Below are 108828 nucleotides of genomic sequence, written 5' to 3'. Positions count from 1 at the left end.
TGCTTGGTGGAGAGAACAGTATGTGCCAAGTTAATAGACAAGAATAACATTTAGGGAAAGGTGGGTAGTCTTGTGCTGGTGGAGCAGAAAGAAATAGAGGTTTGAGCCAGATTTGAAGAGTCTTACATGTTATGACAAGGAGTTTGGATATATTCTAGTTAACAACTGTTGCTAATGACAGTTTTCTAAACTTAGGAATCACAAGCTTTATTTTTTGTAAAAGAGATCATTCTCCACAACACAGATAAGGTACTCCATCCCCTTTATTTTTGTACTTTATGCATTACTCAAGGCAGTTAGGGAGCAAGTAGACCTTACCTAATTATGGTTCTATCTTCTTTGTTTTATGAACCATTCATTTGAGAATGAAAAGATAGATGTAGTTAACCTCCACTGGCTGAATGAAGAGGAGGAAAGTTGAGATGAATAAGCATCTTCCCAGAGCATGATTCCATGGTGTATCAGTCATCTTTGCCACAGCAGTCAACAACGTCAATGCTGGTGGCTGATGCAAAACAGCATTATTTCTTGCTGTGATTATCTACCACTTTTTAGTCTCCACTGGGTTCTCTTTGGCTTCTTGATGACTTTTAGAACTCTGTTGGATGCTTTTCTGAGCTCTGTTGGGTTCTGCTGGGTTTGATTTAGCTTCATATATCTTTTGGTAGCTACTTTTGGGAATATACCATTGTCAAAACAGAAAGCCAGAGCAAGAGGCAGCATACAAATCATTCTGTGGCATTTTAAAGCTTTTTCTAGTCAATGTGTTGACAAAAACTCTTTCCTTGATCAAGCTCCAGTCAGGATCCCCCGAGCCCTTTAACGACTTGGCCTCAATCTTATTTTATAAAAATATCAGCTTCTCAGCACAAATGATTTTGTACCACCACCCCCGAAACCTGAACAAACACAAGTATAATTTCTAATAGCTAAGTTCTCACCTTAGGATGACCTCAGCTCCTTCTAAAATACCTGCCTGAGAAAACTCAGTCTTGCCAGGGAAAATTTACAGTTTGTTTCTGCCCAACCCTGGTGATAAGCAACTGGATCTCCTCTTAGAGCAGTTTCTTGAGAAAGCTTGCAATTATAAATCCTTCCTCTGCCTTTTGAGATATAAGTCTTCCACCAACCAGAATCATCTCCTCAAGGATCTGAGAGCTGTCTCTGTCTAATGCAAACATTTAGGGAGATAACTCTAGCTCCCAGTCTCTGCTCCCTCCTGTCATAAAGGTACAGAAATTTGTTTCTTCTCTAATTAAGCACCAATGAACAAACCCACAGGTCTAGTTGCATTAACTAACTCTCCTTCCCACATTTTGTAAGTTTCCACATGCCTGACTGTTCCCACGTTCTCCCATTAAAATGCACAGCCATCTCTGTACAAAGTGAAGTTGAGTTCAGTTCACACTGGACCCTTTTCCCTATTGCAAGAGTTCATTACTGAATAGTCTTATCTTCCCCACTTTAACTAGTATCTAGCTTTGTTCTCTTCAACAGTGGCAAATGACATATTTGCTTATATGCCAAAAACACATCAAATGATCAAGCCCAAAGTCAATGAAGGTCAGGAAGCATGACGATACTAGAGAACAAGCAAATAGATAAACAGATGATAACAATATAGCTTTTTTTTTAAATAAAAATGAGTACTAGATATTCCAGAAAGTGATTTCCCTATCAGACTTTCATAAAAGAAATGCTAAAAACAGTATTTTTGTATATTTTTGACAAAGTATTTTGTCAAAATATATTTTTGACAAAGCAAATATAAATAGGAAAAGTTACAGCAATGTTGCTCTCTGAATTGGCAAACACAAAATTTCCTCAAGGGAACTAAAGCCATAAATTTAAAAAGTGTACAAACTTTAATATCAGGAATATGTTATTCATCTTTATTCTTAACTGATGAGTAATGTTCCAATGTTCTAGAAATGGAAGTCAATTAGTTGTACTGCCTTGTTATTATTAAAAATGTGTATTTGATAGTGAAAAATAGGAAAAGTCATAAAAATTATGGACAAATCAGAAGTCTGGAAAGGATCTAAGATCCCTGCTTCCTGTAAATCTTGTTAAAATCTTTCCACCAGACATTGTTTTCAGTTTACTTAACAAAATCAAGAAACACTGTGTGATTGCCACTTGATGTGCCTTGCCATATCTTTTACAGTCATTGGGGGTTGGGCATGCTAGGAAAGATAACACCAATTATTTAAAACAGTAGCATATTGAGTGAGATTGTTCAGCCTTTTAAATTTCAGTCTCACTATGTTCCAGCGGACGGTACAAAATGTCCTATTTGGATGACATTCACAGCCCAGTGTCCATAAACAGCCTCAGAAAATTAAATTCCAGGCTAGTGTGCGTGTGTCCTGAAGTTCTGTGATATTTGACTTGAAGGGAAAATAACTGCAATGTAGTGACAAATCCGAAGTGACAGAAGTAATACATCTTTTTTAAAGATATTTATTTGAGAGAGACAGAGAGAGAGAGAGAGAATGCATGTGAGTGAGAGTAGAGGTCAGAGGGAGGAAAGAGAATCTCAAGCAGGCTCTATGCCCAGTGCGGAGCCCAACGCAGGGCTCAATCCCATGACTTGAGGTACTCTGTATCTTAACTTCAAATTCAATATCCTTAACATCTTCATCAGTTAGGGAGAGGAAAAGGGTAATAGACTACAATAGTAAGTGGATAATTATATTGATGATGAGTAGTTAATGGTAAAACATTCTAAATTTCTTTGTCCAATGCATTAAGTAATTGTCTATTAGGTGAAAAGTTTACTTGCATTTCATGGGTGGAGAAATGGAAAAGAAAAGAAAAAAATTAGCAATAAAGTATGGTCCTTGCCCTTCATGAGTTTGTTGGGTAGTGCAATGTTCTAGGAATTGATATTAAACATTTGTGTATTTGTTGTCGATCGTGACATAGCCTGTGTTCATAACAATATCACACTGAGTAGAAAATAGGGAGAGGAAGAAGAGGGTCCCTGCCTTTAGAATTATTAAAACAAATTGGATGTGAGTGAATAATGCCAAAATAGCATTTAAAGGAAAGCAAATTTATTTTAAAATAAATGGTACCTGTAAATTAGGAAAGATTGTTTTATGTAAGTATGACTAAAATTTACTTGGCTATGGCAAATTGTGTAGAAGCCAAATAATCTAAAAAATTAGGTTAGATTTAAAATAAAACTAATGACAAAAATAACAATAGTAACAACTGTAAAAACTATGCATTCCCTAATATAAAAAAAAATTATCCTCCCTGAATATTTGCTCAGGTGCCAGTTACTGTACGAGGCCATTTATATACATTGCTCTTCTAATTCTTTTTTTTTAGCAAGTGATGACTAATAACAAATGCTTCTTTCAAAAGTTACCCATTTAAAAAAAATTCCAGTATAGTTAATACAATATTATTAGTTTCAGTTGTACAAAATAGTGATTCGACAATTCTATATATGACTCAGTGCTCATTATATGTGTTCTTAATCCCTTTTACACATTTCACCCATCCCCCACCTCCCTCCCCTCTGGTAACCATCAGGTTGTTCTCTATAGTTAAGAGTCTATTTCTTGGTTTTCCTCTCTTCCCTCCTACCTTTGTTTGTCTGTTTTGTTTCTTAAATTCCATATGTGAGTGAAATCCTCTAGTATTTGTCTTTCTCTGGCTGACTTATTTCACTTGTCATTACCCTCTAGATCCATCTATGTTGTGGCAAATGGCAAGATCTCATAGATTCTTATGGCTGAGTAATATTCATTATCTATCTATCTATCTATCATCTATCTCTCTCTCTATCATCTCCTTTATCCATTCATCTTTCTTTTTTTTAAAAAAAAGATTTTATTTATTTATTCATGAGAGACACATACAGAGAGAGAGGCAGAGACACAGGAAGAGGGAGAAGCAGGCTCCATGCAGGGAGTCTGATGTGGGACTGGGTCCCAGGACTCCAGGATCATGCCCTGGGCCGAAGACAGGCGCTAAACTGCTGAGCCACCCAGGGATCCCTATCCATTCATCTTTCAATGAACACTTTGGTTGCATTCATAATCTGGCCATTGTTTTTGGTAGAGACTTTAAGGTTTTCTATATATATAGTGTCGTGTCATCTGAAAATACTGAAAGTTTTACTTCTTCCTTACCGATTTGGATTCCTTTATTTATTTTTTATTGTTGTTGCCTGATTGCTGTGGCTAGGACTTCCAGTACTAGTGTGAAGAAAAGCAGTGAAAGTGGACATCCTTGTCTTGTCTCTGATTTTAGGGGAAAAGCTCCCACCTTTTCACCATTGAGTATAATGTTAGCTGTGGATTTTTCACATATGGCCTTTATTATGTTGAGCTATTCCCTCTAAACTCACTTTTTTGAGGGCTTTTTATCATGAGTGGGTGCTGTACCTTGTCGAATGCTTTTTCTGTATCTATTGAAATGATCATATAGTTTCTATCCTTTCTTTTGTAGGTATGATGTATCACATTGATTGATTTGTGAATATTGAACCACACTTGCATCTCAAAAATAAGTTCCACTTGATTGTGGTAAATTATTTTTAAAAATATATTGTTGGAATCAGTTTGCTAATAATTTGTTGGGGATTCTTGCATCCACACTCATTAAAGATATTGGCCTATAGTTCTCTCTCTCTCTCTTTCTCACTTTCTCTATCTTTTTGAAGTGTCTTTACATGGTTTTGGTATCAAGATAATGCTGGCCTCATAGAATGAGTTTGGAAGCTTTTTGTTTCCCTTCCATTTTTTTTTTTTTTGAAATAGTTTGAGAAGAATAGATATTAACTCTTCTTTAATTGTTTGGTAGAATTCACCTGTGAAGCTGTCGGGTCTTGGACTTTTGTTAGGAGTTTATTGATTATTGATTCAATTTTATAATGGTAATCAGTCTGTTCAACTTTCTATTTCTTCCTGGTTCAGTTTTGGGAGGTTATATGTTTCTAGGAATTTATTAATTTCTTCTAGGTTGTCCAATTTGTTGACATATATATATATTTTTAATATTCTCTTAATCCGTTGTATTTATACAGTGTTGGTTGTTATTTCTCCTCTTTTATTTCTAATTTTGTGTCCTTTCTTTCCACCTGCCCTCTGCCTTTGTTGAGTCTAGCTAAAGTTTTGTCAATTTTTAGATTTTTTCAAAGTTCTAGCTCCTGGTTTCATTGATCTGTTCTATTGTTCTTTACTTTCAATTTCATTTATTTTTCCTCTAATTTTTATTATTTCCTTCTTTCTATTGGTTTGGGATTTTGTTTGTTCTTCCCTTTCTGGTTCCTTTAGGTGTAAGGTTAGGTTATTTATTTGAGATTTTTCTTGCTTCTTGAAGTAGGCCTGTATTGCTATACATTTCCCTTTTAGAACAGCTTTTGCTGCATTCCATGGATTTCAAACCATTCTGTTTTCATTTTCATTACCTCCATGTACTTTTTAAAAATTTCTTCTTTGATTTCTCAGTTGACTCATTCATTGTTTAGTAGCATGTTATTTAATCTCTATGTATTTGTGTTCTTTCCAGATTTTTTCTTGTGGTTGATTCATACTCATAGCATTGTGGTCAGAAAAGATGCATGGTATGACTTCAGTCTTTTTGAATTTTTCTAAGACTTGTTTTGTGGCCTAATATGTGATCTTTTCAAGTGCAAGTTCCATATGCACTTGAAAAGAATGTGTATTTTGCTGTTTTAGGATGGAATGTTCTGAATATATCTACTAGATCCATCTGGTCCAAAGTGTTACTCAGAGGCATTGTTTCCTTGCTGATTTTCTGTTTGGATGATCTATCCATTGATTTAAGTGGAGTGGTAAGGGGATGCCTGGGTGGCTCAGCAGTTGAGCATCTGCTTTTGGCTCAGGGCATGATCCCGGTCACAAGATTGAGTCTCACATTGGGCTCCCTGTGAGGAGCCTACTTCTCCCTCTGTCTGTGTCTCTGCCTCTCTCATGAAAAAATAAATAAAATCTTTTCTTTAAAAAAGTGGAGTGTTAAGATTCCCTACTATTATTGTATTCCTATCAATTATTTCCTTTATGCTTGTTATTAGCTTTATTTATTTTATTTATGTTCGTTATTCGTTTATTTTATTTATGTTTGTTATTATGTATTTGGGTACTCCCATGTTCGGTGCATAATTATTTACAATTGTTATATCTTATTGTTGAGTTGTTCCCATTATAATTATAAAATGTCCTTCTTGTTACAGCTTTTGATTGAAAGTTTATTTTGCCCAATGGAGGTATTGCTACATTGTCTTTCTTTTCACTTCCATTTGCCTGATAGATGCTATTGCATCCTTTCACTTTCAATCTGCTGTGTCCTCAGGTCTGAAATGAGTCTCTTATAGGTAGCATAGAGATGGGTCTTGTTTTTTTTATGCATTCCATCACCCTATACCTTTTGGTTGGAGCATCTAGTCCATTTACACTCAAAGTAATTTTTTGATATAGATAGAGAGATAGATATATAGAGATAGATAGATAGGATAGATAGGTAGATAGATAGATAGATAGATAGATAGATAGATAGATAGATAGACAGGTAGATAGATAGATACTTATTTCCATTTTGTTGCTTGTTTTATGGTTGTTTTTGTAGTTCTGCTCTGTTCCTTTTTTCTCTTGCTCTCTTCTCTCATGACTTGCTGGTTTCTTTAATGATATTCTTGGATTCCTTTTTATTTAGTTTTTACATATCTATTACCAGTTTCTGATTTGTGGTTACCATTAAGTTTATATATAACATCTTTGCATATAGCAATCTATATTAAGTTGGTAGTCACTTAAGTTCGAACTCATTCTTTACTCCTCCCCCTCTCCCCCCACCACATTTCAGCTATATGTTGTCATACTTTACATATTTTTATTTTGTGAATACTTTGATTGATTTTTATAGATACACCTAATTTTACTGCTTTTGTGCTTCATACTTTTCTCACTCCTGTGTATAGTGTTTTCTTTCCATTCAGAAAGTCCCCCCTTTAATATTCCTTGAGGGGCTGGTTTAATGGTGGTGAATTCCTTTAACTTTTGGTTGTCTGGGAAACTTTATCTCTTCTTCTATTCTGAATGATAGCCTTGCTGGATAGATTCTTTGTTGAATTTTTTTTTCTTTTTTTCCTTTCAGCACTTTGAATATATCATGCCACTTTCTTCTCGCTTGCCAAGTTTTTGCTGAAGAATCAGCTGATAGCCTTATAGGGTTTCCCTTGTATGTAACTGTTTTCTTCTTTCTTGCTGCCTTTAAAATTGTCTATTTATCACAACTTACTGCCATTGTAATTACTATATGTCTTGATGTGGACCTCCATGAATTGATTTTGTTGAGGGTTCCCTGTGCTTTCTGGATCTGGATTTCTGTTTTTTTTCTTAGATTTGGGAAGTTTTCAGCTACTATTTCTTCAAATACATTTTCTGCCCCCTTTTTTCTCTCTTCTCCTTCTGGGACCTTTATAATACAAATGTTATTATGCTTGATGGTGTCACTGAGTTCCCTAAGTCTATTTTTATTTCTTTTCATTATTTTTTATCTCCTACTCGACTTGATTGCTTTCTATAACTTTGTCTTCCAAGTTACTGATCCATTCTTCTGCTTTCTCTAGGATACTATTTATTCCATCTAGTGTATTTTTTTTGAAAGATTTTATTTATTTATTCATGAGAGACACAGAGAAAGGCAGAGACATAGGCAGAGAGAGAAGCAGGCTCCCTGCAGGAGCCCCATGCAGGAATTAATCCTGGACCCCAGGATCACACCATGAGTCAAAGGCAGATGCTCAACCACTGAGCAATCCAGGTATCCCTTACACCTTAGCTGGTGTATTTTTAATTACAGTTATTGGTCTCTTCATCTCTGATTGGTTCTTTTTTATGTTTTCTATCTCATTGTTAAGGGTCTCAGTAACATTCTCCACTCTCTTTTCAAGTCCAGTGAGTATTTTCTTAAAGATTTTATTTATTTATTTATTTATTTATTTATTTATTTATTTATTTATTTGACAGAGAGAGAGAGTCAGAGACATAGGCAGAGGGAGAAGCAAGCTCCTCTCAAGGAGCCCAATGCAGGACTCAATCCCTAGACCCGGGCTCACGCCCTAAGCCAAAGGCTGAAACTCAACTGCTGAGCCACTCAAGTACCCTCCAGTGAGTATTTTTATGACCATTACTTTAAATTGTCTATCAGGCATATTACCTATCTCCATTTAATATACCTTACTTGCTCTGATTTTGTCCTAATCTTTCATTTGGGACATGTTCCTCTGTCTCCTCTTTTTGTCTAACTCTCTGTGTCTGTTTCTCTGTGTTAGGAAATTCAGCTATACTCTCTGGTCTTGAAAGTTGTGGCCTTATGAAGAAGATGGCCTGTGGTGCTTTGCAGTGCAATGTCTCCTGTTCATCAGAACCTAGCACTTCGATGGTGTCTCTTATGAGTGTTGTGTGGACCTTACTGTCATGACTAAGCTCTGTTTGCCTTCAATCCAGTTATCCGCAAAGGCTCTCTTTTCCTGCTGTGGGATGAGTTCGGTCTCTGTGTTGTTGGTAGGCCAGACGAGGGCTGCCTTGGGCTTGAGTTGAGTCAGACTAGGCATTTGCCAGGAAGCAGTAGCACAAAACTGCAGGGCAATTTCCCTGTGTTATCTCCTGAGAAGCCTTTGTTGGTGGGTCTAATCAGTCTGTAGTCTAACCAGATGTCTGCCCTTAGCACACAGCTGGGGCTGCAGGGGAGCTGGTGTGTGTGGTTAACTTCCTTTCTCTGTGGGACAAAAGTCACTTTGGAATGGTGCTGGCTCTTGTCCATCTGCTTGCACACTGCCAGATTTGTGGTACAGTTTTAGATAGGCTCTAATCAATGGCATATTGGATGGGGGCAGATCTGCAGGAGAACACAGGAGTGGAAGGCATAGTGCCAACAAGGTCCATGCTGGTCTGCTACAGGAGACCTGCAGCTGCCTGGGGAAATTCCTTCCAAGGCCTACCAGTTTGGAGTGGGTGTGTCCACAGGAAACTTGGAGGTGGATTGCACAGTGTGTTCAAGGTCTATGCTGGTCTACCTCAGGAAGGTGCCTTCAGCTGCTTGGGAAAATTCCATTCAAGGCTGGTCAGATTGTTGGAGAGAGATCTGCAGAAGTGTGAAAGTTTTGCCACTGAGCTGGTTCCTGCAGATGTTCAAGTATCTAAGCAGGGGAAGGGCAGGGGAGGGAAATGACACCTGCCAGCTTTTTCTTCTTGGAGAAGTCTCCCAAAGATCTCTGCCCACCCAGGATGTGCTCTGAGGTTAGTAAATTAATCTCTTTCCTGTATACCCCAGGTGTTTTTCGAACTGCTGCTTTGAAAGTTCCAGTTGCTAAGCTCCTCTGATTGTAAGAACTCATAAATCTAGGCCAAATGTTACAGGGATTAGTCTTCCCTGTATGGGTCCCTCATGCCTGGGTGCCTGATGCCTGAGGTCTGACCCTCCCCCTCCATATCTGTTGTGTTTCTCCCTCCTGTGGACAGTCCAGTGAGTCCATTTAGCTCCTGACTGTGTCTCTACCCTTCCTACCCTCTGTAACATGGCCTCTTCCTCTACATTTGGCTGTGGAGAGTCTGTTTTGCCAGTCTGGGTTCGTTTTCTGATTTATTTACACTCATGTTGATGTTAACTAGTTGCATCTGTGGGACAAAGTCGGTTTAGTATTTTCTACTCTGCCATCTTCACTGGGCATTTCTACCCTTAATTCTTAAAATTGCTTTGTGGATTTAATGATATTATTATTATTACCATTTTACTGGTGGTAAAAACTAAGGCTTGGTATGATCTGGTAACTTTCCCAAATTTATAAGTATTAGATTAGTGGAACCAAATTTTCAGTCTGAACTCCAGAGTTTGTGTTAAATATCTGAATAATTAGCTGGGACACTTTTCACTAGCAAGAAATAAAAGGTCTCTATTTATATGATCATAATATCATAATACTTCACAGACAACCAAATATAATATTATGAGTTTTTATTTTTTTTTATGCAAACAAAACAAAACACAAAAACAAACAAAAACAAATAAAAACTAAATTGGTCCCAGGACAGTAATTCTCTATGATGGTCCATGTTATGTTAGGGAAAATTAATTGAAGGAGATGAGATTTTTCTTTAGGTAATTAATGGAGGTGAAGAAGATGAGTTTCTTTTTAGATAATTAAATAAAAGTGACATGGCTTTTACAAGAAGGTGGAACAAGCTTGTTCTGTGATCTTTCTTGCTAAGAAATTATTATTTACAAATGTCATTTTGCTCCATTGGGATTCTTCCATCTAAGGATGAAGTTTGATTTCTCCCTGATATTGTATGGAGTTTATAGGGCTAAATAATCCTGAATCTAGACATTTGAGAAATAAATGTGAGGTTGTACAAGCTGTGTGTGTGACATTGCTGCCACTCCAAATTCCCTGAGTGTGTATAGTGTTTTGGTGCCAAGTGAGGTGATGCTTCTTTTTATCATCTCCTTCACAGAACTATTGTGTGAAGTCAACTCAGTCAAGGAAAAGTATTGACAAAGTAGATAAAGCTGGTTTATGTAAAGAGATTCTAGATTGAGAGCTCCTGCTTTCTAGTGAGACACTCCTATCCAGGGAATGATTTCACTGTGCTTTGCTGCTAGTGCCCCTTTCATGATGAATCTCCAAAACTAGAGAATGTTCTAGCTTTCACAAAGATTTTCTCAGGATAAACCCAGTTATTGATACAGCTTCCTGGATGTTGTCTTCTATAACCGTAAATAAACTGGCCTTTTCAGGACACAGAGGAGCCTCAACAAACTCATGAAGGTCTCTGGAGGCTCCCTGGGAGCAACTAGTATTATAATTTCAGTAACATTAAGGTTTTAAAATGGTTATATTAAATGATTTTTTAAGTCCCTCTAGCTCTAACATTCTATGAATAAATAGAGTTTGTGGGCAGGCCTGGAAACATGCTCATCACATTTCTCTGGGAAAAAGCATTACAAATCCAAATAGACTCAATTAATGGACTTTTGGAACATAGTTTATTAAAGTTGGGAAGAAACTAAGTGGGAAAGAAACATATAGGTTTTGGAGGAGAACATACTGTGTCCATGTTTGGCAGAGCTCAGAGTCACTTTTTTGCTCCAAATGTTGAAATAAGTACAGGACCCATTTGTTGATCCAAGAGAGCTCTTGAATGCTTTGACTGATTTTAGTGATGAGTTATTTTTTTTCTCTAATTTGATCTCTTAGCTGACTGTATTATTGTTGCAATTATAATATTCACTCACAAGGGCAGTTATAAAAATAATAGAAGCTGGAAAACTGGCTTCATGAGGAAGAACTTAAATATTTTCTCTTATTAAGTATATTATGCTATAAAGGAACTTCAGACTATTCTTGTTGAATTTGAAAGAATGTTTTATAAGTAGATACACAGATTAAACATTTTGTACAAAAAATGAGGACACATAATCAGCTGAACATGAATATTCTTAAAGGACAAAATAGAAAATGATTTTTTACTATCCTTGAAAATCGGAGAACCATATGAGTATGAAATTTATGAGACACCTTTGAATTTATTTTCTAAGCTTGGGAAATGAGAGTGTGAGATCACTGGTCTAAAAGCTAAGAATGAAACCAAATCTGGTTATGAAAAACAAAAGCTTTAAATAATGAACAACTACAGATTCTCCTTTAAAGCTTTTTGGGAATAAACCTCACTCTCTTCTTCCTCCTATTCCTTTTCCAATTTTATAAGTCACCAAGAGGTGAAAAGATGAGGCCAGATCCCAAAAGTGAAGCCAGGTAGTGTGTGCTACAAGTTAGTGATGTTCTGGAACTTGGGGATCATGAATGCTGTTAATAAAGTTTGTGAACTGAGATGGCAAGAGCATGGCACCCAGCATGGCACCCAGCATGGCCAAATCAACCTACCTCAGAGATAGACTATGATACTAGTGATGTGATGAGCTAATGGTAAGAATGAAATAGAGGAACCCAGCCATCATACAATGTATGGTCAATATCCATTAAATTTCCAGCAAATGAAAGATCCTTCATATCAAGGATTCTTAATTGGGATTGTAAGAAGGTAGGTTCATATCCCAGTGGGAGATCGGGGGGTAGATTATTTAGAATCATGAATTATTTGGGGGATCATTTTTACACCATATATGGAACTTCAGAAATTCAAATATACACTTAGAGTTGTGTTTTGATTTTTCTGTCCTCCTCCCTTGCGTGTACATTAAAGCAGTAATAATCCTGTGTGTTGGGATGGGAAAAAGAAATTCTGACAACTAGTGGCTTATTTGGAGAGAGAATGTATTTGCGAATAGTTGCTGGAAACAAACTGGTTGGAAAATTTTCCTTTTCTGGATATAAAATTTTAGTCACTCAGGTATCTTCATAAAATACCTAGTTTCTATACACGTACCCACATCCTAACCCAATCCCAAGTTCTTTCTTTTGCTTGCTCTTTCTTTCTTTCTTTCTTTCTTTCTTTCTTTCTTTCTTTCTTTCTTTCTTTCCTCCCTTCTTTTTTTTTATTGTTGTTGCTTTGAGTATGAAACCAAGGTAACGGTTGAATTCTCCTGGTCCTAGGATCAGTATGACGCTTTATGAGATTTTTATTAATTATCAGAATTTATTCTATCTTGAGGCTGTTTGGATCTGTCCCCTGGTAAAATTTGAAGTCAATGATTTTTTAATAAAATTCCTTCTACAAGACAAAATATTTTCAGTACTAATCATGAAGCTCAGTAAACAATACTAGTGACCAGAAAGATAATGGAAATTTTTGGTTATTGTACTTTGTATATATATTAAATATATTTTATTTTACCAGTAAAAATAGATGAAAAATAAATATATATAACAGCACAGAAAGGGAAAATAATGGTCTAATATTTTTAATAACACAGATTCACTTTTTGAAGTAAGAAAGAAAAACTTATAACCACATTTTGGCCTGTCACAATAATGAATAATATTACAATATCTGCTTTCAATCCCTAATTTCTGGAAAATTGAAATGACTTCATAGATATTATTTTTCTTTGTGTATTCATGTTCATAGATGGTATAGTTAAATTTTCATTGATATTTGCTCATAATTGGTCAAAAAAGCAATTTTTGTTAGGTTTAATTTAAAAATATTTCCTGCACATGCAGCAACAATCATATAAATTTTTAGAGAATTAAGACTTATTAAAACTTTACTTTTCAGAACTATATTAGATTTACAGGAAAATTATTAATATAGCACAAAAAGTTCCCTTATATCCAAACCCAGTTTCCCTATTAACATCTTGCATTAGAATGATACACTTTACAAGTAATGGACTGATATATGCATTATTTTTAACTAAAGCCTGTTCTTTATTCAAATTTCATTAGTTTTTTACCCAATATCCTCTTCCTATTAGGAAAAAAATATGAACATAAGAATGGTGAAGAGATCCAAAAAAATCTCACTTCATAATACCTTCAGGAAATCGCAAAACTATCATGTCTGTTTGCAAAGACCAATTCTAGCCACATTCAAATGATATATTCACAAAAATTATAATTTCATTATATTGCTTGGGAACACTTGAGATCACTTCTGATATTTCTTCAAAAGTATTTCTACTTTTGAACAGTCAGTTTGAAATAAATAATGGTACCTCAGAGATTATCAAATTAAAGAAATAGAAATTGAATTCTTAGTCTTGCGACCACCTCATGACCCCAAGTCTGTGTGTGTTGAGGGCTGCAGGTTTAACCGGGATTTCTCCAAATTAACTCTCATGTAGAACACAATGTTTATTAAAAGAGAAGTATTGGGCATCGCGGGTGGCTCAGCAGTTTAGTGCCACCTTCCTCCCAGGGTGTGATCCTGGAGTCCCAGGATCGAGTCCCCTGTCTGGCTCTCTACATGGAGCCTGTTTCTCCCTCTGCCTGTGTCTCTGCCTGTCTCTCTCTCTCTCTGTGTCTCTCATGAATAAATAAATAAAATCTTAAAAAAAAAAAAGAGAGAGAGAAGTATTGGACAAATGCTAATTTTTTTTTTACAAATGCTAATTTGTAGCTTATCCATGTATTATTAAATTTCAACAGTACTAAGGAGAGTTGTTTAGATTTAGAACTTAGACCAACAACAAAAAATGTTTTTTTTTCAAGGATGAGTATTGTGTCCTTTATGTTGTTTAAAATTGCTCATCAAAGCAGACAAATACTTAGTTGGTTTATTAATGCCTTTAAATCTTCTGCAGAAAATCCCTCATCTCTTTAATGATTGCACCCACCACTCTGCACTTAGCAACTCACTGGGTACATCAGTTCCCACAGCACCGTAGATTCAAATCTCAGCTTCCTTCAACTGTTTTTTATAAGAATCTGTTTAATCTAAGTAAGCATTTTGCAAAATTTTTCCAGCTTTATTGAAGTATAATTGACAAATAAAATTGTGAGATATTTAAAGTATACAATGTGATGGTTTGATATAGGTAAACATTGTGAAAGAGTTCCCCCCCCATGAAGTTTAATAACAAATCCATCATCTTACATATTTATCTTTTTTGAGAACTTTTAAGTTATACTCCATTAGCAGATTTCAATTATAAGGTAACAGTGTTATCAGCTATAGTCTATGTTTTTCATTAGACCTCAGACCTTATTCATCTTATAGCTGTAAGTTTGTATCCTTTTACAAATATCTCCTTATCTCCCCCACCTCCACTCTCTGGCAAATGCTTTTTTCTTCTGTTTCTCTTGACTTGGTTTTTTTTTTTTTTTTCTTCTAGATACCACATATAAGTGATACCATGTTTTCTCTGTTGGCTTATTTCACTTAGCATAATGCCTTTTGGGTTTATCTGCATTGTTGCATATAACAGGATTTCTTCTTTTGAAGGTATTGATGTCCCACTGTCAAGTTTTTTTTTTTTTTTTAAGATTGTATTTATTTATTCATGAGAGACACACACACACACACACACAGAGGCAGAGACACAGGCAGAGGGAGAAGCAGGCTCCATGCAGGGAGCCCAACATGGGATTCGATCCCAGGTCTCCAGGATCTCATCCTGGACTGAAGACGGTGCTAAACCGCTGAGCCACCCAGCTGCCCTGTCAAGTTTTTAAAAATGTGCTTATGAGGAGGCTCACGCAGTTTAGTTTCTTGGTGAATCTCCCCACCCTCACCCATCTTTCTCCTTTCCCTCAGAAGCAACACACAAACCACTCTTGCCCCTGTCACTACATGCACTCTTAGGTGCCTTACCATCTGCCCTTCTCCACCATGGCCAAGATTATCAATGACTTTTTAAAATATCTTCCTCCATCAAAGAAATTCTCATAGGGACTGCCAACAGAATGGTGCTTATCTGTTTCTTTGCATAACTGATTAGGCCATATGTAATTTTTTCCTAAAGAGTGATTAATTTTTTTCCATAGGATTCTAGTTTCTAGAATATTATGTATTTGTAATTGTCATCAGTCGAATTTGTGATTTGTACCTAGAGAAACATCAATACTAAGACATGAAATGGTTTCTCCTTCCTTTTAAGACTGATGTAAATCTAATTCTACATCTTATCTCACGTGCTTGAAAACCAACATACTTAAAACATTGTTATTGGTTAAGCCCCTTTATTCACATCTTAGGAAAAGCAAAGGAAGAGCAGACATTAAAAAAAAAAAAAAAGAGCAGGCATACTTTTAGAAACTCTTTATATATTTATAAGCAAGTATTAATAAATGCTTAGCTGTTTTTTCCTTTTGACCAGATTATATAACTTTTATGTGTCATAGTTCACCTCCTACTTATCATCTTCCAAAACTTTAATCATTCCTTTTACTCTTTCCTAGCCTTTCTGCATTTATCTTTACTTGTATTTATTTGATTATGATTAAATAACAATAATATACACAAATACCTTAATATTTTGGCTGCTTATAATGTTCTATAAACACATCTTGATCCAGATCACATTGAATTAGTGGGTTCTAATCTGATATAAGTACTTTAAGTGTCTTCCATGCTCCCATTTTGGTTATTTCCTTTATATATCCCATTTCCTGCTTTTGCTGGATACAGAGCAGGGTGTTTTCTATTTTTGTTTTTAATTTTATTGTTCCCCAAGGCTTCCTTAACTGTGTTTTCCTTGGGTAGACAACATCTTGCCTATGAATATTTAAGGCATGACTAAAGTATACCCACATGGCACTTGACTTATTAAATGAGGGGTTTTTTTTTTTAATGAAATATTTGGTTAATAGGTAACAAAGACAATTTTTAATATATCACTCCACAGCCTACAATATAGAATTTTCTTAGTGGAATATAATTCCATAAATAATCCTTTTCATATTTGTTATTTAATTTATCACATTGTGGATCTTCAAGGTTAGTGGTAATAGCCAGTGAAATGCAATGCTTAAGGAGGTAAATAATGTTATTTGAATGCATTTGAAAGCTTTCTGCTTCACATAAAATGCTTTATTGTATTCTCCCAACTATCATAATATAATAATTCCAATTTAGAGATGAGGGAGTTAGGGTTTATTGATGATCAAAAGCTTGGTCAAGGTTGTATGAGTAAATGATTGCTCCTTTCACTTTTTCTCAAGTTAACTTTTTCCTGATTTTTGCAGAGCCCATGAATTCAGAGAGAGAGAATGAGGGCTCTTTTCCTTTTTTTTTCCTCCAAAGATTTATTTGTTTATTTTAGAGAGAGAGCATGAGCAGGAAGGGCAGAGGGAAAGGGCGAGAGAATCTCAAACAGACTCACCGCTGAGCAAAGAGCCCAACTCAGGGCTCAATTTCAGGACCCCAAGATCATGAACTGTGCTGAAACAAAGAGTTGGCCACTTAGCCAACTGCACCACCCAGGAGATCTCCATTTCCTTTTTTTTCATGAGACCATTAATCCTATCCTATGAGGATCCATCATGACCTATGAGCTCAGACGCATTCAGAGTGGTATGGCCGTAGACAGCATGTTAGAATAAGCCGTTCTTCTATTTGTCAAGATTTACCTCATTGAGAGACAATTGGGGCTATTATAGTAATAGTTTTTTTGTTTCAGAACAGGTGTCTAGAGAGCAAACAGCTGGCTCTGTTTTTATCTCTTCTAAGCATTTAATGTTGAAAATTTGGCATTCAGTTCTGGGTACTGCACTTAGAGGGACACTGATTCACTTGTCCAGTAGGGGTGGGTGAATGGGTGAATGGTTTTGGAGCATGATCTATGAGGAACATCTGAGATTCTCAGAACAAAATGGGCTGTGGATGTTATCTCTCGATATTTTTAAAGATTTTATTTATTTATCCATGCGAGACACACAGAGAGGCAGAGACATGGACGGAGAAAGAAGCAGGCTCCATGCAGGGATCCTGATGCAGGACTTGATCCCAGGACTCCAGGATCACACTCTGAGCCGAAGGCAGGCACTCAACCGCTGAGCCACCCAGGTGTTCCTGTCTCTCTGATTTTAAATGTATAAAGTATCGTGATATGAAAGGGAAATTAGACAATCCTGAGTACCCTCAAAAAACAGAACTTTTATTAATGAATGGATGTAAATGGAAGGCAAATTAATTTGAGGAAGAAATTTTGAACTGACAGAGTTGGGCAAAAGGGGGGTTTCTCTGAATCATGATGTAGGAAGCTTTTCAGTATTGACAGTATTCACGCAGAATATTTTATACCATGGTCACTGGCCAAGATTGAATTTGTCCCAGTTCAGTGGAATTGAGTTTGAATAGCAAGACTTCTTATATTGTGAGGCAGCATTTGGGGCTCTGAGATGGCTTATTTCCTGTTATAAAGTCTTGTGTTAAGAAATTCATAGTGTCTGTATTCATTTCCTAGGTGTGATATAATGCAGTACCACAAACTAGGTGACATCACACAACAGAAATTCATTATCTCAGAATTCTAGTGGCTAGAAGTTCAAAATCAAGGTGTTGGACCATGCTCCCACTGAAGTGTGTAGGGGAGAGTATTTCCTTACCTCTTTCAGCTTCTGATGGTTCCCATCAACTGCTGGCATTCATTGGCTTGCAGACAATCTTTGTCTCTGTTGTCACATGGCACATTTCTTCGCATAATGACATGTCATATTTAATTAAATCCCACTCTAATGAACTCAACTTGACTATATTTAAAAAGACCCTATTCCTAAATAGGTTTGTATTCACAGGCACCAGTGGTTAGGACTTCAATATATATTTTTGGAAGACACAGTTCAACCTGTAACAGTGACCCAAGGGAGGCTGACAAACTGCACTTTGATACTGGCTCTTTCCCTATCATCCTCATTTATGTAGGCAAGTCCATTTATCTCTTGGACCTTCAGTTTCTGCTTCTGTGAAATGAAAGCAGTCACTTTCTCTGGTCGTCTGAAAGGGTCTGATATGACTATGTAAAGAGTTGGCACATAGACATGTGATCTCAAAAGCTTCATATGTGGGTAACTTTACTGCAACTCCTAGATATGTGTGTCTCCAAACTAACTTGTTTTTTTCTTTTGAGCATGATTAAAGCATGGACTGTTTAATTTCCAACTGGTATGAAAAATCTCATGAACATTTAGCAACAAAAGGCCAAAAGGCAGGATCTGCAAAGAGAACATGAGAAACAGCACAGATTTATTTCATTTTGCAGGAGTCTGAGAAAATGAACTAACTTAGTCAACACAATCTACCCAGTCCACATGAGGAAAAGAAAAACACAAGGAAACTGTTTTAAGAATTTATTCTAAGATTTATGATCTAATTTTTCACTGTGACAGTCACTTTGTTCCCACAACATCCTATTCAAAGACTTTCTGGTGACCTAAATCTGTCATTTTCTCTTAACAGTCCCTTGTTTTCCATCCTGTCCCTGATTTCCAGCCGCTTTCTGTGCTCACTGTTGATTACTGTCAGTGATAATTTGGGGAGGCATGCAACATGTTTCTAAACAAAGGGATGAATGGTCTGGCATTTGAGGAAGGACTAAAAAAAGACCTTTCAGTCTGGAACCATATAAGCTGGGAGGGTGTGTTCTCAAAGGCTTAAAGTAATGGATATAGACTGAGAATGGCAAAAACGATCTTGAAAAAGAAGAACAAAGTTGAAGGACTCATACTTCCTGGCTTTAAAACTTATTACAAAGCTATAGCCATCAGGATGGTATGGCACTAGAATAGACATAGAGCTTAATGGAACAGAATTAGAGTCCAGAAGTAAACTCTTATATCATGGTAAATTTATTTTCAACAAAAGTGCTGAGACAATTCAAAGGGCAAAAGAATAGTCTTTTTAACACATGGTACTCGCGGGAACAATGGAATGTCCACATGCAAAAGAGTGAGATTGGAGCTCTTCCTCACACCATTTACAAAAATGCGCTCAAAATGGATCATTGACCTAAATGTAAGAACTAATCTAGAAAGCTCTTAGAAGAAAACAGGAATAAGCCCTAGCGACCTTCAGGTAGGCAATGGTTTTTTTTGATAACACACCAAAAGCACAAGACCTGAAAGAAAAAATAGATAAGTGGACTTCTTCAAAATAAAACACTTTTGTGCTACAAATGATACCCACAAGAAATGAAGAGACAGACAGCCTATAGAATGGGAGGAGACATTTATAAATCATGTCTGATAAGACACTTGTAGCCAGGCTATATGCAAAAACAAAACAAAACAAAACAAAACAAAACCAAAAAAACAAAAAAACTCTGACAACTCAATAATGTACGGGCATGTAGTCCAATTTAAAAGTAAGCAAATGGGCAGTCCGGTGGCTCAGTGGTTTAGCACCGCCTTCAGCCCAGGGCATGATCCTGGAGACCTGGGATCTAGTCCCACATCAGGCTCCCTGCATGGGGCCTGCTTCTCTCTCTGCCCGTGTCTCTACCTCTCTCTCTCTCTGTCTCTAATAAATAAATAAAATCTTAAAAAAAAAAAAAAAAGGTAAGCAAAGAATTTGAATAGACTCTTATCCCAAAAATATATACCAAATGACCGATAAGTACATGATAAGATGTGTCATTAGTCAGTAGGGAAATGCCAATCAAAGCTATAGTGAGATGCCACATTACACTCACCAGGGGAGCTGTTATAAAAAAGATGAAAGGCGAGCTTAGTGAGAAGGGGAGGTGGCAGAGAGGTCTGAGCCCTGATGATCAAGGATGATTTCACTGGTCGTAAGGATATTACGCTGGAGACAGATGAGTAGAAACAGAGACAGAAGTTCCAGCCAGCCTCCTGAGGCCAACACAAAAACCCAGAGTATGAGTCATCAATCAGACACCCTCCACATGCCCTGTGACAGTCAGGCAGAAACATGAGAGACCCAGCAAGAATTATCTCCTGACAGTGTATTGTGATCTTGCTAAATTCACTTTATTAGCCCTAGTAGTTGGTGGGATGTGGGAACTTTGAAATATACAGACATGTTGCCTGGGGGTAAATATGATTTTCCTTCTTCCTTTCCATATATATATACTTTTCTTTTCTAAGGATGAGCCTAGAGCCTAGAACTTCCAGTATAATGTTGAATAAAAATAGTGAAAGGATATTCTTGTCTAGTTCTCAATCTTAGCAGGATTGGGTTCAGTGTCTCATGCTCAAGGACAATATTACTGTATTTTATACTGTCCTTTACCAGATAGAAGTCTCCTTCTGTTCTTAGTTTGCTGAGAGTTTTATCATGAATGGGGGTTCAATTTTAACAATGTCTTTACCTGTGTCTCTAGAAATGATATAATTTGTCTATTTTAATTATTAATGTAGCAAATTGCATTTGTTTTCACAAAATGTTAAACTACCTGTATATTTCTGCAGTAAACCCCATTTGGTCATGATGCACTATTCTTTATATATTGTTGAATTTGATTTGATATTTTATTATTAGTTTTGCATCCATTTTCATAAAAAATATTGTTCTATAATTTTTTTTTGTCTAATACGTAGTTGGTTTAGGTATCAGTAATTTGGGCCCCATAAATATATTAAGTATTCCTTCCTCAATTTTCTGAAAGTTTATGTCAAATGATTTTTTCTAAAATTTTTAAATATTTGGTAAAATTCACCTGTAGACTGCTCCCTTCCCCAACCCCCGCCAAGGAAAAGAACAGTAAGGAGTGTTGACAAGCAGGTGGAGAAGTTGAAACCCTCCATACATGGCTAGTTGCAGAGCGGAATAGTATAGCCACTTTGAAAAATGGTTTGACAGTTTCTCAAAATAGAATTGCTTTATGACTCAGTCATTCCACTCCTAGGGATGTATCCCAAGAGAATTAAAAACATATGTTCAGACAAAAACTTGTGCATGAACATTCACAACAGCATTAGTCATAGTAACCTCAAGTTGGAAACAACCCAAAAGTCTACAATTGCTGGATAAATAAACAAAATGTGGTATAGCTATATGATTAAAAGTTACTTAAATTGAATGTGGTAGGTGAGAATGATGTAGTGATAACATGCTACAACATGAATGAACCTTCAAAACATTATGATAAGTGAAAAAAGCCAATTATCGGGATGCCTGGGTGGCTCAGCAGTTGGGTGCCTTCCTTTGGCTCAGGTCATGATCCGGTGATCCGGGATCGAGTCCCACATCCTGCTCCCTGCGAGGAGCCTGCTTCTCCCTCTGCCTATGTCTCTGCAGTCTGTGCCTCTCATGAATAAATAAATAGATCTTTAGAAAAAAAAAAAAAGGAGGCACTTACGAAGACCACATACTGTATGATTCAACTTGTATGGAGTGTGCAGAGTGGGCAAATGTATAGAGACAGAAAGTGGATTTGTGTTTGGCTAAAGCTTGTGGGGATAAGGGTTGGTAATGGCTGCTGATGGGTACAGAATTTCCCTTCGGGGTAATGAAAATACCCTAAAATTAGATGATGATCACACAACTCTGTTAATGTACTAAAATCTGTGCCATTGCATACTTTAAATAGGTGAACTGTATAATGTGTGAATTTCATCTCAATGAAGCTTTTGTAATATATACCATGGTAAAATAAATAAATAAATAAGTAGCATATGGTATTTACAGGATAGTCCAGGAAGGAAAATGAAGAAATAATATGCAAACTGAGTTCTGAAAACTGTTTAGGAATTAAGGTGAAGAGTGAAAGGAAGAATCTAATAGGCCGAGGCAACAGTGTAGACAATTCCTACCTTAGGAAAGATTGTACTGAAGAAGGCTCTGGTGACTCAGAACTCTGAGTCCCCACCCTGATATTTCTGCTCTGTGCAGTCTCCTCTCCCTGAGTGTGAGGGAGACCTGTGGCTTACTTTCAGCCAACAGAATATGACAAAGGTGAAGAGATTTCTAGATGCAGTTGAAGTCCCAAATCAGTTAATTTGAGTTAATCAAAGTGAAATTATCCTGAAATGGGCTTGACTTAATTAGATAAAAACTCGTAACAGAGGGCCTGGGGACTCTCTAGGACAGAGATTCTCTCTGTGTTGCTGTCTTTGAGGAAGCAAACCAGCATGTTGCGAGAAAGCCTCTGGAGAGAGCCTTTGTGGCACAGAATTGGAGGTGGCCTCTAGGAATTGAGAATATTTCTCATACCAAAACCAGCAAGAAAATAGGGATCTTACTCTAGATGCAAGGAAATAGATTTTGCCAACAGCACAAATGAGATTGGAAATTGTTTCTTTCCCAGTTGATGCTATAGATAAAAATGTAGCCTGGCTGACCCCTTGACTGTGGCCTGGTGAGACCTGAAGTCAGGGGGCCCATTTAAGGAACGATTATAGTCCTGGCCCACAGGAATTTTGAGACAATATATGTGTGTGGTTGCAAGCCTCTAAATTTGTGGTAACTTTTATGCAGCAAATAAAACAGAGTAGTGTTGCTAGAGCTGTAGGAATGGGGTGATGGGAAGTAGGGGGTATGGGAGTATAGGAGAATGGAACAAAACATGCTAGAGAGGGACATGGTCAGATCAAGGGATCTCTTATTTTACAGGTGAGTGAGAAACTGCAGCTGGCTTCTGAACAGGTGATATGATATGATTCAAGGAAAAATGTAAAAAGATCTCTCTGGCAGTTTTCTAGAGAGTGGATTGGAGATGGGCAAGATAGAAGTCATGCATGGTTAGAATACTCATAATTCCAATGAGGGATTTTATTAGGTGATAACTTCTAAGGTAGGACAATGAGCTGAGAAGGAGGAAAGCTTTGTGTGAACTGACTGAGTACAGGATAAGGTGGATATTCAAAGCTGGGACTATTTGGGATTCATTTCACTGAAGACGACTGTTTTTTTTTTTGTTTTTTGTTTTTTTTTTTTTTTAGATTTTATTTATTTGAGACACACAGAGAGAGACAGAGACATAGGCAGAGGGAGAAGCAGGCTCCCTGCGGGAAGCCTGATGAAGGAATCAATCCCAGGATCCCAGGATCACAACCTGAGCTGAAGGCCAATGCTCAACCACTGAGACTCCCAGGTGTCCAACTATGCTTTCTATTATTAAGAATTGTGGGTCTGTATTTTTCAGTTGGATGTCTCTTTCCAAAGGCATCCAGGACCTCTTAAAGGGAATCTTCCCTGGCACCATCCCAGGCCCCATCCTCCCCGGTGTCACTCTATCCACCACCTTTCTCTCTTGAAATGGCTCCTTTTCTTATACCTTGTCCACAATGTGGCTTTTCTGCCTCTTTCTCCATGAACCTTCTTCATTATGTCCCTCCCTGGCTCCTCTTAGTCTTTCTACCACTAGCTGTGGACAAGTGTCAACATTTTCCAATCCACTATTGTAGAATTTTGAGGCATCTTTAACTTTTCCCATCCCCTATTTTTGATATCAAGGTTTCCTGATGCTACTTCCATATTTTGCAGTCACATTTTGGAAAGGAATGAGAAATCATAATTCTAGTTAAACAATCTTTGTTTTACAGATAAGGACTCTGAGCCTAGTGAGGCAAATCAAGCTTTTCCATTTTTTTTAATCTCCATGGGTAATCATTTCAAGCTAATCTATTACCTCTTATTTGGATTGTTGTCATAGATTCCCATACTGTATGCCAATCTTCCTGAAATTCTTCTTTAGCTATTTGTTAATTAATCTATTAAGATGTTATTAACTCATTTAATAAATACTTCTTGAATATTCCTATTGTTCTACCCATGTTCTAAGCTCTGGAATAAACATGACAGAGGTGGAGTACCCATGCTGCATTGTTTATTTATCAACTTCTTATGCAGGAGACAAATGACCAAGAAATAAAAACAACAAAAAAAGTATGTGTCCTTGGGTAAGAAAGAGATGTTAGGCAATGCTATGAAGACCACCAAAGCAGAGTACAAAAGTATAGAATGACAGAATCCCTGTTTGAGGAATATGCTGAACTGTGCAAGAATGAAATGAGGGACCCAGCTACACAAAGATCTGGAGGAAGAGCATGGCAGTAATGATGCACTAAGCAGCAAGTACAAAGGCCCTGTGGCAGGTAAGTCTTGATGTATTTGACAAAGAGCAAGAAAGTCATTATGGCTGGAGTAGAGCAAACCAGGTGATGGTTGATAGGAGATAAGGACAGAGAAGGTACAAAATGGCCAGGTCAGTAGAGGCAGCCCAACCTCAACCTGTCAAACATGTTTCCTCATCTTCCAGTGAATACAATTTGTCTCCTTGAATGGGTAACCAAGGATCCCCACTCGTTATTTTATTTGAACTTGTCCAGCTTTTTCTTCCATAGCTCTCTTATGTGAATTCTTTGCATCAGTCCAACTAGTCTATTCATCAGACCCTACGTTACTTTGCATGGCTGTGCTATGAGAATATTCTCCCTCCCCTGTGCAATCTCTAACTGTTGAAATTGGCAAGATCTACACGATCTGGTTCAAATCTCTTCAAAGACTCCTCCTAATTGGAAAGTTCTTTTTGTCAGTACCATTATAAAGTTATATCTTCTTTACCTTAGATTGTGTGTGTGTGTGTGTGCGTGTGTGTGCTGTCTTTGTTATAATGCATTCCAAACTTCCAGAGACTTGCTCATCACAGCTTTGTATCCCCTTTGTATTTTCGGTAGAGCCCTATAGAAATTAAAATATGATTTAAAAATGACTTGATTAGAGGATCGCATGTAATAGCTTTGAAAGAAAAATGATTCCAAAGTATTCTTTCATTTCTGCAGGATAAAATGGGATAATGATATAAGCATACATGGTAACTTCTATTTTTTACTATTTATTTATTTATTACTCTCCAATAACATTGTCCAATAACTTCGGGGATATTTGTTCATTCATTTGTTCACATTTATTTATTTATTTGGCAAATATTTATTGCATATCATGGTAAGACTTGGAGAAATAAAACAAAACAAAAAGATCAAAATGGATATTGCCCCAACCTTCATGAAACCTAAAATATATAGAATAGTTTATTTTAATGGGAGTTGTAAATATATTTAGTGATTTTAAAATCAGAGGCAGCTGAGTGAAGTAAGTCAATCAGAGAAGGACAAACATTATATGTTCTCATTCATTTGGGGAATATAAATAATAGTGAAAGGGAATATAAGGGAAGGGAGAAGAAATGTGTGGGAAATATCAGAAAGGGAGACAGAACGTAAAGACTGCTAACTCTGGGAAACGAACTAGCGGTGGTAGAGGGGAGGAGGGCGGGGGGTGGGAGTGAATGGGTGACGGGCACTGGGGGTTATTCTGTATGTTGGTAAATTGAACACCAATAAAAAATAAATTAAAATAAAATAAAATAAAATAAAATTAGAGGCAGTGTAATATAGTAGAAAGGGGGAAACAAACTAACATTTAATGATTACCTCCTATTAAAGGCATATGTCATCTTGTTTCTCACCTCTAACTATAGTACACAGTCTTATGTTAGAATACATAGATACACATGTTTACCACTTTTAAACAATTATTGATAAAGTTTATCTGGTAGGGATATGCAATATATCTCCTAATTATAAACTCTATTCATACACTTATTTAACAACAAACATTTGTTGAAAGGACTTTACCGCTAGATGTGATATAGTGGATAGTATAGTAAATAAGATGGGCAATATTTCTGCTTTCATAGAGATCATCTTTGAGTAGCTGTAACAATTTTAAAATCAGAACTATGAATTTGCTATTTTATATTAGGATTAATCTTCTTGGCAAAGAAGAGACATCCTTTCTTCTGTGGATACAGGATTCTTGGATCTGTATTCCATAAAGACCAAGGCCTACTCTTCATTTCCAGGAAAGTCAGTGTGCAGAGAAGGAGGGACAGCCGTGTCCACCTGCACACAGGTCTCCAAGGGAGCTGCGGTATATGGGTTGTACACCCAAGATAATATATGTCTTTCACCTCTTTTCATAATAAATGTAATATTAAAACAAGACAGGATTTATATAAATAAATAGATATTTGCCCACTCCTTTCTCTAAGTGTTAGAAAATTAAATTATATTTGTTAAAATGTTTTTTTGTGTGTGTGCGGGGGTGGGGAGGTGATATACAAATTGCAATATGTTTTTATTGATTTATTTTTATTTTTATTTTAGTTACTTAACATACTTTTAGATTGATAGTTAGCTGATATTCAATAAATACTCATTATATTGATGAAAGAAAGCCATAGAAATATTAGGAAGAATGGTCTAGTTTAAAAAAACCTACAATATGATAAGCTCTTACATCCTTAAACAAGAAACATTTTTACAGCACTTTTCATTTGCAGGGCTAGACTATGTAAACTAATCTATCATTTATGAATCTCCTTTTGTAAATAATGAAACTATAAAAACTGTAGACACCTAACAATAATACACATTTCTTCTAAGAGTTCTAACACTCTCAAAAGGTTTTATCAGTGTTATTGTTGACGAGGAAATCGTACAGCTTGCTACAAACACACTGAGGAAATTGAAATTGATTTTTTCTCAAGGCTTTTACACAGTCATCTTTCAAGACCTGCTATAATCTTGATGCTCCCAAAGTAATCCACACAAGTTTTTGCTCACTTTTCTTTTTGTTTCTCTTGTTCTTTCTCTTTTATCCCAAATTGTGAGTTTTCTTACTTGCTTTCTTTTTCTGTTGTTAAAAGTACTTTAATAAATTTTAAACATCAAACATGGAACAAAAAATATAACCAAAGATCATTTGCATAAAAAATTATTAGCATTGTGATGTAATATTCTGTAATCTGAATCTCTGTATTATAGTTACTATTATTTCATGAATATCAATATACAGAGATCTATGTCATAATTATAATTAACATACAGTGATTCTTTGCATATTTGTGCATACTTAATCAGTTCTCACTTATCACTAAGGACCATATTTCTGGTTTCAGAAGGAAGTCATGATCTTCCACTGACATAATGGAAGAATTATTATGAAATATTGTTTTCATGACATAATTTTCAAACAAAATTGAACAAATAATGCTTTAATATTTTTTAGAGATATCAATTTTCCAGTAGAAAATATTTGGTTAAGTGTGACATACACAACATATATATTGGGGTTGGGTGAATATGTAACAAAGTAATTTTTACCCAGGGTCACTGGTTCTTAATCCTGGCTGTAAATGACACACATCCCCTGAACTTTGAAAAAAATAACCATACTCAGATTGTACCCCAAACCAATGAGAATGAATCTCTGGATGAAATCAAGACTTCTGCTAATTTTAAAAGCTCCTAAATGGGAGTGTCTGGATGGCACAGTCAGTTAAGCACCGACTCTTGATTTTGGCTCAGGTCATGATCTCAGGGTCATGACATCAGGGTCATGAGATCAAGCCAAAATGGGGCTTTGCACTTGGCACAGAGTCTGCTCATGTGTCTCTCTTCCTCCCCCTCTGCACCCAACCCCCACTCTCTCTCTTAAATAAATTTCTTTCTTTAAAAATTAAAAGTTCCTAAATGAATGTGAAAAGTGAAGGTTGAGAATCACAAAGTGTAGCTCCAGAGTAATTTGCGCAGAATTCATACTACACAGCTTGATAAATAATAGCATCTTTTATTTTGGGGAGAATGGAAGTTCATCTTAAAATAGGAGAAATATGTGTGCATATAATGTATACACAGAGTTTGTTCAGTTTAACTCGTAGAATCTCTTCTAGTGTTTGCCATTTACCCCTGAGCATTCTCTGAGAACCAAACTTAATGGTAATGGATGGTTTGAAAAGAACATCTTATGGCTATTTCTCCTTTTACCTGAGGACATGCCACCTTGGTTTTTCTTGAAGGCTCAAAGCTAGGCTTGTGGGATATTTAGCTGAAGTGGAACATTTTGATAATGCAGCATTTTTGGATTAGCTGAAATGAAGTTATAATATGGGCTTCCTTTGAGAGAGACCAAAATATAAGAAGAAGAGGAAAACAGGAAAGATGAAGGAGAGTTTACTGTCATTTCAAGTAACTGAACTGGATTTTGATATGAATGGTGCCTCAAAGCTATATCATACTTTTCATTTTACCAAGGCTATAGAAAAAATAGAAATATTTCTACTTCCACAGACTTCAAAGCACACAAATCTAAAAGCATCCAGAAAAAATTATTTTCATTGAAATAAAATCTATAGGAAGCAGTGTTTCCATGGGACATTGAAATATTCCAGGCAAAAATGTCTCATAAGAACACTGTTGTTTTGGTACTTCTTTTCTTATATTTTTTAAAATCTCAGATAAAATAATTGTAGGATAAAAGCTAAAGGGCAACTTTGAACTAAATGGAAAATTCTTGTCTTTGAATTAGTATTTCCTCAATTCTCTAATGCCAGGAACATCTGCATTTTGAATAGAATTTTAAAACATACTGTAATTTTTAAAAAGCAATAAAAATACTTTACCTGTTGTTAAGAATATGTGACATAGTCTGATATACAGGAAATAAATCAGTATAATTGGATATTTTTAGCCAATTATTGCTGTTCAGGCATTTTTTTTTTAAGATTTTATTTATTTATTCATGAGAGACACAGAGAGAGAGAAGCAGAGACACAGACAGAGGGAGAAGCAGGTTCCATGCAGGGAGCCCGACGTGGGACTCGATCCCAGGTGTCCAGAATCACTCCCTAGGCCGAAGGCAGTGCTAAACCACTGAGCCACCCAGGCTGCCCCTCAGGCATGGTTTTTTAAAAAATCTAGTTTGAGAGTATTATAGAATATATCTCACACCAAAGAATTCAATGGTGTTTTTTTGTTTTGTTTCGTTTTTGTTCCTTTTTAAATTTCATAAGCAGTTATAACAAACTGGAAAAATTATTTCATGACATTTAATGATGATGAAAAGTGTTCTTTGCATATTTTGTTTTTGAATTGTTTGTGTTTAAGTTCATAAAGAACCCACATTGCTGCTATAGCATAATTCATGGTTGTAATAAATATTCCCTGGTCATGACATTGGGTGTATAACATTAGGTAGACCTATAATTTTATGCAAAAGTTTTATGAGAAAAGTGAACAGGGTAATCCAGAAAACTGTAGAAGTTTTCAGTATCTAGAAGTTTGATGGATATAGACAGTATATAAATCTTCAGATGATTATTTCAATATTTATAATTGTTGAGATAATCTTCAAGTATAAAGTTATATTTCCTATTCACAAAGGATAAGATCTTTTATTTACAGGGTTTGCTATAGATACCAGCTCTTCACAGTTATAAGGGGCTTGTTTGCAGGAGCTCTTGAGATTCAGTTAAACACTCCTGGAGCACTGGGCTCACACAATGATTCAGAAAACTATCAAAAATAGAAGAGGTAAGTGAAAAGATTCAAATAAGCAGAATCTCCAAATTCATCAGAGTTTTAGTCATTTTTCCTGGGAATGGTTTAGGACAAATAAGTAATGAGGTGGTGGGATTGCACCAAAAATTTTTCTCTCCTTTTTTCTTTGAGATTTTATTTGTTTATTTGAGAGACAGAGAGAGAGAGAGAGAGAGAGCGAGCGAATGAGAAAGCACGAGTGGGAGGTGGGAGGCAGAAGCAGAGGGAGAAGCAGACTCTCTGCTGAGCAGGAAGCCTGATGTGGGGCTTGATCCCAGGACCCTGAAATCATTACTTTAGCTGAAGGCAGACAGATGTTCAATCGACTGAACCACCCAGGTGCCTCCAAACTGTTCTTTTTTAATCTTAAGAATGCATGTTCATAGCAGTTAAATAATTTAGTTATGAACCTGTGGGTTTTTTTATATCACTGTCTTTTGTTCCAGTTTTATTCTAGTCTGAGCTCAGAACTGTATTGTTTTGAAGCAGTTTTAATTGCAGTTTATGTGAAAGTTTTGTGTTAGAGTTAAATATTGTTTTTATTTTGTATTACATATGATAGTGGGTGGAGGGATGCTATGAAAAAAAATGTATCAGGCAAGTCTATTTGAATTTAGTGATGAGAACATGTGAATAACAGCCAGGAGCTCTCAGCTAGCTTAAAGCTTGCGTCATTCTCTTTGTGTGACCGTGGCAAATCATTTACCTCCCCTTGTGTCTCTTACCTCATCTATCAGAGAGAGAGAATAATATTTACCCATTCACATACAGATTACATATTTCTTGAGGGTAGAGATCTTGTCATCATCAAGAATTTTTCCCTAGCATTTTTTATAGTGCTGGTCATTGGTAGTTACTTGAAAACAATCGGTCTAATGTTTAATTCACGAATAAAGTGAATTTAAGTGCTAGGTGTGTAAATTATTAAAAATTATAAGTAGTAAATAATTATACCATGGTATCATGAATGAAGACATGTAGATGGATTACGGAAACAGTTGTCAGTCCAGTTTGATTACTTTGATCAAATCTGAGAAGGTAATGGTATGAGTTAGCAGAAATATCATTGCACTGCAGATCAGGAGTCTTGGGGTCTAAGAATGGCCTAGAATCTCACCAAAGTCATGGAGTCTTGGAGTTGAATAAATGGAGATGTTCTCCAAGATCTTCCTTTCTCTCTCATTTTATGAATGAGAAAAGCAGTGCTCACTTATTACAGTTACTAATACCCAGTTTTCCTTGTTTTCTCTTCAGAGTTCTTCCTTCCACAACTTGGCCAAGTCCTTGACCATATTAGCTGAATATCTTCTCTATAAGTTGAATTAGGTGACCATTAGAGTTTCTTAGTATTAAAATTTCTGAATCATTTAAAGGAGGAAATCTCTCTCTCTCTCTCTCTCTCTTTTTTTTGTTGGTTTCTATTTTCTCTTTGCATCCCTAATAAATTAAAACAGTATGAGATTCTTCAATAATGCTTATTGTCACCTTGCTGACACTTTAAGTTATTTCTAAATGAAATAACAAACCACAAAAGAACAACAACAACAACTTTATAATACATTTAAAATGAGAAATAAAACAGTTTGGTTCTGAGACTTCTTTGCCAAGGAATTTGTGTGGCCTTTTCCCAATCCAACTAAATACAAGGTTTAATCCTGTTTTGAGGCAAAACACTTCCAAAGTTGCCAGTGAATGTGGAGGATACAGTTGGAATCACTCCTGGTAATTTGAACAAATTATCCTGCGAATTTTCAATGTTTATGGGGAAAGAAGACCACAGTAACAAGTATGCCTTTCTTGCCAAGTGGGTAAATTTAGAGGGGAAAATGTGATGACAAGGAGAAGCTATCCCAAAGACTCTCCTGAATTCCTCGGGAGAGCACACAAGACTCCAACAGTATTTTACTCTGGAATGAATAAGGCTACTTTAGATTATTGTGTTTAGAAAGTTAAGTATTGAAACAGATTAGCTATCCTTTAACATTTTAAAATAATGTATTTTTTCCCCTTTCTTTTAAAAAAAATCCCTTCCAAGAGATTGGTTTTCCAAGGTTCAGACCCAACCTGATCTTTCTGTGAAGGCCCCGAATCTCTGAAGAATCCATATTGCTTACTGGTATGTATTTAGTGAGGGAATAGGAGGTAATCCATTATTTCCTGATTTCTTATTCATTCAGGCAGTAGGCAAGGCAATAAATGGAAAGATTTATAAAAAGCCTGAATATCTGGGCTTTACTATTAAATCTTACTTGATGACATTAAGCAAGAACCTCCTCTAGGCTGGTTTCACCACCTATAGGATTCTCAACCTGGGGTCTCCAAACATCCTTGAGTCCTTTAGAGTGTCAAGGGAATCTGAAAACCTTATTGTATTTTAAATAAAGCTCAATTGAAAGCAATTATGTCCTTGGCTCAATTAAGGCACATCGTCTGCATAAAACTGTTCCTTTCCTTTTTATAGCAATAACTGCCACTTAATGTAGCCCTACCAGTTGTCCTGTGCTGAGCAGCTATTCTGATCACAAGTCATTATGTGTATTAAATTATTTAATTAAAAAATTTGATATTTACAATCTTCAGATTCTAAGTTTTTGGGGAATGGAGAAGACCTCCTGGGGAACCAGATGAAGTAGCACCAGAACACCTACTAGCATGACTTCATGGACCCCCAATCAATGGTGTCCACCTTCTCAGGAGACTTCTGCCTCAAATTTTGCCCATAAAAACCTTCACGTGCAAGCCATCAGGGAGTTTGATACTTAGAGATTAGTTCCCCATTCTCCTGGGTGGTGCTAAACCAATAAATAGCCTATTTTTCATAACTGCAAAAGCTCAGTGTCCGCTTTACTGACTTGCTGTGAATCCAGCAAATTCTCCTTTGGTTTGGTGACAGTAACTTATGCCCTCAAGTTGTTGTATTTGTTCTTTTAGTGCCAAGCCTACATTCATAATAACCAATATTGAGCACAATAGCTGGATACAGAAAAAATTATAGCAGCTTTATCCCAAAATGCATGCTGTAGAACTCTGAACTCAAATTTCCTTTTAAGTTTCCTAAAAGGGGTGAGTACAAGACTCAGTACTGTGGACAGAAAGTCCCAGAAGGTGGTTTTGTTTCATATAGCAGAAGCTCCTAGTTCAGACCAAATATCCATATTCTGTTCCTTCATTTTCACTAGAACTTTGCATTTGTAACTGCAATCATGGCTGCCTGGATTAAATATTTATTTTCTGCATTTTGCTTATAGTTTCATGACTAAGATTTGGCTAATGCGATATAAGCAGAAGTATTCTGTATGAATTTATGGAAATATTCTAGAAGGGAAGTGGTGTGCTTTTTTTATTCCCTTTTTTTTTCTATCTGCTAAAATGCAGACACAATGGCTGGAGTTCCTGCAGGTATATGGATTATGAAGAGAAAATCGCATGCTGAGAAGGCAAATTAACAGGAAACTGGATCCCTAATGATTTTGTGAGAGAGAAAGCAATGTCCAATTTTTAAAGAACATTATTATTTTAGATTTTCTTTCTTTGATACAGAATTCTAACTGAAACATTCACTTGCCCTCAGAAAAGGGGGCAGTCTTGGCCTCAGTTTAGAAATTTATATTTGTTTAGACTTGGGAAAGTCCCTATCTCTATTTTGATTTGAATAGCCCAAGATTTACACTACATCTCTAAGTTATTCATTCGTAAAAGGAGTTTTAAGAAATTGGCTCTTTAACTGGGGGTGGAGTCAGGAGGAAAAAGGAACTGTGGTCCCTCTATCATGCATCTTAGATATATTAATCTATTTTGTGATATCCAGAGGGTTAGGCTTGGATTTGAATTAAAATGTGTTGTAAGGCCTTTGTTGCTTTCTTGTATTACTGTTCAACCAGCTGCAGATTTTCAAAGGAAAAGGTCAAACTCTTCCCTTCCACTGGGTTCTGTGAGAGTTCTTATGCCATTTGTCTGACCTACTAGTTTTTTCTAATAAGCCTAATTTTGGCATTGTTTTCTTGAAGAAGCTCTTAATTCTTTGCTGCTTTAGTCCAATAAGAACATATAGTGGGAAACCATTGACATTATGTGGGTCAGCATCCTGCTTTCCATTCCTATTAAAATCGCCAACTGACTGATCTTCATTCATTCATTCAACAAATATTTATTGAGCATTCATTATATGTCAGTGCCTAGTTGTAGTAATAAAATCATAAAAAATACAAAATCAATTTAATTCTTATCTTTTAGAATTTCTTTCTTTCTCAGTGAGAAAAATGTTCTCCTTTTCTTATTTTTTAAAATATGTTATTTAGAGCGAGTGAGAGAGAGAGAGCTCTTGAGAGAGAGAGAGAGAGAGAGAGAACGTACACGCACAAGGGAGAGGGCAGAGGGAGAAACAGATGCCCCACTGAGCAGAGAGTCAAACATGGAGCTGCGGGGTTTTTGGCTTGGGGCTCAATCCCAAGATCCGGGGTCATGACCTGAGCTGAAGGCAGATGCTAACCAACTGAGCCACCCAGGCATCTCTCTTTTTCTCAGTTTTTGATTTGAATTCTTAACTCCATATGTTTTCAGTCTTTCTTGTTTTCTGAATAACTATACCTATTTGTTATGTAAAAGTACCACATAGCTGCAATCTAGAAATTTTGAAATTGAAATGAAAACTGAAATTTTTCATTGTTGTTCATCTGTAAGCATCTTCTGGTTTGCTTTATTTCTCTCTCCTTTACTTTTTTTTTTCTTTTTAATTTATTCATGAGATACACAGAGAGAGGGAGAGGCAGAGACACAGACAGAGGGAGAAGCAGGCTCCATACAGGGAGCCTGGCACGGGACTCAATCCTGGGACTCCAGGATCACGCCCTGGGCCAAAGGCAGGCACCAAACCTCTGAGCCACCCAGGGATCCCCTTCTCTCTCCTTTACATAAGGATTACTAAGTATTTTTTTATGTTCTTTTCCTTTAGTTTTTTCTTTATGTGCTTTTTCTTTCTTTTTTTAAGTATTCAAAAAATTATTTATTTGAGAAAGAGACAGAGTGAGAGAAGAGGGGCAGAAAGAGAGGGATAGAGAGACTCTCAGCCCTACTCCTCCCTGAGCATGGAGCCAATGTAGGGTTCGATCTCAAGACTCTGAAATCGTGACCTGAGCCATACTCAAGAGTTGGATGCTTGGCCAACTGAGCCACCCAGGCACCCCTGTACTTTTTCTTTCTTTCTTTCAGTTTCCATGTGGTGGAGTTTTGTTTTAGTTATTTCATTTTGTTATTTAACTCTTGCAGTTTACCTTCAACCATATAAATATAAATAATAAATTTATGTAAATATGACTTCCCTGAAACATCTCTTCCTAATCATTGGCCATAATTTCTTAGCATTCCTAGACCTCTTTTCTTCCACTGTTCATTTAATTTTATTTTCCCCCACAATTTCTTTGTCAATTTATCCTGTTAGGGAAAGCCAGGTAAGAAATGTGACTATATAACTCGCAAACAAGAAGATCTAGTTCTCTGGAATACAAGAAGGGCTACCCACTATATACTCTGGAATGAGACACAACTTACTGTACAATTTCCAAAACATAGACAAGTGGGGAGAGAGTGAGTTCAAAGTGAGATGGACTTAGATTTAAGGCTATTGTCCATAGATATGTGAAATTCATCCCAACATTTATGTTTTCACTAAGTATTGATTGACTACTTCTTATATTCTAGGAACTCTTGGAGAGGCTAGGGGACCGGTGGAAAATATGATATGCAAATTCACCATTCTTACTGAGATTATATTTTAATGGGGGTAGACAGAAAATGAACCATACACCCAAAAATAACAAGATGATTTTAGGTAATATATGCAAAGAATAACAGAGGGAGTTATTTGGGAGGTTGAAAATCTTGATTGGGTGCTCTAGATAAACTAGACATGATTTATGCATAGGTGACATTAGAGCAGAGAATTAAATGGCAAGAAGCATCCCACCCTCTTGAACTTCCAATGCACAGGCTCTAAAGAAAGTAAGATTTTGAAGAGTTGGAAGAGTAGAAAACAGATCAGAATGGCTGTGGAGTAGTGAGGGAGGAGATGATGGTGGAGGGGAGAAAGCTGGAGGGGAGAATACAACCAGAATATATAAACCTTGAAGCCCATGGAAAGGAATTTGAATTTTATTCTAAGAACAATGAAAGATATTAGAACATTTTTAGTAGATGATTGATATAGTGTATTATAAAATATAATCCTGATGGTAATATGGAAAATATAATAGAAATGACTTAAACACTGGAATATAAAATTAGATATTTTTGAAGTCCTGGTATAGGTTTGTTCATATTAGCCAACATAAAGGAAGTTTGGCTTGCTCACAAAATGGTGTTTCTCATGTTAATTTAACTTGAAAATAAAATAATATAAATAAAATAATGAAGCTCTTAACTCTGAGTAGACAAGAGTCTTTATTAACCTAGAAATTAAGATATGTCAGGAAGTATAGACCTTTTTAAACCAGTCACTTCCAGCTCAAGAAAGTTTACAAGGCTGTTTCTGAAACTGAATGCTGTTCAAATGCTTTGGAAGACTTGTTGATTAATACAAGAGAAATGGCAAATGACATGTGTCAGGTTCCAAGGAAATGAAAATGTTCTGCAATAAACAAGATGCAGTAGATGGTAATAGTAAAAATTAAATTAAGGAAGAGGTTTTGGTGCATGATTTTTGAAGGAAGTGGTTCATGATAGGAAACTATTTCCTTGGCTAGGAAAGAGGTATCTATCTTGTAAGTAACTAAAAGTGACCAGGTACCATAAAGGACAGACTCCCTAAAACACTGCCTACATTTTCAGAGCAAAATGGAGGAATAAAAGACAAAATTATTGAATGTCATATTATTTGAGGCATATGGGTGCCATGCATTTTTACCAGTTATTTAATTTCACTGAATCTCAATTGTATAAATTTGAAATAACGTTGCTGACTCAAACATACTTCATAGAACTCTTTTATGTATCAGATGAGGTAAAGACATTCTAAAAACCATGTAGCTTAAAAAATGTAGCATATTCTTATTATAACATATAGTAATAGTGATCATCTCCTTGAAATTAAAGATCCACAATGACATGAAGTTTGCTTTAGGACATGTTATTACCATGCATTTTAAACATAATACTTAAAAAATACTTCCCAGAGAATAGTAGATAGAACTAATACTAGCTTGTAATATATTGAGAATTTTCTCTGTGCCCCATGCTAGGCCGGTTTTCGTGATTGTATGGTCACTTTCTTACAATACTAGCTACTGCTGTCCTTCGTTATGATGAAATTGAAACTTAGAGAAGTTATTCAGCTTGCCAGGGTAAAAGCAAGTGATGGTAGTAAGTAGTGGCTCTTGAAGTTAAACACAAAATGGTCTAACTCCAAATTCAAGGCCTTAACCAAACTGTTTTCTTGCTTCTCCACTTTTAAATCTTTAATGTAATTTAATTGTTAGCAAATGATGGTATTGGTTAGTGGTGGTACTGAGAAAAATGACCATTAGCTCAATATAACAAAAACTTCAGAAATATTGCTGTCTGTGACAATCGTGTCTCAAATCTGGCACAGGCCTGCGTGAGCCAGGTCATTCTGGGTGGGGGCAGGCAAGGAGATGGGGTGGGGTGGGCTGCATGCATGGGGGTTATTGCCAGGGCCTTTACTTTTGAGTGGGGCTGGTGGGTCCATCAAGCTTATTACATCATTAAAAATTATTAATTCAAAGCTAACTAACTAAAAGCAGACCTTTTCTTAAATGCAACTGTGATGACTATGTCACCAACTAGGATTATGACTAATCCAAAATCTAATTCTCTGTACTTTATGTCAGCAAAATAAATGAAAATAAAAGAAAAAGAGTGGATTAAATTTGAGTATTCTCAGTTTAAGGACATTCCTTTAAGCATCATTTTAGAAGTGTCTGAGGAGACAATACTCTCTTTCCCCAATAGGTGGCACTGTTCTTCTAGCTAAGCCATCTGATCCTCTGCCCTCAGGAAATGCTTCAAGACTTAAATTCCTCTCCTGCTTCTCAATTTCACCTGATGACTCCTTGGCTGGATTCTAGTTGTTAGAAGTTGGAGTGGAGTTTCTTCATTAAATAGAAAACTTTAAGCAAATTATTTTATTGAAGAATCTTGAAGAGAATTTAGGAAACTACATATGCAGGGAAATTTTGGACCATCTGGTTTTAAAATCGGGGAGGGGTAGAATTAGGAGAAAAGGAGATTTTGCCCCATGGCCATGGATCAACAGTTTTGGAGTGAGTAGGACCAAACTTCTCCTAGAACTGACTAAATTTAAGGCATGCATGCTGATGTGTGGTCTTTTCCATCTGGGAATCAGAACTCATTTTTAACTAGCTCTGTGAGTTACGAAATGATAAACAATCTTAGATTTTTCTTTTTTCTTCAAAATTATGAGGCTGGGGGAGATAACATTTAAGCTTCTCTTTTCACATACACACACACACATATATATATGGAGAGAGAGAGATCCTTGAAGTACTTTGCCATACTAAAATATGAACCAGGTTTATATAAAACTATTCTTATTTTGCAAATTTTTTGTTGACTTTTGAATACTCTTAAGTATAACTGATATCATAGGAAAATAAAGTTTTTGCTTTGGAAGTTTATACTGCACACATCTCCTCTAAGGAGCTCACTACATAGATGAATTGAATGCATGTTTACAAATCGCCTTTTTTCAGACTAAATTCCCTAGATTCCGATAACCCTTACCCCTTTCTGTCTGTTTCTCCTCTGTTCACCTAACTCTTCCCTAACAACTTTATATCCCTCCTTAGGATATTGTGAATGTGACATCTTATTCAGTCAATTTGCTTAAAGGAAGATGATTGAACATAAATCACAGTCCATTTGTTTCACTCTTTATTCTCATTCTATAAAGCTTCCTCTGCCCTAGTTGGAGAGAAGGGAGGCTGAAAAGAAATGTTTCTGTTTTAAATTTTGCGGCTGTTTTGGCTTTCGGTGGTCACAGGTTAATGGAAAATACATGTCCATAAAACTCATAATGAACAACATAAATTTAAGATCAGTGCTTAACCTAACACTCATTACTTCTTATTTTCCCAATAACTCCACAAGATGGATTATGATTATCTTTATTTTACAAACAAGGAAGCTGAAACTTACTAAGTTACATAAGTCACCTCTGGTTGCACCATTAGTGATTGGCTAAGCTGGAGTTACGGCCAAGCCTACTGCCTGCAGGGTAGGCATGCCACAGCTCTGTCCTATTGAAGTTTCTCCACAAAATGCACTGTCCCTTAGGTCAGTGATCAGAAAGAGAAGACATCTAATTTCTGTCTTCAATGGGACTTCAGCTTCCAAATCATCATATCAAAGAATTTTGGAAAGAAGTACTTAATTTTTTGCTGAATTTTAAGAAGGAAATGATTTATATTACTTATTTGACTAATATCCTTATTTGGTTTCCCCACACAGTTAATGATATTCTTTCTTCAAGTGTTTGGTTGAATTGAGTGGTATGATTATGGCAAAGAATCACTTCTCATGTCTCACTGATATTAACATGGGGATGAATTCACTTCAACCATGAAACATTCTTAGGCATATGGGCATATTAAGAGAATTAAATTCAACTCTCGCTTCACCTCTTACTACTTTTGCCCCTTAGTGACAATTTTCCAAGAGTAAGAACACATATACTTTACTTATTTCAAGAAGTAAAGAATCAAATTAATGGTGTTACACAATGCCCCGGAAGGGTTTTGTTTTAGTTATAAGATAACTTTTAAAATTTGATTCTATCCCTAATCACCAGTTATTAATTGCTTTTGAGTTTCCTTCTTGATTTGTATTTTTTCCTCATTTTGAAGTCTAGTTTCTCAAGGAATGAACTTAAACACATATCATCATTGTCCAAAGACATTCTTGTATTTAATGATGAGACTCATCTGTCAGTTAACACTTGAAAAATATGCATTTTGGGCTTCTAACTAAGAAATCAAAGTATTCCTTAATAGAATATGACTAGCAGAGCCCATTTAAAAGTGTCATTCAATATATGCTCAGTGGCACATCAAAATCAAATGATTCCAGTCTCGAGGATGTCTCTTTTCATACTCTATTATGTGGTTGATGATTTGAAACGGAACAATTTGTTTTTCTTAGTCAAAGAATGCTACATTTACTTTGAGCTCTTAGTGCTTTATAAAAGCAGACAAAAGAAATTACTGGGTTTTGTCTACTAGCATACTTTCCAGGTAAATGCACTATCTACTAATTTTTAAAAACAAATTGTCCTCTAGACTGTTTTTCTTATAACTTTAAGTACACAAAGCAACTCTTCTTCGTAGTATCAGAGAAAAATGAGAAAGATGTGTGAAAGATTGTTCCTCACATGATATGATGTACATAAATAAGAACAGACAGACAATAAGCAACAAAAGGGCACATTTTGTCCTGAGCATTTTGTACTTCTATTTTTTAAGCCTCTCATCTAGATCTGTTGAAGCATCAGCCATCACAGGCCTTCCCTAGGTAACAGGACCACTTGGTGCACTCTGATCAGGAGTCAGCCATAGGCAGTGTCACATGCTCCAAGTAAGACTGCCATTCACTCTCTTTTTTCTTCTTCCTGCTCCCCTATCATTGGTCCTCTCTACAATCTTCTTTTTGCTAACTTCTGGCGTAGTTTGCCTTGGATGGACATTTCCATAAGAAATCATTTTAGGCTACTAGACTGAAAATAGAGTCCTTCTTTTTAAATTTCATCTGATCAGATGGTGCCTTGTCGAGGCAATGCCTAAATGGTAGAGTTTTAAACATCCTGGAGAGGAGGAAGAAGAAATGATTTTAAAATTTAAGACCTTCCTGGTTCCTCTACTCGAATTATATAGGCAACACCGTAGCAAGGCAATCAATTTCAATAATTTGAATCTCCCAGATGTTTTGCATTTTAACTAATTCATGCATTCAACAAATATTTGCTGAATGTTGACAAAAGGCCAGGTACTGTCCTAGGTGTTGGGCCAACAGCAATGAACAAGATAGGCAAGATCTTTGCCTTTGTGGAATTTATAATCTGACAAGGTAGACGTTGATGCATGCACCAAGTAAGATATATCTGATGCATATAATGAAATGTGAAGGACAGATTGCTATGGGAACACAGGACAGGAGAGCTAACCTGCTTCAAGAGGCAGAGAAAGACTCTGGGATGAATAAATCAAAAACAAGGACTGACCAGGTAAGTTAGCCACCTGACAATGCCCCACATGCTTGGCATCTCATTACCCAAAGATATTTCTCTGCTTTCTGCCAGGCTGTTCCTGTCATTCCCAGCCTAATGATGGTTGGCACAGGAATGAGACAAATCATACCCTTTGCTAGGGACTAACATTTAATCTCACTCCTTATTTTTTAAAAAAGATTTTATTTATTCATTTAAGAGAGAGAGAGCACAAGCAGGGGGAGAGGCAAAGGGAGAGGGAGCAGGGAAGGCTACCCGGTAAGCAGGGAGCCTTATGTGGCTTTCAATCCCAGGATCTGGAGATCATGATCTGAGCCAAAGGCAGACACTCAATCATCTAAGCCACCAGGTACCCCTCCCTCTTTATTCTTGATTTGGTTGATTTGGTCTGTGCTTTATTTAAAAAGGTAGAATCTTAGGGCATTATTTTTAAATATGGAGGATCTTCTGGTCACAGTTTTCCTTAGTCTGCCATGAAACTGAAGGTTTTGGAAGTAGATAAATACTTAGAATTATAAACAATTGATATATAGTTGGGGCTGAGACAGAAAGAATGCTTTATAAAATACTCGAATATTTACTTAATATGACTAAATAGTTCAACAACTAAATTCAGAAAAGAAGGGGTTTTAGAATGACCTGGTAAGAATCATAATTCACTTGACATTGGACACACCACACTAAAAAAACACATATGCAAGAGCACACACACACCAATTCTCTCAACAGCTCTGTGTTTCTCAGAAGGTTAGAATAGTGCTTTAGTAATAGGGATATTTTGAACATTGTGCTGTCAGAAATTTTTGTTTTGTAACAAAGTCAATATTTATTAAACAGATACTTTCTGGATGGCCAGGTTCTAGGCACCCTGCCACACAGTAAAAACAAAGAAGGGCATGAGACAAAAGCAGTCCTGCTTCTGTGCTGCTTGCAGTATATTTTTATTGTTTTACTCCCTCAGAGTGGTTTCACTGCTTTATAAACTATGAGATATGCTATTTTATTGCAAAGGTCCTTCAAAATATAATTTGAAAAGTACAGCATATAGAATGTTGTCATCTACTTCATCTTGAGTGTGCCATAAAATTCCCTCAAGTTCAACTGGGTATGGTTTTCACTTGACCAACCCAGCCAGCAAGCACTCCACCTTGCAATCACATGGAAAACATGCATTACTTTTATAAATATTGACACTGAGAAGTGAGAAGCGGAACTGTTTAAAAGAATTGTATAATTCTCGGCATTTGTTGAAGTTCTCCAATAATTAAAACTAAACAAACATCAATGTATAAGAGTGTTTTTAGTTATCGTACAGATTTTGAAGTGCTTATTTAACAAATAATGTTATGTGTCTCTTCACATTAATATACTTGGTAAAATGTTAAGTGTAAGAAGTATGCAGATAACTGAATCATGGGAAAGACCACCGAGCAACTGTAGAAGTGCCCTTGAAACAGAAGCAAGGTTGATTGTGAAATGAAAAAGAAACTATGATAGTAAAGACTAACAGAGAACATTGAAGAAAACAAAGATTGAAAATGAGAAGAATAAATGCTCTATGATTAATGAAACAGAAGTACTAGATACAAATCATCAGAAACCTAGAAGGGCTTGGAAAAATAGAAGGGTAGATGTTTTGCCTTTGTTCACTACAAAACAGTATATCAGAATTTGAAACAAACTTTAAGCAGAAGTGTGAGTATAATACTATTTAATATATTATTAAATAGTACTATTTAATAAAAACTATTACGATAAGCCAAGACTGTGTGTGGTACACTGGAAAGGTTAGTTTCTCCGTCATGCACATCCAGGGATATAGTAGTCTACCAAATTGGAAAAATACAAACAAGACAAGACTTCATTACTCAAGCTAAAGCTTTAAAAGTCAGGTCTTATTACTATGATGTTTATAAAGAAATAAAAAATGGGTAATTCAAGGCTTCATGTAAGGAACACAAAACTTTTTTGTTCTGGGGAAGTGCATTTATGTATCCATTTCTTTAAATTCAAAGCCTGCTCATCATGATTATTTGTATTGTTAAAAAGGAATTCTTCAGAAAAGCATTTAGTGAGAAGATGACAGTACCTATTTTATGCTCTGTCCTTGTAAATTCTGAGCTGAATGCCAAGCCTAAATCAGTATGTTGTCAATTACTGAAGCTTTATTCAATATCTAGAGAGAGGAGGCCAAAGAGGTAAGTGTGAGATCTGGCTGATGGCTTATTCCCATGAGAGAACATTATTTTTGCAATTATAAAAGATCGTCAATGGGTAAATATTATTTTAAAGAATAGTTTCATAGTTTAAGACACTGAATAGTTTCAGTGTGTTAAGATGTTTACGCCCTGTAACATGTTATAAAAATTAAAAATAAGATGAATTTTAAAAATTAATTTTTATATTAAAAGCAGATTTGAACATCTTTATATTGAATACAATATAAAACACAGTAAGCTAATGTAAGCTAAATGTCTGATTTATTTCAATATTTATAAGAAAGAATACTTAGAAAAAATATAGTGAAGATCTAGATGTCTTCTTTGATAAAAAGTTTTCCAAATATGATAAATGAAAAAGATTAATAAAAACAAAATAGAGATATTATCTGTATTATATATGTTCCTTTATACTGGAGGAGGTAATCAAATGGTCATGACCCCCAGTTGACCCGTGAGCTAGACCTGGGCAGTCAGAGGACCCTCCCCCCTTACTCCCTGTCCTTGGAATATACATTTTGCCGCTGTTCTCATAGTGGGAGCTGTTCCAAGGACTCTGCCTTGAGACAGTATGGCGTTGTTGTGACCATCTGGACTGATTACATGGTGAAGCCCAGTTAAGGCCTCTATATAAACTTTTATGATTCTGGTGGGCAGGTCCACATCTCTCATAAGTCAAGCCCTCTGCAATGTCCATATCTTTTGTTTCTTCTCTTTTCTTAAAATTATTTTATTTTGTTTACTTAAATTTAAGTTTTCATAGTTAACATATAGTGCAATATTGGGTTCTGGAGTAGAATTCAGTGATTCATCAATTGCATACAACACCCAGTGCTCATCACAAGTGCCCTCTTTACCCATGACCCATCCAGTGCATCCCCCACTCACCTTCCTCCATCAACTCTCAGTTTGTTTTCTGTCATTAAGAATCACTTATGGGGATCCCTGGGTGGCGCAGCGGTTTGGCGCCTGCCTTTGGCCCAGGGCGTGATCCTGGAGACCCGGGATCGAATCCCACATCGGGCTCCCGGTGCATGGAGCCTGCTTCTCCCTCTGCCTGTGTCTCTGTCTCTCTCTCTCTCTCTCTCTGTGACTATCATAAATAAATAAAAATTAAAAAAAAAAAAAAAAGAGTCACTTATGGCTGAGGGGCGCTTGGGCGGCTCAGTGCGTTAAGCGTCTGACTTTTGGTTTTGGTTCAGGTCATGATCTGGCAGTTATGGGATTAAGCCCTGCATCAGGCTCTCTATGCTTAATGCAGAGTCGGCTTCAGATTCTCTATCCCTCTCTCTCTCACTCACTCACTGTCTCAAATAAATAAAATCTTTTTTAAAAAGTCACTTATGGCTTGTTTCTCTCTCTCCTTTTCTTCTTTTCTCCCTTCCCATATGCTCATCTGTTTTCTTTCCTAAATTCCATGTATGTTTGTGATGTATTTGTCTTTCTCTCACTGACTTATTTAACTTAGCATAATTCACTCTAGCTCCATCTATGTCATTGCAAGGGGCAAGATTTCATTCTTTTTGATATCTTTTATTTCTGCCTGGGCTATTTTCTTCTGAGTTTGAACTCTAAGAAGAAAAGCATCATCACTTTTTACTCTACTCAGCACAATGCTTTTTAGGTAAAAGTCAATTAGTCTGGCAGAAAGCTGAATCAAGTAAGATTAAATATTGTGAGGAAGAAACTACATACCTCCTTTTAAAAAATATTTAATAAGTACAGGAAGTCCATATGTGTGAAGCACTAGTTAAAATATGAAGAAGTAAGTTTCAGAATAGGAAGGTGCTAATTTTTATTTTAGAATAAACCAAATAAAACAATCCATAAAACTAATTAATTTAATGCCTGGTGTAGACCTCAAGCAATCTTTAGATCAGGGTTGGCAAACTGTCCTACAGGTCAGATCTGGCTCACAGCATTTCTTTGTAAATAAAGTTTTATTAGTATATAGCCTTGCCATTTGTGTTTTTTTGTTGTTTTGTTTTTAAAGATTTTATTTTTTTTAATTTATTTTTTATTGGTGTTCAATTTACCAACATACAGAATAACCCCCAGTGCCCGTCACCCAATCACTCCCACCCCCCGCCCTCCTCCCCTTCTACCACCCCTAGTTCGTTTCCCAGAGTTAGCAGTCTTTACGTTCTGTCTCCCTTTCTGATATTCCCCACACATTTCTTCTCCCTTCCCTTATATTCCCTTTCACTATTATTTATATTCCCCAAATGAATGAGACCATATAATGTTTGTCCTTCTCTGACTGACTTACTTCACTCAGCATAATACCCTCTAGTTCCATCCACGTTGAAGCAAATGGTAGGTATTTGTCATTTCTAATAGCTGAGTAATTAAAGATTTTATTTATTTATTCATGAGAGACACAGAAAGAGAGAGAGACAGAGACACAGGTAGAGGGAGAAGTAGGCTCCATACAAGGAGCCTGATGTGGGACTCCATCCTGATCACGCCCTGACCTGAAGGCAGTGTTTAACTGCTGAGTCACCCAGGGATCCCTAGCCTTGCCGTTTTTATACGTATATTGTCTACAACTTCTTTTACATTAAAATATAAGAGTTTTAGTAGTTTCAGCAAAGAGTAAACGACACACAAATTTGGAAATATTTACTATCTGATACTTTATAGAAAAAAGCCAACTCTAAAAAAATTTACTCTAGTTCTCCTTTTATGGTCATCATTAGGCCAACTTCTGTTATTCCAAAACAATGGTTCAATAGAAACCCTTCAGAATTATATGAAATTAAGCAATAGAATCGGACTTATAAGTTGATCATGAGTTATATTGCTTTTTACTACCAGCAGTGAGTTATATGATATATGACCTCAGCTGAACTTTGCAAAATTCTTGGAACCCAGATCCTGGGAGCCAAATGTTTGTAAAAATACAAAATTCAGAGAAAATACGTTGCTCATTATGACGCTAAATAATTCAGAGAAATACCTTTGCAACTTCTTTCATAAACTCAGCTAGATATAATGATTATAGCCTACGGCAGCAATCTATTTTAAAAACAGCAGCCCATAAAGTACATTTGCCTTGAATTCTGATTGATTTTCTAGGTAAATGTTTATATAACAAATGACCTGATTACTTGCAAATATCAACTTCATCTAGGACTCAAGTAGAAAAAATAATAATTGTGCTACAATTGCAGAATATAAATTTCATAGGTTTGTACCTGATTTGGGCTTAATTTTAAGATCAAAAATCATCTTCCTGTCTTTCCAACCTATGCTTTTCTTTTTTGAATGGGCATTCTAATCTTAATATTCCTGTTCTTTATGTGTCTATTTATACGACCTCATGTCTGAACTTAGTATGTAGATTATAAGATAAAATAACAGCATAATCTTATTATCAAATTATATCAAATATAAATTATTATAGCTTATGTAGAGCATGTAAATGATATCTGATACTTTTACCAGCTCCTTGAGATAGAGCAGATAGCTTCAATTTGCATGTGGAAAAACTGAAGCAGAGAAAAGGTAAATGAGTTGTTTACAGTTAGATAATAATAAGTGGAATCAGTACAAAAAGCAGGTCCTTTTATTCTAAATCCAGGGCTCATGTCTTGGAAATGATAGTCTTCTCAGAGAATCAGATTACTTTTAATCTGTGAAATGATATGACATACAATCATTATGTTCATTACTATTATTGTCGTTTATAATGCAGCAATTGGTTTTCACACCGTGGACAGAGGCTACAATTTGAGGACTGAAAGGATTGCAATAACTATGTTACAAATATTTGTATAAACTTGTAAATGATGTAATTAGGCACCATATTTGATTATCATGGAACTTGTTTAGGGTTTCTTTGAAAGAATCAATTGGTTGGATGGGAACACTACAGGAATTTCATTTGCATACTATTTCATCATCTCTGTAAGGAAGGTATACTGGATAAATTTACAAGATAGAACCAGTTGAAGCAAGATTTTTAGGGAGTAAAGGTGAGATGCAGAGACCAATGATATTTAGACTCTAAGCTCATTTCATAAATAGGCCGGTATATCCTTCTTTGTAGCCTTATATTGTATCTTTAAAATTTTTATGATGATCCTTAATCAGTAAAAAATACTTGAAAATGTACCTATTGAGCATGTTCTTATAATCAACATAAATATTTAATTAATTTGTAATTTGCATATTTTTATCCCAATACACTGTAAAATTTAAATAAAAATGAAATGGAAACTAAAAACAATATGAGGAAATGATTTAAAATTAATTTCTAATTTTAGCTATTTGCGGTCACACCTTCTCCTTTACCAAATTAAAAATACAAACAGAAACAAAACTGAATCCGCACAAGCTGGTGTACTGAATTTTTTTTTTTTTTTTTTTTTGGTGGCGGGAGAGGCTAGGAATGTGATTAAATGTATGCCCATATTTTTTCCCTTGATTTCTATGTAATTCCTTGTGACATTTACTACCACTGGCTATTATGGTGGCAGACCATCCCCGCAAATGTATGCAAACCGAAATAAAACAAATGCATTATTTGCTGATTACTAACTCAAGATGCTATTTTTAAATCTCAGTCACTAATTAAATACAAGGTTTGTTTGGTAATTTCATTAGTAAATTTATATAGTCCTCAAGGTCAACTGGTTAGTCATACAAAACAACTGGGTTTTGTACAATTTTAATAAATGAATTCAAAATCCACTGAAACACTTCATTTGAAAATATCTTAAATAAGTCAGAAAATTTTATATCCAGGTGATTTTTCCCCCAGTTTTTATGCATTGTGTACGTAATTGCTTTCTGCATCAAAATCATATAATAATGAAAACTTTTCCAAACATCTGTTTTCAAAATATTCTTTCCACAGCAGAGATTTCTTTAGAAAAGTGTTACTTCTTCAGTCATTTAAAAATTTTCTTCTTTATAATAAAGAAATCAAAGAATATCTTTTAATTCTTTTTCCTGGATACAACCTCAATGACATCAGCTCATGAGATCATTACTCTTTACCCTCTCCCTCCCATTGTGGCTAACAAAGACAGGAGAAGTCAGCTCTGCCACTTGGGGATTGATCATTTGGGCTTATATGTGCAAGATTATGTTCAATTCCCAGTTTCTGAGAAGGATATTTTATATACTTTTCCCATTTTTAAAATAAGGATTACGTGAATTAAAACCACACAGTATAATCCACTTAACTGACTTCCCTAATTGCTCTTGGACTTCCATTTTTCCATCAAGATAATTCTCCCCCTTATGTTACAGAAGTCTGAGCAAAGCTGACAGCAAGATGCTTTACATTAATATTAGCTGAGCTTGATTTTCTTCTTTTCTTTTTTTTTTCACATAACAATTAAATATACATTGTTGTTCCCAAACTTCCTTCTGTGGTTTCCATCTAGTGGATGACCATGTGTATCAGTACATGCACCCAGTCCGCTGTGGAGTAAATGTGGATGAGGTGAGACATTGCAATTGACTATCAAGCATTTCAAATGTGGAAGTCTCCCAAATTGGATTATTCAAGGGTTGGAACGCCACTCCAATTAAGGGATGAGTCTTGGGCTTATGAAACACCAGGTCCCAGGGCAACATGTTATGCCTCCCACACTGCTATCCTTTTGAGTCACCACAGGAGCTTTGGCAGCATTGGAGTTTGTCATACCTCAGAGCCCAGAGTGTTTTAATGACCTCTTTTACCCTAAGATCATCTCTGTGAGACAGCTAGAGAAAATGAACCCTGACTTTTCAAAAGTACTTACAGCAAGATAGTGTCCAAAAGGCGCTAAGCAATAGGACTGCGGACTTTCCTTAATGCTCTGACCATTAGACCAGGCTAATTAACACAGAAAGTCATCACAGCTTCCTGTCAATGTGAACTTTGGTTGAACCTGTTTCAAAGTAAACACACCGGGGGCTGACATGGACACATAAAATTTCTATAATTTAGACATTAAAACAAGCCAGATGTCCTCTTATTAAATACGTATTTCACATTCTGAGTGCAATTAGCATTAAAAGAGGTGAGCAGGGGTGGGGAGCATTCAAAACAGCAGCAGTGACAGTGTAGTTGGTGGTACAGCATTTAGTTCTTGGACTTGACTACAGCCTGTCTTTGATTCTGGAAATTGAAATTATTTTTTTAAGATTTATTTATTTATTTATTTATTTATTTATTTATTTATTTGAGAGAGAGAGAGAGAGAGAGAGAGAGCCTGTGAGCACACACAGAGGGAAAGGGAGAGGGAGAAGCAGACTCCCCACTGAGTGGGATGGAGGCCTCAGTGATCCTGGGATCATGACCTGAGTGGAAGGCAGATGTTTAATTGACTGAGCCACCCAGGTGCCCCAACAAAAATTATTTTATACCAAATTATTAAATATATATGTCTCAGAGGCTTTGGGGGCGGCATAGTCATAAGATGGAAGGAGCCTGTGTTTCTGAGTCATCCAGTAGGAGATGACCCAGTAAACAACCCATTGGACTATAATGTATCCCATATGGATGTCTAGTGGATTGTGTTAAGCCACTGAGAGCTGTCTGATTAAGCAGCAAGACATTATGCTAGCTGGTCTGATATACCTTGTCCTGCTCCCCTTCTCCATGAACTGATACCATGTCAGTATCATGTACAAGAGAAGAAATGGTCAATTCTACTTAAAGAGATGGAAAATACCCTATCCCTGAGTGGTAACTTGAAAAGTCATAAAGAGGAAAGCACCCCTATGTGCATTAGGACAATTCCTCTAAAAATAGATTTGGCTTTCTTCTTCTTTTTTTTAGCTATAAAACAGCTTTGAATTTATAAAATTGATTTTTTTAATGTAGAGTAATATGAAGGACAATAAAACCCTTCTCTTCCCTTTCCAAAAATGCCCTCTTGTCTTTGGTTTGATAAAATATGCAAAAGCTCCTTTGGCTTGAGAAATTATCTTCAGAAGTGTGGTACTAAAGCATCTATTTTAACTACAATGGAACAAATATATATGGACTTTCCTTTTTCTCTAAAATGCTGAGTGTATTCATTTATATTAAGAGCATGCCACTTTGGGAAGTCATAGTAGGATACCTAATGTATATAAATCCCCCAGTGGGATTTCTCTTTATTAACATCCACACAAAAAGCCTACACTTTGTGAGATGTGTCCACCTCTCCCAAATCTCTGGAATTCTGTATATTTCAAATGGCACTGAAATGTCATAGCACTTGGGCCAGTTGTTTGTTGCTCCATTTCCTTGATTGTGTTCCTCACACCATTCTCTTTCCTCCTCCCTTCATTAATTTCTCAAAATGATAATGTAAAAGGGTTTTTAAATTTCAATTCAATTAGCCAACATATAAGTACATCATTAGTTTCAGAAGTTTTTAATAATTCATCAGTTGCTTATAACACCCAGTGCTCATCAGATCTTGTACCCTCCTTAATTCCCATCACCCAGTTACCACATTCCCCCCAACTCTTCCCCTCCAGCAACCCTCAGTTTATTTCCCAGAGTTCAGAGTCTCTCATGCTTTGTCCCCTCTCTGATTTCTTCCCATTCAATGTCCTGCCTTTCCCTTATGGTCTCTGCACCATTTCTTATATTCCACATATGAGTGAAATCATATGATAATTGTCTTTCTCTAATTGACTTATTTCACTTAGCATAATACCCTCCAGTTCTATCTACTTTGATGTAAATAGTAGGTATTCATCAGAAAAGATGAATGTGAAGGTTTTGAGTGTATCAGACTGTGAAAGCAAGGATATCTTGCTTTGTGGCTGTGTGGATGGAAACCTCACTTGAGATAAATGGAGAGGACAGTCACTTTGCATTCTTATGGAAGTCCAGATGACACAACAAAACTAAAGCCACAACAGCAGCAACAAAGCAGATGTCTGTCCGAACTCTGGTCTTCCAAAGAAATGAAAACTCTAGCATGTCTTTGAAGTTGCTGATTCTCTAACATGAACAGCCTCGTTGCTGTATTTTATGGCATCATCTATGACAGGAAGACATTCTTGAGCATGACGTTCTTGTGAGAAAATTGTTTTTTCCATTATGAGTAGATGAAGTCTAAACGTGGTAATATGGTTAAACTTTTGAAGTTCTATCAAGAAGTACTTGTTTATTATTTATTCGGTGAGCCAGTCTTCCAAAGTCCAAAGCCCTTGTCAACCTTATGGTCAAATAACTGTCTTTTCCAAATGCCTTATCTCTTCATATTAAAGAACAGAGAAAACTTTTCACAAATTTAAGTTAAGAGAATGTAGGAACATATTTTTTTTTTTACTCTGTGACCAGGAATATATGTTTTCTAAAATGTGATGGCTGAGCCTACAAACATAACTTAAAAGATATTTGTGAAACCATTTTTTGTGAATAAATTTATGCTAGTTGAAGTCAGAAAGTAATTTTCTTTCTTAAAAGTTAGAGCTGAATCCAGCACACTGTCACCTGCTGTAATAGCAGAAACTTTAAAACAAGATAATTACTATGCATAATAAAATAAAATAAAATAAAATAACCTCTCAGAAATTCTTATATTATATCCCTCAGTGTAATTTGGCTTAAAGCCTTTGCGATATGGGCAACTTTTCTCATGATCTTAAATGTGTTTGCTGGAAAATAGGCCATATTACACTCTACTAATGAAGACACAGGAAGCTGAGCTGTGATCTCAAGCTCATGAACGTGAAGACAGTTCCTGGCAGCTAATTTTTTGTGGTAGCCCTGGTTGGGCTCCCCAGTTACATGTGAACAGAAACAGAATTTTCCAAATGGAGTAATAGGCCATATTACACTCTACTAATGAAGACACAGGAAGCTGAGCTGTGATCTCAAGCTCATGAACATGAAGACAGTTCCTGGCAGCTAATTTTTTGTGGTAGCCCTGGTTGGGCTCCCCAGTTATATGTGAACAGAAACAGAATTTTCCAAATGAAGACAAGTGCACACTACTTGGATTGTTGGGTCCTATTATCTATTACGCATTTGTTTTTCATTATTTTACAGTCTCCATTTCAGACAGTCTGCCTTAACTCAATTTTCATTTGCAAGGATTACTACTACATTAAAAGCAGTAACTCTATTAAGTCAAATGTGCAATAACAAAGTTATCTGCTTTCACAGGGAAGGGGCTGTAGGAAATGATCCTATACCTCTAAAGAACAAACCATTTGATCTTTATTTTATCCAAGAATGAAAAAAAAAATAGTGAGAACCAAAGGGGTATTACTAGCAAGCAAACCTACTTCCCACTTGAACAACCTAGATCCTAACGGACACAGAATTCTGGCTCCATTGGGTCTTTTCCTGAATCCTTCCAGTACAGGGAAGGGATTCAGGATTTGGCTAGAGAACTCTCAGTGGGGCCAGTGTTTGATCAAGTTCTAATAAGATTATTTTTATGCTTCCTCTCTATTTTTCAGTTCCAAATAGCTCCCAGTATTATAAATTAGAAGTGGGAAAATGGGCATTGGATTGTTTTTCTTCCCTATTGCAAACTCAACTCATTGAAAGGAGTCCTGGAAAGTCACAGTAGAAATGTATCTTTTCATTTGTCTCTGATGAAATGGAAATGAATTCTGAGATTTTGGAAAACTTGGTTTCTTCTAGAAAAGGAGCGGGGATTGCCACAAGAAAATGAGGCGTTGCTATGTAGTAACGGGGACAAAAAACTGGTACAGGGTTCCTTCTGGGATGAATTACTCAGTTGACCATTGTCTTCTTCACCCTTCATGCTCCTTCTACCCATCCAAAGAAATACACAATCAACTTTATGTCTTCTTTTTCTGGCTTAGTTCCAGTGATGCCAAAAAAGTTGCTCAATTTGGTAAACTCAGGGAAACATATTACCAAAACAATTTTGATATATAATTAGATATTCTGTTTATGGAGTAGTTTATGTTTCAGTTTTCAAGTCGGTTCAAAAGTGTGTTTCTTCACATGGATAGAGTATTACTGAGAAGTAAATTAATTTGATTCCAAGTGCTAGCTTTGTGACCTGAAAGCAACATGGAGGTCAGTAGGAGAAACAAATCTCTGATCCTATCACCTTCTCTTTTTCACAGTCAGCTCACCGTTTTGTTTTTTCCTCACCTCCATCCAAAGGTACAAAATACTTCCCTAATGCTTCCAGTGAACCCAAACATGCCTGCCTATAAGAGTGCTGAGGCCCTGTGTTAGTCTAATGCCCCTTATTCTTTGACAGTCTACATTTAATGTACATACCTAGAAAGAAATTGATGTACTTCAGGAATGTTTAAAGTTAAGAGACATATTAATCGTATAACCAAATGATGCTCTAATGGTGAAATGTGGGCACCTAGAAATCTAAGAAGAACCAATTTATAGAGGAATTGTCTCATTGAACCTTAAAATACCAAACATAGGTGGTTTTCTATACCTTCTACAAGGTCATCACAGGACAATACCCAAATGGATCCTTTACAGAGTTTATTTATCTCCTCTCATCCAGATCTGAGTGCTTAGTCATAAGTTATGTGTGTAAACTTGCAAGGCTTATTAAAGCCCTGCAGAAATCAGTGTAATTGGTGAATTAAAGACCCACTGCCTTCCAAATTGCATTTGGCAACAAAAGTCAATGATCTTGGTTTTTGGCCCCAAGAACAACAAGAACTACAAAAACTATTCTGAGCTTGGGTAGGTCATGTATTAGCCCTGCTGTCTGCACATTTATATTTCACATTTACAAGGGTTTTGTTTTCCTAGCATTCTCCTTTGACTTTCATAACCATTTTTTTGAGTTTTATTGAAAAATAATTAACATGCATCACTGTAGAAGTTTAAAACCTAATGGCATGATGATTTGATTTACATAAATTGTGAAATGATTATCGCAATAGGTTCAGCTAGCATCCCTCCGCTCATACAGCTATGATATAATGAAAAGAAAAATGTAGAAATAAGAATTTTCTCTCTGTGATGAGAACTCATAGGGTCTATTCTCTTAGCCTTCCTGTGTATCCTACAGCTATATTAACTCTAGTCATCATGCTGTACTTTACATCCCTGGTACTTGTCTTACAACTGAAGTCTAATTTTCATTACTCTAAGAAAAAATGTTCTTATGATATAACCTATATACTCCTGTTAGCAAGCTAAAGGCAAGCCAGTTCAGATCTCTCATAGGTATAAAGGAACAGAAAAAAACTCCCAGGCAGTCATAACTTGAAGTGAATCAGGGCTGTGCTTTTAAAGTTTGCAACAAGCAATCCAGTCCAATTTTACAATTGAATGTCACTTAGGATTGAAGTCATTTTAATTTTCATGATCCTGAGTAATGCATTTTCCCACCAATGTGCTATTACAGGAAAAAAAAAACAGTTACAGTTTAGCAATAGCTCTCTATTATTAGCACTCTGATGAGAGGTCATGTTGATATAAAATTGGCATTTTCAGGGACTCCTGATAAATGTAAGTTCTCAGACTCGCTGGAAATCTATAACAAGAGAGGAATATTTCTAATTTTCCATCTATCACAAGGGGAGAAGAATTGTAAGAATGAATAGTGGTACTAATAGTGGGCTTACTCAGTTTTATTTCTGTGTGTGTACATAGAAAGTTTATATTATTACATTAATGGAGATTAAGTTCAATTGCAAGTTATAGAAAACCCAAATAGCTTAAATAGAATGGAAATGTATTTTTTCATTCAAGTAAAATTCAGAGGCAGGTTCTAAGGTGTTCCGGTATCAAGGACTCAAGATTCTTATGGCAAATTGGGTCTGGCTGCCATTCCCAATGTCACCTTGAGGGCCAAGCTGTGTGTCTTAGCAGAAGATCCAACCATTACACCTGCATTACATCACTTGGAAAAGAAGACAAGAAAGACTGTACTTTACTTATAGGGTAACTTTCTACCACTTCTGCTTTTACATCAGTGGTCACAATATAGCCAAATGGACGTACCTAGTTGCAAGAGAAGATAGGAATGGAGTCATTGTGAGTATCTCTTCAGCGAAAACTTGGGGTTTAGTAGCAGGAGAGAATGGATATAGGAAGACAATTGGAAGTCTCAATTACATATTTAATGTGTGACTTTGGGCAAGTTACTTTTCCCAGTCTCAGTTTTCTCAGTTATATAAAGAGGCTGATAGTTCCTACCTTTTGGAGTCATAGGCAGGATTGTACGAGATAATATATGTAAACAGTTTTGCAAAGTATATGATATCTGACAAATTCACAACAAGTTTTGTTACTGCAAGATACAGCATTTTGGGGTCTTCTTAGCAATGGCTCTTTACATCTCAGAGAGTCAGTAAGGATAGTTAACTAAGAACTTCTCTGCCACATAAATAAAATAGGCTCCAGACTAGCCTAGCTTCCCACACCATACTTCTGACTACACCCCTAGATTTCCTGTGATCCCTTCATATCAATATGACCTCAGCAATAGGAAGAATATTTTTCACATTCTAAAACACGGCTATTTTTTCAAAGACACAGGAAGCAGTCTTAAGGAGGATGAGAAACATCGAAGCATTAATAGTAGATCATTGATAATAATGTTAGTCCCTTGCAAGTATTAATGTTAGATGTTACCATTATTATTGTTGTTATTATTATTATCATCATAAATTTAGTGGAGAGATTCTATGTCAGAATGTGCTTGGAAACATCTCATCTGAGAACGTTGAAATCAGAGATCAAGGCTCTAAAACAATAGATGAATCTGTCAGGGTTAAGTCAGGAAACCAGAGCCACTCTGAGCACTTGGGAAATAAGAGATTTATTATAGACATAGATCTTACAGAAATGTGGGAGGAGTTGGCGAAGTGAAGGTCTGGAACAGAGAGTGAGAATGAGGCACAGAGTTGCTAAGGTCATCTGTCAAAAACACTGGCAAGAATGCAAAAGCCAGAGCTTGAGAGTGAATATAGAAGCTAAGCATACCCTGACTATGCAATAGGTGCAGAGGGGGATGCCACGGAGATGTCTACAAGAAGCACTCAGCCTCTGTGTGGCCATTGCCAAGTGTCTGTCTGTGGGCCTGGAACAGTGGTGTGCAGCCCAGCCCTGGGTTGGGAAGGCAACTGCTCAGAGAACAGGGAGGAGGAGGGACGACCCGGGATCTGGCAGGCATCTGGGCACTCAAACAGCACAATACTTACCCCAGCGTCCTTCAGTGAATCGCAGCCACTAATTAGCTTTCCTCTTCCAAGTCACATCTAGAACCACACAGGGAAGGAGACTCAGGAAAATATAAACGCTGTCTTACCCAAGCAGATGTATCTAAATCCAGCACAGGGATTAAATAAATAAAAACTTTGTTTTAAACTAGAAGGACACATTATGTGGCAAAATTTGTTCTCCTTCAGGTCAAGATTTATTTAGGAATTTTGACTTTTTAGATACTTTAGTATTTGTTAAAGATATTAGGAGAATTGTTCTCAACTTGGAAATAAATAAGCAAGATGACTGTGTAACATTTTAACATTATGCCAAAGTATTATCCAAAGAACCTTGACTCCCTAGGAAAATGGAACTTTCATTGTGGTGATCAAAATTGGTTAGTACCCAGGTATTTTATAGCTCTGAAATATAGAATTTAAGTTGTAGGAAACTGATAAGAGACAAGGACTTGGTTTTCTTCTGTCAGAGTTGATGATTTGCATAGTCACTGTTTTATTGTTCAATAGAACATAATCTAACCTGCATTGAATTCAGCGATCTGATCTCAGCACCATTCCTTGCTGCCCATAAAAAATTTCTATTTTTCATTCTACTGATTCCCTCATCAATGAGTTAAAAATTTTGTGTATGTTCACTATCTATGTGTATGACAGTTATGTTTTTAAGATTTTGAAAATTATGCTTCGACAATCACCACAAGACTATTATTATCTTTATGAACAAGAGGAGTTTCCAAAGGCTAATAACACATCAGGTAGGTAGGACTGAATGTGAATATGGGGAATCTGAGAATGTCAGCACTGAGAACCTCAGTAGAACAGAGTAATGGAGAAAGGACACAATGGCAAAGACATTTAGCAGGAATCTGGGAAACAAGAGTGTTTGGAGGAAGTCTAAGCCTTACAGAGTGAAAGGGCAACAGAGAGTCACATAATTCAAAGTCAGTCTTGTTCCTATGTGGTGCTATAATTTTGGAAAGGTGGGACTCATAGGATATAATTAGAAAAGTCTTTTCTCCACTTCTCATATAATCTTGCCTATCCCTGACCCTTGGATGAAGTGGGGGACAAATATCATCTCATCAGTCAGTCCTCAGTTCAGCAATTAACCTATCCAGGTGAGCCTAGCACTTGTTTGGGTTGGACACCCCAGCTGGAAGAGGGGCCGTAGACTACTTCAACTCTGTTGTTCTGCCTTTATTCCCAAACTAGAATTACATTCCTCTTCCTCCTCTAAATTTCCCCACTGGATCCTTCAGAATTGAAGAACGAAAGGCAGGGAAAGTAATGCTGGTTTCCTACTGCTGCTGTAACAAAATACTACAAAGTTAGTTAAGACAACAAGTATTTCACACATTTGTTTTCTTAAAGTTCTAGAGGACAGAGTCTAAAATCAAGGTGTCATCAGGGCTCTGTTCCTTCTGGAGGCTTCAGGGGAAGGTGTTTCCTTGTCATTTCCAGCTTCGGTGGTCACCTCCATTCACTGGCTCACAGCTCCTCCTCCATCTTCAAAATGTGGCATCCCAACCTCTGCTTCCCTTGTTCCCATCTCCTTCTTCTGCCTTTGAGTCTCTTGCCTCCCTCGTATAAGGACCCTTGTGATTGTACTGGGTCCACTTGGATAATCTAGCATAATCTTTCTATGTCGAGATCCTTAACGTAATCCCATCAGCAAAGTCCTTTTTGCCACATAAGGTAACATTTCACAGGTTTGGGGGATCAGGATAGGAACATCTCTGGGGGAAAGGGGATATGATTCTGTCTGCCACAGAGGGGAAAATCTTATTTATATTTTGTAAGTTATCTAGCGCTGGTGTTCTCTGCATTTGGTATGTGTTTAAAACTGATTTTCTCTTTTGGAAAGTTTCCATGAATTCTTTGAAGACCATTAACCTTCAGTCTCATTCCTGGGAATCTGTTACTTGTAGGTTCATCCTTGTCCGGAGCAACTGCATCTCTGCATTTAGTAGGATCCTTAGTTTTTTTGTTTACGTGTTTGTTTCCTACCGAGATTCCATTCCTCCAGGAAGCCCTTTTGCGCAGACTTGAAATCAGCTCGAGCTGGCTGTCTTACCTGAACAGCTTATATCTGCATCATGGGATACATCCTTTGCCCTTAGAGCATGTTTTAGAAGTCGTAGAATAGGGTTTTGAAACAATGGGGTGACATAATAGGGAACAAAATGGTTTTGAGGGATTAGAATATAACTAAAGCCTTGTTGTATCATATGATAACAGTGTAATCTTGGGCAAGTTATTTCACCTTCATAAGGCTATTTATTAGCATTTTAAAATGATAAAATGATAACATTTATGAAAGCACCTGGCACATTTTTGGCTTGCAATTGTCCAAATATATATATATATATTTGCTATTATAATACAATTATATGGACCATTCTTTGCTATAGCTGGCTTAATTTAGAGCTCCTTCATTTCCTTCTTGACTGAGCATTTCCCTAATTAAAGGTAAGAATCTTCATCTGTCAGGTCTTTGGTGTGTTTCAAGTTATACATTCTTTTGGTTACCAGACTTTTTAGTGATGATTATCAAATATTTGGGAAGGATTCTGATAAAAGAGATAACATTTTCACTTCAAATAGTTATCTCAAACTTCAATAACAAACATTAAAATATTGAGCAATGACATACTATGTGAATAGCAATGACAGGATCAGCTGTAGAAATTAATTCTAATAAGATTTGAATTATAATTAGTTCCAAGAAGATAATCCAGGTATCAGAGAAGCACACATATTCTCAACAAGGACTAATGTGCAAGTCTGTGGAATGGAATGAGAACAAGGCAACCCAAGAAAGGTCACAATATATCTGAAGAAGAGCGTAACTACTAAAAAATTAAGGGACATTTAGTTTATATACTATTGTATAACTAAATAAAGCCTGATAAAATAAATTAGTAGAAATAGCTTCGCAATCTAATCTTCTGCATTTCCTGTTGGAAGTCTAAACTTCTATGTTCTGTACAGAACACTCTTACAAGATTAAGGCTTTCTGTTCTTAATTCACTGTTGTATTTCTTATATATTATATTTTTTTTTTGTATTTTTTAAAGATTTTATATATTTATTTGATAGAGAGTGCAGCAGGAGGAGAGGGGCAGAGAGAGACAGAGAAGTGGACTCCCCACTGAGCAAAAGCGTGAGCCCAGGGCTAGATCCCAGGACCCCAGGATCATGACCTGAGTCAATATCAGAAGCTTAACTGACTGAGCCACCCAGGTGTCCCTTCTTGTATATTTTATACTATACATGAAAATATCTTTGTAATAAAAAAAACACATTTCATTGGAGGATTTTAACAATGTATTCACTTTTTCTTCACAATGGACCCAAGCAAGGGTCACTACCAAAATCACATTTAATTCTTATTCCCTTATTATGGAATCTATCACCAGGTACATGACAAAAAAATATTTCCTATATTGCACGTTGCAATAGAACAATGAGCTTAGGAATCGTAATTCTCATTTGGCCCCCCTACTTATTTTCTCAGTATCTTCTGTTTCATAGTAGCCTCTATTAATTCAAAGTGAAAAACACTTAAAATTTTATTATTTCTGTCCAAGTTTTCATTAAATACATACTCAAGGGGAAACAACAGGCAAAGTTTGTTACCCTGACTTACTCAGGTAATGAACAGGAAAACGTTTTTAAATTTTCATCATTATGTGCTTGTTATTATTATTCAAATATCATGGTAATTATGGAACATATACAAGAGAAAGGACTAACATAATCCAAAATCTTTTAGCTTAATTTTTCAGCATGAGATTTTTAGCCACAAATTTACTAAATCCCAATTTATTCCTCACCTTAAAAGATCTGCCTTATATCACTGGAGCCCAAATCTTCAAACCCTATAAATATTCTCCCTTAAACTTTTCCATTCTAAGACACAGTTCAGACTCTATCCAGTTATTATTTTCTCTAGTTGTTATATCTGTAATTGAGTCTGATTAACTCAAGCCTATTTGATTATCAGTTTTTTTCTGGTGATAGTTTGGGGAGTTGAGAGTAGAAATAGGAAGTCATAATGTCATTAACAGTGGTTAGCTGTTGGCCAAAGTTCAAATGTTTAAAAAGTCTAGATTCTCTTTTTCCAGAAGAATCTATGAGCTATATACTACTACTACTTCTTACAATAGGTAAACATCTACTGAATTCCATGTATGTGGCTTTACATGTATTACCTTTTAAAATCTTTACAAAACCATCATCAGATTTGCAGTATGGTCATCTTTATTTTTCGGAAAGGAAACTGAGGCAGAAAGAAGTTAATTTTCCCAAAGTTATCCAGATAATAAACATTAGAACCACTTACAGAGTTCTGTCCAAGCATAAAGGCCCCAGATTACTAAATACAGCTTTGTGAGAAAAATGGGACTAAGGGGATCCAGCCAGACCCAGATTTCCCCGGCTCCCACATTATTCATTGCAGCCTTAGACAGTGGTCCACTTAAGACTGTTGGTACTGAACAGACAAGAAGACAAACATATATATACTGGCTTTGTCCTCACCCACCATAGCCATTCCCTTTCTGTTCTTACTGGCTACAGACTTGACCCTTGAAAACTGGTGGGACTTAACTTCAGGGAATATCTCCCCAGAAAACTTAAAATTTTATCATTTCTGTTCAGGTTTTCACAATATAGATGCTCAAAAGGAAACAATATACAAGTCGTGTTTCCCTGAATTATTTAGATAACAGATAGGAAAGCTAGATGTTTTGAAATTAAATTTATCAACACTGGTGTCTGTATGGTAAAGAGTTGTTAATCTGCCCATTGTTTCCTAAAAAGATTACATTTGCAGCAGGGGCTCCCACTCAATCTATTCAGCAAGTGATTTTATTGGCAACAAAGTCTCCAAGGGACAAAACAGTTGATATACAGTCTTTCACAAAATTTTTGTTGCTATCAGTTTTCTATTTATAAACTCCCTGCTTATATAAATATTTTCTTGAGATTTTTGCCCAAAGATTTATTACTACAATTATTCATGTCTACTGAGGTCAGACAGAAAGAGAGAGAGATTAAAATGCTCACATTTTAGCCTTTAGTGGTTCCTCAAAAATTGAAAATAAAATTGCCTTATGATCCAACAATTTCACTTCTGGGTGTATACCCAAAAGAATTGAAGTCAAGATCTAGAAGAGATACTTATATACCTATATTCACAGACACATTATTTGTAATAGCTAAAAAGTGTAAGTAGCCAAACTACCCGTTGGTGGATGAATGGACAAACAAAATGCGGTATATATATTTATAAAGGAATATCACTGAGCCTAAAAAAAGAAAGAAAATTCTGGCACACATTGCAATATTGATTAACTTTGAGGACATTATGATAAGTGAAATAATCTTGCCACAAAAAGATACAGTAATTCTCCTTATAATACTTATAATACTTATATACTTATAATACTTATATATAATACTTATATAATATAATAATTATAATACTTATAATACTCTAGATACCTAGAGTAATCAAAATCACAGAGACAGAAGTAGGCTGGTAGTTGCCAGGAGCTGACAAGGAGTGAGGAATGAGGAGTTATTTAGTGGATATGAAATTTTAATTTTTTAAGATAAAAAATGCTCTGGAGATCGGTTGCACCACATGTAAATGTATTTAACACTACTGAACTATACACCTAACAGATTGGGGGTGCCTGGGTGGCACAGTCTGTTGAGCATCAGACTTGGTTTCAGCTCAGGTTGTGATCTCAGGGTTATAAGATCGAGCCCCCACCTCGAGCTCCATGCTGAGCACAGTCTGCTTGGGTTTCTTTCTCCCTCTGCCTCTTCCCCTCCTATCTCCCTCTCTCTCTAAAATAAATAAATCTTTTAAATATATGGTTTAGGTTGTAAATTTCAGGTAATTAAAAATTTTTAAAAACCATTATCACTTTAAAAATTATAAAAAATAAAATAAAATTTAAAAAATCACAACCATAACATCAGGCTCATGGTGTTACAAAATTTAGCTATTATAATTTGAATGAAATATTATTTTAAATAATTAATAAAGCAAGGTTGAAGAAAGGCAGAAGTTCTTGTTATTTTTCCAAGTGAATAAACTGGGGAAGGAAGTGGGATAGCTGAATTCACACAGAGTCAATTCTAAATACCAGATGGATGAAGTATGACATAGTGAAAAAAGGCTGGAGCTGCCATTTAAGAAGACATTTAGTCTTGATACTATCAGTAATTGACTGGGTGATCTGAAGCACTCCCCTTTGCCTCTCTGAAACTGAGTTTCTTTCATTTAAAATTTTGTTGTTGGGATGCCTTGGTGGCTCAGTGGTTGAGTGTCTGCCGAAGCTCAGGGTGTGATCCTGAGGTTCCAGATCAAGTCCCATATCGGGCTCCTTGTGGGGAGTCTGCTTTTTCCTCTGCCTGTGTCTCTGACTCTCTATCTCTCTCTCTCTCTGTGTCTCTCATGAACAAATAAATAAAATCTTTAAAAAATAAAATAAAATTTGGTTGTTAAAATGGCTCATATCTAGATTTCCTTGCCCACAAATATACACACTCAAAAACTGTGATTTAACTCCATTGCGTCCCCATTCCACACATACATGTGTTCTTTGTCAACAAATATATAGTCAAGAAACCAGCAAATTACTACTGCTACGGGCATACTGTTGACTATGTGCATCCTAGGTACATGGAATTTTATTTATCTATCTATCTATCTATCTATCTATCTATCTATCTATTTATTTTAAGATTTTGTTTATTTATTTGAGAGAGAGAGAGACAGAGACAGAGCATGAGCAGAAGGGAGGAAGCAGAGAGAGAGGGAGAAGCAGACCCCCCTGTTGAGCAGGGAGCCCGATGTGGACCTCAATCCCAGGACTCTGGGATCATGACCTGAGCCAAAGGCAGATGCTCAACTGACTGAGCCACCCAGGTGCCTTGGGAGTTTATTTCATATAGACTAGATGACTTTACAGTATTTCCTTATATAACAGTCCCAGATACATGAGAAGTGGTATGAGTATAATGGGGTACACATATAAAATGCGGGATTAGATCAGTTCTACTGAGCTTGAATGTTGGATTGGGATAGCTGTCTAGATGATTTAGTAGGAAACATATGGAATAATCCTGCAAGGAATAAGCAACCCAAAGAAACTTTTAGAAAACACTTTTGAAAAAAAGTTGCAATATTAAAATAATAGTACATGGGTACAGTTTTTTATATATTAGTCTGTTAATCATTTTCATCCCTTGAGACCGCAGTACTTATAGCAGTACTTGCAGTAATATCAGCCAAACCTGTCATCTAAATGTCCATGAAAATCTAAGCATATTAAATGAGTTTCAAAAGTCTCACTGGCTATGTGCCTAGATGCTGAAAGAAGATGTGATTCGCATTTGTAAAACTTGAAGAAAAAGGGGGATGATGGCATGACTGGCAGTAAATGGTAAAATATGCATACACCTTCATCTGATAATTTTGTATGAAAAACATACATAGAAACAATGTTCCTAATGCATAAGCTAAATGTTAAAGGATGTTTATTGCAGCACAGGTTATAGTGGTAAAAAGTTGTAAATTGGCAGATTCTTTATCAGTTAAGGAATGGAGATAAACCCACACAATATAATGGCACGTAGTCCTTTAATAATGATGCATTAAAAATACATGTGCTATAATGTTAAATAAAAGCAAAGACTTTTTCCTATTTTATTATTAAAATAAATAACAAATACAACAAATATGAAACCAAATATTCACCATCTTCTATAAATAACTATGGTAAACCTCTAAGTTCAGACATCTAAGATGTACTCTTAAAATGTAAAGGAAAGCTTTTGTAATATGGAAAAAAAAATCCTTCTATATTTCAAAAAAAAAACTTCAGGACCATACTGGCATTATAGACTCAAAAATATGTTTTTAAATTTGAAGTTACCATTTACTTCTTCGTTCTGCATGATATTCACAGTCTGTGGGAAGCTGCACACTGTGATCTGAGAATTAATTTAATATACCTGTTTAATATTTTTCAAAGAGATTATTTTTGTTGTACAAGACAAATCATTATGAAGCCAAGTTTTGCACTCCCCAATAAAAGAATAAAATTGTAAGAAAATAGGCTTTTCATTATAGTTATTGTGCTAACAATCTTGTTTATGCTGAACAAACAATTCTCAATGTAAATCTTAAAATGACAGTTAAGTGGGTGGTAATGACTGGTTGTCCTCACAGAGGCTTTCTTCACCTTAATGAGGAAGAGTTGCCTGCAGGGTTGGCTGCCTGCCCTCCAGTTTATGGGTAGAAGGAAGAACAGTGAATTAGGGAGGATAGGGCTTCCTGAATCTGTCTATATACCTCAGGCCTAAATTTCTATACACCAGTGACAAACACTCAAGCAGACTCTTTGCCTTATGGGCTATGAGGATGAGTTGAGGAAGGGGGTCAGGGGATGAAATGAGTGGAAAGGGAGAGTGGGCTCTCATAAACAGGAAAAGAAGTCATCACCAGTTGGGGAATCAGCTCAAGTTTGGGATTTAATCACACTCCTCTCCCCATATGAGATATTTGCCCATAAAATTTCAACTGATGTACATTAAAATATCACTGCTATGATTGGTAGAGTGGTTTTAGAGAATATGACTTGAATTAAAAGCCAGATAGACTTCCTAAATTTTTTTCATATTCCCTCAAATTGGAATAATTGCCCAAAAAGACCTATATCTCACAGCCCTTACAACAGGGGCAGATCACTTATAAAATAGGCTGAAAGAAGTGTGCTTGCTGTTGGCCAATTGTTCCAAAATAGAAAAGGGGTTACACTACACATGCAACTTGCCCAACCTCATAAGTCAAAGAAGGAGGTGAAAAAAGTGGCAGTAAGTGTAGATTTAATGGATATTTCCAAAAGGAAATATGAGGATTGGGGACAGAATTCCTTCAATAGGAGGAGTGATGTACCTCAGTGACATCATGGATAATTTTCTCACACTTTGCTCTCTGAAAGCAAATTAGTAAGTAGAAACAAGTAAGGGTGACTAATTATAAAAGGGAAAATTATTGATGACATTACTGAATATTATATATTATTCCAGCATCCCAGTTCAGTTTATTTTATTTTATTTTTTATTTCAATTTTATTTGGAGGCAGACTTCATTTGCAAGCATCCAGGACTTCACAGATCAGTCCTTAAATAATTTTCCAAGTACAGTTTAATGTGCTATCATACCAGGTATAAAAATATACAGATGAGTAAAACATGCTCCCACCCTGAAGGACTTTGTAACTTGTTTTCCTTTTCTTGGTATTGTTACATGAACTTTACAAATCATTTAAAGGACAATTTAACAAACCCTATCACGGTATAGCTATTCCTAAATTTTGGGTTTCCTGGGGATCCTACTCTGAAGCAGAGTATAGAAGCAGAGTATAGAAGCACAAAGAAAAGTCAAGTTGGAGTAACTAACAGCCTGCTAACTGCATCCTCCAGGGTGCTCTGAAGTCAAAGTGGCCCATGGTGTGCTTGACAGGAATGGATCACCCTCACCTTTGTCAGTCATTGGACATGGACCCCCTCGGAAAGGACATGTCCATAAGTAAGCTGACTCTCTTCAGATGAAGCAGTGCCTGAAGTAGCTGATACCTGAAGACTGTCTGCTGACAACCTTCTTGAAACTGAGCAGCACATCCTTTCTTGAAGGCCATGTGAATGTTGTTATATATCCATGTCCATCCCAATGTTATATATCCATGTCCATCCCAATGTTGTATATCCATGTCAGCACTGCCTGGATTCATTTCTTATGTGTAGGAAGAAGTCCACTAGGCATCTGGTTGGATCTCTCTTCCTGAGACAAATGTAAGAGAAGATGACTGGCCAAACTATAGTTCCATTGTAGCTAACTTGGGCGTCACAAATTGCCGTAGTCTACCTCCTCCACCATCCTTCCTAGATTTCTCCTCACTTCAGTCAATACCTTTACTGGCCTTACTGGTTTCTCAGGTGTAGGTATCAAGATCACATCCCTGAGGGGGGTCTGAGACTGTGATCATCGCAGCTTCTCAGACTGTGATAGCTGCACTTGTCCATTTAACATCACAATAGGGCAGGGGAATAGCAAGGTGTTCCTTAGTCTGAGATCGAATATATTCCTCTCTGCTTCTATTGTGTCATAGTAGCCCTACTTTCTCCCAGGAGTCAGGGTTCAGTGCTGGTCAGTGCTAGGCTGACTTCTTACTGCTGGTTCCTGTCCAAGTGCTCAGAGAGCAGCCATAATTTATAAATGAACGGGGCTCTTTCTTAATTCTCTGAAAGAAGTATCCTCTCTTTAGAGACCATGAATTCTTAATGCTGTTGAACCTAGGGCTGTGGGTATGAGAAAAACAAATTCGTCAAGTGGATTATTGGAAATGAGGATAGGTAGCCCTGGTCCTGCTTGTACCATTTGGTTCTTGGACTCATATTCTTCCTCTTGGGGTCACAGAACTATATAAAGTTATTTGATTCAAAGTACATACTATACTTTAGAGTATGTAGACACCATTCTCAGAAAGAATATCAGAGCTGATGCTTCAGCTATACCTTCAGAAGGCTGTTACGGCATCCATGAAGCCAGAAGCTTCTGAGTGGTTGCTATGTGACATGATTAGTAGATTCCATGGGGTAGGCCCACTCCCACTCCCAGATTTTTCATGGTAAAGTGTGCTACCTGGTCTGTTGTGATGGTACATGAGTTCCTTTCTTTTCTTTTTTGAAAGATTTTATTTATTTATTTATTCATGAGAAACAGAGAGAGGGAGAGAAAGAGAGGCAGAGACATAGACAGAGGGAGAAGCAGGCTCCCTGTAAGGAGCCTAATGTGGGACTTAATCCCAGACCCAACTGCTGAGCCACCCAGGCATCCTGGTACATGAGTTTCTATATCAATAGATAAAACATTTTTTAAGCCCTTGGATAGTGATGCTGTTTGCAACTCTGTAGGCAGGAAAGAAATACGCATCTATTTCCATCAAAGCAGATAGCTAGCCTGTGCACTAGTGATTAATGATGCATCATGTGGCCAGTTGGTCTCTTTAAGAAATGATGCCATATTGTGTGTGTTTTCCTTCCAATTTATTTTATTGTGATAAGAAACTTAAAATATATCCTCTTAACAAATGTTAAGTGTACAGTACCTTATGGTTGACTATAGGTAGAATGTTGTATAGCAAATTTCTCGAACTTACGCAGCTTACTTAACTGAAACTTTATGCCTGTTGATAAACAATTCCCCATTTCCCTCACTCCCAACACCTGGTAACCACCATACCAGTCTTTGGTTTAATGAATTGGACTACTTTAGATATCTCCTATATTTTGAATAATGCAATACTTGTCTTTCTGTGTCTGGCTTATTTCACTTAGTATAATGTCTTCAGGCTTCAACCCTGTTGTCCCATACTGCAGACTTTCCTTTTTTAAGGCTGAAGAATATCCTATTGGGTGCTGTGTGTATGTGCGTGTGTCATATTTTCTTTATCCATTCATCTGTTGATGAACATTTAGGTTGTTTCCACATCTTGGCTATTGTGATATGGGAGTGATAATATCTCTTTCAGATCCTGATCTCAATTCTTTTGGATATATATCCAAAGTGGATAGTGAGATAACTGGATCATATGGTAGTTCTATCTTTAAAACCACCATACTGTTTTCCACAGTGGTTACAGGAATGGCACCATATTGGGATTCAGTGTTATTCTCTTTTGAGAACACTATTGGTTCTCTATTCTTTTTGGCAGTTTGAACATTCAGTGGGGGCAGTAGTTATATCAGCTTTGGTCTATTTTTGCCACTATGGCCACTTTCTTCATGTGTCTATTATACCAGTATTGTGGTGGCCAATGACAATGACTAACATTAGTGTGCCAAATCATCTTCTGTACTTGGTGGTTTGGTATCTTTATAGTAATAGTTGATTTCTTGTGCATGTTAACATATGACACAAACATATTCATATTTAGCCTCCTCTGATAGGCTAGACCTAGCCACATACCTCAATCCTAGTTATCTTTTTCCTGGATCTTCCAATCTTCCAAAACTTTGACTAGCTGACTAAATCACGATAATGCCCATGAGTCTTTTTCTTGGAAATGATAATTTTTAATTTGGTACCTAGGTCAGGAGTAGGTGGGATAGTTTTCTAGGCTTTCTCTTGGCTTTTCCTGCCATGTTACATCTTGCCTCACAGAACTAGGCCAGAAAGTGGGAGTTCTTTCAACTCTCAAGTATGTCTGTGGCAATTATCACCCAGTACTTAAAAGGGAATCCACATGGCACATTTCTATGTCCATCACACATAAGTAGTATAATGTTCTGGATTTAATGGATATTGTGTTGAGGAATTATATTTTAATTTGTAATTATAACTATATTTTAATTTGTTAAGGAATTATATTTTATCACACACTTACTATGGCCCTAATAAAGAGGATGAACTAAGTTTCTAGTAATCCATGTACTATTGATTTCTGATTTAACTTCTTTCTTCCTTTTCTTCGTTAATGGGATTGAAGTGGTCTTTGTCACTCTTTGTAAAACTATTTATGATCAACAATACTATATTTTTAATAAGTAGGCATAATTACATAGTTCCTTTGTTCTGAATCTTTCAATAGCTCTGTACAGCCTCCAGAAAAATCAAACAATTCACTAACCTAATCAAATGAGAAAGCTAATGAATTAATACGCTGGTAGTGAAAAGAAGTGAAACATTCACAAACATTTAAAAAATAAATTATGCATACCTTATAACCAATGTTGTATGATATGAAGGAAAAGAGAAGGTTAAGGATGATGTAAAGATTTCTGACTTGACCTAAATCAATGGTAACTGCATTCTCCATGGAAGAGAATAAAGCGTGTATAAAAGTTGTTTATGTGTAAGTGTTACTCTCTTCTATCAGACTCTGATCCATTTGATAATTATATTAATTCATCTTTGTACTCCCCACAGTATTTACTATAATATATTGCATATACTGTTAGTCTCAAATTAGTATTTGATTTATGAGTGGGTAAATGTGGGCTATCAAAATCTTATCTGCAGCACCACAAAATAGGCTGAGGTTATTGGAGAAACCAGAGTAAAAAAAAAGCTGTTTTTTAAAAAAATTCTGACAGTAGGCAAGCCATATTGTATCACTAATACCAAGGCAAAAGTGAGCAAATATTTCTCCTCCTTTGTGACTCCACATTGACCCGACCAGGGTTTCTATTTTATTTAAAGACTATTCTTAATACTTAAATGAATAATAAGCAGGAAACCCCAGGACAGCGGTGGGGGGTGGGGTGAGGCTGTGTTTGAAAAGGAGATTTGTTCCTCAACCACATCAGCTGTGCTAGAAAAAAAGTACAAATCCTACAATCACAAGTTTGTGAGTTAAAATGCAACTTCTTCCCTCAGATTTCAGCTAAATGTAGCTACTTAGTTCACTCATGGACAGGGTCAGTCTTTTACATTTCATATTTTGGGGAAGAAGAAGAAATGATAAAGAGAAAGCGACAAAATTCTAGCTAGAAATGGTAGCAGGAACAAACGTGGTGGCTTTGAAAACTAAAGTGGAAAGCAAAACAAAACCTCTTTGCACTGTTTGAACCCCAAAGGGCATCCAAGGCCTAAGGATATATCACATTAACAACCTGTGAATAAGGCAATTGCCATCCTTGGAATATGTCTAACCAGACTCTAGGCAGCCTGACTCTGTTAATGGGAACTGACAAGATATTTGGCACTGAAAAGACATCATAGAAAAAGAACAAAACCCAGCCCTGGGCAATGGCATCACTGAGGAGCACTAATTCACTTAGCCTGGGACTACTAGATCTTTCTTTTGTTCACACCAGCATATGGGCAATATTATTGGAATAGCTGTTTTGCTCTTCTGTATCTGTTGCTAAGAGCAATAAAACTCCTCTGGTCACCTTATTTATACCTTCTGCTCACAAGACAAAGATAATGATTTTCAGTTTTGCTGTGGCACATCTCATAGCAACACAAGGTTATTATAAATAGATTAGTTTAACTCTCTTGTTCCCCCCAAATGTGAAGAACAGTTCATGGCCTGTGCAGGCAGAGCTACATGTGTGGATAAAGATTCCAAAAGCTAAATGCATTATAACAAAGGGAATTGAGGATCAATTGCCAATGAGAGAAAAAAATTACAAATGAGGAAGTATGAGTCCTAAGGGAGTCAATTATACCAAAACACTGCCATAAATGTGACAAATCAGTACAGAAGAAACAGGTTTAATTGGAAATAGATTATTATAGCACAATGTGGTTTGGTAACATTACTACAAAAAGTAGTAATAATAACTAACATTTTTTGTAATCATTTTATGGTATATATATATATATATATCTCCAAAGAACCAGTATGGAAATACTACATTTTGAATACTACATTTGAATTTATCTATTGAAAACAAACTGTTCATTGAGGAATATCTAGGAATATCTAGATTCTCAAAGCTAGTTAAGGGCTGAGTCGACCCTGGTACCCAAGTTTGTTTATATACATATATATATCATATAAAATATATATGTGCATATCCCACCATGCTTTCCACAAGCCAATCCCAGCCCTTAAAATAAAAATCAAGCCAAATAAACTAAAATATTAACAATAAAAATGAAATAGTCTCATCATTTTGTTATGCCTACACTGTTCATTCCTCTGTATGTTTTCATCAAGAATATGTGAAGAGTGCATATATCATAGTGTTTGCTAATACGAAGATTACCAAGCTCATTTCACCATTGGATCTATGAGTCTGAGTAATAATATCAAAGTCTCAGAACCTATAGAAAAGATCATGAGTGTGTAGTTGAGGCACAATGCTTCTCTGTAAAGATCTACCAGACTTGGGGAAGAGGCAACAATATGAAAATTCATCTCCACCACCACTTGCTTGACTGTGAATTGAGTAGAAAAAGAAACCCTGTTCCTATGAGGCAGGATCATCCAAAAGCACTAACTTTTTTTTTTTTTTTTTTTTTTTTTTAACCAGACACAAGGTATCAAGCAGGAAGGCATGGAAAGAAAAATCAGCAGGACACTTAATTGCCACTCATCCTACTGCCTCATTTTTCTTCCCTTAGTTATTCCACGTTTTTCTCCTCCTGATTTCCCAAACCTCCTCCCTTGATTTTATTCGTTCTGCCATCTTTTCTTTTTGCCTGTGTCTCCCATTTCCCTCTTGTGTTTCCAGGAAGTTGAAGACAGAAGCAAGCTATCGGTACCATGGGTACATGTGTTCATAACACTCATTTTGGAGGATTTTTACATTATTTTTAATTAATGATATTTTTAAGTGAATTCGAATCCATGGTGGCCAGGTAGTCCACTTTAATCTGCACTATACTTTTTACCTCTGTTTTGCACATGATGTCTCATATTTAGGTTAGTTTTTATCTCAACTATTTTGAGTTTGACTAAAAATATGAGTATGAGATAAATTAGAAACTTGATCATTATCTAAATCCTATGAAAAATACATGCATTCCATATCAGTAGGAAAATGATAATCCAAAATTATATGTTCATATTAAAATAATTGTGTACATATATGTATATATGTGGAGAAAAAAAAGGATAATTAAATAAAAAACCTTGGTTGAATTTTTTAATGCTTTTTAAATAGAATATGACCTTTTTCTTGGTTAGAACATTCTGACCACCAAACTTCCAGATTCAGAGCATAACCTTTTGATTAATTGGACTTTTTAGCCAATACCACATGGCAAGGCTAGACTAAACCTGGAACTCAAACATTTTTCTCACTGACAATTATACTTACTTTGGATTGCCTATGTTTACCAATGAACCTAAAAATGTAATTAATTAAATTGCTTAGTTTGGGATAGGAGAATTTGTGGAAAAACAAAGTGTAAAAAAAAGTCATAATTACTCAAAGTTACTCAAGTGAATTTGTGGGAAAATAAAAAAGTTCAAAATCTCCAGAGAAATTTTCCAATACAATTTTAATTCACCTAACCTGGCAAAATCTACATCTATTGAATACAAATGTCTTTAAATCCATGTCTTGTTAGAGCTATATATCTTTAATATCACAAAGTTCAGAGTTGTTTTCTTTTCAGTTAGGGAGTTCTGATTTTCCCAACATGCTGTGTCAAAGTGTGTACATTCCTTTTAGAGCCTGATAAATAGAGAAGCAATCTGTCATCTCTGATATCATCTATAATAGCAGGAGTCTGGGCAAATATTTAAATAAATACCCATGAGCAACACTGAGATTATGAGCTATAGAAGGCTTTTATAATTATTCTTTGGAATTTTCCTAAGAGAGAAAGGTGCTTTCCCACCCTTATCTCATATAATTTTCAAAACACTCTGGAGTTCAGGGACGAAAATAAAGCAAAAATTCCCAGCGGTCATTCAGAGAGTTTATAGTAAAGCTAGCAATTGAATCTGGGCCCACCTGGATTTCCTTTTACCTAAATGCTGTGCGTGTCTGGGCCTTGGTAGTTCCTTCCAGCTTTGTGTCACTGCCTCTTTTTGTTCTGTAGCTTCTCCCATCCTGGAGCTGGTCTCTCAGAAGATACTCCTGGAATTCCAATTGCAGGTAAAAGACCTTGCGATCATCTAGGTCATGTCCTACACCTTTTTTTTTTTTTTTACAGAAAAAGAAATTGATCCCCAGAGAAATGGAAGATTCCATCAGAGTTAATAAATTCTTAATCCAGGAATAGAATTTTCACTTTTTGTTTTGAGATCACTGCTCTATTTTCAACTCAACAGAATAATTCTGGTCTAATTTTCCAGTAGATCTTTCCAGTAAATCTTTGACTCTGGTCAAAGTTTAATCTGTGTATTTTCAGATTCACATACTTGTCATTTTAATTGGTTAATTGTTAGTCACTTTTATCTCTTATTAGTAGTGTGATGGAGTTGCAATTTATATTTAACATTTGCAATTTCACTGAAGTGTAGCCTTTATTTCCTTTTTTGTCTCAAGGGTTTCCCCATCACTGAACACGAGGTGTTTTGTTCAAGCAGACGGCAAAATGACAGAATCAGGAAGGTCCATGGTGGTTGGTAAGGCATACTGGTAGATTTTTTGTAAGTATCATGCCTAGGATATTAAAATTTAACTTAAAATGTTGAACAAAGTTCTCTATGGATGTTTTCCCCTTAATTACAATAAATTGTATGACAACCAATCTTGGATATTATTTTCTTATCATCGAAATAAAGAGTAACACATTAACATAATCTTTCAAGGATCAAGTATTATTACACAAAAGCTATATTTCTATAGTAGAAATTGTCATTTTCACTTATTTTTTGACCTATGCTTGGGATAAAACTCCAACTAATCTTTACAGGATTTTAATAATATAGGCAATCTGTATAGGTGGTGATTAGAGTATAATTATAGTATTTTATGGTTTACTTAGAACTTTCCATTGTGTGATCTCAGTTGAGATTTATTATAGTCCTCAATTTATAGGTCTATTATTGTTATATTATGAAATTAACATTTTGTGATGTTAAATTCTTTATTCAGCCACACAATGAGTTAACAGTGTAATCTGAGATTTAACCATGTTATCCAACTATAACTGAACCAACTTGAGTTTGCTTCTTGGTGAATCACAGAAAGTATACCAGGTGCATTATCACACAAAGAAAACTTTATTTGTAGCAAATAAAAAGATCATGGTCGGGGGAGGCAACAGCTTCCAAAGCTGTGACTCCCCAGTAGAGGGTGAATGGATACTTTTGTTTAGGGTTAGAGTGAATATTTAGATAGGGAAGCCTTGTCAATCTGCATAGAGGTGGGCACAAGGTTATGCATGTGCCATAAGGAAATATGCCTATACATACATTGTATGTTATGTAAATGAGACTGAGGCTCCTCCTTGGGCAGAGATTTTAGTATTAAATGAGTTAAAGGTAATTGCATGTTATTTCAGGGGTCACTCCGTGTTCTATCTCCACAGGCTCGAGATGAGTCAGGGGTTAATCTCGACTAAACCATCCAGTGGGGGATCCCTGGGTGGCGCAGCGGTTTGGCGCCTGCCTTTGGCCCAGGGCGCGATCCTGGAGACCAGGGATCGAGTCACACGTCGGGTTCCCAGTGCATGGAGCCTGCTTCTCCCTCTGCCTATGTCTCTGCCTCTCTCTCTTTCTCTCTCTCACTATCACAAATAAATAAATAAAAATTAAAAAAAAAAAAAGAATAAACCATCCAGTGGTGGTCTGGATGGTCTAGGCCAGTGGAAGGTCAAGGCAGTTGCTATCATCAGGGTGGTGGATTCAGGTTTCATGTATCTGAGTTAAGAAGTAAGGGAAAGAAAAGACAAAAACAGGGCGACAAATCATAAGAGACTCTTAACTCTAAGAAACAAACAGGGTTGCTGGAGGGGAGGTTGGTGAGTGAATGGGCTAAATGGGTGATGAGCATTAAGGAGGGCACTTGATGTAATGAGCACTGGGTGTTATATGCAACAGATGAATCACTGAATTCTACCTCTGAAACTAGTAAGACACTATGCTAATTAAATTGAATTTAACAAAAATGAGTTAAGCTGGAAAGAAGAGCTTAAGGATATAAGACAAATTAGTGAGTATAAACAGGACACTAAAGGTCAGTCTTGGGGTCTGGCTGATGACACAACTTAAAAGTAGTCAGTCAGAAAACAAACATTTCTTGAGCATCTACCATGTGTCAGATACTGTTCTAGGTATTAGACATAGAGTAGCAAAGGTGATGGTCTTGCCCACAAGTTTACAGTCTTCTGGGTAAAGATGGATAAAGACATTAAACAAAAGCAAACAAACAGACATATTAGAAATGAATTTCAGAAAGTACTTATGTGTAGAAAACCCAAGATAATACATCTGTGCTTGGAGGCCAGGTAAAACTAATTGCTTTGGAAAGGATGAGTACAGAAGGCCTGAAGAGGTATCATTTAAGACTCAAGTTAAAAGCAGAAATCAACTAGGTAAAGACTGAGAAAATGTTCCAAAGAGAGGGACCTGAGATGGAACTGCTCATGGTGTGTTCAAAGGAAATGATGAGGTGTAGGGTGAAGAGATAAGAATGATGATATGAGCAAGGAGGGGATTGTAAAGGATCTCATGTATTGTGTTGAATAGTTTGGAATATTTTAGAGACTTAGTGGGAAACTATTAGAGAATTTTCAGGACAGGTGTGGTGGGATAAAATTTACTATTTAGAAAGGTCAGTCAGCTGTACTGTGTGTGGGAAGATATCTTAGAGCAGGAGGCAAAATTGAGGGTACACAGAAAATGGTTAGGAGGCTCCAGAAATAGCCCAGTGAGATAGGATGGTGCCTTGACTGGAAGAAAGTAATAATTAAGGCAGTGAGGAATGTTAGGATGTGGTATGCATTTTGAATTAGATTGACAGGATGGGATGTGGAGGGTAAGAGAAGGAGAAGAATCATGTATAATTCAGGAGGCTTTTGGGATCCCTGGGTGGCGCAGCGGTTTGGCGCCTGCCTTTGGCCCAGGGCGCGATCCTGGAGACCCGGGATCGAATCCCACGTCGGGCTCCCGGTGCATGGAGCCTGCTTCTCCCTCTGCCTGTGTCTCTGCCTCTCTCTCTCTCTCTCTGTGACTATCATAAATAAATTAAAAAAAAATTTTTTTTAAATAAAAAAAAAATTCAGGAGGCTTTTGTTTTGAGCAAATGGGTATACAGTGGTGCCATTTTCTGAATTGGGAGAGGTGTATTGTAAGGAATATTAATTCAATAAATATTTATTGAATACATTTTATCAGTCTATGATTATACTTAGCCCTGGAAATATAGCTGTGAAGGCAACAGAATTAATCTTTGTCTTTATGAAGCTAGATTTCCTGGGTCATGGGGGAGAGACACAATAAATAAATAATATGTGACAGATGGTGAAAAGTGTTGTGAAGAAGAATTTAACTTTGCAAAGAAAATTGAAATCCTAAAGTGGGTTTGTTTTTTCCTAGGATTTTTAGGGAGGCCTCGGCAGGGAGGTAATGTTTGTAGAAAGACCTAAAGATCATAAAAGAGTAAGCTATGCCAATGTTCATTGAATATCCATTGCACATATGAACTGAACAGTTATATATTCAAGTCTAGAGTTTAAAAAAGAGATTGAGTATCAACATATAAATGTGGAAATCTTTAGTATATAGCTATTTTTAATGCCATAGAAAGATGAAGGCTCAAGATATAGACATCAGCTTTGAGACATCAACATAGAGATCATATGGGGGAGAAGAAGCTAGGAATGGCAGATAAAAAGAGAGGGAGAAAAAGAGGAAGGGAGAGAAGGAGTGAGAGAAGGAGAGAGACAGGCAGACAGAGTGAAGTTTCAAGTAAAGTGTGAAGAAAAATAAGACTGCAGTCACAGAATTGAATAATAAATTGCTGAAAAAAGGAGACAAGGCCAACTCTCAATTGTTGAGAGAAGAATCATAGTAAGATGAGGACAGACAAATGGCCATTGGCTTTGACAAGATTCGGGTTATTGGTGACTCTGAAAAAAGTCAGTTTAATAAAATTGCGAGGACTGTTGCTCAACAGTAGTGGATTGAGAAGAATATGTGATGTAAGCAAGTGGAAACAATAGGTGTAGACAAGTCTTAGGAAGAATTTTATGTGAAGGAGATCCAAGACACACAGCTATGGCTGAAAGCTCAGATAGGATTAAAAAAAAAAAAAAAAAAAAAAAGGCTATTTGGGTGTGCCTGGGTTGTTCAGGTGATTGAGATGGCTCAGTCAGTTGAGCATCCAACTCTTGGTTTCAGCTCAGGTTATGATCTTATGGGTAATGGGATTGAGCCCTACACTCAGTGGTGAGTCTACTTAAAGTTTCTCTCCCTCTGATCCCTCTTCTCTCTCAAATAAATAAATCTTTTTAAAAAGAGGCTTTGCTTGTTTTTATGATGAATATATCAGTGCATATTTCCAATTTAGGAAATGATCCAGCTTAGAAAGAAAAACTGATGACATAGGGAAGAGGATAAATCATAATCAATATTGTTATAAAGCCAAAGAAAGATAGGATCTAAGGCATAAGAGGAGGGGTTAGACTTAGCTAGGAAAAAGGATCCTAATACCATTAGAAGAGGACAGTAAACAGTGTTTGTGTGTGTGTGGTTGGTGATAGTTTGGGAACATTGGTAGCAGGAAGATGAGATTGGCTTTTCTTGTTGAGATTTTATTCTTTTCAATAAAGTATGAGTTGGAAGTTGTTGAAAACTGTATGTGGAAAATAGAGATTTAAGGAGAGCAAGGTGTTAACTAGTCTCAGAGAGGAAAGTGGATTTATTAGAGCAGTGTCAGATGCCCATTAACATAAACACAAGTTTATAGTAAGTCCAGTTAGTATGTGGAATTTGTCCAGGGTTTTTAGCTGCTTGGAAACAGCTGTATCAAGTAAGCAGATGATTGAGTCTAACTAGGGTTAGGGTTTTCCCAGCCCAGTATGGTGAAAGAATTTTTATAAGGGAGTCATTATAGTTTTGGACCATGGAATCTATGCATATAGGAAGTAGGGACATAGAAGGAGGATATAGACAATAAAAAAAGTAACAGAGCCAACAGACTGGAACTAGATTAGGGAGATAGAACAGAAGAGTATAAGTAACTATAAAAGAATGAAGGGTAGTTGAGATAAAAAGGAGGAAAAGTCCGTTGGGTCCTGAAAGGTCCAAGCATTGAGAGGCCATGGTGTTAGACGGCTATTAATTTCACAATGACTGATGAATGGAGTAGCAGAGTCCATCAATGAAATAGAATTTGTAAGTTTTCTAGATGACGTATCATGTATAGTGAGAGTGGTAAGCACTCTGATATGTGCTTCAAAAAAAAAAAAAGCAGTTTTGAAAAAGATGTAGAACAGCTTAGGAGTGATAGTGAGGGAACTATGAAAAGATTCATTCAATCTCTGGAATGTAAGGCCCATAGGAAACAGAGAATAATTTGTGTCTGTATTTGAGAGAGAAGCAGGAAGAAATGTATGCAGGCAAGAGCCAAACTTCATTTAGAGCAATAAGGGGTAGGAAATTTTCAGAGATTGTGGGATGTGGGAATGACAGAGTAGGAGTTCCAGAAGTCACAAGGGAAGCATTTGGGAGGATGGAAAAGGATGGGAGATGAAGTTAGATTAACAGTATTACAGAAGAGTAGGGGACTGGTATCCATGTGACGACCCATGAGACTTAGACTGGACTCATGATGTTGACTGAAGGGACCAGGCCTATGTTGTGAGCCATGCTGCATTTGGCCCAGAACATGTGGCAACTGGAGATTTTTGATGGTTGGCTTAGTCCATAGTTGGAAGTACAGGGTGACTGGAATCACATGGGTTACAGGCCTTGGGTTATTAATCTCATCCACTTATTGCAAATGTAATATTTTCCTTTCTACTTAGCTGGGTCTCTTAAATCATAATGCTTTTTTCTTTTTTTAATTTTTTAAAAATTTTATTTATTCATAAGAGACACAGAGAGTGAGGCAGAGACATAGGCAGAGGGAGAAGCAGGCTCCACGCAGGGAGCCCGATGTAGGAATCGATCCTGGGACCCCAGGATCACACCCTGGGCCAAAGGCAGGCGCTTAACCACTGAGCCACCCAGGCGTCCCAAATCATAATACTTTTTCAAAGCTCCTATTTGATACACGAATATATTATGTGCTATATAGGGCACAGGAAAAGAAAATTTGCTCCCAGTTCTTGTGAAACCCACTGAACAAGAAAAGGAAAACAACTACAGAAAATAAATGAAGGTTGCTTTATATCATCCAATCTATACATTTATATTAAGATGAAATGTGTAGGATAGGCTAAAAAGAATGCTGCACAGAGAATGTAAATTTTAAATAATGCCTGGAAAACATTTTGCTCTGATGGAAAATAGAGTATAGGGCATTGTGGTTGCCTTCTTATAGTTGCAACAAGTGGAAAAAATTCAAGTTAATTCGATTTATTATAAGGCTGCCCTTTGGAAAATAAATGGCTTCTCATGGAAATTTGGTAAGAGACGTCACACCAAGGTCTCACTAAACCTAGAGGGAGGGTTTCTCAGGATCTCTTGAAAGCTTAGAATTTGTAGTTAATAGATTTTATCTTCTAAGACTTTGCAATTATGACTTGGCCATATTGTAGGAGTCCTGGTCCTACTGTCTCTCAGCTTTCCAACTGTGAATTTTTCACTTCTACTTGTAGTCAAGAGACAAACTGATTAACTCTCATGTCAGGCCAAAGGATTCAACATCCTGCGAATTCAACATCCCATGGATTAACTGCCTTTAATCAGGTACTAGTCCTGCTTTCATTGCAAAGTCAGGAATGAGAAGGATGTGAACATGTGGCTGCATGGGTTTACAGGTGGGCAGATTCCTTTAGAGGAATATACAAGCAAATAAGGTGATGACCGCCATCAATAACTACTAAGTTATTCCAGGCCAGAGAAGCACATGATCAATTGCCTGAAATTATTTATATTTTTGGATTGAGAAGTGGTAATCAGCATTCTGAATTCATGGGTATTTAGTCTTCTAATTTTAATTTTTGTTGCATAATGCTATGTTCCATTTTGGCTTATCCTCTAGAACCTTTTATAAACTTGTATATGAACCATAGGAAGGGAAATGACTTAATAATAAGATAGTTCTCAGGATTATCTTATTACTTTTTCTGCCGCCTGCTAACTATTTGGTGTGGGGACATAAAGAAAATGTATTTGATAAGAAATATATAACTTACTACTAAAATATGCTTCTTGAGAATTATGCCAAGTGAATGGACCAGACTGTCTTTTACTAACGTGATGAATGTATTCCTTAGTACAGCTATATCTCTGCAACAATGAGGGTAAGATAATTTGAGGAAGAGAGGTTTGGGGATATTCTGCATTGACCTTGCCTAAGCCTTGTTTTCCTTCCCCTTAGAAATGTCTTTTCTAAGGGGAATGTTCAATTAAATGTCTTTTATTGAACAGCCTGGCACTTCTTACTTGTATAAACTTTTAATCCAATATTATAGAAATTAAAAAAAAAGTTTCCATAAACTTTGCAAATAAAATTAAAACTGTTAAGAAATATCTCCTAATGTATTTCATTGCTAAAATTTTTTCTAAAGTCATACAACCCCAGGCCAGGCCCCCATGGTCTTCTAATTTGATACAGTCACCCTAGTACCTTTAGTATTTGTTGTTTTCAAGGACAAGCAGGAAGGCTGCTAATAACAGAAAGTCACCATAACAACTACAAAATTGTAAACACAGGGAATCACAAACCTTGCAAATTTCTCATAACGGTAGTTTCTAACCTGAATCTAGATTGGTAACTGAAACCCCATGAACTATTATTTTTAGTTTTTTAATCTTTGGGATAAGATATACCAAAACTCTCTTTTTTCACATTACATCCTTCCCTGCTGATAAAATGGAACAGATGGAACACTAACTATCCTCTGGACTCAGGGGACAAATGAGAATTTTCAAAGGCCACCAGATTAACTGATGACTCCTGCATTAGATAGTGGCCTTGCTCAAGAAAAACCTTTGGTGCATTTCCTGCTAATGTTCACAATGATTGTTTCCCGATGATTAAGGATAAAAGGACTCATCCAATACAAAGGTTCTCATGGCCTTCCCTGTTAGCCTATACCATGAGCCCAGCTCCTTGACGCCCTTAGAACTGAGACCTTATATAGTGTCCTTGACTGGAATTTCTTTCTTAGTCTAGTGCCATTCTTTCCCAGGTCGGGGTTAGGTAGGAAAAAAATGTCGCATTCTATTTATCTTCATTATATATCCTAGAACAGAGAAATCTATGAAGCTGGTAAAGAAGAAAAATATGACATAATTTTCTCTCTTCCATATCTGATCACCAGGACTGGCCACAAACATTGTCACAGGCCTCTTACACTTCAAGTTTGCATTCCTAGGGCCATGTTTAGTGTCCTTTCTGTAGAGTATCTGAGTATGAATTGGGGTAGAGGGTGGGCATACAGACTTCTTTTTTCTTTCTTGGGGAGCTATTTGTTCTAAAAGAGGCTCATAAGTCAGATCAAGGACAAGTTAAAGAGAAACAAATCACTGCAATCTCTACGGGCTACACAACTGACTTTATCAGCTGTAGCTTTCAAGGAACTATATGAAATATTGTTGCTATCTAAAAACAAAGTAAGAAATTGTATGTTACTATTTACAAAATAAATGGGATCATTTTTCACAACCTGACCTTTATATGAGGTACTTTTTCATCAGAACATGTATCGAGAGCAGAGAACGAGAGAGACAGAGAGAATGAATAGTGGAGATCAGTATAATAAATATGAAACTAAATTTACTTTCAATACAACAGATTTGAAATCCTTGAACACTGGCTGGAGTTTCTTGTTTTCCACATAAATCAAATGGTTTATCTAAGACAGTGCACTCTACTTTTGACCACATCTTATACAGAATAGAAGTGGGCTTTGAATTTGTGGGAAATGGGTTCCTTTCCTATTTGTAATGCAGGTGATTTTAGGTTTTGATAAGAAAGCAACTGAATTTTATTTCATCTGATAGTTTGAGAATAACACTCAAAATGGAAAAACTAGAATATATTAATATCATTTTAGCGAATAGCAGAATGTTTAAAATAAAAATAATTTGTGGCAAAAGAGTTGGTATTATTTCTATTACTTCAAAATTGAGAGAAGCTATTCAGTACAAATGCAGTGTCATTCAAAGGGTACAAATGCATATCCTAAAGATGTAAGAGGTCCAAAGATGTATGAATTACTATAGTTTTTTTAAAAAAAGATTTTATTTATTTCAGAGAGAAAAAAAGCCATGGGGAGGGGGCAGGCAGAGCTAGAAGAAGAAGCAGACTCCCCGCTGAGTAGGGAGCCTAAGATGCAGGGCTCCTTCCAGGGACTCTGGGATCATGGCCTAAGCCGAAAGCAGACACTTAATCAACTGAGCCACCCAGGTGCCCAAATTACTGTGTTTTATAAATTATTTTTTTCTCATCTTACAAAAAAAAAAAAAAGGAAAACGGCTCAACCACACCATTTTACAATTATTTAAAGGGCAAAAAATTACCAAATATTCCCTCCAAAAAACATTTTCAACACAACCACTGTTAGGATGTCAGCACATCTCCTCTTTGATTTTCCTGTGCTTTTTCTCACTCTCTCTCTTTTTCCCACACTTCTACCTTACATAGTGCCATACTGTTTTAATACTTCCAGGTATTTACTTTTAATCAAAAAAGATTTAGAGTGTATAGATTATCTCTTACTGCTATGTAAATGATGATATCACAAGCAAAAAGTCAGAAACATTGACAAATGCGAGTCTTAAAAGATGTGCCTATAGAGTTGGCTAACCACTCTTTGGTCTATGAATTCCAACACTTTATTTAGTTGAAACATGGAAAGTTGAAAGGGGCTGAAAAAAAGAGCTACCAACTTCATTTTTTGAGAAGTGAATACATACTAAAAGTATATTTACTTGAAATTTATCTGGGGTGCTTTCCTTCCTATGTCTTCTAAGAGTTTGTAGATACCTTTCTGAATCTACTCATCTGTTGAGAGGTTGACTTCCAGGGGTTGAGAAAAGAGACTGGAACCCATTTTAATATAATGATATACAAGTGTACTTGATCAATTTGAATGGCCCCAACAATGCACAGATCACAGAAAAGACAGAAAAACACAGCAGAACCCCAAATGGAAGGAAGAATCTGGAATTGTGAGTCCACATTTAGCCAAAAATCCTATTAGTAAGGACCTGGCTGATTTTGAAACTCCAGTTGGGGACTGTCAGGGTATTTGCATAACCTGGGACAAATTACAAAGTACATAAGCCCAGAAAAACTACAATATTTGGGGACTCCAGCACCTTCGCTGTGAAGTAGTCATTCCCTGACTAAGCATAATCAGTGAACATAATAGTTGGCAAATATTCATCTCATTGTATATAATACTGATGCCTGAGTAAATCAGGGAGGTATTCTGTGGCAGAGAGGATGATGGCAGTGGTGACACTTGATGGTCAAGAAAACTGGTGGCTGCATGGAGTTGCCCCTCTTGGTGGGTGCCTGGGCCATGGGAACCTGCTTTGATTATGTACTCGTGCAAGCAAGTGAAAGACCACTATCATTAACTACCAGGAGATTTTAAAGGACGTATGCCTCTGCTAGAAGGCCTCTCCACAAACTGAGCATCCTGAAGAAAGCATGGTGGTATAGTAACGGATGAGGAGGAGGGTTTTAGCTTCAAGGTGGCACCTTGTCTAAGAAGTCAAACCAGACTGAGGAGCAGCACCAATAACAGAAGGAGATAAAAGGCCAGAACTGATGAAACACAGTTTGTAAGCCCCTTTGAGAATCCTCAAAGACATTTAAAGAGGTGCTTTCCATTAATGGGCAACTAGAAATTTGGAGGTCAAGATTTTAGTTCTGAGAGATATCAATGTTAACATTGCATTTGCTCTGTTGTGAGTGTATTGGGAAAGGGAGGTGTCCCATATTGCCTAAGATGAGCAAGTTTTTCATTGACAATAAATTAGAAATTATTTTTCCAAGTCACTGTGGCTATGCTTTATTTATGCATATCATCAGATTATGATGTGAGGCTTTTAACTGTCTTAACTAAAGCTTATTTACTAAAATTACAAAGCTTTATTTTCAACACGTAGAGTTACTATTAAATTAACATTTTCTTTAGTTTCCTTCTTTAAAAAGAAATTCAGAATTTGTGTTTGTTTGCTTATTTTAATTTTAGCTGTAGAAGTGATACTTGCCTGGCTTCAAAAAATGTAAAGATAAGGAAAGCATGAAAAAGCAAATAGCTATCATTTATAATGCTACCATTAATTCCTTCTAAAAATCACAGAGCTAGTGATCAGGATGTGTCAAACCTGAGAACTCTTTTATTGCTCTGTCTTTGTCCTATCTAAGAAAATAATTAATGTCCCCAATTTCTTTTATCTCAGATTTCTAACTGGGAAGTTAAACTAACTATTCATAATCTCTCAAAATAAAATGCCATGCCCATGAGAATTATCCTTCCTACTTCTTGACTGAACGATTTCATGATAAGAGTAATAATGAGCAAAAGGCTGTCACCCAAATGTATAGAATTTGGTGACAATAATATTGGTATCTAACACATTTTGTACTTAGTATGTGTCAGGCTCCATGAATTGTACATGTGTTATCTTATTTGGTCTTCACCAGAACCCTATGAATGGATGCTATTATTATTTCTATTTTACAAATGAAGAAATGAAGGCACATAACATTTGAGTAACTTGTCTAAGGCTACGTAACTACAGTCAGTGGTCACATAGGCAAATGACTTTAATTTATTAACTATGTAAGATTAGTGGATGAGCTGGTATTTACTAGTATACATTCATTTAGTATTACCTATTTACATATGATTCTTTGCAATTTTTAATTTGAAGAGTTTCTGAATTAAAATAAGGCATATATGAAGGGCTGCATTTCAAAATGCCAATTGGTAAACATTATAAAGGAATATAACTCACTTTGGAAGATGCCAATCACTGATATCTCTTCTGTTAGGGAGAAGTTGAATCATTGTGTGTTACAGATCCCTTTTCCAGCTTACTCTGAATAAGGAAGGGACATATTTTGCTGTATTTTAAATGTTACCTTAAGAAATGTGAAATTGTTCGTGAAGTTTGACCTAACTTATTCAGGTCAAAGGAAAAAAGTATAGAGTTGGTTATTTTGTAAATTCATGTTGGCTCATACAGTCTTCTAAGAATCTAAATTTAACTTTATGGATGTAGTAAATCTAATAAATTATATGAGAACAGATGGATCAAGTTATTCCAGATGAACACAGGTGAATCATTTCCAGCAAATGGAAAACATTATCATCCCACACCACCCTGTTACTCAATCAAGGTACAGAAATGTTAAGCAATGAACCTTTTACCTGGGAAGTTTATTCATGATACCTTTATCAGAAATCACAACTGATATGATTCGTAGTTTGCCAACCTTGTTTGTCTGGGGCCATGAAGTATAAGAAGTGGAAGGATGAAGACACACTAGAGAATTTAATCACACAGAAATCCAACTTAGATAACTCGATATTGAGTAAAATGAGACTTTGCCACTAAAGGTGGTGCTTGCCTAAAAGATATCAAAACTAAATGCTATTTTTTTATGACAACTCTTTGAAACTGTAATCATGAACTGTGAGAGGCCATCTGCTGAAAGTGATAAATGAAAAAATATTTTGAGAGCTATCAGTACACTACATTCTCACTAGATCCAAGCAAAGATTCTTTTCTGAACAAGGAACAACAAGACTCATTTTAACCACTTAAATACAGACTTAGGAACCTAATTCTGTCCTATCCTAAATGTGATTTTCAATCCTTAATTAGCATTATCCTAATAAACCCCACTGTTCTAGCACATTAAAACCCATTGATTTTTTTTCCACTAAGATAATTCACTAGGATAAAGACATGCTACTAAGGTAATGATAAGTTGCTTTATTGGTCTGTGTTCCTTTGCCTGGCAAGGAAATAAACTCATTAATCACGTTATTGATTACTGAAGTAGTCCTTGTCTTTTCTGTAGCGTTGCTTTTGTTCTTCCATATGTTGATATACTACATTCATTTTTCAACACTTAAACTTTCACCTTTTCATTGAAAATCCAAATATAAATTAATACCAAGATCTTAAAAAATTTTCAGTTTGAAAGGGGTCTTTGTCACCTTTTGCTGGAAAGTTGTTTGGTGGAGTTACTGCATAGATTACAAGTATTGGCAACATCAAAATTATGTTACAAAGGCTTAGGCTGACCATCCTCATTTCATTAGATTCTCTTTAGACCATGGTTCCCATATTTATGCCTTGCCTATGTTATCCAGGCTTTTCTACCTAGAAAACTTCTTCATCTATTTAAAACATTAAGGTTGCCCTTTCAAACTAACAAGATCTGATTCTATTAATTCAATCAGACCTCTTTCTTCTATTAAAAGCTGATTATTTTTAACTTGTATGATAATTTCACTCTTTTTTTTTTTTTACCATTTTTTCCCAAGTATGCAATAAACTCATAGGGTTTTGTTAGTTTCAGCTGAACAATATAATGATCCAGCAATTCCATACATTATTCTGTGCTCATCAAGATAAGTGTGCTTTATGTTATGTTATGTTATTTTATGTTATTTTATTTTCATTCCAGTATAGCTAACCTACAGTGTTAGATTAGTTTCAGGTGTACAATATAGTGATTCAACAATTCCATACATCACGCAATGCTCTTAATCCCCATCACCTATTTCACCCATCTCCTCACCCACCTTGCCTCGCAGAACCACCAGTTTGTTCTCTATATCTAAGTGTCTGGGCTTTTGTCTTGTGTGGCTTTATTTTTTTCCCCATTAATAGCTGATTTAAAGCTTGTCTCTAGGAAATTTTCTCTGATCAATTCCAACACTCTTTGATTTGCCTTATCTTTGATATTAGCATACTTAGATATATTGGTTTTAGTGTTTTGCTTAACACTAATTGTACTTTACCTGTGGTTTAACTCACAAGAACATTCCAAGCTTCTCATTGTTGTTCACAATGTCCCCTCCATCTTTTGTAATCTCTCTCATCATCTGTTGGATATAATAATTGATCATCTTTGATAAGCTTTAAGAAATTATTGATCCAATCATTTAACAATTGTCGGAATTTTCTTTTTTATTCAGAAGGTCATAAATATCAGTCTCTCTAACTTTAAGAAGCACCTTCATAGCCTCCTTATAAGGTGGATTACTGTAGTGAAAGCAAGTTTAAGCCAATTTCTGTCAAATATCAAATAATTATTAGAAATAAAGCCATAAAGAAATAAGGTCATTAATACTGGGATTTTTTGTTTGTTTATCAGGGAACCTTTGAACTCCCTCTTCAGCCACTTTGGACAATTGTCTTGCAGGGACAAATATGCGAATACAAGATGTGTAGCATTATAATCCCAAAGCTCCGTTTTGTCTGGTGCTCCACCCCTATCACAGAACAATTTGTTGCTATATCTGATAAAAAAGTAGATTGATGCTGCTATTAAATGCAGCTTCAAGATAGCCCCTTCCTTCACACAGGGACCCAAGGGTAGCAGGATATTCCCAATTAAGGTGGAAAATCCCTGCTGGTAGAAAACCATTCTGCAAGTCAAAGCACCAACAAAGGGGTATTGAGGGACACTGTTTAGATGATACCAAAACACATTTTGGGTATATGTGGGAATTGGAAATAGACCAGGTGATGACATATTCAGGAATAACTTTTAGTTGTATTATTTTGTTATTTTGTTTGACAGGAGTTAATGTTATTTTGACAATGTAAAAAGACACTTTTACCTTTTGTTTTTTTTTTAAGATTTTATTTATTTATTTATTCATGAGAGACACAGAGGGAGAGAGAGAGAGAGGCAGAGACACAGGCAGAGGGAGAAGCAGGCTCCATGCAGAGAGCCCGACGTGGGACTTGATCCCAGGTCTCCAGGATCAGGCCATGGGCCAAAGGCGGCACTAAACCACTGAGCCACCCAGGCTGCCCATTGTCTGCGTTTTTTTTTTTTTTAATTACCACATTCTCTCTAAAAGTATGAGGGTGTTGTAGAGGCACTAACAATCTAATCCAAGGTCTCATTTTGTAATATTAGTATTTCATTTTTACAGAAAGAATGACTGGTGTGGTTAATCCAGCAAATCAGGTTAAGTGTAGGTCAGATAGGTATCTGTGACAGTTCTTTTTCCTCACCCTTCCATGCAGCAGAGGGCAGTAGTGAACTGTGCATATCTCCTCTAGAAACACCAAATAAATATAATTACATAATTATAAATCATATTTTAAATTTTCAAATCATACTTTAAAAATCCTATTGAAAATGACCCACTTTCAATAGTATTTTTGGCCCCCTGAACAAACAGTAACTTACCTGGGCTACAGTTCAGTATATGGTAGCTAATTTTATATCTCAAACTTAAAAGAGTTCCCTTCAGAGAACTTAGGATTTCATTGTATTGCATAGTCATTCACAAATCAGATGTGGGCTGAAATTAAATATCTTTTTCTAAGAAAAATGTAATAGCCTAAAGGAAATTTTTAGCATAGAGGCACTTAGCTATTTCTAGGCTTAAAACATTGTCTTCTTCAAGATAAATATAATATTTTAATGAGATTCTGTCTTCTTTAAAAGCTTTTTTTATACATATTAATTTAAAATAGTGAACTTACCAAATAAACACATTAATGGAATTTTTATTAACTTATTTTTTAATTTATGCAATTGAACTGAAGTATTAAATGTCAACTTTGTAAGGTTCCCCCTCCCCCCCCCCCGGTTTTTACCTACCTATTTTCATACTTATCCATATTTCCCCTTAAATGACATCTATTGTCTGCCTAGTAAAGAAGATGAAAAGTTAGTGCCCTTATAATCCCCTCAGGTATTACTTCTCCACATTCCTCCAAAATAGTGTTGTATATTATTCAGTTTTAGGATCTATGCCTTATTCATAGAGGGCAATTATTAAAGATTTGTCTACTGAGTATTCAAAAAGCTGGAAGAAATTTCGAATTAAACAAAACCTACTCACATTTACTGAGTTCTGATTGTGCAGAGTGTTTCCAGTTGCTGTTAAGCCACCATCACATTTCTGTTTATCTTTCCAGCTTTGGCATTTGAATAGATCTTTTCAAAGTAGAAAACAGCATGTGTTCTTGGGAAAAAGCTTGTTAGGGACAGAATAGATCTTAGATTTTAGTTGCACAGCTCATATTTATATCTCAGCTCCACTTATCAGTTCCAGACCTTCCACTTCACCACTTTTGCCACCCGTCTAAGTCTTCTCAGAGATGTGTGGCAGTGGCAATGACCATTTTCATATTGTGCTTATCTTGTTTGCTTCAGTTCCTACTTGGAGGAAACTTTTGAGGAGGCCCAGTATTTAAGCTCAGACATATTAGTAATTATATTACATGTAAATGGAAAATGTTACATGTAAATGGAAAATATTGGAATATTTTGACTAGATAAAAATAAATAAAATTGAACTATATACTATTTGTAAGAGACACACATTAATTAGAAAAATAGAGAGAATGAGGGGCACTTGGGTGGCTCAGTCATTTAAATGTCTGACTCTTAGTGGTTGGCTCAGGTCATGATGATCTCTGGGTCAGGAGATCAAGCCCTGGAACAGTTCAGCACTCAGTTAGCTTGAGAGTCTCTGCCTCTGCTCACTTTCTCTTTCTCCCTGTCTCTCTATTAAATAAATAAATAAATAAATAAATAAATAAATAAATAAATAAAAAAATCTTTAGAAAAATAGAGAGGATGAAAGTACAAGAAGGAAAAAGATTTCCGACCAAACACTAGTGAAATAAGAAGCTCGTGTAATTTATATAGATATCAAAGTAGATTACAAGACAAGTAGTAGTAGATATAAGTGAGACATTTCATATATAATATGGTCAATTCAAGAGAAAGATGTAACAATTCAATATTTATATTCACTTAAATACATATTTTAAAAATATATAAATGAGAGCTGACAAAATTGAAAAAAGAATAAAAGCAAAGTCAATATTGGAGATTTTAACACACCTTTTTCTTAACTTCTGAAAAAAATTGCTAAAATCAATAAAGATTTGGAACATTTGAGCAACACAATTAACCACCTTGATTTTATTGACATATATTGACTATGACTTCCTAAAGCCATAAAATATATATTATTTTCAATTGCAGAGGGAACATTTACCAAGATAATACATATCTTGGACCATAGAGTGAATCTCAAGAAATCGTAAAAAATTGAAATCATGCGGAAATCTCTTCACAATGGAATTAAACTGGAAATCACCAAGAGTAAAATATTTACAAAATCTTTAAAAGTTTGGAAATTAATCAGCACATTTTTAAATAACCTACTAGTCAAAGAAAAATTTACAAAGGAAATTAGGGGATATTTTAAATTGAATGCTAATTTAATATATCAAAACCTATGGAATTCTCCTAACACTGCATTTAAAGGAAAATTTCAAACTTTGATATTTTTAAAAGCCAATTTTCTTTTCTTTTTCTTTTTTTTTAAGATTTTATTTATTTACTCATGAGAGACACAGAGAGAGAGGCAGAGATATAGGCAGAGGGAGAAGCAGGCTCCATGCTGGGAGCCTGAAGTGGGACTCAATCCTGGAACTTCACGATCATGCTCTGAACCAAAGGCAGATGCTCAAGCACTGAGCCACACAGGCATCCAAAAAAGCCAATTTTCTTAAAATTTATCTGCAAATGCAATACCATCTTAATGAAAATTCTAATTTGTGTGTGTGTGAAACTGACACATTTTCTAAGGGAATGCAGAAGACCTAATAAAGTAAGACAATTTTGGTACAGAAAAACAAATGAAGGATGTACAGTACCAAAGAAAAAGACTAGCTAACAAGCAATAATAACTTAAATAGTGTACAATTAGCATAAGCACAGACAAACAGATCAATGGGCTAGAATAAAAAGCCTAGAAACAGTTTCACACATGATATATGATATGCTGTATGATAAAAGCACCACTGCAGTGGAGTAGGGTAAATAGTGCTGGATTCATTATATATCTATAAGGAAAAATGAGCTTTTATCCTTTACATATTTGATTAATTAATTTGAGATGGATCTAGACTCAATATAAAAAAGGAAACAATAAAGCTACCTGAAGAAAACAGAGAAAATCTTCAAGACCTTGGTATAAACAAAGATTTCTTAACCAGAGTGCAAAAACCCAGTCCATAATAAAAAATACTAATAAGTGGACTACATTAAAATAAAACTTTATATTTATTGAAAGACATTTTTAACATCAAAACTACTTAAATGCAAATCACAGACTGGATATTTGTGACATATATATTTCATAAAGGACTTATATTCATAACAAAGAGCCCCTACAAAATAAACAAAGTATGATGTGATTTTTAAAAATGTGCAGACTTAAACAGACCCTTCATTAAAGAATGCATCCAAATGATTGCTACGATATTAAAATATGCATTTTATAAAGAAAGATGTCCGAATGGCCAAGCAATCAGGGAATTGCAACTGAAGGCACAATGAGATACATATACCCATCTATCACAAGAGCTAAAGTTAAAAAGATTGTCAATTCCAGCAAGGTGGGGAAAGTAGGTAGTGACCAGGGAACCATAGGCACACAATCTTTGAGAGCTCCGATACTGAACTTAGCAAAGCCCATGGAAGGAGAAAACAAATAAGGCCCAGCATGGAGGGGGGCTTCTCTTCCAGTATGCTGGTGCCTCTCATTGGCCAAATCTAAGTTGGAATCCAGAGGATGCTGGATATGGTGACGCAGTTTATAAAAATCAGGTGGATCTGAAGGGGCAAAGTTCCATCATGGTTTATTTAGTATTTGCCATCTCTATCAATCCATCAATTGATCTCTTTATCTTTCTTTCTTTCTTTCTTTCTTTCTTTCTTTCTTTCTTTCTTTCTTTCTTTCTTTCTTTCCTTTCTTTCTTCTTTCTTTCTTTTCTTTTCTTTCTTTCTTTCTTTCTTTCTTTCTTTCTTTCTTTCTTTCTTTCTTTCTGATTTTATTTATTTATTCATGAGAGACACAGAGAGATAGAGACAGAGGCAGAGACACAGGCGGAGGGAGAAGCAGGCTCCATGCAGGGAGCCCGACGTGGGACTCGATAGAGGGACTCCAGGATCACACCCTGGCCCAAAGGTGGTGCTAAACCGCTGAGCCACCCCGGCTGCCCCTAATCTATTTATTTTAGACTGAGTGTGTGTGTGTGGAAGCTTTTGCATGTGTAAAATGAAATAAAAGGCCAAAAAGATTGAGAATCACCAACAATTAATATTTGTGTAGTTACTACTTACTACATGCTAAGCATATTGACAGAAACTTCCAGACTTCTTGCTTAAGGTATAGTATAATTAAATTTTTTTCAGTATGATTAAATTTGGTGGTTGGAAAAAGACATTAGCTCAAAACAGTAACATAAGCTGCAACAGAATTTTTTTTAATGTTTCAAGGGCAAAATGGTCTCAAAGCATATTTTATTAAAGTGTTATAATCAAAATTTATGAGAAAAGCAAGACAAGCATTGCCTATATTATAGTAGCTAGTAGTTATAATTACTTTGATTAATGCTATGGGACTTTAATATAGCAATAATAATATTTAGAATTTTAATAACATTTATTTAGGTATCTTACTTATTCTCTTAAAGAAAAAGTCTGCAGACTAACTATTGCAGCTTAGGGTTTTTTATATTAAGTACCTGTCTTTGCCTTTGGATGTAAGACATGTTTGCTGTAGAAAATGGAATATGTGCACAAAAAATACTTATGTTCTAAACATTAAAAATAACATTACATTTTGATATGTTCTGTAGTCTCCTTCAATATATTTCTAAACATATAAACTTTTAAACACAGGATCCTATTTTATGTATAGTTGATGTCTTCAGCTTTCATCTATATCATAGACATTTCCCATCTAAATATTAATGCATATATTTTTATTATTCATATCAGTAATCATTTCCTAATAAGAGATTTCTAGAAGTAACAGTACTTGATTAAATTCACATTATTTTAAGAATCTTGATATATATAGTAAATTACATTCCTGAAAAGACTCATCAATTTACATTCTTAGCAGTATATAAGCTTCACTATTTTTTGACAACTTGATAAGTTAAAAAAATGGTATGGCATTATTTTATTTATTTTTTTAAAGATTCATTTACCTATTTTAGAGAGAGAGTGAGCAAGCAAGGGGTGGGAGAGAGAGAGAATCTTCAAGCCGTCTCTGCTGAGCACAGAGCCCAACACGGGGCTCAAACTCATAACCCATGAGATCATGACCTGAACCAAATCCAAGAGTTGGATGCTCACTCTACTGAGCCACCCAGGTGCTTCATGGTGTGTTATTATTTTAATATGAATTTGCTTAATTTTCAGTTTAAATGTGTTTCTTGTTTCTTGATTACTCATATTTCTTCTGACTTTCACTGAATCCATGTCTGTTCTTTTGGCTAGTGAATATTTTTTAAAATTATTTTTTTACAGAGAGTAAAGATACCAACACTTGTTATATAAGTGCTAAACAGTGTTATAATTTTTAACGCTAAGGCACTTCTGGCTTTTTTTTGTAGTTAAATGTATCATTATTTGTTTTATCTTTAGTATTTTGGGGTTTTATTTTGTTTTACATTTTAATATGCAACCCATGTAAAGTTTACTTGAGTGTATTTGTGAGGGGGGAATCTAATTTATTATATATATAAAAATTTTTTTTTTTTTGCAAACAGGAAATCTTTCAAAAAAGTGTTTAAGAGTAACCTATACCTTTCTCACTGGATTATTTTGTTCTTTACAAAAGCTATACTTTTGATTTTTGTTTTATACTTTGTAGCAGTTGCTAGAGCCTCTAATACAATATTAATAATGCTATTTACACAAATCCTTATTTCTTCTTGATTTTAATAGAAATCCATTAGGTATTTATTATGCAAAACTTATTTATTATTCCATCATAGTCTACCATTTGATATACAATTCTTTTTTAGATGTACAAGTTAATATGGAATATTTTAAAATTTTAAATTGTATGTGTGTATCTTGTGATGAATGAGATTCAGAATTTATGTTTTTTTTATTTACTTTGAACTGAATTGTATTGTAGTAGAATAATTGCTATCTATCATTTCTGCATTTTATAATTTATTGAGGGAGACTTTGTGATTCAATATACATTTTTCCCCAATCTCCAATGAATGCTTGAATATATACAAAAAACATATATAGTGTATATATGTATATTGTGTATGTATGTGTGTATTATATGTGTATAATATATCTGTATATTGTATATGTGTGTATATGTATATATGTATATATATGTGTATATGTGTGTGTGTGTATGTATATGTGTGTAATGGCTAAAATTAACAACTTAGGAAACAACAGATGTAGGCAAGGCTGTGGAGAAAAAGGAACCCTCTTGCACTGTTGATGGGAATGCAAACTGGTACAGCTGCTCTGGAAAACAGTATGGAGGTTCCTCAAAAAGTTAAAAAGAGAACTACCCTACAGCCAATTAGTGGCACTACTACTACCAAAGAATATAAAAAATATTAATTGAATATGAGAATTTTTAACAGGATAATTTAACCTATTTCTATTTATTTCATAACAAATTAGTATGCCCAGAATAGAATTCCTTCCTAAGTATTGTTAGTCTCCAGTAGTTCTCATCTCAATAAATGCCATTAACATCTATCCAAATTCCAGGGTACCAGTCACAATTTCTCTTTCTTGTACACTTTGAAAATTCAATCCATCAGCCAATCCTGTTGGCTGTACCTCCAAAGTGAATTTCAGTTCTACCTCTCCCTATCTTTCTTATCATTCTTTCTCACTTAGATTCTCATAATGTTTCATCTATTGCCTCCTTTAATGGATTTTCCATTTAGGATCCAGAATTATATCTTTAAAATATAAGTCAGGTTATGAAATTCTTATGCTTAAAACCTTCCTATGAATTCTCATTGCATTTTAACTTAAATGTAAACTTTTTTCTCACAGGACTGTACTGTTTGACTTCTGTATCCTCATATCACTCCAGCTCACCCATACTGGCCTGTTATCAAGTTCATCCTTACTTTTAGACTTTCATGTATGTACTTCCTTTGCTTAAAATAATCTTTAACCCAGCTTTTAATATCTTGGCTCTTTTTCATACATATGCCTCAGTTGACATATATCTCAGCCGTGAGGCTTTCTTCAACTATTCTATCTAAAAAAGTTACTTTACCTTAACCACAGTGGCATTCAAACAAAAGACATTCCCATGGATATTCTAGCAAGAACAAATTTAAGGAACTCCATCAATTGACTTAACTTCCAGTATTTTATCTTCTCAGAGTTTATGAAAATCTCTCAGTTGTCAAGCAAAGGAGCAAAGGAAGCTTGCTGTAATGTTTAATCAAGAACATAAACTATAAACCTTTAAGACTACTTCTCTTTCCCTGTGCTAAATTTCTCTTAATAGTGAAATGTGGCATTGGTAGCAGAATATTTGGGCTCTGTTAGGAGGTTTTGACTATAGACATATGGTGGAGTGTATGGGTAGGAGTAACTCATTTAACAAATTCATAGGAACAAAGTCAAAGACTGTGTCACTTTGTTTTCTTTTTCTTACAACGGAATATCACTCAGCCATAAAAATGAAATCTTGTCATTTGCAAGGAAGTGGATGGAGCCAGAGAGTATCATGCTAAGCAGAATAAGTCAGAGAAAGAAAAATACCATATGATTTCATTCATATGTGGAATTTAAGAAACAACACAGATAAACATGGGGGAAGAAAGGAGAAGTAAACCAGGAAACAGACTCTTAATTATAGAGAACAAACTGAGGATTACTGGAGGGGTGGTGGGTGGGGGGATTGGCTAAGTGGGTGATGGGTATTAATGCATGCACTTGTGATGAACACTGGGTGTTGTATGTAAGTGATGAATCACTAAATTCTACACCGGAAACTCATATTACACTGTATGTTAACTAACTGGAATTTCAATAAAAACTTGAAAATAGAAGACTGCATCACTTTTTTAAAAAAGACTTATTTATTTTTAGAGATAGAAAGAGTGACTGGGGGAGGGGCAGAAGAAAAGAATCCTCAAGAAAACTCCCTGCTGAGCACAGAGCCTGATGCTGGACTTGATTCCAGGATGCTGAGATCATGACCAGAGTTGAAATCAAGGGTCTGCTGCTTAACCAACTGAGTCACCAGGCGCCCCAAGACTGCATCACTCTTAAAAGAGAGGTACTGTGAGAGGAAAGCTAAGAAAGCATGAGAAAGAAATGCTGAATGCAAAAAAAAAAAAAAAAAAAAAAAAAAAAATTAAAAGCATACATAAACTCAAGCAATTATGTTCAGAAATTTTAATGTTCATCTCTAAAATGCTTTACCCTCTCTTAAAAACACTTTCAAAGTGTCAAAGCTGCGTCAATTCTGATGCTAATCCTCATAATTAATTGCTACTATATTTTTAACACTATCAAAAATTTTAATATACATTTGGTAAAAATATATGGACAAAATTCATATATAATTTTTTAACTTTGCCAATAAAGTAAATCATATGTTGACCTATTGTTCTAATTTTAGTAAATGCTCATTATATCTCATAAATTATTTAATATTTTTTACCTCCTACTAACCAAAAAAGAGAAAATACATGGTACATGTTATAATTGGTTGTTTCATTACTATATACTAGAATTAATACATTGAAAAAATTTTATCATGATGTTTAAGAAAATTATCAACATTATTACCTATTTTTATGATCAATTCTTGTTTGCTTTTTCCTAAAAGCCAATCATTAGATTTTGACTTTGTACTCACACACATTTGAGGCTGTATCATATATTTTATCATATTCTACTGTAAATAATCTTAGTTACTGATAAGCAGAAAATACTATAATTTTATATTGTATAATCTATTTTTATAATGTGTAAAGGTTGATTAGATAATTTCTGTATCTTTTTAATATTCACTAAGATTACTGAACTATTACAGTGTATACTATGATTCACTTCTTAGCAGCTTTTATGATACTTACTGAAATGCTTTCTTTCTTTTTTTTTTTTTTTTTTTACAGATATTTATTTATTCATTCATGAGAGACACAGAGAGAAAGGCAGAGACATAGGCGAAGGGAGAATTGGGCTCTTGCTGGGAGCCTGATGTGGAACTCAATCCCAGGCCCCAAAATCACGACCTGAGCCAAAGGCAGATGCTCAACCACTAAGCCACCCAGGCATCGATGAAATGCTTTCTTAACACTTGTCTGAAATTAAAAATGAAGTGTTTTTCTAAAATAAAATAGGACTAATTTGTATATTTGAAATGACAGTGAAGATTTGATTTCCTTTTTTTTTTTGGTATATTTTTTTTATTGGAGTTCGATTTGCCAACATATAGTATAACACCCAGTGCTCATCCTATCAAGTGCCCCCTCAATACCTGTCACCTAGTCACCCCAATCCCCTTCCTACCTCCCTTTCCACTACCCCTTGTTCGTTTCCCAGTTAGGAGTCTCTCATGTTCTGTCTCCCTTTCTGATACTTCCCACTCATTTTCTCTCCTTTCCCGTATAATCACTTTCACTATTTTTTATATTCCCCAAATGAATGAGACCATATAATGTTTGTCCTTCTCCAATTGACTTACTTCACTCAGCATAATACCCTCCAGTTCAATCCACATTGAAGCAAATGGTGGGTATTTGTCGTCCCTAATGGCTGAGTAATATTCCATTGTATATATAGACCACATCTTCTTTATCCATTCATCTTTCGATGGGCACCGAGGCTCCTTCCACAGTTTGGCTATTGTGGACATTGCTGCTAGAAACATTGGGGGTGCAGGTGTCTTGGTCTTTCATTGCATCTGTATCTTTGGGGTAAATCCCCAGCAGTGCAATTGCTGGGTCATAGGGCAGTTCTATTTTTAACTCTTTGAGGAACCTCCAGACAGTTTTCCAGAGTGGCTGCACCAGGTCACATTCCCACCAACAGTGCAAGAGGGTTCCCCTTCTCTACATCCTCTCCAACATTTGTTGTTTCCTGTCTTGTTAATTTTCCCCATTCTCACTGGTGTGAGGTGGTATCTCATTGTGGTTTTGATTTGTATTTCCCTGATGACTAGTGATGCGGAGCATTTCCTCATGTGCTTGTTGGCCTTGTCTATGTCTTCCTCTGTGAAATTCCTGCTCATGTCTTTTACCCATTTCATGATTTTTCATGATTGGGTTCTTTGTTTCTTTGCTGTTGAGTTTAGTAAGTTCTTTATAGACCTTGGATACTAGCCCTTTATCTGATATGTCATTTGCAAATATCTTCTCCCATTCTGTAGGTTGTCGTTTAGTTTTATTGACAAAGCAAGAAAGACTATTCACTGGAAAAAGGACAGTCTCCTCAATAAATGGTGCTGGGAAAATTGGACAGCCACGTTCAGAAGAATGAAACTAGACCATTCTCTTGCACCATACACAAAGATAAACTCAAAATGGATGAAAGATCTAAATGTGAGACAAGAATCCATCAAACTCCTAGAGGAGAACACAGGCAACACCCGTTTTGAACTTGGCCACAGCAACTTCTTGCAAGATACATCTATGAAGGCAAGGGGAACAAAAGCAAAAATGAACTATTGGGACTTAATCAAGACAAAAAAGCTTCTGCACAGCAAAAGATTTGATTTCCTAACTTAAATAACAAGGCAAATATTTTCCACAAGTTGAATATGCTAATGCTATAGCTTTAAGATTTTAATAAAAATAGATTTTGTGCACATAATAAGATAAAAACCTCTTATTAGAAATATCATATTGGTAACTGTATAATACATAATAACATTTTGATTTTACAAAGTTTTCTGAGCCTATTGAATTAAATGTGAAAATGACTAATCAATGTAATTAATAGTTATTGGATAGTTCTTGGAAAGGGCTTTTGGGTATCTATTGAAACTGAAAAAAATGTATGTCATAGTGGTTTATCATCAATATGATTTTTAACAGTGCATCATTTGAGAATTAAATTAGGACTTCCTGATGTCATTTTTGACATATAATTTATAAGACATTCAAAGAAATAAAATTGTTCTAATACATTTTCTCCAATTACCATCTAATTATGTATGTTAAGTAGTTTTCTCAAAGCTTCAAATATTAAAATGAAAAATAACAATGAAATTAACTGACTCTAGCAATGCATTATATTTAAACATTGACATATAAACTAATTGAAGTGTTAAAAAAATAAAACCTTATTTATCTCATTAAGAGGTGCATTTCCTGGGGCACCTGGTGGTTAAGCATCTGCCTTTAGCTCAAGTCATGATTCCAGGGTTCTGGGATTGAGCCCCACATCTAGCTCTCTGCTCAGTGGGGAGCCTGCTTCTCCCTCTTCCTCTGCAGCTCCCCCTCTTTGTGCTCTCTCACTCTCCCTCTTTCAAATAAATAAATAAAATCTTTAGAAAATAAAAGAGGTGCACTTCCAAACATGTACATTTGCAATGGACACATTTAAGAGTACTACAATTATTTTGTTTTAAAATATCAACATATGCCATATTACAAAGATTATATTCTCTGTTAGTATTTAGGCTCCTGTGAAGAAATTGGATGACACTTAAAAACATGCTGGAGATCCATACCAGGTTAAAAAATTTCTTGGAGGGAGTTGTGAGCAAAAAATATTTGGGAACCACTGCTGTTTCTTACTAACCTGCTTGTTTTCTTCATAGTAGTTAGCATTTTACAGTTGATTATTGTTCAGAGGTTCTCAGGTGTAAATAGCAGCCTGTTTTCTGACTGATTTGAGAAGGCATGAAAATTATTAACTATTATGACAAATTTCAGCATTTCCAGGAGGGCTAAAGTATAGGCCCCAAGACTGTATTAAACTGGTAACAATTCTCAACCATGCTGTATGGACTTCTCTGGCAATAACACATTGCCACCATCACTCAGTCACTTGACACTTTGAACTGGAGTCCCAACACTGCCACCCTGGGATTCATGTTCTGCTTCCACCTGCCAGGTGACTGGTTCTCCCCACATATTTGCCTCTTCAATTTGCCCATTTGTTTGGATGCAAAAGATGGGTGAGAACTAGACCATATACCTCAGCTATGGAAATTTGGATATATATGAGTTTTTTGTTCTATATTTATTTATTTTTAAAGATTTATTTATTTATTTGAGAGAGAGAGCAGGAAAGAGGCAGACGGGGAGAGAGAGGGATAAGCAAATTCTGAGCTGAATGTGGAGCCAGCCTCAGGGCTTGATTCCATGACCTCAAGATCATGACCTGAGACGAAATCAAGAATCCAACTCTTATCAGACTGAGCCACCCAGCACCATCCCTCAGTTCTGTGTTTAGAAGCCAGAACTCATAATATAGAAAATTACCAAAAATCAAGAAGGTAGGTAATGATTCTGGAAAAGTGCAAAGGATAAGTATCTACTATAGAGATGTCACTGTCTTTTCCAAAGGGGAGTAAGCTCCTTGAAAGCTGTGCCTTTGTCTTTTTCACTCAATCTACTACACCGAGGAGATCATATCTTCAAAGATAAATTGTGCCACTTCCCTTGCATGGATTTAGAAGATAGAATAGGGTTGGGGAGAGATTTTCTCTGGCAACATCAATGAGTAGCATGTTTGCAATAGAAGGTCAACTGCCTCATATTTTAGATGATACAGCTCAGGTCTCTGAGCTATGAGACATAGAAGGAAAGAAATAAAAATATATTCTTTACCTTTCTTCATGTAGATACTGCTGGGTTTTCATGAGAAGCATAGGAAGGCCCAAATTGACAATCACTCTCAGTTTTAGGGACAATGCATGGTTTACCAGTTTTTAAATTAAGCATTGATTCAAGACTCTTTAGAATATGCTCAGCCGGGCACTGTATAAATGTGTCCACGTACTCACTAAATTTATTCTAATTTCTCATATCCTGGGCATTATTAACCTATTTATCACAGCATTCGATTAGCTCAGAGCAAATGAAAAATTGATCTTGCTTCTTTCTAACTTCCAAAAACATGTATTATTACTAAAAACACACTTGGGACCACTAATGAATGTTCTTATGTGTATAGTACATTACGGAGCCAGCTTCCTATACTTATTAATATTAAAATTACATTGCCCTTTTTATGATTGAGTTGTATCCCTCCCACTCTCAAACTCATATGTTGACAGCTCTAATTTCCAGTGCCTCAGGAGGGGCTTATTTGGATATAGGTAGGGTCTTTGCAGAGGTAATCATGTTAAAGTGAGGTAATTAAGATGGATCCTCATCCAATATGACCTATGTCCTTATGAAAAAGGTAACTTAAATACAAACATGTGTTCAAAATAAACATGAAGGCATAAAGTGGGGTGTGATACACGGGTTGAAGACAAGGAATGCTAACTAGTGCACACAAACCATTAGAAGCTAGAAGAGAGGGGTGCAGCAGGTCGTTCTTGCAGCCCTCAAAAGGAACCAACCCTGCCGACACCTTCTTGGACTTGTAGTCTCAAGAACTGTGAAACAATACATTTCCATTTAAGCCACTCAGTTTGTTGTACTTTGTTACAACAGCCCTAGCAAATGCATTGAAACTTGTCTGATACCAACTCTCTTCATATTTTCTTTTTACATGTGTCACTCTGTCGCCTTGAAATTTTTTTCTTAATCTCTAAAACATTGAAGTTTATTTTTACATCATACTTCAGCTTCAGGAAAGATGCTGTCAGACACATCATGTCTAAGACCATTTGTGGGACCACTGTGCTAGATGTCAGCTTTTCTAGGGAACTAAGGAAAAAGAATAAGGCTCTGGGTTGCCTGCATAGCTCAGTTGGTTAAGTGGCTGACTCTAGGTTTCAGCTCAGGTCATGATCTTAGGGTTGTGAGATCCAGCCCTGTGACCTGCTCCACACTTAGCACAGAGCACAGAGTCCACTTGATAATTCTCCCTTTTACTCTCCCTCTGCTCCTCCCCTTGCACTCTGTTCCTCCCCTCCCCTAAAAAAGGGATTAAGCTTTGGAAGTCAAAGAATTCTAGTCTTCTTGGGGGCCAGCATTTATCGGGATGCACTTTTTTTTTTTTTTTTTTGAGTTATTTGTCTGCCATGCAGCTGGTGGGAGATAAGCCTCTTCCTATGTCTGAGAGGCTCTATTCCAGGCAGCCTAGAAATGTGAGGTGTAGATGCACCAAGTCAGGCCTTGAGAACAACTTTTCTTTTACTTTGTCTTATCATTCTGATCTTTTCTTGGATTTAATTTTCTCACTCCTTTGCAATGAAGTAGCCACACATAAATAGCTGAGATTTTGGCATGAGCCTGGAAGGACCAAGGAAGTAGTTCCCTCTTCATTGCCCTGGATGCTTACAGCTCCATATTGTCCATCCTCACCTACCAGGACACTGCATTGAATTTATAGATGAAGTTGGTAAGAATTGACATCTTGATGATATTGATATTCCAACTACAAATACAGTGTATCTCTCCATTTATTTATATCTTTGATAGTTTTCCTTAGAGTTTTGTAATTTTCCACTTACAGATCTGTGCAAATTTTGTTAAACTTGTACCAAAGTATTTCTTTTCTTTGTTTTTTTTTTTTTTTGAGGGGTACTGTTGTAAATGGTATGTTTCTAATTTAAAATTATAATTGTTTATTACTAGTACTTAGGAAACCAAAAATAACTATTACATGTTAACCTTTTATCCTGTGATGTCACTATACCTGCTTATATAGTGGAAGATTTGGTAGGTTATTAATTTCTTTAATAAATTTCTTTAATAAATACAAGCCTATTCAGATTGTCAGCTTCTCCTTGCATGAGTTTTAGGTAGATTGTGTCTCTCAAGGAATTGGTCCATTTCATCTAGATTATAAAGTCTGTAAGCATAGAGTTGTTTATATTATTCCCATATTATCCTTTTAATGTCATAAGATCAGTAGTGATATGTCCTCTTTCTTCTTCTATATATACATATTTTTTTTTTGAGAGAGAGAAAGAGAGTGCAAATAGGGAGGGATGGCTGGAGGAGAGAGGAAATCATAGCAGGCTCCTCGCTCAGCACAGAGCCCCACATGGCTCCATTCTATGACCCTGATATCATAACCTGAGCCAAAATCAGGAGTTGATGTTTAACTGACTGAGCCACCCAGATGCCCTGGCCAACATTCTTATATTAGTAACTTGTATCTCTTCTATTTTTTCTTAATCTGGGAAGAAGTTTATCAATTTCATTGATCTTTTAAAGAGCCATCTTTTCATTTTGTTGATCATTCTCTTTTTCATTTCATTGATTTCTGCTTCAAGTTTTATTCTTTACTTCTGCTTTCTTTAGACTTAAATTCATCTTCTGTCTCTTCTGTTGTCAGATGGAAGTTTAGGTTATTCATTTTAGATCTTTTTCCTTTTCTAATTGATGTAATTAATGTTGTAAATTTCCCTCTTGGCAATGTTTTGGCTGCATTCACAAATTTTGATTGATATTTTTATTTTCATTTAGTAAAAAAAATGTATAAATTCTTTTAACACTTCTTATTTGACCCACGTATTTATGAACGTTGCTTAATTAATGAATATTTGTGGATATTTTCCATCTCCTTTTCCATCATAGATTTCTAGTATAATCCCTGTGGTCTGAGAACATACTTGGTGTGATTTCTTTTAAATTTGTTACAGCTGAGCTGTATTTGATAGCTATGAACGTGATCTCTTGGTGAATGTTCCATATGAGCTTGAGAAGAATATATACTTTGCTGTTGTTGAACAGAATAGTTTATAAATGTCAATTATATCAAGCTATTCAGGTCAACTATATCCTTATTGATTTTATGCCTATTTGGTTTATCAGTTAGTGTAAGATGGAGGTTGAAGTCTCCAAAATTAATAGCAGACTTTTCCATCATCTATTTCTCCTTCCAATTCTGTCAGTTCTCAGTTCTCTGTCAATTTTTGCCTCACATATTTAATGCTCTGTTGTTAGATGCATTCACATCGAGGTTTTTTAGGTCTTCTTGGAGAATTATTCCTTTTAGGATTATTTAATCCATGGTAATTTTTGTTGTTCTGAATTCTGCTTTGCTTAAAATTAATATAGCTACTCCAGCTTTCTTAGGATTAGTGTTACCATGCTATCTTATTCTCCATACCTTTATTTTTAAGCTATCTGAATTTTACATTTAAAATTGGTTTCCTTGTGAACAAAATATAGTAGGGTCTTATTTTTTTATTCACTCTGATAATCTCTGCCTTTCTGCTCGCATATGTAGCTATTTACATTTAATGTGATTATCAATATAGTTGGATGAATATCTTTATTATTATTTTTCTTCCAAAAAATCATTAGTAAGAGAAAACAAATCTTTGAACTCTAACTTGAGAAGTTTCTACTGACGTATCTTTAAACCCACTGATTCTTTCCTTGGCATTATCCAGTTTTCTGATCAAAGAGCATTCTTCATTTCCATTACGTTGTTTTTATTTCTATTATTTCCCTTGATTCTTTCTGAGAGATTCCATATCTGCTTATATTATCTGTTTGTTCATGCATGATGTCTACTTTTTTCTTTTGGAACACTTAACAATTATTTATAGCTATTTAAATAGTATGAGAATTCTAATATCTTTCTCATATTTGAGTATGGTTCTGGTGCTTGCTTTGTCTGTGCTGGCTCCAATTTTTTTTTTCTTTTTGGCCTGCCTTACACATTTTTGAAAACTGAATATGTTGTATTAATAACAGAAGGTACAGTAAGTAAACCTTTCGTGTGAGAATTTATTAATCTGGCTAAGAGTTGGGATGTATTTAACACAATCATAGTGCCAGAGGCTTCACTTTCCTCTGTTGTCTTTCTTTTTGTCTTCTCTCTTGACTCTGAGCTTTCTTAAAGTATTCCTCCTCTGAAGGCATCTGTGTCTTGCAGTTCCTTTAGCTGTTACCCACTGTTATTATGCCAGAGCCCTGTTGACATGGTGGTCAGTTGTGGGAGAATGGAAGTGATGATTAAATCTTCACTGTTTAGTTGGTCTGGATCTCTGTGTTATGTATTTCACAAGTATTTCTCAAGTGATATAACTTTTCTCCTCCTTACGTAATAAAGGAAATCCAGAAGGGGCTGGAATGGCAGAAATAGTCTTGAACTGAGATAAAGCTCTGGCAAAATATTTTCCTTAGAGAACAGACTTTTTTAATGGAGAATTACCTAGACTTGTGTCACAAAGATTACTCTTCCTTTCTTCCTGCCAGAGCCTTAGAGGATATCTTTCTAGGGTCTCTATCATGAAAACATAATGGGGTCACTAAAGGTAAACCAATGAAAATATAGGAGACTTACTAAGACTGCAGCCCCTAGAGACTCCTTATTCTAAGGTTAGTCTATAGTCTGCCTCCAGAAAATCATCAAAATTGCCATTGAAATGTTCCTATCAGTTTATACTTCTAAAAGTTTCGGTTCTTTAATAAAAATAATGACAATAAGAAGTAATAATAGCAGCAATGGTATTAATTCTAAAGGTACAGTTGCTTTAGATTTACATACATATTAAATTGTGTCTTTGCTTGCCATTTATTTCGGCATTTCAGAGACCTTTGTTATTCCTTCTGAGACATTTTTTTTTTCTTAAAGTATATCCTTCTGTAGTAGTGGCTAATTCTCTCATTTATGGGTTTATCTGAAAACTAATCTTGATTATATTTACTTTTTTAGAGAGAAAGAGTGAGTGGGGAGGAGGGAAAGGCAGAGGGAAAGGGAAAAAATCTTAAGTAGGCTCCACACTCAGTGTGGTACCCACATGGGGCTCAGTCTCACAAACCTGAGATCATGACCTGAGCTGAAATCAAGAGTTGGACACTTAACCAACTGAGCCACCCAGAAGCCCCTTAATTATATTTTAATTCTAGAATGATAATTCTCTGTAGGCCAAAATTTCAGTTTAACATATGATTCCCAGCAAAATGTTAAAGTTTTTATATATTTTTCTTTTGGCTTCTCTTGGTGCCATTGACAATATTTTTGTCAGTCTAGTCATTCCTTTATAAGTCATCTCCTTCTTATCCTTTTGTTTCTCTTCCTTCTTCCCTTTCATCTCCTTCTCTTTTTATCATGTTCTTTTCTGTCTTTAGATATTTTCCTTTCTTCTTATAAGCTCAGAAATTCTTTTAGAGGACATCTCTTATAGTTCATACAATATTTAACTGTATTGTAGTCAAAAGGTTCCTATTATTGTTTTGCCTGCAATGTGTCACACTTTTGCAACCCTAGCCTCCACTAGCCCTTTTACTGAAATGTTTATTTAAATTGCTCCCATGTGCCAGCAATCTACATTAAGTTCCCCCACTTAATCCTTTCAGCAATATTATAAAATTAAGAATTGTTACTGTCTCCATTTTACAGATGAAAAAAAAAATGAGCTGAGACATGCTAAGTAAGGGAATGACTGGGACTCCGAGCCCAGATCTGTCTGGCCCCAGACCTCTTAATATCTCTCTTAATATCACCATCATATGACCTCTCAATGTAATCCTCAACCTGTCTTATCTACAGACTCTTCTTCATTTGAATTTCCCCAATTATTACTAGCTAAACTATGAATATGACTGATAATAATTGTTTAGTTATTTTCATTTTAATTGGCATATGCTTTTTTCTTTCTAAATGGGGTACTAGACTCCTAAGAATATAAAATGTATCATTTACCATGCTCCACAGTACCACCTAGTATAGTGTTATGAAAAAATACAGTGTTCAGTAAATACTATTTCAGTCTTGAAAAAATCCAATTGTTTCAAATCTTTAAGTTTTTATTTTCTGAATAAACCTGTCAATCAGAATCATATAATAATCATTTTATTTTTTATTATTTATTTATTTATGATAGTCACACACAGAGAGAGAGGCAGAGACACAGGCAGAGGGAGAAGCAGGCTCCATGCACCGGGAGCCCAATGTGGGATTCGATCCCGGGTCTCTAGGATCGCGCCCTGGGCCAAGGGCAAGCGCCAAACCACTGCGCCACCCAGGGATCCCTATAATAATCATTTTAAATTAAAATGCATGTATTTAGGGGCACCTGGGTGGCTGGCTCAGTCAGTCTTATCTGACTCTTGATTTCAGCTCAGGTCATAATCTCAGTATCATGAGATCAATCAAGCCTTACATTGGGCTGGGCTCCATGCTGGGTGTGGAGTCTGCTTAATATTCTCTCTTCCTCTGCCCTTCCCATCCCCCCAATTCACACCTTCTCTCTCACTCTAAAAAAAAAAAAGAAAAAAACTTAAAAATAATAAAATAAAATGCATGCATGTAACTATTAATAAAAAAAATAGAAGATCTATGTCTAATAAGGAGAGTGCCACAAAAGGAGAATAATGTTTGGGCTAATAACATGTCATTAAAATGATGAAAATGATGATCATCTGTTTTGTTCCTTGTTAATATATGTCAATATATCAGGTTATATTCTACATTTCTGAGTTTTTGTTTTAAAAAAATTAACTTATTTTTAAACATACCTAAGGTTTCCACATTTCTCCATGCACTCTGGATAATAATCTTAAAGGTAGGCATCAGAAATTAGCCTGTGACCAGGACCACAGTCAGTGTGGACAAAAAATATGTTGTTAGCATTACCGTAATAGGCTGACTTCTTTGACATCAACAACATGCTTTTCTTACCGCAATTTGTTCCACTATATTGTTTCATCATTAGGAGTGCTTGTTTAAAACCCATTTACAAAGCTGATTGCCAACTATTGTCTAGAACTATTGCAAGAGATTTAAATGTGTGAAGTTTACACTTGGTTATTGGACTTTTAACTGCTTTTTGTTTGCCAAGCACAGTTAATACTTAAAAAACACTGTAACCAAGATGATGAAAGTTCAAGTTCCCCATGACTCTCTTTACTTGCCTATCCTACCCATCCACCTTTGATTATAGTTCCAGAAAATATACTGCCTCTCAGTAAATTCTTACATTCTTGGAATCAATTCCAGTAAAGCTAGTTATGTGGTGGTCTAATCCCGTCTTGCTGTGCTCCAAGTTGGCTTTTGATTGTTATTTCAAATAAAATGCTTTTACTGCTTCCCTAATTTGTCCATGTAGTAAAAGTCCCAGAATAGTCTCTATGCCTTTTTTTTTTTTTTTTTTTTTTGAGATGAATAAACGCTGCCTTAGGGAAACTGTGGTGAGATTTTGGTGGTCATAGATATCATGCAAAAGGACTTATGAGGAGTCTGTGATTCAGAAACAGCTACGCATGCATGTGTGACTGCACACATACTTACCAGCTCTGTGACCAGAGGTGCTGGCAAGAATGGGTGGCAGTCCGGTGACAGTGAAGCAGGGATCTGGGGAACGGGGCCAGAGGGCTGCTGGCCTGCCTTCTTCCCTGAGGTCTCAACCACTTGTAACCACTGTGACGCAAATATGCTATCAAACTAAAATCAAGAACACAAAAGAATTGATAGAATGATAGACAAATATAAGGAGGAGGATACATTACAGAAGACTGGAAAAGAACAAAGAAAATTAGAGGTCAGAGTGGGGAGTACATTTCTTAGCCATTAGCAGCACTATTAGCTGTGTATGACAAGATTCCCAAGAATCTAGACACCAGCCTCTTACCCATGGTAAGAATAACTTCATTCGTGTCATTCAATGAGAGATGCTGAGAAATTTATTGATGTGCTCTTACTGAACACAGATTTGGTTTGTGGTTTGTAGAGCGGTAATATGTTTGGTGCGAATTCAAAGCTTCGTTGTGTTTTGGCTCACTAGAAAAGTGATCTATGAGACTGTG

The 108828-nt window shown here is 35.9% G+C and overlaps 4 long non-coding RNA genes across 4 annotated transcripts in view; 3 read left to right on the top strand and 1 right to left on the bottom strand.

The window, feature by feature from the left end:
- Positions 1-8985: 8985 nt before the first annotated feature.
- Positions 8986-73487, top strand: LOC119871555. Its single transcript, XR_005358545.1, has 3 exons — positions 8986-9281; positions 72918-72973; positions 73367-73487. It is a non-coding gene; the product is annotated as an uncharacterized LOC119871555 (long non-coding RNA).
- On the top strand, positions 24199-26383 carry LOC119871556. Its single transcript, XR_005358546.1, has 2 exons — positions 24199-24439; positions 26109-26383. It is a non-coding gene; the product is annotated as an uncharacterized LOC119871556 (long non-coding RNA).
- Positions 46728-66935, bottom strand: LOC111095626. Its single transcript, XR_005358544.1, has 3 exons — positions 65894-66935; positions 56309-56365; positions 46728-46830 (listed from the first exon to the last, which is right to left on the bottom strand). It is a non-coding gene; the product is annotated as an uncharacterized LOC111095626 (long non-coding RNA).
- Positions 73488-108454: 34967 nt separating the features above from the next.
- LOC119871647 overlaps positions 108455-108828 on the top strand; it is a 4736-nt gene continuing 4362 nt past the window's right edge. The window contains exon 1 of the long non-coding RNA XR_005357649.1: positions 108455-108658. This is a non-coding gene — a long non-coding RNA (uncharacterized LOC119871647). The remainder of the gene's footprint in view (positions 108659-108828) is intronic.

This window comes from Canis lupus, chromosome 4 (genome assembly GCF_011100685.1).
Source record: "Canis lupus familiaris isolate Mischka breed German Shepherd chromosome 4, alternate assembly UU_Cfam_GSD_1.0, whole genome shotgun sequence".
In the NCBI taxonomy this organism is placed as follows: domain Eukaryota; kingdom Metazoa; phylum Chordata; class Mammalia; order Carnivora; family Canidae; genus Canis; species Canis lupus.
Note: the sequence above shows the minus strand (reverse complement) of the source record. Positions and strands in the feature narration are given on the sequence as shown.